Source organism: Argopecten irradians, chromosome 2 (genome assembly GCF_041381155.1).
Source record: "Argopecten irradians isolate NY chromosome 2, Ai_NY, whole genome shotgun sequence".
NCBI lineage: Eukaryota > Metazoa > Mollusca > Bivalvia > Pectinida > Pectinidae > Argopecten > Argopecten irradians.
The window spans coordinates 2645570-2789748 of NC_091135.1; the positions used below are offsets into that span (position 1 = coordinate 2645570).

The following is a 144179-nucleotide window of genomic DNA, read 5'->3' on the forward strand; positions in this document are numbered from 1 at the left end:
GAATAAGTATTAGTTGCTATACTTGTTAAAACTTTTCTCTGAAAGCATTAAGTGCATTTTATAAATATATACATGTACTAAATAATTAAAGCCCATTTACTTAGGTGAACAGTTGCGATAAATCTGATCAATGGTTGATAGTTTGCTTCACATTAACATCTTTCATAATACATGTATTCATGTTCCATTTCGCACTTTGTCTCTGATTTTATATTTATAAATATGTCTACGAAGTACATAACTTTTGTAAAAGAAGATACAGTAAAACATGAACCTTTCCCATTAATTTCATTTTTGGTTTGTTTTAGTTTTACGTCCTATTAACTGCCAGGGCCATGTAAGGACGTGCCAGGTTTGTTGGTGGAGGAAATCCGGAGTACCCGGAGAAAAACCACCGATCAGCGGTCAGTACCTGGCAACTGCCCCACATGGGATTCGAACCCGCATTCCAGAGGTGGAGGGCTTGTGGTAATATGTCGGGACATCTGAACCACTCGGCCACCGCGGCCCTACCCCATTAATTTCAGATATGACATCCTCTAACATTAAATGAATTGACATTTTGAAAAAAAGTAATAATTCTTATTAGATTTTTATCAATTAAAAAGTAATTATTGGTTATTTATTCAAAGTTTGTAATGGTATAGCCGTTTGTCAAACAATAGCCACGAGTATTCAATGTTTATCTGAAATGGTAAACCATTTCATTTACAGGAAGGAACACAGTTATGACTTTACTATACAAATCTGTAATAAAAGGAGAAATTAATTGTTCTCAATGGATGATTTTGATGTAAAAAATAAATGATATAAGATTTGTTACAGATTATATTCACGTATTAAAAAGAAATTATCTGATGAATACCCATGAAGGCATCCACATCTATATTAAATGCCAATAAATTAAGATAATTATAGGTGTATTACAAATCATGCTGTGTTTAATTTGTCAACCGATACTCTTGATTACCTTCTTGGTTCTCTTGATCATCATTTGAAACATCTGGGGATGTTACCCCCTTCTCCGTAGAAATAGAATTATCGGTGTGTATCAAAGGTTCAAACTGGTATGGGATAATGTCCGGAACAAAACCAAAAGCAGGGATACCACTGTCATTGTTTTCCACTGCAGATATTTACAAAAAATAGTAGAAAACTCTGTAGTTTTTCTCTATAAATATACAGTATCTACAGCAGACAGCAGAGCATGGTGAAACGGATGACGCGTTGGTAGCACGTGACCGGCTAGCTCATTAAAGTTTTCTCAGCCGCAGCAATTTACCCTTACTGCCCTTAAAGTAGATAAACAGCTTTGCGGAGTGCTGTGAAACGTGTGTCAGCCAACATTGATAGGGTCAAACTATCAGAAAATCTATAAAAAGGTTTTTGTGTCACAAACCCTTTAATATATACTAAGTATGTATGAAGACATGAGATATAGAGGTTCCCCACCAAGTGACTGTTGTTTATCATGTTTATCAAACTCGAGTTAGTTAAATTTCCTTTTTAACAGACACGAGCTTTAGCGAGTGTCTTTTGAAAATTTGAAAATTAACTTACGAGAGTTTAGATAAACATGATAAACACCAGTCACGCGTTGGGGAACTTATTTATCCCATACCTTGGTGACAATTTCTTCGTCTTCATTCAGGGAAACTTACCACCATACAATGTGTAATGATATTTTTCCGCCATAAAATATAGTGCCTTAATAGCGAACTAATATTCTATTGTTTAATAGATCTTGGCATTGACCAATTAGAAGCGCCGTAGGTGTTTACACACTGGAGTGTGTAAACATGCTATGTAAATGATAACCAACTGCTATGTAATTTATCAAATGGTTTTTCCATTGAATAACAATGTTTTAAATGACTAAAATTCAATTTGAAATAATGCATGGCTGTATTCGTTCATTAATGTAAGGCTGCACATGTTTATGGTATAGTACATGACTGAAGCCACAGGGACTTATTACATCAGAAGACTGGGGCCTATACACCACGCTGAAATCCAGATTGATTTTCACTCGTAATGTGATGTCTTGTTACAAAGTTAAATACTTATTTGAAAACATTTTTTCTGGTATTTTACATAAACAGGAAGTAATACCAATAGGTCTGTAGTTACAAGGATCAGATCATCAATAGAATCTTAACCTTTATATATAGCAGTAACATTTGATGATTTCCAAGGGTGGGGTACCTTACCAGTTGAAAAAAAAATCTGAAAGAGTAATTTAAAAGGTGTTAGTATAGAAGGTTAAGATTTTTTTTATTATTGTAGGAGAAACATTATTAGGTCCAGTAGGCTTTTTAGATTAAAGTGGGTTAAATTGATCAGAGATATCTTGATCAGTAATAAAAAAATTGTGTTTCTTTGATATTTAATAGTTCTTAAACACAATGTATGATGTACACTTTGTGTTGTTGATCCAAAGATTTAATCTAACAATTTACACAGTGATCATGTCAACATATTGAACCGACTATCACTTCGTCATAGAAACATCTTTTTTGGGGATGTAGATGTGGCGCAGTGGTAGAAGGCGCAGATATGTTTGGCTAGACGATTGGGTGCCGTAGATCGTGAGTTCGAGGCCCGAATAGGGCACGAGTCAATAAATTGTCATGCTTTGTTAAATTGTGTTTCTTTGTCAGTAATACTAATATTGGAAGAGTTATGGTGCCTAAGGGGAGGTAAGTCAAGTTCAGAATCCTCAGTCTCAGCTGAAGAGTTCGAAATAGAACAGAAGAAGTTATCTAATGCCTAAGCCTTATCCATAGGATGAATAATTATATTACCATCAATTTTAAAAGGTTGAGAGGAAGAAGACTTGCATGTATTAGAGAAATTACAAATAGATTTGGCAATACACCTCCATTTACCTTTTAAAATCAATAACATTATTACATGCATCTCTAAATTATCCCTATTAGTAGATCTTGCATTTTTATGTAACCTGTATTTATTCCTCAAATTTCTCCTTATTTCCTGGGTCATTCATGGTTTATCATAAGGTCGAATTCTAATTCTAAATTGACAGGTATATATAAAACAGCTGAATTAAGATTTGTATCATTTATAAGGTTTATAAATCAACATTATTTATCGTTAGGACCAATACGAGCTGACAGTCTACTGAAGAAAGTGAACGATTCATTTCAGTCCAATTAGCTTCATTAGGTTTGCATATCGTACGTTTAAATGATTTCTCTTTATTAGATTTAAAACAAACATTGATACTAATCGGACAATGGTCACTACACAACGGAGATAATATTTCTGAACTCTGAATAATGTTAGGATTGTTTACATAAAATATATCAATGCAGGAGGCAGAGGTAGGAGTTAGTCTGGTTACAGAATTTATGAGGCCGTGGAGCTGGTACTTGGAGAATATTCTAGTAAGATGAGAGGTAGGAAAAAGGGACAGCAAGTCTTAGTTAATATCACCAGTAATTATCAACTTTTTTCACTAGAAATTGAATACATTAAAGGTGATAAAAACAGAAGGGACATGGAAAATGAGATAATACGCTAGAAACATTTGTATGTCCTATTTAGAGGTGATAAAAACAGAAGAGACATGGAAAATGAGATAATACGCTAGAAACATTTGTATGTCCTATTTAAAGGTGATAAAAACAGAAGAGACATGGAAAATGAGATAATACGCTAGAAACATTTGTATGTCCTATTTAAAGGTGATGAAAACAGAAGAGACATGGAAAATGAGATAATACGCTAGAAACATTTGTATGTCCTATTTAGAGGTGATAAAAACAGAAGAGACATGGAAAATGAGATAATACGCTAGAAACATTTGTATGTCCTATTTAGAGGTGATAAAAACAGAAGAGACATGGAAAATGAGATAATATGCTAGAAACATTTGTATGTCCTATTTAGAGGTGATAAAAACAGAAGAGACATGGAAAATGAGATAATACGCTGGAAACATTTGTATGTCCTATTTAAAGGTGATGAAAACAGAAGAGACATGGAAAATGAGACAATACGCTGGAAACATTTGTATGTCCTATTTAAAGGTGATGAAAACAGAAGAGACATGGAAAATGAGATAATACGCTAGAAACATTTGTATGTCCTATTTAAAGGTGATAAAACAGAAGAGACATGGAAAATGAGATAATACGCTAGAAACATTTGTATGTCCTATTTAAAGGTGATAAAACAGAAGAGGACATGGAAAATGAGATAATACGCTAGAAACATTTGTATGTCCTATTTAAAGGTGATAAAAACAGAAGAGACATGGAAAATGAGATAATACGCTAGAAACATTTGTATGTCCTATTTAAAGGTGATGAAAACAGAAGAGACATGGAAAATGAGATAATACGCTAGAAACATTTGTATGTCCTATTTAAAGGTGATAAAAACAGAAGAGACATGGAAAATGAGATAATACGCTAGAAACATTTGTATGACCTATTTAAAGGTGATGAAAACAGAAGAGACATGGAAAATGAGATAATACGCTAGAAACATTTGTATGTCCTATTTAAAGGTGATGAAAACAGAAGAGACACGGAAAATGAGATAATACGCTAGAAACATTTGTATGTCCTATTTAGAGGTGATAAAAACAGAAGAGACATGGAAAATGAGATAATACGCTAGAAACATTTGTATGACCTATTTAGAGGTGATAAAAACAGAAGAGACATGGAAAATGAGATAATACGCTAGAAACATTTGTATGTCCTATTTTAAGGTGATAAAAACAGAAGAGACATGGAAAATGAGATAATACGCTAGAAACATTTGTATGTCCTATTTTAAGGTGATAAAAACAGAAGGGATATGGAAAATGAGATAATACGCTAGAAACATTTGTATGTCCTATTTAATTAAGCTATCAAATTTGTTCCGGTAACCAGCAGTTGAGTTAGGCGGTCTAATAACACAACATAGAAGAATCTTTTGATTGACTGTTTTTAGGCACCAGTGACTCTAAATGGACAGGTTTTAGATCTAATCTAAATCGTGAAGCATAAATGTTATTTTAGTGTATATGATAATTCCACCATCAGGCCTACTAGTTGTATCATTTCTGAATAGAGTAGTATGAAAAGGTGCAGATCATTGTTAACAATAGAATCATCAAGGTGTGATTCACAGGTTTCTAAATATTCATTTCCAATGAGATCAAATCTGCTACAAATGGAACGAATATTTAAATGAAGAATAGACAGATTACCAGTGATGTTCCTCTCATTGATGGAACAGAATAGATATGGATATCACCTGATGATAACAATGATAATAACAAAGTATATAAAAAGTACCTTATTATCCCATACCACACCCGAAGTTACCTTTGTGATATCTATAAGACGACATTCCTCTTAAGGTATCACAACTCTGAGTTCTGATCAGTAATTTGTGCTCTATACTCACTATAGCAATGCAGTAATCTAGAAAATCGTAATTGAAGGTCGTATTCCGTTGTATGTAGTTTGAAACTAAAGAGTCCCATGAAACCTGATACCATGTATATATAAAACAAGGTAATTTATTATCGTTATCTTGTATTTAGGTGACTTATAATAATAGCCATATTTGAACCAACTGTATTCGTCAGTAAAATATTGCTTATGCTGTCATTTTTACTTAAATTTACATGACTATTTAAATACTAACATGTTTCGAGCATATGCGCTAGTTAGTATTTTATTATAGATATGCATCTGTCCGCACATATATGTAGCTACAGTATTCCAATCCGATTTGAAATAATATAAGGCTGTATTCATTCACAAACAATGTTGTTATATATGTATAGTATTTTGATTAATGGAATGGTTTTTGTGATATAGGGGTTACGGTATCCGATGTTCTTCAATTAGCCATGCATCAATGGGTGAATAGTCGTATTGCAGCTGTAAGAATTAACTATAACACAAAGCTAGGAATCACTAGAAAACACTAGGAATTGCCATGAGTACCAATGATTTAATCTATCGGTTATAAGACTATAACGAAACCTGAAAGAAACGAAAAAAATTATAGCATATCAAAATGAAAAATATTGGTCATACATGTTGTCAATGGGTTGACCTCTGACCTTTATATTAATAACCAATGGTAATACATGCTGTCGATGGTTTGACCTCTGACCTTAATATAAATAACGAATGGTCGTACATGTTGTCAGTGGTTTGACCTCTGACCTTTATATTAATAACCAATTATCATACATGCTCTCAATGGTTTGACCTCTGACCTTTATATAAACTATATATATTATATAAAACCAAGCTATACCAACGACAATGCAATCTACATTGTACTCATTGTACAAATCTTGCTGCAAAATCTAATTTTAGATAATGTCATGTTATTATTTTGTTATCGAGTTATTTTTTAATTAGACCAAATTATCTCCTCTTCTCCCACCTGGTGGGTCACGGTCTGATGATTTCTCCTAGTACACCTTATCAGAAGGATTGATTTAAAAGATTACATTCCATGAAGCTTTGTCTCATGTTTATTACAAAAATGAATCAACTGAAGTTTCTTCGGTTTGATTGTTGTTTAGTTTTTGATGTCGTAGTTACCACAAAAGGCTTTTTATTACACCACGTCCAGAATATTACTTTAAAATATAATTTATGCATATGGCTCATTTTACCACATTCAGATTCAGTAAGAAGATATGGGTTTTTTTTTAAAGTATGATATAATGTATATTAAGATGACAATGCTGGGATAATACCGATCTGACACACACAAAGGGCCTTCGTGTCATCTATGTACTTATCGACCTTACAATCACACAAAAGAGCAAAGATTTTGATATATGACAAATCTGGTATTTCTTTGTCTTATAAATAGGTATACGTTTTATTTACATATTACTCAAAACTTTCGTATGTTTTCACAAGCAAATCGCATTTTCAATCCGTAATCACATTTCTTGATTCATAACTCAAACATAATAAAAATAATCAATGTTTATTTCACAGTACCGGTAGTCTGTTTTCTCAAGAAGGGTATAACCATGATATTTGAATCAATATTATTAAATAGTAAGTAGACTTTTACAAAGTCATAGGCGTTTTTATCTATTGCTGAAATGAAATAAAGACATGTGTATGTCCATATTGAATCTAAATACTTCATAAATTGTAACTATTCCATATACTTCCCTTTCCCTTCCGCAGCATTTATCATTGTCGTTATAACTAAACATTGTTTTGCAAGTTGTTTAATGTAGTTTAAACGTATTAGAAAACGCGATTGTAATCTCAATTCAGAAATGACTCAAACGAAAGCTTCAATCAAATTAAAAGATTTATTCTACCATTCACTGCGTGGTATCAAAACTATTTAATTTAAACCATTGCTGACCATGTAGTATGTCATGAATAATTTCAAGCTATATATTAGATATGATGCTACGTTCCTCCATATAGTCGCATGGGTGTTGACATCGAACAAATTATTAGACGGTTTTGATTTCATAAACACTGACCGTCGTTGCTTTCTATTCAGCAAAATCTATTTCGTCAGCACAGATATCATATTAACGCATAAAATGGCCAAATTCATATCTAGATTAAAATAGAAGATATTCCATTCGGTCAATGTGATGAAGTACTGACTAGAAAGACTTTGCCAGGTTGATACAACATCATCTTATATTCACAAAAGTATCGTTATTTATCTTTCGATTATCTGCTGCAACTTGGCCTCTTTTCCCACTCAGTAGTCAACCAGAATTTTATCCGTTTAATTTCTTAGATAATGCTACATATTGTAATTTTTCAACGCGTATTACATCCGACAATTGATTCGTAAATGTTGTGAAAATCTATTGTAACATTGGAATATGCATAATTTGGGACATCAACGATAACCACTAAAGCAGAAGATTCAACATCATGTAAATATAAACTACAGTTGTGCATTGCACAAAAATGTCAAAAATGAACAAAGAACATCAAATAATCCCATAAATTATCCTTTCCTGATAGCAATCCTATACTAAAAATGACCATTCATTCACACACACATATGTATACTTATTATGCCTTAGCATATGTCTATTGGCATTGATTGTCTATATCCACACATGTAGCTACATTAACCATGTACGACATTGATTTGTAAAATTCAATGACAAACCTGCTTAATTTCGCTAAAACGAAAGAAATAAAGTAATAAACTTAAATCCCATTGGCAAGTCACATAGTGCTTAGCCGGTCAATGAAGTTGTTGCTACAGTAGTTCTACTATTGCGTACCAAATTGAGAAAATGGGCATTTTACTCCGTGGTAAGAACGGTAAACACACGCCATAAACCTCACACCTTTCAATGGAGTATTAGCACATGTCGTTTTAGTATTTGCTATATGTACATGAAGCAATAATAAACTCTTGGATATGAATTCCTTATAATTACACTCTTCCGTTCAAGCTGTAGCATCCTTAGAACAATATTGCACCTAGAATCCCAATACAAATTGAAATGATTATCTTTTCTTTTTTCTCTTCCCACCGCCTCCTCCGCCTCCCCCGCCACCCATTTTCTGACCTCCCCCACTGCCATCTGCGAATTTTTCTTCTGGTTCCGGTGGAAATAACTTCAGTATATTATCATTTCCGAGCCGTTTCTTTTCACGATTTAGAAATCTATAGAATAAATACATGATAACGTCTGTAGTGATAGCAGTGTTAGCGTTGTCCGAAATCCTTTTAATCACAAATAACGTGTCTTGTGTGAGATAGCGTTTTAGAAACCTTCTGCAGATTTTCCTTTGAGAATTTCTTTGTTTTACATCATACAGTTTAGCCATTTTAAGATATTTCATTACAAACGTCTCCTTGTAGTGTGGTAGGACGGCTATTGCTATCGTTCCACAAAAATTAACAAAGCTAAGGACCGAGATGATGAGGAACCAAAACCACAGGAAAAGAAATATCTTTTCGTTGTAAATGTTGATGGGAATGACGCACTGCAATGTGTACCTATTTACATTTTGAAGTTGTCTGCGATCAATATCACACAACGTCATCCTGGGAAATCTAGGAGACATCGTCCAGTCTGAACCGGCCAAGAATGCTTCAACCACTTCTATTCCAAATAAATAAAACTTATTCCCGAGAAATTCATTCATCATAAATAACTGCCCAAAGGCATTGACAAAGTAAAGAAATCGGACTAGAATATTCAGTGTTATGAAAAAATTCCCGTAATGACGTCCGCACCCAAACCGGATGTGTTTGGCGAATTTTTCACGAACTGGTGAACATATTCCTCCGCGGAACTGTTTCGTATTTACTGCGTATGCGTCCAGATATGCAGCAATATGGCGGAGGCGTTGTTCCCTATCTTCTGGAAATACGTCTATACTAAACTTAGCAAGGATGCACATTTTCTTCACTTCTATGCCTGCTCGAGTTGCATATAATTTCCAGACTAGTCTAGGCAAATAAAACATCAAAGCTTGTAAGAATAGAACTAACGGCACCCATTGATAATAAGTGATTTCATCGGACTCCTCCTTTCTGGCTTGCAGGTGTGCGGGTACCTGGACGTTGAAGGGGAGATAATATGTGTTCGATACCCAGCAGAGGTCGTTAACATACCTAACCTCATTGTCGGTAAACTCTGGCGGGCACCAACAGTATATTGGCTTGCCGACATATTCTTCCGTGACGACGTAGATGTTGAAGAATAGCAGAAACATGATGGTGTAGTATCGGCTGATTCTGTCGATGTAATTGTCATCCCAGGCAATCTGTGTGCCGGGGGCGTAAAGGAGTGGCCCAAGGAGGCCATCCAAACTGAAATATAATAGCAATATTCATTTTAATATTCCATAAAGTGGCTTAAAATATACTTCAATTATTCATAAATATATGTATATTGAAGTATATATACCATTTTTGTTATCTTTATAGTAGTTTACACCTGGAAATATGGTAAAAGCTTGACTTTTTGAAATGGCTCTATTGACAGTCAAAGTTTTGTTTCAAAATCGCGATCTAGAGCGAGCGAAGAAATCTGATAATGAATTCTCACCATCGATTGTGTTTTAACATTTCAATCTAAGAAAAAATAGTGTTATGTGGATATTCAACCTGTCGGAGTAATGTAGCAGAGCTTAAGGTTTTTGACGAGAATGAATAGCTGATGGTTTGGCGGGCTGCCTTCATGGCCCGTAACAGCTATAACCACTGTAGCATGCTATTTGTGATCTGTCTCAGTTGATTCAGGCAGGATTTTAGGGAGGCAGTGGCATAATTTCGTTGTCTGCTTTACCAAGAAAGTATAGTATGACCAAGGTTGTCATTTCTTATACTCACATAAAACTCCAATAAGCCCGTCTTTATAGCATAGTAGTTTCACAAAGAAGCATACAGGTATACCCTGTGCAGTCATGTCAACAAATCAAACTGCATTGGCTGTCTTTCTGTACATATGAACATATTAGAACCTTTCTAAGGTCGGAATGTCGAGGGGAATAAACAACTCACGTTCTCAGTATAAACAAATTAAGTGTTTGCCGCTGTCCTCCATGACCAACTCTCGTTCATAGTATAAATAAATTAAACGTGTCCACCGTTGTCCAAGTATACCAATCTACAGTATCAAATAAACACTAATCGCTGTTCCTATTTCCAGAAAAGTTATAACTATGTTACATGTTTTAGGTTGTCAACGATATATCTTGGTGTCCCATGCATATTTTCATAATGCTATTTTATATATATAAGCCCATCTTACATTACGTCTTTATTTTTTTCACTCAAAAGGTCATATAAAAGTGTTTAACCCTGGTATCAATTCGTGTCCGATTTACAAATAGGTCAAAGGTCATATGACGCCATTAGAAACTATTCCCGATTTGATCAATCTAGAGTTTGTTATGAGTGCGCAGCCCTTCGTGCCCGAAGCACTTCTAAGGTAACACGTACATGAAAATATAAGAAAAACCCCAATCTTCTAAAATCCATCCTACACATTGACAGCTTCAGTTTGCGGCCGCCGTGTTTTTTCCTATGGAGAGGGGAATCATGGGTAATCGCCATGGATATGATGCTTTGAAGAAAGCTCAATATATAATAGAACGTTTCAAACGCTGTTATAATCTGACAAACGTAATATCCATCAGGCAGAAGCTCAGTGCTATCGGTCTTAATTTCTAAGCGTTAAAGTGAATATGACCACCTTCCAATATAATCAGCCGACCAAAAACGGAATATCTGTTACGGAAATAAAATGTATTCCTTCTCAAATAGGGGTTTGAGGACAAGGATAGAGTGTGGATATATGACAGAAAAATGTTTTTAAATTACAGTATAAGTGTAGATTTAAAAAAAAATCATTATTTCAAAATTATACTAAACTCTTAAAATAGCCTATTTATTGTCGATCCTTTTGTATATCATACCGAGATTTTAATAGTGTGATATATGAACATACTTAGTGATATTTCAATAAGTATATTTAGTGTAGTAATGCTGTAACCCTTCTTGTATGACTATACATGTAGATTCGAAACTGTGAAAATACATGCTTAGAATTCTTACTAATACCTAAGAACTTACGGAAGATTGCTATATGCCACGATTCCTTTATTACAGTACTTGACTTGAATATTTTTTTAAGGTTAAACCTTTAGTTGAAATAGTTCTTAGAACCATTTTTGTTTCTGAATAAGTCAACTTCCATTATTGTTTTACCTGTGTACGACATATATATATATGTGTGTGTGTAATATATATTCCTAGGTATGATCAGGGATATTTCATTTCCATTTGCTTCTACATCTTCATTTTAAAAATGGAGATGACAATAAAAAAACTAGAGCATAGATGTACGGGGTTTCCCAAATTCAAATCACAATCTAATTAATGGATGTCCTAACCTGATTGACAGTAAGACAATACCAAATACCCGATATAGTCCACCGAATAGCAAATTGCCCGCGGCCAGGTAAAGGTGATGGTATCGTTATTTTCTATCAATCTGAATTACGTAACAAAATAAGCATAATTGAAAATATCCATGACAGTATTGTTTGGGTTGAAGTTGAATTATTACATAGTTCTGCTAAGCCTATACTTTTTGCATTTTGCTACATCCCCCCTGAAAATAGTGTTTACTATGACCATTATGATACTGACCTTTTCCAGTGTTTAGAGGAATCAATCTCTAAATATAAGAATATGGGAGATATATATGTTGTTGGTGATTTAAACGCAAGAACGGGAAATAGACAGGATTATATAGAAAATGATCGATTACATGATAGTGTACACAATATGAATAGTATGTCTAGTTATAATGATGAAACAGAAAAAAACAAGCGTAAAAGTAGGGATAATGAGGTTAATACATTCGGTAGAAGGTTGTTAGAAATATGCAAATCATCAGGCTTACGTATAGTTAACGGTAGACACCAAGATGACGATCACGGCTCTTATACGTTTTACAACACAAATGGGAAAAGCTTGATAGATTATTTGCTAACTGAAGGTTCACATATTGAGAAGATTTGATTCTGGTAATTTTAATACATACTCGGATCATAGTCCCGTCTCATTTACCATTTCTTGTAGTAAGCTCATTTCCTCAAATGAAGAGGATATAGTTACAGAGAGTGATTTTTCAAGCAGAGGAAAAAGTACATCAGTAAAGTGGAATGATGAAAATATACCTTTAATCCTGAATAAATTGCATGAGTCTATAGGGAGAATAAATGAAGAAATGGATGTTGATTTTGATAGTCAAGAAGTAGTTAAAGATGCTCCACCGCCGATAGAGCATAAATGATATTCCTCACTTGAACAATAATTGGTGTTTAATCGTGTATATATATGCCTAATTAACACAAAAATGATATAAAATAATTTATTTCCCCTTTGGTGCATGCACAATCAATACTTCATTCTATATAGGATATAGTGCCACGGAATTTTTTCGGGATGCAATTAATTAGTCTTCATATTTTTAACTTGAAGTAAAATTAAAAGCTTAAACTTCTCAATGGTGGTAATGATGTAAAGTAAATAACTTTTGTAAGTGAAGAAAATACTAAATCGTCTGCACCTGTTTTTGATGGTGAAAAAATATCATTTGTCAGCGGTGGAGCATCTTTAATAGATGTGTTAATAACATAAGTCAAATACTCAATGCTGAGTGTACTCTGCCATATTGTGTATGTAGAGATAACTCTGTTCGGAACCATGTCAATGATAGACGTCAGGTTAAAACTACAAAGGACAAACCATGGATAACCCAACAATGCAAAAACCTATTTAGAGAATATAAAAAATCATTAAAACAGTTTAATAGGGACAAGTCTGAACAAAATCATCGGATATTAGTTACTGCCAAACGTGATTATAAAAAATTAGAGTATAAATTGAAAAGGCAGTATTAACGACGTGAAGGGAATACGTTGTATTTCTTGAAAAGATCAAACCCTCGGCAATTCTATAAGTTAATAAAAAAGAAGACACAGAACAGAATTACATCTACTCTATGTATTGATGAGTTTTATTCTCACTTTAAAGAGTTAATGAATGACAATCACGAAGGAGACACAAATATGTCAGATGTTAATTTAAATCCAGTTTACGAGGAGCTTGATAATTATATTACTACATATGAGATAGAAAGAGCTATTAGAAATTTGAAATGTAATAAAAGTTGTAGTGAAGATTTGATTATTAATGAAATTTTTATACGTGGAAAAGGAATTCTGCTGCCATATTTAGAAAAACTGTTTAATGCTATTTTTAGATCTGGGTTTTTCCCAGAAATCTGGTCTCAATCTTGTATAGTGCCTATTTTTAAAAAAGGTTGTGTGAATGATACAAATAATTATCGAGGGATATCGCTAGTCAGTTGTTTTGGTAAACTGTTCACTAGTGTGTTGAACAACAGAGTTATGGAATGGGAAAAGGAAAACTCTATTTTGACCGATGCTCAATTCGGCTTTAGAAGGGGAAGGTCAACGACCGACGCCATATTTGTCTTACAGACCCTTATTAACAGAAAATTAAAAAATAGAGGTAGACTTTATTGTTGTTTCGTAGATTTCAGGAAAGCTTTTGATTATATTGATAGAAGCAAATTGTGGACTAAATTGATAAATTGTGGAATTAATGGAATTTTTTTAAGAATTATATTCTCTTTGTATAAAAACGTAAAATCATGTGTAAAATACAACGGTCATTTGAGTAATCATTTCCCAAATAAATCCGGACTCTTTCAAGGCGAAATATTGTCACCTGTTCTCTTTTCCCTATATGTAAATGATTTTGAAACCAATTTCATTAATGATAATTGTCCTAGTATAGAGTTACAAATGTTGAATCTTTTCTTATTGATGTACGCTGATGACATGGTTTTGTTTACAAACACCCCAGAAGGATTACAAAATATACTTGACTCTTTACAGGAATACAGTAGAACGTGGAATCTAGAGGTTAATGTTGATAAAACTAAAATTGTGTTTTTTAGAAACGGGGGCATTTTACGTAATAACGAGTCATGGACTTATAATGACCACGTGGTAGAAATTGTTGATAGTTTTAAATACTTGGGCATGTTGTTTAATTATAATGGAAAATTCTATAAAACGCAGAAACATATAGCAGAACAGGGAAGAAAAGCTTTATTTTCATTATTTTCATCTTTAAGAAATCATTGTCTGAATACAGAAACTTTTTGCTCTGTATTTGATTCGCATGTTAACAGTATACTAATTATATATAAGTTATGCGTCTGAAATATGGGGGTTCCATAAAGCCCCGGATGTAGAAAGTGTCCATTTAAAATTTTGTAAACAAATATTAAAGGTAAGGAAATCTACCTGTAATTATCTAATATACTGTGAGTTAGGACGGTTACCTCTAATTGTATGTAGAAAATTAAAAGTGTTTAGATATTGGCTGAAATTAAAGCAAACGGATAATTTGATATTGAAAACATGCTATGATGAATGTGTGAGGCAAGATGATGTTTGGATAAGAAATGTAAAAAACGAGCTAGCAGTCCTAGGACTTAATTACATGTTTGAATCTTCATTATCTTTTCATGTTGCGTTTGAAATATAGAACAGAGACTAATCGATACTTCAAAACAAAACATATTATCAAATGTAACCACGTCCCCTAAAGGATTTTTATACCAACACCTTATAGATAGTCATTGTATACAATTTTATTTGTGCAAACCTATCGAAAATAAATACAAACAAATGTTAACCAAGTTTAGGATATCTGCTCATAAATTAAATATAGAAATAGGGAGGCATCAAAATGTGGTAAGAAGAAACAGAATTTGTAACAAATGTAATTTAAGGGATATAGAAGATGAGTTTCACTTTATTTTGATTTGTCCATTTTATATTGATCTCAGGCGCCGATTAATTAAACAATATTATTACAGGAAACCATCGATATTTAAACTGATACAATTGCTTAGTATTGAAAATGCCAGGGAGTTATCAAATTTAGGGAAATACTTGTATCTAGCTTTTAAGAGACGATGATCGAAAATATATGTAAAGTTGATATTACGTCTACATTTGATTGTATAGCGAATTTTGTATATTATGTCATTCTCCACTGTCTAACTGCATTGTCAATATATCTACAAATGTAATTATATATATGTATATATGTTTTGTACCTATAAGTCTAAAGGCTTTTGGTTAATAAAAAGATTGATTGATTGACAGGTGAGTTCGATGAATGGCGTTGTGTACAGGTTAACAACATTCTGGTCCAGGTATTACATAACCATCAAACCAAAGGCATGGCTAATTATATATCTTATATATCGGTGTATCTATTCGTATATCGATTAAAAATTGAAAACGACAGCACTGTCTAAAATAATTTGTTTTGCTTTATATTTCAATATTTTGATCTTTTAAAATATCAAAAATAAATTATTTCTACCACATGTTGAAACGTATTACGGTATTGTAATAAATGTATATCAATTTATTCTGTTAGCAACACACAACACAATGTTTGTAATGATCAATCATCGGTGTGTACGTACGTCAAGCATCATATCCTCGAAGCTTTAATCAAGGATGTCTTTACTTATTACGTAAAATTTCATTTTACAGTCACAAACTGCAATTCACAATGTATCAAGATACAGACTACAGGAATATCTAATTAAAGCTTATTCGTTGCTGAACTGCTCGACAAAAAAAAATCCGAAACTTTTATTTCTGAGCGGATTTTCTTGCATAATTACACGAAGATACCTGCTATTAGAGCATAAGTTAGAGTATTTGAAACATCGAATTTCACTCTTTTAGTTATTTACATTCGAGCCAAAGTTATTGTACGATTACTTCACTCAAAAATAATCATAAATAAATCGTTGATCGGCTTTTCCTGTGACCGTCGATATAAGTGATAGCACATCAGTTATAGTACAGCTATAAGCCACGGACTATTATGACGTCACACGGTTTAGAGCCAGAAAATATGCATAATCGGGTGGTCAGAAATTTGACCTCGATATCAACGGCTTACAGGTTATTCCGGTCGCGCGCGGCACGGAGAGGTTTCTACACGTGCTAATAAAGCAATTTCCAGCATAAACTGAAATTATCATTTTTGACTGCACAAATCCTTTAACCTTTGGCGTAAACCCACACACCAGAGACGCCAAAAGAGAAAATGGCATGATGGATTTCCAGGCCCAGATCGGCCCATATTTCTGTAACAACTGGGATAATATAGTCTTAGTGACGGCACTTTGTACAGATGGATAGAGTGATTTTTCCAACGGTATTAACCGTTTTTATGAAGATGTTCTAGAAATGTGTTTTAGCCGATAAACCATTGTAGAAGGGTTAGAAATTTTGAGTCGGTGAGTTTTCCACTTTTTACGTATACAGTATTATGAAGAGTATGATTTTTTTCTCGAGTTTTGATCTAGACCTCTTAAACGTCTTAGTGAACACTGGTTGATCCATAAACTGTAACTTGTTCTCAGATCCCTGTAATATTAGATGCTTGTTCTATAGTTCAAGAATGTTATTTGTAGTAATATTAACCGATTTATCGATTGTAAGCATATCTAAGCATATCTGTGTCATATCGCTAACGTACATGTACGTGGGGGTAAAATACTGCCACAGAACTAACTTTACAAGGATGTGTTCTACGGACTTTAGACCTAGACCACCAAGACCTCTTCGGTGTATGGACATCTGGTGTGTCCAGATGATATATGAACTGTGAACTTAACTTAGCAGACGTTACATACATGTACCTATCGAACTATATCATCAATTTGTGATGTATTATCCACGGACCACGATCTTTCTCAAGGCATTTGATCTTTAACTTTGAAAAGCATTTAAATGTCTTTGAAAACAAAAATCTTAACGAAATGTACATTAGATTGATATACATCGTAGCGCTTATAATTCATTGCAAAAAAAGAGATAAAAAAGCCGATTAAACATTATAGTTATTATGGGCACATGAAAAAAACCACACGTTTTCTGATTTAAAAGCTATATCGAATTAACCAAGCACGGAGGTCAATATAGTGACAGATATTTAGTGTTCTCGAAATCACCTGTCAACTTGTTTAGAACAGATGAATTTCATGTTAAATGATAGCGTAATGTTGTTTGGTCATTAAAAATACTGTTTCAGTAAACATTTAAATAAACATCATACTTACAAGGTTACCAGGCCCAGTGGCATTTCTGACTTGTGTTGTATCTACCCCATGCTACACGTAATGGCGACACATAGTGTACGGGACGGAGTCTTTAATTTGTCATTAAACAGAAATAATGAAATGTATCCCGATATGTCGGAGGTCAATCCTGCTATCAAACAATTAGTTCTCTCAGTCCTGGCTCGTCACAGGTAAATGAGCAAACCTTGATTATCTCATTAGTGTATCGGGACAGGTGTATAAGATAGGGATCGTAGACATAAAGTTGGTGTAATTATGTAGGGTCACGTCCCATATGGCTCCGGATCTCTCCTTATCAGTTTAACGGACATTTTATCAATTAATGCGTCATTTTTAAATAGTCGATTAACAATATCGTAATCTCGTAGTTTAGGAAGATTCATTCCGATGTTTTTTTTATGAACAGTTTATAATTGAATATTGTCCGAAAGCGTCTAGGATATGTCGTGTACAGTTATACAGGTATATATAATTGTGTCCTACCTCAAAACACTATTGAATACTTAACATATGATTAATTGACATTGTTTTCATTTAGTTTTAATTTCAAATAATATCTTAAGCGCTAGGTTCAGTTGGATAAAGATTAACTGAAAACATTTTTTACTCGAATTGTGTTCAAATGTATGACAATACAATAGAAGAAGAAATAAAATACAATATTATGAAAAAACCCAAAAGACATTACAATAGAATAGAAAATACAATACAATACAAAATACCAATACAATATTGTCTGTTCTGTGATGCAGGAGAGGTAACTCTTACTAACTTTTTATAACGACAATATGATATTGGAATTCATAGCATAACTTCAAAATGTCACTATAATAAACACAGGCTCCAAAATGGGGGAAGGGGATGGAATGGGGCTTAACTGAATCGATAAAGTGATCATGATCTTCCGGTAAATATTACGAATACATATCATAATACATAATACATGTATACCTTTTTACCATTATAATGATAACGCTTATGTATGTATATATAATCATATTTATGTGTATATAATCATATGTATATATATATAATCGTATTTATGCATGCAGTCTGTATATAATCATTGATAATTAGTCTACTCTTGTTTCCTTGTGCTAATTAATGTCAAAGCAACGCGTCAATTTATGCAATTGTTAGTTTCATAAAACAAGTGTCAGGTATTTCTAATTAAGAAAGCTACTACGTAAAATGTGTATGTGTGTTAAAGAGACAATTCGCTCAAGTTAATTCTTTTACATAATCAAGAAGCAAACTATGGCATAAATGTATTGTTCTACATTTCTTATGAAACATATAACATAAAATATTGACAAATTCCACGTCAATGTTTAGTATTTTAATTGATACCGTCGTAAATACAAATCATTGATCAATACGATTTAGCAGGTACAAATGTACGATGTACTCATACCGAGCCAAAGTCACGCACGTTAAACAAATGAACTACAGTACATAACCACTGAGGAGGTGATAAAATGATTTTGAGGCAAGATAATTCGTCTAATAAGGTAAACACACTACTGTCAGAGCGATTTGAGCAGTTCTAGACGAAAGTTGCATTACTCTACGAGCAAGGGACAGGGTTCGGCATACAAGATGTTCGACCACAATGTGTAATGGCGGACAGCGAGCGAGTTTGAACATTTCACGCGCATTTCACCACCATGGGCTGTTCTGGCATATCACAGTAGAACCGACTGATCTAATTTCCATTGGAACTGGATTTTTCCGATATATATACAAATTTTAATGTACTCTTAGACTGAATTGTCCCTTTAAATAAAGTTTAATAACAATTGAAGTATCGATAAACAAGGAGAGTTTTATTAATTAGCTACAAAGTTTACATTAAATTTCATTATGATCTTTCATTGACACATGTTTTATGTTGTTAACACACAACATGCAATATACAATAAATTACGGTTGTTTTAGTTGTTTATTGCAACTTGTGTTTGTTTTTGTACAATACATGTAGCACCTTGTTAAATTAATTGTATCAAAAAATGGACGTCACGTGTTGTCAGCTCAGATTAGTAATCCAAAAACAGTCTTCATTTAAAGTGCGAGACCAGGTAAGGTATTACGTCGTCGATCTAATGTAAACAACGGTAAACAGCTACGTATACCCGTCCGTATTCTTAGTCCGACTTTGTGTTGTAATTATTATTTCAACTAACCGGAAGCGTTATCACACACAAGCCAGCACATGTACCGGTAAACAATCTGAAAGTGTTGGTATGTATGCGTGTGAACTTGTTGGCGTGGGATATTATGTCTGTGTATACAGTGGTCAGTTATCCATTCGGACATTGTAGTATTAGTGTGACCGACGTTAATTAATCCGTAAAGACTGACCGGAGAAAACATGAACTCCATGACCGGGAAGCACTGTGACAATATAGCCTTCAATATATTCCTGTTCGGAGGTATCGTCCTTTTATGGTATGAAGCTTGTTTTGTTCTACCGTCTTACGCCCCTGGGATTGTCCGGTTCGTGTGGGTGCATTATGTTGTAGCTACCTGGCTGGCCTTTAGTATCTATGGAAACATGTACAAACTAAAAACCACAGATGTCGCGTACAAAGGACGGAGTGATGATTACGGAATGACGAACAAACCTCGTGGATGGAAGTACTGCCGTGTATGTGTAATGGACACGCCTGCCCGATCACACCACTGTAAAGTTTGTAACGTGTGTATACTGAAACGTGATCACCACTGCTGGTTTGCAGCGGGATGTATCGGTTACCATAACCACCGCTACTACGTTGTCATGGTAACATACATGGTGATTGCTGGTATATATTGCAATTGGTTCAACTCTGACTTCGTCACTTCCGTTACTGGAGGGTTCAGCGTTGTGAACGTGTTATTGTTTTTAGGACCACATGTTGGCTGGGTGTTTGGGGTTTTGGACTATTATGAATTCTTTGTTTACACACTTAGCTCCGCCGGAATTATTATGACAGTGCTATTCACGTGGCTTTTCGTCATCCAACTCATTCAAATACGGAGCGGACAGACAAAATACGAAAGGAAGATGGAGATATACAACTACGGGATGAAACGACAATGGAACTTTGATGAAGTGTTTGGAGAACGGTCGTTTCTGGTGTTTCTGTGGCCATTCCTAAAGTCTACATTACCAGGGGATGGTATTGTGTTTAGCTCTGCTGTTTAACTATATGGAACATGTCTGACGGACATATATTAATTTTTATCTTAATTTCATGTAGACAATCATTCAACATTTCCAATTTCATTAATTTAAAACCGTCATTTGTGTGACATTGTATGTCCCTTACTTAGATACACTACCATGTGCAAGTCTTTCTGAAGGATGTTTAAATCGCCATCGTTATGCACGTGTCCTTCTGTTGTCTCGATCTCAATCATTTTATATATTATTGATATACAATATCTCATTATAGTGAATGAGTTGAAAGAAAGTATTTTAGTGGTAAAGTGGTAATCATTTTAAATAAATATTAAATTGCATGATAAGAAATACTTGCTTTTCTTAATCGGGCATTTGATATTATCTCAATCTAAATATCACACGTCCTATCACCTCCAGCAATTCACATCGTTGCATGTCATGGGACTTAGCGTGATTATCATTCATGTACAGTAATGGAGAAAACTGCTCTGTTTACCAGAATTTGTCTAATGTATTTTACAAAATGAATCTTCTTGCGTAATATAAGTCTTATAATGCATATAGGTTTTAATTTTACAAAGTCAATTACATGCGTTTGCTATTCGGTAAAGTAACTAAGAAATAACACAAACTTGTCAAACCAAGAAACTTTTAAAAGTAAGGATCTGCAATTTTATTTCAGTTGTAGTTTTTACATGTAAAGTGACTTTTAATGTTTCAATCTCTGAATTTCAACAAACATAAAACTTCAAAAACTAAATTTGTGTTACATGTATATTACTATTGAATTGATTGTCTGATAAGTATCAAACCTCATCTGGTCAAGTTCTGAAAGGCCTAGAAACGATCTGATATTGAACTCGTATTTCCAAAATAATATTATCAATATCAAGATATCAAATTGTTGAAAATGAAGGTATTTCAGTATTTGAAGGAATTTAGATCAAGATCCTAAATTTAGTCTGCACTTACGATCATGAAGAGGAGCATTATTCACAATTCTAATATCCTACCGTTTGACTATGTGTTGTTTGGAATTATAAAGTAACCTTTAATAACATAAACACTTGCTTTAAAGATGAAAATGAAAAAAAATGCTTAAAAGACAGAAATGCATTTAATATTAGTATATTACCTACATGTAGTTACCTACATATGTATATGACACAGTGTATGTAGCCCTAGGGTGTATTCATCTTAAACAGGTCATGCCCCGATCCACATACAATACTGCATGTAAACGTCAATGTCAAGCTATCAAATCGTTATATGAATTTTCAGCAAAATTAGTTTTAATGCTAAAATAGATTAAATGCCTAACTAGGTCACTGTGATCTACTTATCCGTTTTCTAAAACAGATCATTTCTATTTTAAGAATAAATCTAATGACCCCCTATTATCATTTCTATTTTAAGAATTAACCTAATGACCCCCTATTTTAAGAATTAATCTAATGACCCCCTATTATCATTTCTATTTTAAGAATTAATCTAATGACCCCCTATTTTAAGAATTAATCTAATGACCCCTATTTTAAGAATTAATCTAATGACCCCCTATTTTAAGAATTAATCAAATGACCTCCTATTTTAAGAATTAATCTAATGACCCCCTATTTTAAGAATTAATCTAATGACTCCCTATTTTAAGAATTAATCTAATGACCCCCTATTTTAAGAATTAATCAAATGACCTCCTATTTTAAGAATTAATCTAATGACCCCCTGTTTTAAGAATTAATCTAATGACCCCTATTTTAAGAATTAATCTAATAACCCATATTTTAAGAATTAATCTAATGAGCCCTGTTTTAAGAACTAATCTAATGACCCCCTATTTTAAGAATAAATCTAATGACCCCCTATTATCATTTCTATTTAAAGAATTAACCTAATGACCCCCTATTTTAAGAATTAATATAATGACCCCTATTTTAAGAATTAATCTAATGACCCCTATTTTAAGAATTAATCTAATGACCCCCTATTTTAAGAATAAATCTAATGACCCCCTATTATCATTTCTATTTTAAGAATTAATCTAATGACCCCCTATTTTAAGAATTAATCTAATAACCCCTATTTTAAGAATTAATCTAATGACCCCCTATTTTAAGAATTAATCAAATGACCTCCTATTTTAAGAATTAATCTAATGACCCCCTGTTTTAAGAATTAATCTAATGACCCCTATTTTAAGAATTAATCTAATAACCCATATTTTAAGAATTAATCTAATGAGCCCTATTTTAAGAATTAATCTAATGACCCCCTATTTTAAGAATAAATCTAATGACCCCCTATTATCATTTCTATTTAAAGAATTAACCTAATGACCCCCTATTTTAAGAATTAATATAATGACCCCTATTTTAAGAATTAATCTAATGACCCCTATTTTAAGAATTAATCTAATGACCCCCTATTTTAAGAATAAATCTAATGACCCCCTATTATCATTTCTATTTTAAGAATTAATCTAATGACCCCCTATTTTAAGAATTAATCTAATAACCCCTATTTTAAGAATAAATCTAATGACCCCATATTTTAAGAATTAATCTAATGACTCCCTATTTTAAGAATTAATCTAATGACCCCCTATTTTAAGAATTAATCTAATGACCCCCTATTATCATTTCTATTTTAAGAATTAATCTAATGACTCCCTATTTTAAGAATTAATCTAATGACCCCCTATTTTAAGAATAAATCTAATGACCCCCTATTTTAAGAATAAATCTAATGACCCCCTATTATCATTTCTATTTTAAGAATTAATCTAATGACCCCCTATTTTAAGAATTAATCTAATGACTCCCTATTTTAAGAATTAATCTAATGACCCCCTATTTTAAGAATTAATCTAATGACCCCCTATTTTAAGAATTAATCTAATGACCCCCTATTATCATTTCTATTTTAAGAATTAATCTAATGACCCCCTATTATCATTTCTATTTTAAGAATTAATCTAATGACCCCCTATTATTATTTCTATTTTAAGAATTAATTTAATGACCCCCTATTATCATTTCTATATTAAGAATTAATCCAATGACTCCCTATTATCATTTCTATTTTAAGAATTACTCTAATGACCCCCTATTTTAAGAATTAATCTAATGACCCCTTATTATCATTTCTATTTTAAGAATTAATCTAATGACTCCCTATTTTAAGAATTAATCTAATGACCCCCTATTTTAAGAATTAATCTCATGACTCCCTATTTTAAGAATTAATCTAATGACTCCCTATTTTAAGAATTAATCAAATGACCTCCTATTTTAAGAATTAATCTAATGACTCCCTATTTTAAGAATTAATCTAATGACCCCTATTTTAAGAATTAATCTAATGACCCCCTATTTTAAGAATAAATCTAATGACCCCCTATTATCATTGCTATTTTAAGAATAAATCTAATGACCCCCTATTATCATTTCTATTTTAAGAATTAATCTAATGACCCCCTATTATCATTTCTATTTTAAGAATTAATCTAATGACCCCCTATTATCATTTCTATTTTAAGAATTAATCTAATGACCCCCTATTATCATTTCTATTTTAAGAATTAATCTAATGACCCCCTATTATCATTTCTATTTTAAGAATTAATCTAATGACCCCCTATTTTAGTTTTGGAAGCAACAACTTGTTTTCTCTTGAACTGCAAAATTTTAGAAAAAAAGCTTGTCATCAGAATTTTTTCTGTGAAGAGTTGAATCTGTCAAAAATTGTTAAAAAACGAGGTATTTTTGTCTTCAAAATATAGATGGTAGAGGTAATATATACAGCTATAGCAAAACAAATGGTTTGATTGTGTGATATTACTGTTTTCTTAAAGATGCTCCACCGCTGACAAATGGTATTTTTTCACTATCAAAAACAGGAGCAGACGATTTAGTATTTTTCTTCAGTTACAAAAGTTACTTACTTTCCACCATTACCACCATTGAAAAGTTTGAGCTTCCAATTTTACTTCAAGTTAAAAAATATGAAAAATAATTAATTGCATCCCGAAAAAAATTCCGTGTCACTATATTCTATATGGAAGGAAGTACTGATTGCGCATGCACCAAAGGCGAAATAAATTATTTTATATTATTTTTTGTGTTAATTAGACATATATATACATGATCAAACACCAATTATTGTTCAACTGATGAATATCATTTAAGCTTTGTCGGCGGTGGAGCATCTTTAAGAAAGCACTGATTTTGTCAATTTTGCGAATATTCATAATTATCAGACTACCAATTTGCAAAATATTGCTTTTGTGTGTCTGCCCAAAACATGGAAATCTCTGTAAAATCACTTTTTTTGTCAAACAGGTAACTATAATTCACAAAAGCCCACAAAAATCCAGCACAACGCCATATAATTTTTATTCCGTTTTCACCTTTGGTGTGAACTCTCATTTCCAGAAATCTATATTAGAATAAAAGTTTGACATCAGAAAAAAAACGTTTTTACTAGAGCAAATCCATAGAGCTTGTTCATAACTTAAGCACATGTATAATCAATAAAATGCATGTTTTGTTTCAAGAGTATGCACTGAAATAAACTGTTCTTTCAAATTGATTTCAAATTCCTAAGGATATCTTGCATCAACACAAGCAATTAGAAGATCCCTTTTTGAAATTGAAACGGGGGAAATATGACTTTTTGGCGAGGGTTACCTCGCCATTGTGATCGTGGTTGCAAAATTCTCTTACAGTCAATTTCCTCAATATGATTGGCTTAGAAATTGCTCGTAGATACTAGCGCTCCTAGCGGCAGTGTATTCAACAACTTTGATTTTACCGGGAATTTTAAATAGCAAATTTTGAATATGAAAGTTACCGATATAAGCGTATCTGTAACGTTGAAATAGGAATAGTATATTACGGCTTTTATATCCTTATTATATACACTATCCAAAAGATCTTCTGTTTGAAAATTTTCACCTGAATTGTTTACAAAGTATCTAGACTTTTCGTTCCCAAAATGGTGTTTACAATGAATGAAGACGTTTCGTCCCCAAAAATGCTTCGCTCCGAAGCTGGTTCCCCCCAGTCGTTTAGTCCCTATTAGTGACAGTTATCCCGCAACGGAAAAAATGAAATAAATATTTCACCTCGAACATCAAAATTGATACCTTAATGAATTTTGTAATTTGAATCAAATTTGTCTCGGAGCAAATACATTTCATGGCGAAATGGAGATGCATTTATCACGGCTGTGTTATGGCACATGGCCTTCATCCGGAACTACAATGGAAGAAAGACAACTCTAACAAAATTTTGGACAAACTTGGTCTAATGATAAAATAGTACGTGACAGACGGTGAACATTTTGTAGATGTTCAAGGTGGCGTAATCTTAAAACTAACGGCAGTTAATAAGGTATGAATATCTACCACATCCATAATTATCGATAATTTTATAAGCACATGTATAAATATCAGATTATATCTATATACTAAAGCACGTTAAGAGATTACCACTAAACCATACTTTTAAAACATTTTTGTTATTTTCACCACAGGAGCTTGACGTTCTGATCATATACATACAGCATATTCATTAAACTAGGTAATACGAAGTACATTTTTGACCGAAAGACATAAATCATATATGGAATGTTCATATAACTCGAAGTGATATTTTTTGGACTACTAGATCGACGAAAATGCCGATTTCTTTTTCATAATTCTTCCGTAAAACGGCACTTAAAAAGCTGTTTCAATCTGTAACAAAAGTAGAGAAAACTGTTAATTGTTTAGCAATTATCCTGAGTTATATTTTACCAACAAGCATCAGAGATTAGCAATTAAAACATACATAAACATATTCCCGACTCTCACTTGCATTGTGTGATCACTCGAGCGGAACTAATCTCTACCACCTGGCACAGTCTTACAAATGCAATCGCACAAAAGCCCACATGATCACTGTTTTTAGTGCGATTACACCTTAGGGTGTGAACAATGTTAGTTTTTTAACTTTTTACTCAACAAAATAGACTTTACGCTTTTCATGATCAGCACCATGATTTTCTGTATAACTTATTAATTTACTACTGTACCCATGCATACGTGTGTATTTATACTTCTTTGTGCACATTATATAACAACTGCTATAGACTGTATATTACAATCAATTTATGAAGGACAAAACTCTTACATGTTAGAACAGGAGGACTGAAGAACATCGGGAATTAAACTTCAATAATATTTCGTCTATGCTGGTATTGGTATTTATGATTAAAATGTTTAATTATATGATATTAGCCTTTTCAGTAATTAATCTGTTAACACATTTATTGTTTCCTTATGTTTTACAGAATGTCAGCATGCATGTATCATTTCAACTGGAAACAGCCTAGGAGAAGAATTGTGTGAACAAAAAGAAGTAATTTTCAACTGTGGAAGCTTAATATTGTAATCATTTTCAATCCGAAAAAATTACTATCATCATCTTCAAGTTCCTTATTGTGAATTTAACTGTAATATGATTTAAGCTTATACCTGATATTTGTAAAACAAATTGTTTATATTCTACGACAAATGAAATGAATAAATAAAAGATTATTTAAAATTTAAAACACAATATGACATTAGCTGTTTATATTTTTTGTCAAAAACATATTAAGCTTATCGTTCATAACACACTAATCATCACCTTCGAGACAATTTAATGAAAATCAATTCAACATTAATTTGTATAACACAGGTCGTCTTATGTTTTCCCCGCCTTGACTATCAATGTATTGATTTTACTTTTTTTTCGGTCACCACATGAACTGCCTTTAAATCAATCACACCAATGAGACATACATTTACTGCATTCATTATAACACTGTAAGGCAATTCTGCAAGATCAGCGAACATTGTTGATTTACCTTGAATATCTACATGCACAGTATGGTACCATATGTAACAGGATAGGAGAAAATGTAGCGGCAAGACCGGGATTCGATCCCGGGACTCTCCGAACAAGCTAGCTGAGTGCTCTACCGTGCTCTACCTGGTCATCGATAATCGACGCAGTCCAGTCCCGCTACACTCCTCCCTCCTTTTTTGAATACATACCAGACCCTTTCAAACACCACAACCGTTGGTTATTTAGTTGGGTGTCAATTCTGTAACAGGAGAGAGAAGAAAATGTAGCTCTTCCGACTGAGCTACCTGATCACCAATAATCAACCCAGTCTGATCCCGCTACAAATATTTATCTGGTTATTTTATCTCCCTTCCTATTTTCAATCTACCTTTATGACTTAGAATCTTACCTGGTGGAAAAGAATATTTTGTCTTACAAATCTCGACAAATCATGCACACTGTGACTGTTGCAAGCTAAACTACGTATCCGCTTGCTGGTTGCTGTTGATTGTTAATGATCTCAAACACACTAATTACTTATTGTGCCAATGTAAATATATTCTACTCTTTTCAAATATTCATGATTACTATTCATGTGTAATATCTCAAAGCATTGACATGTGCACGGAGTACGGCGGACCAGACAGCCGATGTTTTGGACATCTGCTAGATATTTCAGTTTCAGGTTACGGTGGCCAATAAAAGAAAACAAACACAATGCGGTTTTCCTATGTTATTTCTTCTAAATACAACACTTTTTGTGCAAGTTGTCAAGCATTTATGGGGAATATTTTGCATTGAAATTGTCACCTTCATACATCGGTTTTGTGACTCCCTGGACATTGTATTTCCCCATTTTTTGATGCGCAAAATATACTGATAGTAGATTTTTTAAGCATTTTTAGCCCTAAAAAGTACCTGCGCAAATTATACCAGTTTTTACGGTATATGATATTGGAATGTATCCCAAACTTTTTATCATATTATTTGCCAATAACACTGTTATGATATCAGAAATATCTGATGGTCTACAACAAATGTTACATGAATTTTAACAATATTGCATAACATGGAAATTAGAACTTAATATCAGAAAGATAAAAATTGTGATATTATCAAGACGTAAATCGGTACGACAACACCAGTTGATGTTATGGAATACAGAATTAGATTTATGAGAATTGTTTACATATCTAGGTACAGAAAATAATGTTAATGGTAGCGTTTTTAAAGAAAGGGAAAAAAACCTGCTGAACAAACAATTAAATCGGTGTTTGCTATTAATAAGAAATAAAGGAATGTATCTCTTCCTGTGCATCTTAAACTGAAAATATTTGATTCACTTGTAATGACAGTTTTAGTATACTCATCAGAGGTATGAGGATTTGAAAATAAAAAATGTTGTAGAAAAAATCAGTTGTAATTTTGTAAAACAATCCTGAAGTTAAGAAAGTGTACAAACAATTTCATGGTCTATGGTGAGCTAACAAGTTATCCGGTTTGAATTGAAGTTCGGATACAATGTATATCAATCAACTTGCTGTTTTACAAAAGAATAATTACAAAACTTGTAAAAAGTAGACAATTTGACCAATTTATTCAAAAATCACGTGGTGATATTGATAAGTCTTCTAGAGGACAGACATATTCTATATTTAAGACATTTTGGCATAGAAAAGTATGCCTCTTGTCTTTCTCTGCTGCATAACAATACGTGTTAACTGATACTGATTAGAATGGGCTTCCAAGATTTTAGTATGTGTCTCTTATTTTACACCTTGGTGTCCAAGGAATCCTCAAAAGTCCAAACTGGAAGGAACACCAGCCAAATTTATTTCTTATTGTACAAAACTACAGTAGTATTGAGCTTAGAAATATATTCCTCCTATCATCAAGACCGAGCCATTTAGTACTTTCAGTACTTTGATTTTATTTTGTTCTCAACAGGAAATCGTACCGCAATGGAATTGCTATGAGAGCAATCCCTACTGTTTTGTTCTAAAAATACATTGTTGAATGAACTATACGTACCCGTCCCGTATGGTATCCCCGTCTGTAATCTCAGTCGTATGTTCTTTATATGGAGACTGCAAGAGCAAGCTTACTTTAATTTGTATTCATGAGAACGCTCGACTGATACTGCCTGATAGAAGGGGAAGGCTTTGTCCTGTCGATATGTAACCCATCGTAGCTGACTTGTCTTCAATGATTTATTCAAAGGCAGCAATATTTACGTTATCTCCAGAGAGTGGGATGGGATATTTCATAACAGATGTATTTTTTCCTCGGTTGTCTAACCGAGTTCTGAATGGTCATTGCTCTGTCAAATGCAGGGAAGTTTACTGAAGAACCGTTGTCTAACCGAGTTCTGAATGGTCATTGCTCTGTCAAATGCAGGAAAGTTTACTGAAGAAGCTTTAAAGAAGTTACATTTGTTCAATTGACAAGAGAAGAATAAAACACAACATTTTCAGGTTAATTCATGCCAATTTCAGGTGACTTATTTCTGGTCTGATTAATTGAAAAGCGCAAAACATCCTCTGGTCAAGATGTTAGCCTGACATTGACCTGAATTTCACACACGTATTCTGATGTGAAATGAACTTCGATGTCTGGTCATGATAAGGTAAAATTGATAGGAAATCAAATTCATAAACCATACCTTTTCAGGTAAAATTGATGTCGTGCTTCTGGCCCTAGTTCACGAACTTTCTGTAACTTAAGAAAATTCACTAATGTATAAATACTACCTGCATTACAGGGTTACACCAGGCACTGTCACCCTCTAATGCAGGTAGTATTTATTTTATTATACCGAAAGTCTAAAACAAAACTAGTTTTCTTGTATTTGCAGTCTATTGAAACATTTTAACTTATTTTAAGTTAAGTTTACTTATTACCGTCAAAGCGCTATATGTTGGTTGTTATTAACCCGTCGGTGATTAGGTGAACGGAAGACATGCGATTACAAACGTCTTCGTGACGTTGCTAATGTTGTAAACAGACGGCAGGACGAAACCAAAATTCATTGAGATTTACAAAAACGTTAAGATTTTAACAAACGCGGGAGACAAGACAACAAAAATATTTCATTGAATGCTGGTTGTGAGTATTATTTTTACAATGCAACGGTAATAAGCGCTACTGAGTACAGTATGGAAGCTGATATGTTATTTTACTGCCGACGGTGAGCTTTCGACTTTTCCAGTATGTGACATTGACCGTTCTCAACAGGAAATCGTACCGCAATGGAATTGCTATGAGAGCAATCCCTACTGTTTTGTTCTAAAAATACATTGTTGAATGAACTATACGTACCCGTCCCGTATGGTATCCCCGTCTGTAATCTCAGTCGTATGTTCTTTATATGGAGACTGCAAGAGCAAGCTTACTTTAATTTGTATTCATGAGAACGCTCGACTGATACTGCCTGATAGAAGGGGAAGGCTTTGTCCTGTCGATATGTAACCCATCGTAGCTGACTTGTCTTCAATGATTTATTCAAAGGCAGCAATATTTACGTTATCTCCAGAGAGTGGGATGGGATATTTCATAACAGATGTATTTTTTCCTCGGTTGTCTAACCGAGTTCTGAATGGTCATTGCTCTGTCAAATGCAGGGAAGTTTACTGAAGAACCGTTGTCTAACCGAGTTCTGAATGGTCATTGCTCTGTCAAATGCAGGAAAGTTTACTGAAGAAGCTTTAAAGAAGTTACATTTGTTCAATTGACAAGAGAAGAATAAAACACAACATTTTCAGGTTAATTCATGCCAATTTCAGGTGACTTATTTCTGGTCTGATTAATTGAAAAGCGCAAAACATCCTCTGGTCAAGATGTTAGCCTGACATTGACCTGAATTTCACACACGTATTCTGATGTGAAATGAACTTCGATGTCTGGTCATGATAAGGTAAAATTGATAGGAAATCAAATTCATAAACCATACCTTTTCAGGTAAAATTGATGTCGTGCTTCTGGCCCTAGTTCACGAACTTTCTGTAACTTAAGAAAATTCACTAATGTATAAATACTACCTGCATTACAGGGTTACACCAGGCACTGTCACCCTCTAATGCAGGTAGTATTTATTTTATTATACCGAAAGTCTAAAACAAAACTAGTTTTCTTGTATTTGCAGTCTATTGAAACATTTTAACTTATTTTAAGTTAAGTTTACTTATTACCGTCAAAGCGCTATATGTTGGTTGTTATTAACCCGTCGGTGATTAGGTGAACGGAAGACATGCGATTACAAACGTCTTCGTGACGTTGCTAATGTTGTAAACAGACGGCAGGACGAAACCAAAATTCATTGAGATTTACAAAAACGTTAAGATTTTAACAAACGCGGGAGACAAGACAACAAAAATATTTCATTGAATGCTGGTTGTGAGTATTATTTTTACAATGCAACGGTAATAAGCGCTACTGAGTACAGTATGGAAGCTGATATGTTATTTTACTGCCGACGGTGAGCTTTCGACTTTTCCAGTATGTGACATTGACCCAGTATGAGACATTGACCCAGTATGAGACATTGACCCAGTATGAGACATTGACACAGTATGTGACATTGACCCAGTATGAGACATTGGCTCATGATCAGTATGTGGCATTGACCCAGTATGAGGCATCGACCCAGTATGAGACATTGACCCAGAATGAGACATTGACACAGTATGTGACATTGACACAGTATGAGACATTGGCCCAGTATGAGACATTGGCTCAGTATGTGGCATTGACCCAGTATGTGACATTGACCCAGTATGAGACATTGGCTCAGTATGTGGCATTGACCCAGTATGTGACATTGACCCAGTATGAGACATTGACCCAGTATGTGACATTGACCCAGTATGAGACATTGGCCCAGTATGAGACATTGGCTCAGTATGTGGCATTGACCCAGTATGAGGCATCGACCCAGTATGAGACATTGACCCAGTATGAGACATTGACATAGTATGAGACATTGGCCCAGTATGAGACATTGGCTCAGTATGTGACATTGACACAGTATGTGACATTGACACAGTATGAGACACTGACTCAGTATGAGACACTGACTCAGTATGAGACATTGTCCTAGTATGTGACATTGACTCGGTGTGAGACACTGACACTGTATGAGACATTGACCTAGTATGAGACATTGACCCAGTATGTGACATTGACACAGGATGAGACACTGGCCCAGTATGAGACACTGACATAGTATGTGACATTGACCCAGTATGATACACATGGTGTCTGTATAGGTAGTCAGAATGAGCAAATGTGTATTTTGCCAGAGATATTCTCTCAGACTGGCAGAGAAATGGGAGACAAATCTGCCGGCCTCTATAGCGATGTGTTCCTGTTCGACAATAGCTCACTGTAGCGTATATATATAGCGTGTATTGGACCGATAATGTAATTGGTTGGATAATCTAATACCTTTAGTCTTGATTTCGACAACCACCTGATTATCTTCAGCCTTTACTCTGGTCACTTACTGTAGAAACTACATACCTATGTGGAGGATGGTCGGTTTAGTTAATTGGCAAAATTTACTTGTATTCGGTTTAGCTTTGCGTTCCTATGTACAAAACAAGTCATAGTTGAGAGTGGAGAAAAAAAAAAAAAAAATCAAGTAAGGCAGATGTCAAAGTACTTGGTGTATGTTGTAGCTAAAATTAAATGTATAATTACATAGATTGTTTTTAGTAATTAAGGAATAACTATGATTTAGGTATTAACGAAATCAATTATTGTTCAACCATTGTATTGTGAACATAATTAGGGCCCCGCATCGAGATGCGGGTGCCCTATAGTAATCAGGTTGTCCGTCTGTCCGTCCGTCCGTCTGTCCGTTTTTTTTCTTTTGCACATTAATGATGGAAGGGAGTGGAGTATTTTCCCCATATTTTACATGATGATTCCCCATCCATCCTAGATCTGCTTGGTAATTTTTCAGGCTGAAATTAAATTAAAAAATCGGCCATCTTGGATTTTAACATTTAAAAAAAATCACAATGTTGTTGCTCTTAACTGATAAACATTTTGTTATAACATTATGATGCAAAGTTGTTCAGAATTAAACAAGGAGTTGACTGTCCAAAGGTAAGGTCATGGGCCAAGGTTACTAAGTCAAAGGTCAAGGTCAAATTTAAAAAAATTATTTTCTCATGAACATTTTGCTACAACATTTATAATGAAGCAGAGTTGTTCAGAATTAAACAAGAAGTCAACTCACCAAAGTTTTGACTGACCAAAGGTAAGATCATGGGGTCACTGCATCAAAGGTTGTGGACACATTTTCCATTTTTGGACTTATTAACAATTTGTTATGACATAATAAATAAAATTATTCATTGCTTAATATATTAATTAAAGTCAATATGATTTGAATCAAAATTGCTACATGATATGATTAGAATCAAAAAGGCTGCAAATCAGTCATCTTGGCACGTCAGACACATAGCGGGGCCCTTTCTGACGTGTCAGTGTTCTAGTTTGTTTTAGACCCGGAGTTTGGCTTAAATCACTCAAAAAGTAATATAGTTGTTTTCACATTTCGATTTGCAAAATAGCGATTTTATAAAAAAAGTTATCAATTTTGTGAGAGTCTCTTTATTCTATATATCACCAAATAGACATAGTATCAAGCATATTTAGAATCATGTCACAATAATTTCGGTTTTTACATACAAAAAAAAAGAGATAAATGCTAATTTATAGAGTTACAATAAATATAATTATTATGATTAACAATTATAACTTTGGTCATTAAGGAGCTAGTTACCTCCTCTTATCGTCATAAACCTTACCGTGTTTTATATATTTGTTTGTACCACCAATATCAGGAGAAGATTTTGATAAGCTACGCCTGACATCTAATCCTATTGACATCTTTTATCATTAAAATATTTGGAAATTGAAAACCTTTAGATGCATTTACATGCATTTTTCTATGTATATGTATCCAGCCATGTTTGGATTTCTTCCCACCTTTTCTTTCACCTTGAGTATTATTAAAGAATTCACAAATGACGAAGCAGTATAAGCGTGCATGGTACTCAGTTCCTCAATAATGTATTCTGATAGTCCGGAATGGCATACGACCAAATTACATCAATCGAGACCATAAAAGACCTGAAGTGTCAAAGGAGTTATAATATGGAACGATAGATTCTACATGGCGTAATTTCCCAAATGTCTAATTTTAAATTGAAATGACAGTTGTGTTCCAACAATATCCCATTCACACGATGCACACTCAGGAGATAGCAAAGCAATGTCAAACAGACATTTCATAGAATTAATCATTATTCTCATGTAAACAAACTCTTTGCAGTGTTGTGTATTTGTCAGAGAAGCTGATATGGAATACCACAAAAAGATTGATAATGATATTCACACATTGGAAATCGATCCAGTTTAATGCATGTTTCTGGGGATAAACATGTCATTTATTTCTAACAAAACCGACATTTCGGTTAATCACGCCATGTAAACATGGTTTACATAGGCTTTGAGGCATTCCATCATAAAAACATCACAGTAATGCCAAAAGTCGTTTGTCATTCAGGAAAGTAAGCATCAGTATGAGCCCGTCGTAAAATATGGCTCCTGGCTTGCTTCTTGTCACGAACCAGACCCATTTCCCGACAGAGAGGGTTATGGTTTCATTGTGGCTTCATTAGCTGCTGTTGTGGATGAAATGAACATGTTAGGCTCGATATTACGACCTTCTGACAAGACAAGAAAAATGTCCATCCTCCCAGGTGCTATTTCTCATTTAACATTTTATTCTGCTTTAATGGCTACTTTTTGGAAATACGAGTTTCCATATACTAGTAAGAAAGTTATTTGGCTTGATATGCTATATTTAATATCAATTGTTAACTTAACTTAAGTTTATGGTGTATTGAATTATGATAATTAAAAATACAAGTGTAATAGTGTATGGTTGACCGTATTTGTGTTGTGTTTGTGAAGGTTTTTTATAGTGCTATCTCACTGAAGTGTCACACCAAAGACACCGAACAATACACTTCAGCCATGTTACAGACAAAGCACAAAAAAGTTGTCTAATTCCAATTATGATAACATGAATGTGATCGGAGTAAAACGTCATTATGACCAGTAACTACGACATTACTACTAAACAGCGTAAAACGTCAGCATAACCTACATAAAACGTCAGCATAACCCACATAAAACGTCAGCATATAACCCATATAAAACGTTCGCATAACCAATATAGAACATCAGCACAACCCAAATAAATTGTCAGCATAACCCACATAAAACGTCAGCATAACCCACATAAAACGTCATCATAACCCACATAAAACGTCAGCATAACCTACATAAAAACGTCAGTATAACTCACATAAAACGTCATCATAACCCACATAAAACGTCAGCATAACCCACATAAAACGTCAGCATAACCCACATAAAACATCAGCATAACCCACATAAAACGTCAGCATAACCCACATGAAACGTCAGCATAGCCCACATAAAACGTCAGCATAACCTACATAAAACGTCAGCATAACCAACATATAAAACGTCAGCATAACCGACATAAAACGTCAGCATAACCCAAATAAAATGTCAGATTAACCAATATAAAACGTCAAGAAAACCCAATAAAAACATCAGCATCATCCGTACAAAACGTCAACATAGCCAAAATAAAATGTCAGCATAGCCTACATAAAACGTCAGCATAGCCTAAACAAAACGTCAGCATAGCCTACATAAAACGTCAGCATAACCCACATAAAATGTCAGCATAACCCACATAAAACGTCAGCAAAGCCCACATCAAACGTCAGCATAACCCACATAAAACTTCATCATAGCCAACATAAAACATCAGCATAACCTACATAAAACGTCAGCAAAGCCCAAATGAAACGTCAGCATAACCGACATAAAACATCAGCGTAGCCCAAATAAAACAACAGCATAACCCACATAAAACGTCAGCATAACCAACATAAAACATCAGCATAATTCGTATAAAACGTCAGCAAAACCGACATAAAACGTCAGCATTACCGACATAAAACGTCAGCATAGCTCACATAAAACTTCAGCATAACCCACATAAAACATTAGCATAATCCGTATAAAACGTCAGCATACATTTGTAGCCTACATAAAACGTCAGCATAACCGACATAAAACGTCAGCAAAGCCCACTTAAAAATGTCGGCATAACCCACATAAAACGTCAGCATAACCGACAAAAAACGTCAGCATAACCTACATAAAACGTCAGCATACCCTTCTTAAAACGTCAGCATAACCTACATAAAATGTCAGCATACTCCGTATAAAACGTCAGCGTAACCTACATAAAACGTCGGCATAACCCAAATAAAACGTCAGCATAGCTTACATAAAATGTCAGCATAACCTACATAAAACGTCAGCATAACCTACATAAAACGTCAGCAAAACCCCAAAAAACGTGAGGATAGCCTACATAAAAAGTCAGCATAACCCATATAAAACGTCAGAATAAACCACATAAAACGTCAGCATAGCTTACATACAACGTCAGCATAACCCATATAAAACGTCTAACCCACATAAAACGTCAGCATAACCCATATAAAACGTCAGAATAACCAACAAAACATCATCATAACCTACATAAAACGTCAGCATAGCCCAAATAAAACGTCAGCATAGCCAAAATAAAATGTCAGCATAGCCTACATAAAACGTCAGCATAGCCTAAACAAAACGTCAGCATAGCCTACATAAAACGTCAGCATAACCCACATAAAATATCAGCATAACCCACATAAAACGTCAGCAAAGCCCACATCAAACGTCAGCATAACCCACATAAAACTTCATCATAGCCAACATAAAACATCAGCATAACCTACATAAAACGTCAGCAAAGCCCAAATGAAACGTCAGCATAACCGACATAAAACATCAGCGTAGCCCAAATAAAACAACAGCATAACCCACATAAAACGTCAGCATAACCAACATAAAACATCAGCATAATTCGTATAAAACGTCAGCAAAACCGACATAAAACGTCAGCATTACCGACATAAAACGTCAGCATAGCTCACATAAAACTTCAGCATAACCCACATAAAACATTAGCATAATCCGTATAAAACGTCAGCATAGCCTACATAAAACGTCAGCATAACCGACATAAAACGTCAGCAAAGCCCACTTAAAAATGTCGGCATAACCCACATAAAACGTCAGCATAACCGACAAAAAACGTCAGCATAACCTACATAAAACGTCAGCATACCCTTCTTAAAACGTCAGCATAACCTACATAAAATGTCAGCATACTCCGTATAAAACGTCAGCGTAACCTACATAAAACGTCGGCATAACCCAAATAAAACGTCAGCATAGCTTACATAAAATGTCAGCATAACCTACATAAAACGTCAGCATAACCTACATAAAACGTCAGCAAAACCCCAAAAAACGTGAGGATAGCCTACATAAAAAGTCAGCATAACCCATATAAAACGTCAGAATAAACCACATAAAACGTCAGCATAGCTTACATACAACGTCAGCATAACCCATATAAAACGTCTAACCCACATAAAACGTCAGCATAACCCATATAAAACGTCAGAATAACCAACAAAACATCATCATAACCTACATAAAACGTCAGCATAGCCCAAATAAAACGTCAGCATAGCCTACTTAAAACGTCAGCATAACCTACATAAAACGTCGGCATAAAACGTCAGCATAACCGACATAAAACGTCAGCATAGCCCAAATAAAACGTCAGCATAGCCTACTTTAAACGTCAGCATAACCTACATAAAACGTCAGCATAACCCATATAAAACGTCTAACCCGCATAAAACGTTAGCATAACCCATATAAAACGTCAGAATAACCAACAAAACATCAGCATAACCTACATAAAACGTCAGCATAGCCCAAATAAAACGTCAGCATAGCCTACTTAAAACGTCAGCATAACCTACATAAAACGTCGGCATAAAACGTCAGCATAACCGACATAAAACGTCAGCATAGTACTACAACGTACATACAACGTCAGCATAACCCACATAAAACGTCAGCATAACCCATATAAAACGTCAGAATAACCAACAAAACATCATCATAACCTACATAAAACGTCAGCATAGCCCAAATAAAACGTCAGCATAGCCAAAATAAAATGTCAGCATAGCCTACATAAAACGTCAGCATAGCCTAAACAAAACGTCAGCATAGCCTACATAAAACGTCAGCATAACCCACATAAAATGTCAGCATAACCCACATAAAACGTCAGCAAAGCCCACATCAAACGTCAGCATAACCCACATAAAACTTCATCATAGCCAACATAAAACATCAGCATAACCTACATAAAACGTCAGCAAAGCCCAAATGAAACGTCAGCATAACCGACATAAAACATCAGCGTAGCCCAAATAAAACAACAGCATAACCCACATAAAACGTCAGCATAACCAACATAAAACATCAGCATAATTCGTATAAAACGTCAGCAAAACCGACATAAAACGTCAGCATTACCGACATAAAACGTCAGCATTACCGACATAAAACGTCAGCATAACCCACATAAAACATTAGCATAATCCGTATAAAACGTCAGCATAGCCTACATAAAACGTCAGCATAACCGAAACATAAAACGTCAGCAAAGCCTACATAAAAACGTCAGCATAACCCATAAACATAAAACGTCAGCATAACCGACATAAAACGTCAGCAAAACCTACTTAAAAATGTCGGCATAACCCACATAAAACGTCAGCATAACCGACAAAAAACGTCAGCATAACCTACATAAAACGTCAGCATACCCCTTCTTACCTAATAAAAACGTCAGCATAACCTACATATAAACGTCAAAATGTCAGCATACTCCGTGTAAAACGTCAGCGTAACCTACATAAAACGTCGGCATAACCCAAATAAAACGTCAGCATAGCTTACATAAAATGTCAGCATAACCTACATAAAACGTCAGCATAACCTACATAAAACGTCAGCAAAACCCCAAAAAACGTGAGGAAAGCCTACATAAAAAGTCAGCATAACCCATATAAAACGTCAGAATAAACCACATAAAACGTCAGCATAGCTTACATACAACGTCAGCATAACCCATATAAAACGTCTAACCCACATAAAACGTCAGCATAACCCATATAAAACGTCAGAATAACCAACAAAACATCATCATAACCTACATAAAACGTCAGCATAGCCCTACATAAAACGTCAGCATAGCCCAAATAAAACGTCAGCATAGCCTACTTAAAACGTCAGCATAACCTACATAAAACGTCGGCATAAAACGTCAGCATAACCGACATAAAACGTCAGCATAGCCCAAATAAAACGTCAGCATAGCCTACTTTAAACGTCAGCATAACCTACATAAAACGTCAGCATAACCCATATAAAACGTCTAACCCGCATAAAACGTTAGCATAACCCATATAAAACGTCAGAATAACCAACAAAACATCAGCATAACCTACATAAAACGTCAGCATAGCCCAAATAAAACGTCAGCATAGCCTACTTAAAACGTCAGCATAACCTACATAAAACGTCAGCGCATAAAAACGTCAGCATAACCGACATAAAACGTCAGCAATAGCCCAAATAAAACGTCAGCATAGCCTACTTTAAACGTCAGCATAACCTACATAAAACGTCAGCATAACCTACATAAAACGTCAGCATCTTCCACATAAAAAGTCAGCATAACCCACATAAAACGTTAGCATAACCCATATAAAACGTATGCATAACCCACATAAATTGTCAGCATAGCCCACATAAAACGTCAGCATAAGCCTACATAAAATGTCAGTCAGCAATATAACCTACATAAAACGTCAGGTACCCAAATAAAATGTCAGCATAACCCACATAAAACGTCAGCATAACCCACATAAAACATCAGCATAATCCGTAAAAAGACAGCATAACCCACATAAAACGTCAGCATAGCCAACACAAAACGTCAGCATAACCTACGAATAAAACGTCAGCATAGCCCCATAAAACGTCAGCATAACCGATATAAAACGTCAGCATAAGCCCACATAAAACGTCAGCATAACCCACATAAAACGTCAGCATAACCCAATAAAACCAGCATAACCCATATAAAACGTCAGCATAACCCACATAAAATGTCAGCAAAGCCTATATAAAACGTAAATAACCCACAAAACGTCAGCATAACCGACATAAAACGTCAGCATAGCCCAAATAAAACGTCAGCATAACCTACATAAAACGTCAGCATAATCCCACAAAAAAATCAGCATAACCCACATAAAACGTCAGCATAACCCACATGAAACGTCAGCATAGCCCACATAAAACGTCAGCATAACCTACATAAAACGTCAAAGCCACATAAAACGTAGGCACCAATAAACGCTCATAAAATCGCTTCTTAAAAACTTCCGGAGCAAATTTAAGGTCTTAAAAACGTCAGCATAATGGCCATATAAAACGTCAGCATAATCCCTGTTTGTCGTCGCGCATAAAACGAAACATAAAACACCCGCGTTGAAAATAACATTTTATTTATTCTATATTAAATAGTTCTGAAATGAAAGTTTCAGTAACATATATTAATAAACCTACACATAAAACGTCAGCATAACCCATAGTGCCCTTTAAAACGTCAGCAAAGCCTACACGTCAGCATAACCATAAAATGTCAGTCGGCAAGCCTATATAAAACGTAGGCATAACCCACATGAAACGTCAGCATAACCGACATATAAAATGTAAAACGTAAACAGCATCGCCTTCTTAAAACGTCAGCATAACCTACATAAAACGTCAGCATAATCCCTACAAAACGTCAGCGTAACCTACATAATACGTCGGCATAACCCACATAAAACGTCAGCATAGCCCAAATAAAACGTCAGCATAACCTACATAAAACGTCAGCATAACCTACATAAAATGTCAGCAAAGCCTACATAAAACGTAGGCATAACCCACATTAAACGTCAGCATAACCGACATAAAACGTCAGCATCGCCTTCTTAAAGGCCCACTACCTTTCCGGAGCAAAATTTAAAGGTTTCTTAAAAACATTAATAACAAAAGAAAATATATATCGATGGCTTAAGATGAGGTTACAACACCAAAAATATGCAAGATTTCCTGTCTAATGTCCGATAACAGTGAAGATTCATTTCGCTGTTTTGTCGTCTGGCGCAGTGATAGTGAACTACCGCGCGGCATTTAGGACGAGGGCGGGAAACATAAAACGACCCGCGTTATGAAAATTAACATTTTATTTATTCTATTTAAATAGTTCTGAAGGCGATGATAAGTTTGCTAGTAAACATATAGTTAATAACTTCTGCGACTCTACAAAATTATTGATCTCGTTTTACATTCCTATTTTAAAAATTAAAAGCCGTTTCGGAAAGGTAGTGGCCCTTTAAAACGTCAGCATAATCTACATAAAACGTCAGCATAACCGATATAAAACGTCAGCATAACCTACATAAAACGTCGGCATAGCCCACATAAAACGTCAGCATAACCCATATAAAACGTCAGCATAACCCACATAAAACGTCAGCATAACCAACATAAAACGTCAGCAAAGCCCATATAAAATGTCAGCAAAGCCTACATAAAACGTAGGCATAACCCACATTAAACGTCAGCATAAACGACATAAAACGTCAGCATCGCCTTCTTAAAACGTCAGCATAACCTACATAAAACGTCAGCATAATCCGTACAAAACGTCAGCGTTACCTACATAATACGTCGGCATAACCCACATAAAACGTCAGCATAGCCCAAATAAAACGTCAGCATAACCTACATAAAATGTCAGCAAAGCCTACATAAAACGTCAGCATAGCCCAAATAAAACGTCAGCATAACCTACATAAAACGTCAGCATCGCCTTCTTAAAACGTCAGCATAACCTACATAAAACGTCAGCATAAACGATATAAAACGGCAGCATAACCGAAATAAAACGTCGGCATAGCCCACACAAAACGTCAGCATAGCCCAAATAAAACGTCAGCATAACCTACATAAAACGTCAGCATAACCTACATAAAACGTCAGCATAACCTACATAAAACGTCAGCATAGCCCACATAAAACGTCAGCATAACCCATATAAAACGTCAGCATAACCTACATAAAACGTTATTTTAATGATTAGACTCTGGCAGAATGTAATTCGTGGATATGCCTCAAGAAGTAAGATGAGAAGAATATTCACGACATATCAATCATTTAGATTTTTTGTATAATTAGATCTTCAATTTAATAAGTAATGAGAAAGCATAAATAATCTAATGATAGGCTCGATTTTAAATCATAACTGTCCATAAGAGAAAATATCATTACTATATATTTCCTAAACAAAATACCTTATGATAAGTGGTCAAAAGACAAGTATTCCGAACATTGTACGTATTTATCATTTTTGTTTGCAAAGATTCCTTCGTCATGTCCGGGCTGGCGACTAACACATGATAAGTTGCATCATTATAATTAGTAGTTGGAACTAGACAAAACACATCTGGCAAGTTCGATAAGTGACCAACAAGCGATAAAAAACACATACTACATATGTTTGGGATAAAACACTTATTAAGTGTGATAGACAACAGCGGTTCCCATGGAAATGTTATCTAGGCTAGCAACTTGACTGATTTCCAACGAATGTATTTCAATCCGTCTTCGTTTGGACCCTAGAACATCGATTGCGAGCGCAGGTTGACAATGGCGTGAAATGTACTGTGATTTATAGCATGTTTACAAAGTCTAATTTGATAAGGGACGGAGTTTCCAGAGTGGATAAACTGACTAAAATGTTTCTGTTAATCATCCCAACTTTTCCTAACGTATTGGTGTTTGTTGTGTTTTTGTTAAAGTTCCATTGACAGCTATGCGATTCCTACGACCACTTTTGGTCCCAAGTTGAGCGTTTGTTAGTAAGACGCTAGGTCCTGTCTCCTACAAGGACATATAATAGTCAATAAAGTGATAGTTTGTGTTCCTGTTTAACCTTCAGCGCAAAGAATGGAAAGTGACCGGTTTGTCTGACGTATGCGTTGGGTGTGCTGTTTGATGTCTTCGGTAGTAAGGTCTAGTGAGATAATAACACGTGGGCACTACACAAATATATTCATGGAACATCTTTAAATCATTATTATAAGACATCATTACATGAACAGTTTTACATACTTGTAACATTAAAGACTAGCAAGTACATTTGTCTTAAATAAAAATATCTTTAATGGATAAATTATATACATTTCCATAGAATGAATTTCTAACAATTGAAATATTTCCCGCAATAACGTACATATGTAATTCAATGACCAACGAACTGTACATGCGTTGTATGTCAAATGCATTAGGTCTACCCGGGTAACCCCGGGGATTCTTTTTAAATAAATATTTTAACTAGACATTGTGACTTAATTGTCACCTCCATCATGACCCTGGCTGTTGAGACTCGGCTGTTAATAGGATGTTAAACTAATAAAAAACCAAAACCGCCTCCATTGGCGACAGATATAACAACAAATAAGCATGGATGTGTAGACGGTGTTATAACACACATACATCATACACATGCAACATATCACGCTTTAGCATGATTGTACAGACTTCGGAGCCTTTCATTATTTACATGTATAATACACTCTAAAAGTAATTTGTCAATGTATTTCGAGGACAACTTCAACAAGGCTCTTATTGACTATATATTATCGAAAAATGGATACATGTAACATGGCATTTGTCTGCGTTTCCAAACCCCGATTCACATCAATATCTGTCGTTGCAAAGTACATGTTTGAGATATTAAATTAATATAACACACTGAAGATTAAAAACGTCAACACTGTAGCAACGTATAATAAATGTGTCGGAGGCCTGATATTATTTCCGGAATTACAGTAATTTTTGTCATTACAACATTTCCTTAGTGAGCATCCGGTGACCAAGTAGACTCTCTCATCCGTGAGACAATGGGCGAAGTCACTCTCCGTGACGGGGATGCACTCACCCGAAGAGCATGTGCGTATGATAGAGTCATATACCGTTTTGGTTAGGTTGTAGTACATTTTGTAACGGACTTTCTGCAAAACATGAACAATTAGAAATATCTAAAGTACATTTCATGTAAGCAAATATTTTCATTTTCAATTCAAAATAATACGTGAAATAATAAGTTACACCTAAGTACTTTCTAATCCATGTTTAATGATTTTATCTCCAGCATTTTATGTCTTTTTATCCTTGTGTAATCTTGTTTCGTTTGCTCTGCTAAACATGCCAACAGGGTTATCAGTGGAATACAGCATCATCCTGTTGTGTTTTACTTACCATACATGAAGCGTCTTCTCCGCAAGTTGTTTTCCTGGCTTTGTAGTTAAGTTCGGGATTTCCGTCACAATCGTCCGAAATACACTTCCAGCACTCCAGGCTTTGTACCATTGCTGGAGATTAAGCAATATGGCATATTAAAATATTTTTATACTTAAAATTAGTCTAAAAGGTGTAGATTTCAACGAAGGAATACACGATATCGTAAGGATACATGGCATCGTACGGGGACTCGGCATCGTAACTACGGAATCATAGACCTACGAATGAATGTTATGTCAGTAATTACATCCATGCAGTGTCGGGTTTCTAAATGAAGACTCTTTGTGTTAGAAAAGGGGGTTATCTGACAGGCGAGTCAGCTGTCGTGTAAATATCGCCATGATAATTGATTCTTATAATATCTGTAGAAAAAATATCGAATAATCATTGTTCTTTAGGTAAACTTTAAACGTACCCGTACTCTTGCTTTGATGTCCTTATCAGGAAATGCAACAGAACTAGTCAATGAAATTACGATTCATACTTCCACTAAAAGTTCCAAATTAAGTATCAATATATCTCAAAAAAAAAAAAAAAAAAAAAACACACAGAAAGGGTAAATGCCACTTGTTAATACATAGAAACCAATAAATGCCTTAGGATGTAATCGCTGCTAAATAGTAAATATTTTTTATTTGCAACAGATGTATAATTACCACCATAAAGCAATTTTAACAATAACACCGTGAAGTTTTCTAAAATACCCCATAAAGACACCACCACCACTTTTCCGACGCACACAGAGTAGAAAAAAATAATAGAAATTGAAGAATAAATACGTAAATATAAAGGCAATTATTAATCTAAATTGGCAACAGAGATAAAATCAATTCTATAAAGGCAAAATCTTTATTCAGTTACGTCTGCTTTACCTTGTCAACGACATGCATTGCTCATTAGTACGCATCGTTGTCAAGCTAAACTTCATTTTTCATATCTCAATTTAAAGGATAAAACTTCACTCGATAAACAAAATTCTATTTGAGTTATGAGCATGAAAGACCGGCCATTAGGCCTACATGACTTCCCGGAGAAGATTTTTCTACATGATAAATCGACTGCAGAGCGAACACACCGGGAAATATCACCGACGGCTATTATAGAACAGAATTATATCGTCTTTGAAATAATCTTAAAATCCATTTAGAATTCATCAAAGAGTATTCGGATTGCAGTAGAAAGAAAAGTAGGAATCTCGGTCACCGCCCCGATCGGTCTTAGTGCACTAATACCTCACTTGATAAGGACAGCAAAGATGTCGTAGTAATTGAAGAGAGTCCCAGGAAAGGTAGTAAGTGAAAGCCAGAGTACACGGAGAAAACGCATCGACCCATGGTTAGTTCCTAACAAATACTCCACTTTGGATTCAAATTCGAAATTAGAGTATCCTTGAAAGGCAAAAGATATTGCGTCGTTGCTACGATCATTCCTGAAATATTGGTCGGTTTACATAGTAAGGTTACATACCTCCTATGAGCATATATGGTTATACAGAGGAATATGGTGGATAAGAAAAGCCATAGTGACACAAAATGACATTTACCAGCATATAAATGTAAGCTTCGAATTGGTGGAGGAGGACAATTGGCTAAATATCAGACACCTGAACACACGACCACCATTACATTGGTTATAGATATCCTAAACGAACAGATTGGTCCGAAAGCTGTGAAGAACCGAAATAAATCACAGTGAAATTGTATAAGATATATCGATAGCATGTATCATTTAATATATAAACGACTTCAACATGAGCATGCCAATGTCAAACTGGAAAGATACCTACGGCTAGGAACCCATATAGCTGTACTAGCACAATGGCGATAGAATACTTGATGATCAACGCAATATTTCAAAAGTCTGATTATTCTTCATTTATCACGCCATTCAAAAGCTGGTTCGTGATACTAACGACAGGGTTCTATAATAATAATGTTGCCAACTTTTAGAAAAAATGAAAAGAATATGAAGGAAATGAATAAAAAAGAAAGGAGGAAAATATATGGTACCCTGGTCAATAATATAGCCGCAATACATCGCTCGGCTATATTGTCAGTAATCAAAAAGTTCCGAGCTTAATCACTGCCTCTGCCAGGGATGGTGCTCGGGACCTCTGGATTACTAAAGAGAAGTTCTCTCGAGCTGAGAGGTATATTGTGGTTAGTATTGAACAGGATTCCATACCCCTCCTCCAAGAAAGAACTCCAGGGGTCACAACGATTCCTTCACTGGTACCGTTGAATACCATTCATGAGTTCTTATACCAACTATAAAAAGAAAAGAAAAAAAGGAAAAACAAATAAATAATCCAATCAATGTACAGCCATCAGCTGCTTGTTAAATTGGTGATAGATTCAATGTTTGCATTAACGGTGTTGTGTGAAATATTGAACACAGCTACACGATACATAAGACTGTTTTTTATTTGACATTGTTACGTAATCCGTGATACGAGTACATGTATCGGGTATTGTTGAAATAGTTATCCACTGAAATCTATATTTATCTATATTTCTGTTTACATTTCCATTGTTTAAGGATTTTTGAGTTTGGACTATGGTTTAGGTGTTGTTTCTGTATGCTTTGAAGTCCTATTTTAAGACAGAGGATACGTTCGCGTGATATTAAATAGTGGCCGACTTATCGAACTGAAGATGACAGAACGTCTTACGGAAGCTATTACTCTCAGAATACCATAATCAATATTTTTATGGCACCAAAACCCCATAAAAAATTGACAGCTAAGTCAACAGAAGTCGCGCGTCTTTGTCAGATCAGATGGATCTTTACAGACGCATCACTAACGACATACTAGTAAATCCATTTCCTCTTCATTTAAAGCTGATTTCACTGAAGAACCAGATTAAAGACAGTCTATTCTCTTCATCATCTTACAGATTAATCTTAATTTTCAGTGGAGCAAAATAAGTCTAATGGTGATATTTAGGATAGAATACCCAAATGTCAAATTATTAATATCCGTATAATAACAGTAATACATCTATTGCTTTTTGTATAGCGAAATGAAACAAGTTATGTGATACTGATTTGTAAAATCTAATTATAAAAGTTCAGTGTGGAATCTATCATTAATTACCTTAATTAGATTACGAGAAATGTGTACATTTTGTGATTAATGTGAATAAAACCCTGTGATAATTCCCCATTTCGTTCCCCATTAATTAATAGTCGGAATGTAAGCGTGGAATCTATCATTAATTATCTTAATTAGATTACGAGAAATGTGTAAATTTTCTGATTAACGTGGATAAACCCCTGGGATTATTCCCCATTCTCAGACTCAAAGTGCTTATCTTTTCCTTTCATAAAAAATAAAATGGTGTCGATGTATATGTTGCCAACAAGCAGTACTGACACTGACATCTTGAAGGCCTTGGTATCAAGTCAAGTTTCCATCACAAGTGCCAAACTAGCAGGTGTTGCCTTTTTTCACAATGAAATTTACATGATTTTACAATACTGTCCGTTTCCATTTCTTTGCAGCGGAAACAATAAATGCTTCAAAATACGCCATAAATGTTTGCAGGTATGCGACATCCCAACAAGAATCCGCTGCCATCCACTACACATAGACAATCTGTTATCACTACACAGCAGATGTTCTCTGACTTGCCTTTTCAGATACAGGAGCATGTAAGAGGTTCGGTTCTTTGATCTATAAGAGTTACATTTGTATTTGTTGACGTGTCAAGATACCCCCTAACGTTTTGAACGATGGTCTTTGTCGGGTAAAATAAGAGATTCTCCCGGAGTCACCAGCAACGCAAACTACATGTACAAACAATGTAGAATAACAAATACCTGTGGTAAAATGTAGGACACATCACAAACGCCAAGACTTTCCGAAGAATGTCAAATAATCCATTCCTAGTAGTTATTATGGCAAAAAGCTGAATGTCGAGATTTATGCGTTATATTTCAACAACATAAAAATCTACTGTAATGCGTCAAAAGAAATAGGATATTGGCAAACGTGTATTTAAAGCTGACTCATGACAAACATTCAAGTGTAGTACTTTACAGTGGAAACACATTGACTTGAATTACTCAATATACTATCCTTCAAGATGGAGGAACCTCCTATCAACGCAAAACAGAGAATAACTATAAATCATAATGAAATGTGTATCAAGAAAAGATCAATACGGACCTCGTTCCCTATGACTATTCACAAGGTCACGGAATATTAATTTCCCCTAGGACAACGTCACGATATTTTATCAGTTTCTGTGTTGAATGCTTGGCATCAAATGTGACTGTCTCATGAGAAAGATTATTTTGTCTAACTTTTTGTTATTAACCAAACGCGTTTACAATAAATGTTCACATTGTTGGAGGCTTAATACTTAAGATAGAAAAATCACAGAAAGGAAATAAAAGTGAATACAGTTATGACAGTGACTTTGAGAACACCTATACCGTTCAGCAATTAAATATACGATTTACTAAACAATTTGCGAGTGTTGAGCTATTCTGCCATTAGTATCATTCTTCAGTATTTCACTGGGCACACACACACCCAAAGAACCAGGTATTACTGAACAGGTAGCGTTATCTAATTTACCACGAATCCCCGCTGTACAAAACTAGGTCAAATCTGGATCTAGTTACAATGACGACGGAGAAATGATGAGAGATAAACGGCACCTAAGAAGCTCTAGAACAGACCATGTTATAACGGGAAATAGGGCATCACTGTACTATCATCTCATCAACTCGTGTATTAGTTATTAATTATTTAGTGACCAGCTGAAACAACAATCATTAATGGGTATTAACTTCTTAATTCATTGGCATTAACAGAACTCCCTACAATGATATACCAATTAGGAATAGTTCAATCGCCATCGCTGCAATAATTCAGAAATGAGTTAATGTCGCCATAATGGATGGATAGGACGTACTCTACGTGTGCACCACGATAATCAGCTATTACAGATAAATATAAAGCTAGAATGAGGTTACAAGTTAATCCTCACGAGTGCTTCGTCCAATGACGTTATCAACGACGAGTTGTAATCTGACCGAGTTTTTAAAATGACAACGATTTGTCATACATTTATCAGTTTTACCGTGAATTTTGGGTGTAATACATAAATCAATAAGCATACAATTTTAAAAATGCCAAAATTTACAAGCAACACAACAGTTTACGACTCGACAGTAATATCTAAGATTCAAGCACAGCTAGGTGATATAGATAGGCAGATAGAATATCACTAGTTTAAGTGATATAGATAGGCCTATAAAATATCACTAGTTTAAGTGATATAGATAGGTATATAAAATATCACTAGTTTAAGTGATATAGATAGGCCTATAAAATATCACTAGTTTAAGTGATATAGATAGGTATATAAAATATCACTAGTTTAAGTGATATAGATAGGTATATAAAATATCATTAGTTTAAGTGATATAGATAGGCCTATAAAATATCACTAGTTTAAGTGATATAGATAGGCCTATAAAATATCACTAGTTTAAGTGATATAGATAGGCCTATAAAATATCACTAGTTTAAGTGATATAGATAGGCCTATAAAATATCACTAGTTTAGGTGATATAGATAGGCCTATAAAATATCACTAGTTTAAATGATATAGATAGGCCTATAAAATATCACCAGTTTAAATGATATAGATAGGCCTATAAAATATCACTAGTTTAAGTGATATAGATAGGCCTATAAAATATCACTAGTTTAAGTGATATAGATAGGCCTATAAAATATCACTAGTTTAAGTGATATAGATAGGCCTATAAAATATCACTAGTTTAAGTGATATAGATAGGCCTATAAAATATCACTAGTTTAAGTGATATAGATAGGCCTATAAAATATCACTAGTTTAAATGATATAGATAGGCCTATAAAATATCACCAGTTTAAATGATATAGATAGGCCTATAAAATATCACTTGTTTAAGTGATATAGATAGGCCTATAAAATATCACTAGTTAAAGTGATATAGATAGGCCTATAAAATATCACTAGTTTAAATGATATAGATAGGCCTATAAAATATCACTAGTTTAAATGATATAGATAGGCCTATAAAATATCACCAGTTTAAGTGATATAGATAGGCCTATAAAATATCACTAGTTTAAGTGATATAGATAGGCCTATAAAATATCACTAGTTTAAGTGATATAGATAGGCCTATAAAATATCACTAGTTTAAGTGATATAGATAGGCATATAAAATATCACTAGTTTAAGTGATATAGATAGGCCTATAAGATATCACTATTTTAAGTGATATAGATAGGCCTATAAAATATCACCAGTTTAAGTGATATAGATAGGCCTATAAAATATCACTAGTTTAAGTGATATAGATAGGCCTATAAAATATCATTAGTTTAAGTGATATAGATAGGCCTATAAAATATCACTAGTTTAAGTGATATAGATAGGCCTATAAAATATCACCAGTTTAAGTGATATAGATAGGCCTATAAGATATCACTAGCTTAAGTAATATAGATAGGCCTATAAGATATCACTAGTTTAAGTGATATAGATAGGCCTATAAGATATCACTAGTTTAAGTGATATAGATAGGCATATAAAATATCACTAGTTTAAGTGATATAGATAGGCCTATAAAATATCACTAGTTTAAGTGATATAGATAGGCCTATAAACTATCACTAGTTTAGGTGATATAGATAGGCATATAGAATATCACTAGTTTAAGTGATATAGATAGGCCTATAAACTATCACTAGTTTAAGTGATATAGATAGGCCTATAAAATATCACTAGTTTAAGTGATATAGATAGGCCTATAAGATATCACTAGTTTAAGTGATATAGATAGGCATATAAAATATCACTAGTTTAAGTGATATAGATAGGCCTATAAAATATCACTAGTTTAAGTGATATAGATAGGCCTTTAAGATATCACTAGTTTAAGTGATATAGATAGGCCTATAAGATATCACTAGCTTAAGTGATATAGATAGGCCTATAAGATATCACTAGTTTAAGTGATATAGATAGGCCTATAAAATATCACTAGTTTAAGTGATATAGATAGGCCTATAAGATATCACTAGTTTAAGTGATATAGATAGGCCTATAAAATATCACTAGTTTAAATGATATAGATAGGCATATAAAATATCACTAGTTTAAGTGATATAGATAGGCATATAAAATATCACTAGTTTAAGTGATATAGATAGGCCTATAAGATATCACTAGCTTAAGTGATATAGATAGGCCTATAAGATATCACTAGTTTAAATGATATAGATAGGCCTATAAAATATCACTAGTTTAAGTGATATAGATAGGCCTATAAACTATCACTAGTTTAAGTGATATAGATAGGCCTATAAACTATCACTAGTTTAAGTGATATAGATAGGCCTATAAAATATCACTAGTTTAGGTGATATAGATAGGCCTATAAAATATCACTAGTTTAGGTGATATAGATAGGCCTATAAAATATCACTAGTTTTAACAGGATTGAACACCTTAATTAGAATGTATTTAAGCATTCGCAGCACATGATGTACTACCAAGACAATAAAAAGATAATCATTTAACGCCTTTGTTATTGATGTACGAACATGTGACATATTCAAATAAGAAGCTTATTACAGCAGGTTTCTAATAGGTGTAGACCAACATCTTGAGTTATCAACATAGCTGTATTATGAGTAGTTGTTGGGTATGATATTTATTTCATACGTCACCCTGTTTCTACCATTCGATCAGCTTAAAACCGATTATTGATGACTAGATTAAGATCAGCTTGAATTTGCCGACATGTGCAATCAAAACATACATATACATGTATATCAGCTGAAAACCGATTTTTGATGACTATATTAAGATCAGCTTAAACTTGCCAACATGTACTATAAGACTCTTTCATATGTGGATTTGAAGGATAGGGATATTCTACCCGAGGGTCACAAAATGTAGTAAAACCCGAGGCTTGCCGAGGGTTTTGCAACATTTTGTGATCCCGAGGTTAGAATATCCCTATCCTTCATATCCACTTATGAAAGAGTATTTTTCTTTCATACCTCGACATTTTACTGTAATTTTACAACTATAATATCTCGCCATTTTGAAATAAATTTGAAGAAATCCACGACTGAAAGTCAATTTTCCATACATGAAAATTTACGTGATATTTTATAACAAATTCCGTTGTTTGCATCCTTTATAGTAAAACCAGTCATTTTTGTGAAAAACTGTTAAAAATTTTATCGGGGGAATAGAGATTTTGTTGACGCCGTGACGTCACGAGGCTTTATTGCATGGGTAGCCATGCAATACAACCTCAGGAGACATGAGTGTATTGCCCTAGACCAGCCAGTATTACACTCGTAGGTATGAAAGAAAATAATATATATAACATATACAATGTATATATGTCATTTGACGAAGACTATCGGCATCAATTTTCTCTGTTAAACATTGACAAAATTTAGCCTCGAACAGAAATAATCCTCGAAAATTAATCAAAAGTTACGAAGACAAGACGCGACTTAACAACATTAAACTAGCATACATGTTGTAAGGCTAGATTACAAAGGAATGGCAGAAAGCGTTGGCAGAAAGCGTTCAATGAGCCTCGTAGGATTTTACCGTGGTGGATATTTAACAGTTACATTTGTATCTGTTCTATCAGTGGTGTTTATAGCGCACACAATGGGACAATATAAAACCACGTGCCTGCTACACATGATCATTGTTTTATGGGTAATCTTTGCGAATCGACAGTTTACAAATGGATTATTGACAGGAAGGAAATTATTGTGGAAATGACTCTGGTGTTGAAGCTGAGACCGAGGAATTATAATCCTATAAAATACACAGCCTACGTGAGGTAGTAACTCCTCACTGCGTGATTCTCTTACATATATTTATATGTAAGGACCATCTCAGCAAATGCTATGTTAGGTCTTATCGATATTGTCATCTATCTTTTGTGGGCAGTTTTGTTCTCAATTCAAGGATTCAAAATATGGAAACAACGGACGTCTAAAATACAAGAGATTTATTAAGTCACACAAGCATATGTTGTTACAGTCTTATGACCTTGCTATAAATGGTGTGCTGGGGAAAAACGGGATAAATATAAACAATTGTTATAGCTAACAAGCCAACTACTAAGTAATCTGGGAAGTAATATATAAGAACAGATAGAATACTGGATATAACATGTTATAAATGGTATAGATACTGTCGGAACAATAGTTCAAAATTAAGCATTTCGTATTGGTACCAATCCCCCTATTTAAAACGTCGATATATGGCAAGCCAATTCATTATTTACTGAAGAAGCAATGTATATCCCGTAAGTTATATAAGATACCTTACATATTACATTTTGTTATGTATATAAGCTATCTCATATACAAGAAAGGTATCTTATATCTATATATATATATATATATATATCTTATTTTTATGTAAGATATATAATACGTGCAATAAAGATAAAAAAATAATATATATATATACACTGTATTATATATTATTTGAGATAACTCATGTACTATATGAGATATCCTATATCGCAATCAAGATATACTATACATATGCATTGGGATTAAAAGGATCGACATTGCTCTTTGAATAAATGTCATGCTGGCTTGCCATATCGATATGCCTTTATTAATGTATTCACATTAACTGACAATTATCTCTAGGTAAGTAGCTCAGAATTGTAAGAAAATTTTCTAACTTAATATCCCCTAACTTCTAAAATACTTCCCACATATGTAGAATGAGATACTTGAAGATAACTTAGTTGATAAAATGTGTCTATGCATTCCCTTATCCTTAGGTTTTTATTGTTAATTCGTTATTGTTGTGTTGTTTGTAAATTTTGGCAAAATATGTACATTTCAAAGTTTGCCTTTGTAAAGTGGAATCCGGTCAAACCAGTTCTCCGTGTAGATGCTATAATCACTAGTAAACACAATGGCATGGTTATTTGTTGACCAAAATATGTACCGAATCATGTGGACTAACTAAACTGAATGCACATTTTTTTGCATATTTTCCCAAAACTTACAAGCAATACAACAATCTTTGAGTCAACAGTAACACCTAAGATTAGGTCTGATGCACATTCAAGTATACCTAAGAAGTGATATTCATGTTTAGTCTAAAATCTTAGACGACAGTCTCATAGTTTGTGCAAAATAAACAGTACATACATAATGTACGTGTTCTGAGACAATAAATGGGTTATTTGCGTTTTGTCTCCTTGTGATAAAGGCGTTTTTTTAATACTATATACATGTAATCTTATCTAACTGAATTATATTGGAAATGACTCATGTTCTAATTGAGCTTGGATATCATAATGCAATCAATATGAATAATATTTTATTCGCTAAACAATACTACTTCCCAACAAATCAAACCTAAATGATGCGTTACTGAATACATGTATAAATGATGCTTGTATCAAAGGCGTGACCATTTTGACGTCACTTATCATGGAAACGTACATGCCATTATAATTGCTATTTAGACCATGGGTTAAACATCAACAGTTCTCCATCAAGTCACATAAAAAGAACAAAGAATGAAAATATTAACACTACACTATATCTTGATATTCATCTTCAGTAGATGTCAGAGTTTTACAGGCGACAATTTCAAAATGCGCTAGCGTGCAATATGATTATTGCCTGTAACTTGATTGCATTCGTACATTTGTGGTACAGCCAATAGATTCAGAGAAGTTAAAGGGACAATTCAATCTTAGAGAACATTAAAATTTGTGCATATATCGGGAAAAAACCAGTTCTAATGGAAATTAGATCAGTCGGTTTTACTGTGATATAACTGAAAAGCCCATGGTGGTGACATGTGTGTAGATGTTCAAACTCGCTCGCTTTCCGCCATTACACATTGTGGTCGAACTTCTTGTATGCCGAACCCTGTCCATTGCTCGCGTAGAGTAATGCAACTTTTGTCTAGAACTTCTCAAATCGCTCTGACAGTAGTGGTTTACATTATTAGGTGAATTGTTTTGCCTAAAAATCATTTTATTACCTCCTCAGTGGTTATGTAGTTCATTTGTTTAACATGCGTGACTTTGGCTCGGGTATGGGTACAGAGTGCATACTGTACCTGCTTAATCGTATTGATCAACGATTTGTAATTACAACAGTATCAATTAAAATACTTAACAATGACGTGGAATTTGTCAATATATTGAGTTAAATGTTTCATAAGAAATGTAGAACAATACATTTACGCCATATTTTGCTTCTTAGTTATGTAAAAGAATTAGCCTGAGTGAATTGTCCCTTTTAATGTTTTTTGACACATTACATCTCAGACTTACCTATGACTAGCAGTAGTATCCACGCGATAACATATCCATTATATGATCTCATATCCGAACCGTTACGTCATTATCGAGGTCAGAATCATATAAATTCCTGGTTTTGTACTAGCGGGTCGTGAAGAAATGGAGAAATTGCATATCACCACTTTAACGGAGGGATATACTCTCTCATAGGCATACAAATAAGGTAAATACCGATATCCTCTCTCTATCGGTCACATGGAATTCTGGTGTAAGCACCACACTGTCACCATGACAATACTCCCATTGATGATTTCACTGGGTATTCGACGCAATCTCTATCCAGTAGAATATTTGTCACAAATCTCTATGTTCTGATTATGTTTGGTTGATAAAATTGACGAAAAATTATTTTGATCAACAGCCGGCGAGAATGTGAAACGCGTGTTTCTGTCGTAAACTTGTCCTTTTCTCACATGATAACAGTAACATTTACTGGCTTTATCAAGTCCATTATAGTGAAGTTAACACTTCAAAACATTTAGTCTATATATACCAGCAGACAAAACACACGGCACATACCTGATATACCGTAAATAAGTATTATGTAGATAAAATCGATGGATTTGGATCTAAACTTATGATCATATTGTCCATGACCGTCCTGTCAACTTGCTGGTTTTTGGTTGATCAGCCTTTGATTTCCTTATCCACCACGACGGGCGATTGCATCGATCCATGTTAAACGAATTTTTGTATTGAAAACACCCGAGCGTCAATGACAATATTTCCTGGTGGATAATCACATGTCAAGTCCACAAGAGGAGCGGTTGTTTGACAGTATCACCGAGCGTATTGTACCAGGCTTAAGGCTTCCATATTAATGATCATTATAATCTCTGGGTCACACGGCTAGAGTATCTGGTCCGCCGGACAATATCGTGGAGCCGTGATTTACATATCACGGTATTGTTCTTTGCTAGGTTGTACCGCTGCTTGTCTGTGGATTTTTGTTAATTAAACAGAATAGAACCAGTTAGGTGTGCCTTAAAAGACAATGGCGGTCACCGAATTATCGCAGGTCACTATTGTTCTGTATATATGTGGCAACTTAAAAGAACTTCACGATCTCATTACAGGTTTGTTAGCTTACATTAATGTAACATTTTATCAGAACTTGTTGTGTTTATTACTTCCTAAAGAACCCACAGTATCCAGATTCTTTTATGTAACAATTCAAGCGTATTTATTTGTTTTTAGTAAAACATTATTTAACTATCTTAGCGTAAAAGTTTTTTCTCTTAATTAATTATCAGTGGTCCCGCAGGATGACTATAACACATTCCGTAAATAAACGGAAATCTTTGTATTTCGATTAAAACCATACATGATTCCCGTAATTTGGAATCGCCCGTTATAAATATATCTTGGTAACCATTACTGAATTCCATGTTCCCAGTTGTGTGTGGCAAGTTCATCTTTTATATTGATGAAATTACTTATTGTATGGCAGACGTGATATTGTTCTGTATACATATGAATTCGTAATTAAGTCTTCGCCCATTCATAGTCGGGGCAGATGTAGGGCTTAAAATTGTGTATACTGATTTCCATAGCAAACATTTACAAAAAACTATCTCTCTCGACCTTTGGTACATAAATCATATTTCCTTTTTTTTTAAATGATGAAATGGCTCAACGTTTGCATCTAACATTGACTAAATAACACTACATTAAATGTATCTAAATTATCTCCTCACTTGAGTTTATTTGCATGCTTTTGTGATAATCATGTATATGTATATAAAATGACTTCATTGTTTTACCTGAAGCTTTAAGTTTCATGGTGGTAACGAATGCATTAGTCGTCAGTATGTATAAATAGATACACTTGTTTAGTTGACGTCTTGAAATAGGATCGATGCGTATTAAGTTCCCTTGATTTACTATTCATGTGAGTAATTTAAAGTTCATCAAAGTGACCATCTAGTTATTCATTGGAATATCAACCAATGTTATCAATGGAGACATGTTATCAGGACATCTTGTAAGCTGAGAGTAGCGTTTCCATACAATGGTAAACTGATGTAATTACCCTTCGTTTGGTTCAAGTCTGAACTGCAAAACGTACATAACATTAAGTCCACATGGAATAAATACGCGTGCGTTTTTTTAAGTATTAAAGTATAAATGTAAAAATCATTGATGTAGCCATGTATAATAGTAAGGTGACGCTACTTTACGACAAAGGGCACAAATCGGCAGTTCGGGTGTCCGGATTATCAAGAATGCAGTGTAAGGTCCAAGTCTGGAGGATAAAACATAATTATTGCGCGCTATATATATATGTATACATGATATGTTCCAATCGTCAGACGTATAGTAAAATTAACATTTCTATTAATTTGTACCTTCCGTCATTGTTAGAAATACCGTTGAAATAGATCTTGCTTGGCATTGGTAAGTAGCTAGGAAATACGAAGTTCCCAGGAAAACCACCGACCTTCGGCCAATTAATTATCTTATCTACATACGGTCTCGTTGTTTTTTTTTTTTTTTTTTTTTTTAATTTTTATCTGGGGAGGTGGAGAATAGCGAATGATAAGTTATTAATTACCTTCAATGACTGAAGCTTTTTGGTCAGGATATTTGTAAAACATTCGATACATTAATTTGTGATAAATTTAGGCTTTTGTAGCAGAATGTCGCTTTCCTCCTGGTTGTAAATAAGGCATGAAACATAAACAATATTATAAGAAGTCGGGATACAGAGTTCATCTTGAATAACTTACTAAGTTTTCTATATTTAGTCTGTGTACAGTGTACATGCAGTTGCGGAAATTACAAAAACAAACGAAGGGTATTGTTGATGGGTCAGCACAATGCTATAAATTATGTTAGGGACAGTTATGTGTTATTTAAAACTGAAATAATGGACTTCAAAGCAAGTGTTATCGCCCGTAGTTATCTGATTCTACTCTGACCCATAATATGTAGGGTGGCTATCGATCGCAGTTTTCCATCCTGATTCACGCAGGCATTTTGTTTTAATGAAAATACTATAATAGATGGCTTGGTAATATTCTAAGATAATATATCATTACAAAACATATATATATATATATATATATATTATGTTGGTGTAGTGTTACTTTAAGTACAGTAGATCATGTTTAGACGGGAATGATGAATTAACACCGGATTGTTGTACATAGCAGGTTATCTTTTAGTCTGCAAATGCCCGTGTCCTGATTAGGTCGGGGCATTACATATTTAATACATGTATTTAATTTAATGATATTTAACCGTCAAATGCCCGTGTCCTGATCAGGTCGGGGCATTACATATTTAATACATGTATTTAATTTAATGATATTTAACCGTCAAATGCCCGTGTCCTGTACAATATGCCCGTGTCCTGATCAGGTCGGGGCATTACATATTTAATACATGTATTTAATTTAATGATATTTAACCGTCAAATGCCCGTGTCCTGATCAGGTCGGGGCATTACATATTTAATACATGTATTTAATTTAATGATATTTAACCGTCAAATGCCCGTGTCCTGATCAGGTCGGGGCATTACATATTTAATACATGTATTTAATTTAATGATATTTAACCGTCAAATGCCCGTGTCCTGATCAGGTCGGGGCATTACATATTTAATACATGTATTTAATTTAATGATATTTAACCGTCAAATGTCAGAGCTTGACATTCGGTGGACCAATATATCAATGTCGTTGGGTAAAACTAAATTTTGTGTCACTAATTATTAGGTGGAACCATATTAGCAATTACATATACAATGTATATATGTTAGTGATTCGAAAAGAAACAACGTGCACAATGCTTTAGCAATCTAATTAAAATTATAATTGTAATTTTGCTGGTGTACGATACGCTCCGGTCCCGTAGTGGAGCGAAATAAACAACTGTAATTTTAATTAGACTCCTGGCTTTACGATCGCGCACAGGCCTTATATTAGTCTGATGTAGGGGAGGTAACTTGTTTTGATATCACTAGTTGTTAAATTCTTCTTGTTTCATTGATTTTGTCATACAAGTAACCATGGTCAGAAATTATCTGTTTATTACAAGAAAGAGTTAGCAGATTGTTTAGAACATTGATGAAATTTAAAAGAAGAAAAAAAACCCAAAGAGTACAATAAAAGGAAAAAATACTGACTGGTGGTAAACACAGGGACCTGGCACGAAATTTTTTTACCAACAGTATACTTATATGTATTATAGTATCTAATATATATAAGTATACTGTTGGTTAATTTTTTTCGTGCCATGTCCATGTGGTGGTAAGTAAATAGAATCTATACCTGGTAACTCGACCAAGAGTTGGAGGGTTTACTTAATTACACGTGTAAGAGTTAGGCCGTTTTCGATTATGCGGTTTGACTGGTTGGACCTAGTTGTTCGTTTATTAATTAAAGACGGACCTGGTGATTTTATATTGTTTACAGACGAAGCCCTCACAGACAAAGCCCTCACAGACCTGCATAAAAAACGCAGGTCCGTCAGGATTTATACATGAAATAATGACTTTAACAAACGGTCGAACCGGTTGTTCCAAATAAACGAAAACGGCCTACGTGTTAATATAAAAGATGCTCCATCGCCGACAGAACATAAATGACATTCATCATTTGAACAATAATTGGTGTTTAATCGTGTATATATATATTCTATATGTCTAATTAACACAAGAAATAATATGAAATAATTTAGTTTGCCTTTGGTGCGTGCGCAATCAGTACTTCATTCCATATACAAAATGTAGGATATATTGCCACAGAATTTTTTCGGGATGCAATTAATTATTTTTGTTATTTTTTAACTTGAAGTGAAATTAGAAGCTCAAACTTTTCGATGGTGGCAATGGTGTAAAGTAAGTAACTTTTGTAACTGAAGAAAACTACTAAATCGTCTGCTCATGATAGTGAAAAAAGGCCGTTTGTCAGCGGTGGAGCATCTGTCCGATATATAACGTTTACCCTACAATGTAGTGATTACATCAAGATATGTGTAACTATTGATCATTAACTATCGTTTTGAAATAATTTTAATTAAAAAGTATATCAAAGACCTATCGCGCCTTTAAAAATAGCTTTCAATAAAGCTCTTATATGATAGGTGATTATTTTTCCTTCCAGTATGCAATCATATCCAGGCTACCAAACGTAGTACAGCACGTTGGATTTTCGGAATGTCTCTGGACTTATTTCTAATTGAAATGATGTTGTGTCAAATTCCGAGTGAAGTTTGTCCCGGAAGTTCGACCATAAAAACCTGTGGCAGACGATGATGACACTTCATTTATGGAATTCAAACGCCATGGCGAGGATATGAGCGTAGTAAAACGATGGCAGGTGCAGACGTTACAATGGACTCACCCGTGCTACACGTGGTAGTTATAGGGTTTCACCACAAGAAAGGTTGTCAGGTATTTGCGGCATGATTATAGGACGTGTCCAGTAACCTGTGGGAAACTCCCTCTGGCCATCATGCATTTATTGTGGTTCTTCACAAGGACAACCTTACTTAATTGTCGACACAAATTAAACAGACATAATTATGAATTAATATTCTGTTGAAATATTGCAACATCGAATAGAAATATTGAAAATTGAAGTACAATTAAAGTAAAAACTTAGATATTTTATGAGATAAGATGAAAGTACAAAATTACATTTATTTTTAGTCAACTGTTCAATAGCAGTACATCAAGGATTTTTAAGTGAGAAGGATTCGTCACTGTCTCTTTACACTACTAAACACCACGCGAGACGCCTATGAACCAGGAATAAAAACCATTTTTCTCAACAAATGCTTGTCCTGTCAAAAGAAACACCAATGTATAGTTTATTAAATTTCACAATATTTAGTACTTGCTTTAAGGACGGAAGATTTAGAAAAATTGTCTTAAATCTTTCGTTAAAAAAATATGGCAGCTCATGAAATGACGGCCCGCTTCAGAAAGTAAGACAGTAAGTCTGGCTTCCCTTATGTACATCAAAGGATGCGCCGGCGGATATTATAAACATATTGAAGTATTATCGACCCCTTAACAATGTTTAATTTATAGGTGAAGAATGCAATCGGAAATTTTTAGAGTGTCATTAAAAAGCTTTTAATTGGAGTTTTTACTAGTGTTTTAGTGTTGTTTAGCTATGCAATGAGGTCTTATTTTGGAGAAACAGGTTCTTATATAGACCTTCTATCACACTGTATTATCGACCCCTTTGACCTATTATCGACCCCCAAAATAAATATGCAAAAGAAACGTGTTTTATCAAATGTAAAGAGAACATTGTCAAGCAAATCCCATTTGAAAATGATACACCCGCTTTATAATTGTATTTAATGCACAAAATATTACAATAACTGAATCCTGTATTATCCAAATCAAAAACATGGTTATATATGTATGTAATATGTTCCATTCTAGATCTACAATTACGAAACTTGGCATCCAGGACTATATATATGTACTATCGTTTTTGGAATACAAACCTCGATAAAAAGATGACGTTGAACTGAACATATCAACCAACCAAACGCTTACTGAGATTTGATTTATATTAAAGAAAATTTATATATAATTGCTCAAAATATGTATATGATTAGACGTATACAATGTGCATATTCATACATTTTTTTTAGAAATTGCTATTACTAGTGAATATTTACGTGTAAAATACACAATTAAACTTCTACGTTTTTAATATGTCTGGCAAAAGAGTCAGGTCACTTTTGAAATTTTCTTGCCTGCATGCAAAGCCATGCATACGATATACTACCAAATACTGCATACATATGTTATGGAAACGATCTATCGCTCAACTGACAACCCTGGCAAAACAATGCATCCTATATATCAAATTTGATATCCTGTCATTTTGTTTCAGACACTTTGGCGTCACTGCTTTTTTAATTAATTCTCTTTCATACTTTGCTGAAATTTTTTCTCTTTCTCTCAATCTCGTTTTTTTTTCTAATTCTTTCTTTTTTCTTTCTGCCAATTCCTAATTTTATAGAAATGGCTCAGATCTCCCTCATCCTTTTGTTTGTTTTCTATCTTAACTCTGCACTCTTCTTTTTTATCAAATTTTTTGATCAAGTCGTTAACATCTAAAATAAGTCTGCAGTGCCTCATTTTTTCAAAATCATTAGCAATTATTACAGATGTAATTGCAATGTAATAGTTAGAATAATATTCAAAGGAAAGACATCGCAAATAATTTATTTTCTTTTTATTAAGAGCAAGGATAACTGCACTGTTGCATTAATATCTGTACAGTGCAATTAGACAAAATATATATAATCGTTAAAATAATCGAGAAAATTGTTTATCATACTACATACTTTCGTTGACAGTGACTTGCTTCACGGTCTAAGAAAGATAACTCTTATAATAGGTATTCCGCATTCGTTTTAGAGATTTTAAAGACATCCTTGCTTCCGGGATGTAGGGGGGGGGGGGGGGGGGGGGGGGGCGAGGTCGATAAATGATAATACATTACATGTAAGTTTTCAGATTTATCAATCTATTATCGACCCCCTACCCCCACAAAATAAAATTAAGATATTTGCATATCAATCTTTCTTTAATCTGGTTAATGATGTTCACATCTCTTTGTTTACGTCCTAAAACGAAGAAAAAAGACAAGACAGAGTCAATACTGAGCGTACCGACTTCGTGCATTCTACTAACTTGTTGCGTAACAACATCAATTCTAAACTATGCGGTAAAAGTAACTTGCGTCTAGGTCAGTTTTCGGATGTTTTCATTATTGTTTGAGACTATGGAATAGTCAAAAGATGATCCGATTGCCGTAGTCTTTGTTAATTTGGAGATTGATTGGCAAATATATTAGCATAAGACGAGTTATTTATGATATTAACTGTTGGGGGTCGATAATTGATAGGGCCGATAATACCTTAAGTTGCTCTACATCAAAAGGAAATCAGTCGTCACCCAACATCACGGTCAGTGAACAAACTCAAAAGCTCTTGCGACCTATTTGTCCAAAACCCTGAGTGACAAATCCTTCTCACTTATAAATCCTTGCAGTACATGTACTGTATATACTGAGCTAGTATAAATTTTGGCTCTGACCCCCAGGGGGCAGGAGGTGTAAGGCTTGATAGGGGAAATAGAGATAAATATTTAAATTCCTATAGGAAAGAATTGATAGGGGAAAAAGAGATAAATAATTAAATTCCCATAGAAAAAAGAAACAATGAATCTGTATTCATAACATAAGTTGGCATTACAAACCAGGTGAGTGATACAGGCCCTCTGTGCCTCTTGTTTGATTCACTATAGGGTCAATATACAAATTAAATTATGATAAAAATGGATACTGAACAGGGTTAATTTCTTCATATAATGAATTAATTATTGATACGTTACAGGTGGAATTTGCTTATCCTCCACTGATTACTGGCAACAAGGTTGATAGTCATGAAGTTCCAGAAGTTTGGAAACACCTTCCATCCCTGGCCATACCAGATGGTGCCCATAACTATACACAAGGTACTTAATAATGTACATAACTATACACAATAAAGGTAGAACTATTCTAAAAAAATACTTAATAATGTATAATTTTACTAAAAGCAATTACTTGGGTAATAGGTACTTCATTGTCAGTCAAAATTTGTGTATTATAGTTCCTGTTAAACTTAGTAAACCATAAAACTATTATCAATTTAAAATGCTGGTTGAGCACTTGCTTTTCAAATGTTTAAAAAAAAACCTATGCGGTCAGGAAAAAAAAAAAGATGTAGATGACTTGAATGATTCCAACTAAATTTACAAACTTCTTTATTGTAGACACAATATTTTTCCACCTTCCATCAAGAGATGGCAACTGTACCACTGTTTATGGTGTAGCCTGTTACAGACAGATGGATGCTAAAGTAAGTATTTGATAAAAGAATCTTCACATTTGGAACCGAGAATTACGTGTAAAATGGACAAACCAACAGTATATCATTTGAACACAAATTGAAAAATTTATTTTCACATCAATGTTAGCTATGTTCCCATAAGTACTGAATACATTCCTGGGATATTAAGAGCTCCAAACGCAATTTCATGCTATTGTGATGATGTGATCGAGTCAAGTCAAATTAGTAAACAGATCTTTGGTATCCAGTTTCAAACATCTTGTATTGTAGACTGTTTCTGATCAAATAACCTCAGCGGTTTAAAGATTAACATTCAACTGTATGAACAGGTTATATTTGTATACATACTGCATTCTTTAGCTAACCTCAGAAATACAAAATATAATACATGTATACCATATTATAATATTTTAATGTCAATCATTTGTGATTGCTTTTGATGACGAACTCAGGAATGGTAGATCAACAGACAGGCGTAGCTTGTAGATGTTCACAGCTTACATTCTCTTTACATTGTTCACTTTTAGATAGTTTTAGTGTTTTTTATTTCAATAACTAAATCTGTTGTTGTTTTATTGTAGTTTCTTAATTTCCTCACATTTTACAGGACTTGGTGAATAAAACTGCTGATGTGACTAGAAGTACTGTACAGAAAAGTGTGTGTGTTCTCAGTCGACTGGTTAGTATTTCATTGCATATATGTTATATGAATTTGGCATTTGCAAGACTTTGTTAAATGCTGTCTTTTGATTGTGAGTATGGAAGGGACTACATTTGAAGACTTAATTGAAAAAAAAGTAAAAAGTAAAGCAGATAATAACATGATAATTACAATGTATATTAAAAACAGAGCACTGTATACAGTAAAGACTTTTCTTAAGATACTTTATTTCTTCTTCAGCCTTTATTTGGATTAGTGAAGGCCAAATTGGAGCTTATTACACATGCCTACTTTGAGGAACGAGATTTCACCAAAGTTGGTTTGTTGGAAGAGACATACAAAAACCTGACAATGTCTGTGACAGAGGGAGTGAGAGATGGCTCTAGGGTGTTTATGGGTAGGTCGTTATGTTACGATAATTGTCATATTGATTGATATTGCTATCTTGCTAGCCATACATGTATAAATAGGCCGGACCACCTTCAGTAAAGCATGCGATTTCGATTTATACAACAAGTTCATGGTTATAATATGATATATTTCATTCCTCATCATGGTTAATAAATATTATATTGGATGTATTATATATATATATGTATCCCTGAAAATCAAAATCTGTTATATACATGCATCTGTAACAGCGTTTTACTGTCTAGTAAAAAAAAAAGATTATTAGAGATTTAGAAACATTTACATTGATATTCTATACTTTATGATAATCTATAAACATTGGCCTTTAAAATGATTTTATCATATTTTGTAAATAATTTAAATACAGATGAGGCAATCTTAATGTTTTACCACACAGTCACAGAAAGCTGTGTAACTCTCGATCTTTGTATTGTTATTTTATAGGGATGTCAGTGAGGGATGTTGTATGCCAGTTTCGACACAAGATTGTTCTTCTATTTAAATTGATATTACTGGAACGCAGGGTAAGTAGCATTAACCATTCACAATACCAGCAAAATAAATCTGTTAGCTGCTGTAGTAAATGTTTGTTTTGAAGAAGCTGTAGTAAATGTTTGTTTTTGAAAAATTTTAAAGTTCTAAGTATTTTTTATTTTCATTGTTAAATTGAATTGTCTGCTATTTAAAGATGCTCCACCGCCGACAGAGCATAAATGATGTTATTCATTTGAACAAGAAATGGTGTTTAATCGTGTATATATATGCTTAATTAACACAAAAAATAATATGAAATAATTTATTACGCCTTTGGTGCATGCGCAATCATTAATTCATTCCATATAGGATATAGTGTCACGGAATTTTTTCGGGATGCAATTAATTATTTTTCATATTTTTAACTTGAAATAAAATTAGAAGCTTAAACTTTTCAATGGTGGTAATGGTGTAAAGTAAGTAACTTTTGTAACTGAAGAAAAATACTAAATCGTCTGCTCCTGTTTTTTATAGTGAAAAAATACCATTTGTCAGCGGTGGAGCATCTTTAATTTGAACATATCATTATTGAAATAATATCATTTACCCATTACTGAAATATTGTCAAATTTACATTTACTCAATATACATTGTGTGAACTAGTGCAGTATAAAGCTTAACTCTACAGTTCTGTAGCTGCATGATTATGATGGGAATCGGTTGTAAAATCATAATTGCTGATCGGTTTAGGATGACCTATACTAATTATCAACTCTCCTATAATTATATATTTAATTAACCTTTTAATTCATCAGAAAAAAATAGAATGATAAACTAACTGTATAAATTGAAGCATTTTTTTTCTTTGATTCAAATTTGAATTTTAGTGTATCTAATATGTCTAAGGCATTTTGAAATGTAGATTTTCACAGGTATATTATATAAGAAAAGTTCAGAACAGCATGAAATAAGCACAAGTCAACTTCGCTAGCCAAGGGTATTAGTTCGATTCTCTTTCTACTACCCTTGGCATATCTCACTTCAGAACAGGTGTTTTTGCTTTCAAATTCTGATTGGATGCGGCTAGGTTCAGGCGACCAATGAACACGCAGCTTTGATATGTCAACAAAACTGAATTGAAGCGATAGTATAGTGACCTACATTTGTATAATGTGGAATCAGGCATGTCATGCTTGTCAACATCAACTCCTAGCGAAGTTATATCACTATCTATTTAATCAATTAGATGTTTTTATACCAGGTAAATGAACGTCTTGGAGACATTGCTCTCCAAACAAATTGGAAAGTATGTGCGTGGGTTATGTTTCACAAATTAAACAATTAAAAGATATACTGCGATCTCGTTACAAAATTGGACATTGCAGAACTTCTGCTGCATGAAACACACAAAAAACCCTGGTGTCCGAACTTACTATTAAACAAATGACTCGCACACATGTTCACCTTTGGTATTTTGAATCTGTCGCAAACAATACACGTGTTTCATAGGGCGCTGCCATTTTTTCAACCATACAAGAATGATACGAGCTTTTTAATTGGTTGCTTATTACGTAAATGGAAGGGACACAACTGCGGTGATCCAGCAGGTGGCGCAGTGCGAGACCACCCGTTCTGAAGTGAGATATGTCAAGGGTAATAGAAAGAGAATCGGACTAATACCCTTGGCTAGCGAAGTTGAGCACAAGTTATCTCCCATTTAAACTATCGATTATTATCTTTTATCATCAATAGTCTTCAGGGAAATCATTATCGATCGATCAGTGATTAAAATTGAGAATCAGTCTAACACTAATAGCTGATATCTCATTTTTGTGTCTATTTAGGTTTTATTCAGTGGCCCGTCTGTTTAGAAACTCTAATTCTGTAGTTGATATTTTCGTGTCTAGGTTTTATTCAGTGGTCCGTCTGTTTAGAAACTCTAATTCTGTAGTTGATATTTTCGTGTCTAGGTTTTATTCAGTGGCCCGTCTGTTTAGAAACTCTAATTCTGTAGTTGATATTTTCGTGTCTAGGTTTTATTCAGTGGCCCGTCTGTTTAGAAACTCTAATTCTGTAGTTGATATTTTCGTGTCTAGGTTTTATTCAGTGGTCCGTCTGTTTAGAAACTCTAATTCTGTAGTTGATATTTTCGTGTCTAGGTTTTATTCAGTGGCCCGTCTGTTTAGAAACTCTAATTCTGTAGTTGATATTTTCGTGTCTAGGTTTTATTCAGTGGTCCACCTGTTGAGAAACTCTAATTCTGTAGTTGATATTTTCGTGTCTAGGTTTTATTCAGTGGTCCACCTGTTGAGAAACTCTGCAATACATTACTCTCACTGCTCTCCCTGTTTCCAGGTAAGTCTACTCGGTGTTTAATGTAATGTAATGATACTGAAATGGTTCTAATAGTAAATTAGCTTATAGCTGTTATAACATAAACCCAATAAGCGTCTCATAACTATAATTGGCCCTTTCCCTTTACAGACACCATATAATTTATTTATTTTATTTTGGAAGTTGATTTGTGGCTCAATCATATGATTTTGAAAGTTCTGAATTTTCTGAATTTCAGTTTAAGGAAATTCCTGGTTCATACTGCTAAGATAAGATTCCATTTAGATAACTACTTTGATACATATCTTTTGAGGAAAGGACAGTTACCAGACTGTAAATAACATGTGCTAATTAAGGTATATCTTGCTTAGTGGTGCAGGAAATCTGGCGTATACGGTCATAGAATGTCTGATTACTGAATGACTCGGCTGTGTAGCTTCCCATTACGAGTTTAAAATATTTCTGATAATATCGTAATGCTTTAAATTACAGGTATGATTGAATTTGGATTGGAAGAAGCCACTTCTAACAGCAATAGTAAAAAACTTTCTCCAACAATGAGATCGATACAAATTGGAAGTGATGAAGAAGAATTCTTAGAGATTCGCTACCACAGTGACAGTTCACGACACAGTTCCCCACAACTATCTCTTGACCCTGAAATACAGCTTTCAATAGACACTGAGGTATCAAAACTTCATCCCCAGGAACCCAGTTCTCCAACAATACCAAGGGGATGTGATGACGATTCAGGCACACATGATCCACTTACTAGTGCAGAGAAGACTTATAATTCTTATTCCACAAATTTACATTCCAATGTATTACAGGATAATGTAAATGGTAACAGTGGGTTAACAGGCGACAGAAACGGTGCAATATCAGACTCTATAGTAGAGGAAAACAAACATGATGAAGAACATGAAATCCTGTCTGCAGAAAATTCAAAAACAGATTGTGATAATAATGAAAAACAACAAAAGTTAGATCCTAGCAAGGAAGCAGCCATTCCAGACAGCAGTTGTAATACCAGTGATATGTTAAGTAATGAGACAAGCTTTATATTGGCTACAAGGTCGACAGAGATTGAAGTTCCGAACAACAGATCTCGAGGGAGTTCGTTCCTCTCATCGTCTCCTAGTCCAGTTACCTCCCCTAAGCAGTTGGTTCTGTCGGAGAACAGTAATCCACTAGCCAATGTTAACTTTATCACACACATAGAGGCAGTCCAAACAGGCCAGACAATTCAGAACAGTGATTCTGTTATAGATATGGAGGAATACTCAGAAATGCTGGAGAAAATGGACTCAGAAACAACAGTGAAAAAATCACCACACACAGAACTGTCAGTAAGCATAGAAGGAAGCGGAGAAGATTTGCTTCAACACAAATTAAGTGATAGTGTGGAGGAGCTTGATTCTCCAGAAAGTATTCAGAAAATTGATAAAGAAGATTGTTTTTCATGGGAGGAGGATCGGTTGTTTTTGTCCATTGAACATGAATTAGAGTCGAACAATAAGGAAAGTAGTGGAGAATTCTCAGACAATGATGTAGGAGCTGAAGAGGTTTTCACAGAATCTGGGAAAAAGAATGTCTCTCGACAACAGAGCAAAGCAAGTGAGAATGACATGGCGGATATTAGTAGTGATTTGACAGAAGTAGATCTCGTTTCTTCAGAAACCAGTAGTAAAAAGTCAGATGTCGACAAATCACATGAGGATTTGAGTCCTCAGGATCCAGATGGAAAATTGTCTAGTCCAGGAAGCAAAGCTGCTGCTCTGAAGAATAAACTCAGTTCAGCATTTGGTTCCGTGCGGGAAAAGACTTCACGTTTGAAGCGTGGAAGTAGTAGTGGACAGAGCAGTAGTCCAGGTGATGTTCAAATGGTGGAAATGTCCAACTCCTATCTCGCCTCCAGACTGCAGCAAGATAACTGTGGATTCCCACTTGTCATTTTCTCTAAGGTAAAAAGTAAACTTTGCTGTGAATTTCTTCCAGACTTTATATATAGCTAGCAATCTACTTGTTTTCATGTTATGTTTTTCAGTTTTGTTTCCTATTTATTGTTAAACTGAATGTTTTGAACAATCTTCCAGGGAAATGTGTGTCACCCGTACCTCTCTCTACAATACTATGACCTGATGCAGGATGTTAACATCAGAGCCTTCGTCATCGGAGCCACCAACATGTTGTTCAAGCAGAAACGACACCTGACTGATGTAGTTATTGATGTGAGTATGCCTCAGCATAAGTCCTTTGTAACATTGGTCTCTCAACACAATCCTCACATTTAAGTTATGGTGGAATACTAGAATCATGCACCATTTCGCTGTCAAATCCTGTCAGAATAACTCCTCATTAACTACTGGGCCAATTTCAATGAAACGTCACAGAAATGTTGGGGACAATCAAGTGTAAATGTGCAAGAACGCTTTGTTGGTTAGCAATTTGGCTTACACTATTTTCTAGTTTAAAATAGATGGAAACTTCTTACTAATTTAAAAACATCTCCTTAAACAATCACTTCTTGATATCATTTTAAATGTTGATTTACAAAGTTGTTTCTGTTTTGATATTAGCTAGTGTAGAGGAAATCATAGGAGATTCTGTTCTATATATAAAATTTGTGATTGTACAGTATCCTGAGTGTCCAGATTTGCGAGTAATGCTTACAAATGCTAAAGCATTGAAGGTTGTACTTTTTAGATTTTCTAAATTACCAAAATTATCCTGCTTGAAGTATATATATATGTTAAGAAAACCTGTAAAGTGATTTTAACATTAGAACAGGACTTCTTTGGAGTCCATTATCTAGATTACCAGTCTTTGAATGAATCTTTTTTAAATGTTTGATCAAAATGAATCTTGATTTACTGGAGTCCTCTGAAGGTAGCTGTGATTGATTAGTTTAGCTATACATTGACATGCTTTTACTCTCTGGTTCTAAGAATTGGATAGCTGTTTTATTTGACTTGATATATGTCCCTGGATACATATGGATTTCAAAAATGGATAATTTTGTCTATTTGATTTGAAAATATCGTCCTGGAGCTAATTATTAGCTTCGCTCGGATTAAACAGCTATTATAATATTAACTAAGGTTTAAGATATAATATACATATATTTCACGTGAAAGAAAATCTTCAATAGACCTTTGGTACTGTACTTTATTAAATGTTGTACATAAATCATATCCATGTATCAGTAGATGATTGCAATTCAACAACATGCTTTGTCTTTTGAATAAGAATTGAAACTATATTATTAAATTGACAGACAACAGAGAGCCGTGTTGATATACATGACAAAGAGTTACAAAAGGTCCTGAGTCTGACCACAGCCGACCTACGGTTTGCTGACATCATTGTGAAGGCGGTCGTAGAAGATGAACAGGATTCAGATTATTTCGATGGAACAGGTACATAATTCGGATTTAAAATTTTAGTGATTTTTATTACCTGAACCTGTGTTAGTATGTACTGTAATAAATGTAAGCACAATTGTTGATCAAACCAACAGATTCTTCCATGGTGTTAAGCTGTTAAGTATGAATATTTGCTACATTGTTCATCAGCTTGGTGAGGGGATTCATTATTAAAAATATCTGATTAAACTTTACACTATGTTTTCATCTCTAAGAACATGTCTGGCTTTATAACCCCAATATAATTTCCCCCTGCAATGATTTGGGGAGACCTGTAGTATGGTGCTGTACCCATCTCATCCCATCCTGTTCTACTTTTATTTAATATATGTATACATATGTAACAGATATTTTTAGTTCAGTACATGTATTGACCCCAAAACAAACTGAAGTCCTGAGTTGGGAAAGATGATTTACTGGAATGACATGCTTAGTAGTTAAGAGCTGAATTCAACAAGATGTGCCATCAGAATCATTTGTATATTTTTGAATTTGAATATGCATGCCTTCGTCAAACCTGTCCACATGCAAACAAATGTTAAGTGGTCAAATTTTCTTTAACTTTTGCCATCATGATGGTTAATGCCTTTGAAGTTTGTTTCTTCAATTAACTTAAAGGAAAGATCATATTAACATGAACCTAAAACCAGATAGCTATATTCTTTTCTTTGTATATTACAGAGTGGGAAGGTGGAGATGAGTGGTTGAGAGCCCAGTTCAGGATTTACCTCCAGTCCCTTCTAGTCAGCTGTCACCAAGATGGTACCTACCTCAAACAGATTTTTATAACCGCGCAACAAAGTTAAGGGGGTACACTGGAATTGGGTCGTTGCATGTCTGTCTGTCGCTCCGTCTGTCTGTAGACTCAACTTTGTCTGGCAAACTCTTCCTTAACTACAGTCAAACCTCGATGTATCGAAGCTCAAGGGACCGTCAGAAAAACTTCAAAACATCGAGACTTCGAATTACTAGTGTTTGAAATTAGACCAATTTTTTTTTTACCATGACCAACTGTGGTAGTTGTGTACATGTTGTCTCCGTTTCATAAACTTTATAATTATTGTATTTACCACAAGCAAAACAAAATAAAAACGAAGTATGCAATTAATCACATGTATTGTATATTATAAACAAGACTTACTTGTACTAGGCCTAACCCATGTACATGTGTTCGTTTGGTGACTATTTAAGCGATAGTTAATATTGCGGAATGAATATAAAATCAAAAACATGTTGCAAAAAACGAAACTAAAAAGGAGGAACCGAAAGCGCTACAACACCTACAAAATACTTCGATTTAGAATGATTGATTTGCTCCAGTATTTATGCCAAAGTTTTGCAATGTAACAGTTTTGACTATGAGTTACTAATAATGTGGCTCGTTTTTTACCGTTCTGTAAATTCTACAAACTGCTACCAATGGCGGCGGCGAACATCAAAAACAACTAACTGTATCTTTGCCGTACTAATGATTTAATAACGCAGCTTGTAAAAACAAAGCCTCATTATCGGCCTGATCAGTGATATTAATTATCTTCATGATAGCAAGCAAGCAACACAAGCTGTCATAATCCTTATTGTCCGGCGAAGTGCCGTCGCGAGACAGCTAGGTGTGACAGCATGCCGCGGGGTATCGGTGAACATCTGATCTGTCCAGGTAAATTTTTATTCGAATCATTGAGTGTCAGTTACCTATGATTCTATAACAAATGGTCCATGAAAACAGTTCGATACATCGAGAACTTTGATTCATAAAACTTTGATTCATACATGGGTTAGTTAGTAATGTAGTGAAGAAATTCGGGACTGGACCAAAAGTTCGATACAGCGAGAAATTTGATTCATCGGAGTTCGAATCATCGAGGTTTGACTATATTTGACAGAGTTTTTATAAAATTTGGTTCACAGAACACTGACATAAAGGGAAGTTGAGTAAACAATGCAGGGTTCTGCAATATCTCCTATTAATGGAGTTATTACTAAATTTGTGCAGCAGGGTTATTAGTCGTTCACACTGGAGACAGTTCTATATGATTTAGTTGTAAAGGACTGTTGTTCACCGACCTGTTAATTAAAATGACAAAAGAGTTCCGATACTGTAGTGAGCATTTCATGACTAAATATATATTGTTCTTACTGGTTCAGTTGTTTGAATTATTTGTAAGGACTAAAGAATCAATGACAAGGTTAAAAAATTTTACTTGTGTAAAATCCTTATCATGGGATTAAAGTGAATTGTTGGTGGTAGTGTAATGATAAATTTGACTTTTAGATAAAAAAAGTATAAGAATGTAGGTTCTAAGAAATAATTGCATGGTTTAATTGATTTTTCAGATGTCAAGCATCAGGAAGACTTTGGTATTCCTTTTGTCCAAGCATTTAAAACAACTCACAGCTATCGTGTATGGACCAGCACCAAACATGAGGGCATGCAGAATATTGCATTAGGGTGAGTTCTGAATGCTATAAACAGACCCAGTTGATTTTTAAAGTCAAAGTTTATAGCATAATACCTATAGTTTGGGGTTACAAATTTCTGGCTTTCGGTTGTGTAATTATTCTATCTCCTATTGGTGACATCAAGCTTATCCCAAGTTTATTGGCCCTAACAAAGCTTTGAGAAGAAAACAAATGAATTAATTAAAGTGTTTTATTTTTTACAGACATCCTTACCATGGTAACCTGGGTGTGTCCGATATCAGAATGAGGCTCTCACAGTAAGTTGTAATAATTGGTTTTTTTTAATACTAAATCTGACTTTCTTATATAATTGGCAGATTCTATTTCTTCATAAACTACGGAAAAAAAATCTGAGATATGGCGCATAAAAACCTTACATTATCACAGCATCATTGTGTATTGGTTTAAAAACAAATATCAATAAAATTGTATATTTAAACATATTTAATGTTATCAATTATACTAAAAAATCAATTATAAGCATTTATACAGCTAATTTTGAACTTCATCAGGTTATGAAATAAATTTTGTTTGCAAACTTTTGCAAGATCAGCTATGCAGAATCACACAGTTTGCAAACAAAATTTCTTTCATACCCCTATGAAGTTAAAAAATAGTAACATCAATGCTTAAATGAAAAACAAAAACATGTAGGATGTTTAGGTTACACTGCCCAATACTTAGCTGCGATGACATAGCTCTGAACGACGGACGGAAGATTTCTGACAGATGGTCGTCGTCAGAGCTACGATTCCGTCCCATTGACCGCAGTGTTGCAAAACATCCAGCGGGAAAATGTTGCATTTCACGTGTGTAATGTAATTTTGTAATTAAATTCAACAATATCAAATATTTTAAACATAAAATGATGATTTATTTATCCACCTCCAAGTCTAAATTATGTTTAAAAGCACATTTGAATGGCTTACATCTCCGACACGGCTCACTTGGCCGCCATGATGCTTCTCGTTAGAAAGTCTCGCGCTCCAAATATGGCAACTAGTACCATATATGGAATGACCTACAAATTTTCACTACGAAAGAAATATACCTAATGTCACAAATTTTTTAACATGAACTTTAAAAATTCTTTTTTCGCTAAATTTTAATAATACTTACATTTTCTCAGTTCCACCATGTTTATTCTTAGTTTGTTGGCTTATTAAAGCTTTTAAACATATTTTACCTGATGAGTTTCATTTCGTCACGGTTTCCGGTAAATCAAACATGGCGGCGTATTTGAACAGAATTATACATGTGTTGTGTTTGCCTTGGATTTTACCACTAATAGTTGATAAAACATTATAATCGAAAGGTTTGTGAATTGAATATTGGTCATAGTTGTCATAACAATACAGTTACATAAGGATATTACCCGAAAAATATATTTTTATCAGTCTCAAAGTGCGCATGTGGATCACAGCGGGGCTTGCAACACTAGTGGCAATGGGGTGGAATTCATACCCTGCCGGGAACCAGAGTGGAGGCAGGGTATGATTATTCGTTCTACCCAATACTGTGTATGCTTGCCAATGGATGAGAAGATAGTCAAGTTCATATTAATTTATTGTACCATAGCCTGTTTGTTTGAGATTGAATTAGCTACTAGCTACTACAAAAGTACCAATCCTTGTAATAACCTTCGCTACTACCGATTAAATATCAAATTTTGAAGTAAATAAAGAAAACTTGTTGCCGGAAAATGAGTCTAATAGTTGAAAAAAAAATGATAAAATTTAACGTACACTTATATGTCTCATTAACAGCACAATGCAGAACACAGAGCGTGGTAAAAAGATCAATGCTGCAGTGTCACAAACAGGCAAATATGTCATGCAAACTGGGAAAGTTGTAGGTGAGTTGTCTCCCCTGATAGTGTGGTGATTCCAACCATAAAACTATTGATATACATTGAAATATGTTTAAATGAGACTCTAGTTGATGAAATACACCTATTTGTTCCTATATATATACCTTTGCATTCCTCAAGATTTATATTTACGAAGTTTGAAAAACAAGCCACCTTTCAATAGGCTTTGGAGCTATGAACTTGTCAATGACTGAAAGGTGCAAACAGTAAAACTCCTATAACTCGAACAGCAAGGGATTGAGGAATACAGGGTACTCAACTCATCTGAGGTTGGTCAAGATCGGTCATACATAGTCAAAATGTCTGGTCTCAAACTATTATAAACAATGTGTGTTAATGACATTTTAATTACCATGATTTTCAGCATTTTGAATTTTTAAATGCTCTTTGATAGCAATATCAAATTGAAAAAATATATATATATAAAATGAGCATTTTAAAAATTTCTCAATTGAAGGGCCGAACACCTGTTCAAAGAATGCAAGGTTTAATACTATTTATTTGATGAAATGGGGATACATTTCTATTGGAGGAATAAGGGGTGTTCGACATACAGTGGTTAGAGCTATCCAGGGTTTTGTTAGATGAAACAGAGGGACACAGTTTGGACCATGCGATCAGTTCGACGAATGGAGGGTATTCGAGGAATAGGGGTTCGAGTTAGAGGGGTTATACTGTACATGTATAAGGAAACACATTCTAACATATAATCAAAGTAAATCATGTAATAGCTGTATACAAAAACCAGAATTGTTTTGTTTCAATTCATTGTCATATTTGAAAGCAAAACATTCTGATTTTTTCTTTAGAAATTGACTGTGTGTATAGTATTATAAATATGCATGTTTTGATATCCGGCTGACTGTTTCAGGTGGTGCCATCACTCATGCTCGGTCAGCCATGTCGTCATGGTTCAGCAGAAGCACCAAGGAACAGTCATGAACATGCTTAGCTTTATTTAATCTTACTCTAGAAGCATTGGTAACTGTCAATATTACAAGGGATACAGCCATTGGGTCAAGGCTGAAAATCTAAAACATTTTCTTATTCAAAGTATTTTGTTGATCTCAACGTTTTGGTAAATATTGTATAGTAAAGTAAACTTATCTCATTCTCAGATAACAAGTTATTATGATCCCCTTCACCTGGAGATTATAAACTCCCGATACTAATGAAAACCTTAATGTTTATTAATTAGAGGATGATTGAGTAAATGCTAACAATTAGTACATTTAACTTTTCGATAAAGGTTGAATTTGATCTTGTTGAATCCGTTGATTTTCCCTGTCATAGTGTGCAAGTTGACCTTGGAATTATTTTGTGATAGGTTAATTATTATTAACCATTATAAATTTGCCATGTATGTATGTTTAAAAACTGCATGATTGCAGAAAACCGTGTCAATTATGAAGGTGATCATTACATTTGTATTATTAGCAGTGAATTAAGAAACCTGGTTAGAATGATGATGATAACAGAATGTTGGATGTTCCACAAAATTGTGATCTTTTTAAAAGAGGAAACTTTGAACAACAATCATTATTGAAACCAGATAATCTATTGGTGTCCTGTCATTAAATCATAAAAAGGGTGTTTTTGTAAAACAAAATAGATGAATGACAGCATTTAGGAGCTGGTTTGAAAATTAATTCTCAAATTGAATATTTTCCAAATGTTGAAAATTACACATTGTATCAATATTCAAGGAAATCACGTATTTTCTGTAGCATGAGTAAATTTCTACACTGTATATTATAAATCGTAGATAAATGAAGGAATAACTTGCTTTATAATACACATAATCCTATTAATTAACAAATATAATTTTAACAAGTGTAACAAATTTTGAAATTGAGACTGATTTTTATACAATATTCATATACATAATTGCTAGACGTTTACCTCGAACATCAAAACCATGCAATGCATTTTTTGCTTTAATTTGTTGGAATCTGAAAATATTTAATGCCATACCTTTACAATATTGTTAATAGATCAGGGGTTTGGATAGTTCAGGGCTTGTTAAGGATATGTTGTATAATGTGGTGGGAAATAAGATGGGAAGTAGTATAAGAGGTAATAAAATTATTTGCCCTTGTTAGCAGGTACTGATAGTAACATTCAGCTTTTGAAATTAATGCCTGTCCGTCTACATGTGACCGGCAACTTTATGGTAGGACAGACAATTTTTGCCATGTAACTGGTCCTTTGACCGGCAACTTTTTGGTCCAGATAGAAGATTAATAGAATCTTACATGGGTCTGTGAAGTGGACTGGGATATCTCAACCCGAGTGAAAGATTTTGGCCGGTCAACCTGAGGCTTGCCGAGGGTTGACGGCCAAAATCTTTCACGAGGGTTGATATATCCCAGTCCACTTCACAGACCCATGTAAGATTCTTTTTCTCCCATACTTAGTAGTAAAATGACGAAGTTCCACTTGTTTTCCAGCTTTTTCATCGCGTCATTATCGCAGGAACGTAGTTATGCGTCAAAATTGATGACGTCATCTACAATGCTCGCCGCAGTTACGCAACATGTATTGATGACGTCACATTATTGTTTAGCGCGTGTGAGCTGTCTTACACCCCCCTGTGTAAGATAGAGATATCTTTTCCCTAGCAAACGCTGTGAAGTATGGGAGTAATATAAATCCAAATAGGTTAGAATTGTAGAAAGGTTGCAGATCAAACTGTACAAAACAAATTTTTGTAATATTCTGGTTTTCAGCCAACTTTGTTGAGAGCACACGATTTGAAACAGATAGCTGGATTTTTTTGTTAGTAAAATTAATACTTTGCTATAAACTACAAGGATGAATTTTAATTTTGTAAGGAATCTAGGACCAGTAACATTGAGTCAAGACCAGTAACTTTTAGGGCCACCCAGTCCTGAGGACCAGCTGAAAAAAGTCCTTAATGGAGAACACTGGTAACATCATCAATTTACATCTGGAAAATCATCTTTTGGTTTTGAAATATGACAAAATAATAATTAAGATTAATGGTGTTTTATTTTATAATGGGATTCCTTCTTACAAGGACCAATGACACTACTACTACATTAGGCAAGAGATATGTGTCAGAGTTACTCTCCTTCGATTCACTCTGTCAGCAGGTACATTATATTTAGATCTGAATGGAAGACTTATTAAGGGCTGTTCCAGCAAAACATATATGGCACCCAGGGAAGGCACTTTAAAAAATAGTATGGGCTATGGTGGGTTCAAAATAAAATCCCTTCTGTGCCAGGGTGGCGTTTCAATAAAATCACTGCTGTGGGTGGGACTATCTGAAGCACTTTTTGAAATAAAATGCAAAATTTGTGTTTTATAATGTTGCTCTCAGTCATCCTGACTACAAAAAGTAACTGTTGAGAAAAATGTTATTTTCTGACAATATTAAATAAGTTGTTCATCTTCAATAAAAAAAACCAATTATTTTATTTTCTTGTTTTTTTTATATAATATTGATAGATTATTTATCTAAAACATATTATATTCATTCAAACTTGACAATGGTACAGAGATACAAGGGATCAGTTTTGGCAAAAGAACAGATCTTTATTTAAATTCACTGTTATTAAGTCGTGGAAAAAGTAGCAGTTCACAAGCTTATGTGTGAATGTCCACATGTCTACTCTTGCATTATGCTTCAGAAACATTTCGGTATCTTTAGTAGATTTTCTGCTGGTTCTACAAGGATTGTAGCCTTATACGAATTTAGTAATAGATGCAGCATATCAAACAGTAGTTCACTGCACCATATACAGTGCAATTTTGTCCTAGGACTCTTCGGTGATGCTAGAAATCAAAATATGTAAATCCAAAAAGAAATAGAAAATTAAATCGCTTCTATGCCATGGTTCACAACAAAATAGATATGTGTGTTGGTCTATCGGTGGGTCTCCCAATTTCAAAGTGCCTTTCCCCCTAACATATATGTTTTACTGGAACAGCCTTAAGCATTCAAACACTGTTCAAATGGTTTTTTTTTCTTCTGGAAATGCTGCCTAAATATCTGTTAAAGCATAAATTTCTGAGTGATATGAACTAAATATATTTATACATTTGTATATACTGTTTTCATTAAAGTTTGTTAAAAATCCATAACATTGTTACATAATTAGATAAGAGACTTTTTCAATAGATTTGTTAAAGTTGTTATGTAATTTGTAATATTAACTTTAAACAATTCATGTCGTTCCCAGCTGTTTAAATCTTCTGACTAGAGACGTTAAAGTTTGTAAATGTATATGCCACAAAACGGGTACCAATGGCAATTAATTTTGTAGTATTAATTATAAACTCCAAATTGACTAATGTTGGATCTGCATTTACAATGTACAACCAGTAAATGTACAGCCTGGTTTTCCATGACAATATTGTTTTTTTTTTTTTTTTAAATGTTTACTTGCCAATATCATAGTTCCATATTGCTAAATTATGATATCTAAAAGATTACATGCTTTTCATTCTGGATCTGAACTTTAGGTCAATGAAGATAAGTACACATTTTTCACTGTTTACCTTTACTGAAGAAAATATTTAACTTTTTTTTTGGTGTCATTATTTGAACACATAAGTATATATACACAACAGGTATGGAAACAATGAATAAAGCAACTGCATTCAATTTTGAAAAAGTTATAAACATGAAAGTTATGTGGGTTTTTCCCCCCCAAAAAATTAATGAATCATCTTTTAATACATAGATACATATGTCTATTTCCGAGGGTTCTGTTTGTTTTTGTATATTTTTTTATCTGTTAAATTATAAAATGTTGAATTACAACTTGTATGCTTTGTCTGAGAAGTAAAAAAAAACTGGTGAGTGTACAGTGATAAGCTCTGGTCATGTCAATGCATGTACATTGTACTATACAATGATAGACAGGTGAGTTCCGACTGCCTTTGAATATATAATACGTCATTATAGATATCATTTTTGGGATACATACTGTGTTAATAAATCCTACTATTTTATGTGTCGTGTACCCGGAGATCCATATAATGGTCATATATTATGACACAATACTGTATCTGATGTTGATTACGAGGTTTGTTTTATTGGGGTATAAGTTCAGACCTATGAGATATATATAGGTGATGACACTTGGGTGTCTAGTATGTACAAAGGGATATTATAGTAAGGTACTATTGTTATAAATACACCAAATATATATTTGTCAGTAGATGTACTGTTTAGATTATTATTGTTAAAACGTTTAATATATTTATATATTTGGTTGACACATTATTTATTTAAATGTGTATGTATAACTACCATACCTCTGTGTTAATATCTGGTGTAGACGATGGAATCGTATTCCTGCTTCATCCGAGTTATTCTGTCGTTATAAATGTCATTATTCTTAATAAAAATAACTCGGACTACGCCCACTCTGTATTGTTGGTATAATGATAAAGGCAAATTGTAACCATACTTGTTGTAATTTATGATATTTTCTAGTGGTTTTCTTAATGGGAAACAATCCCAATAGACTATAATGAATGCTTATAAGCATCTCTACACGTAGTTATCGCCTATTAGCATCTCTACACATAGTTATCGCCCCTGAAAATACCCGGCTATATAGTTCCTTCCAGAATACAAGTATATGGCAGTATGTACATACCAAAGGTATTAATGAGTGATATGTTTCGTCTTTCTGTTGAGCTGTTATTGTTTTTTACGTTATTTGTTGGTGGGAGAAGTACGTGATTCTTGCTTCTCTCTGGAGAATTAAAAAAAGTTGCTTCTGAATTTGTTATTAAATACAATGCCATTACAAAAACAAAATGACAATTTAAAATAAAAAAAAACAGTAATTACACAACATTGCATCACAATCAATGTGAAACATTTCATTTTCGAATATACAACATTTTGTGTCTTCGTTCTTCTCAACCTATTCACAAATACAGAAATTTCCAGGTGAATGGCTTGTTAACATTTACATCTACGTTCATACAGTGCAACACATTTGTACTCACATTTGAGCTGTCGTGAGATAAAGATTGCATGTCTGACTAAAATAAAGTAGTAAAAGTTCAGTTTTGGACTAAGATGATAACTCATTAGAATTACTGATAGTACAATACACCTGCATATCGATGACAAGTAAACATTTTATACAATGTAGTTCATGAGTTTGAGAACTGTATGATTGTTAATTTTACAAAGCTAGCCTGGTTAGACTTTAAATCGGAATCATTATTATTATAGCTTTGATTGCAATATTGCTGTGTGTTTTGTTTAATATATTTGTACATTCTGTTCTACATTTATGACAGGCCTCTGAATCAGAAATTTATAACTCCGGGATAAGATTTCAAGGATGTGTCTTTACTGGTTTTCTTTTCAATTATTAAGATTTACCTAAATCTGGTAGATATTGTGCTTAAATATAAATTGTTGTTTTAACAGAAATGGAGATAAAAGTCAATGATAGTCTATTCACCCACCGTTAAATGTTAAATTGCAAAAATTATAATTAATTATAACTTACAATGTATTGTAATTAGGGACGTTTATAAGTTGTGCCAGTTTCTGGCTAATTACCGTCGGTCTATACCAGTGCCATCCTGACCCCAAAAACATGAGATGTCATTGAATGGATTTTTGTTTTGAAAGGACACAAAATTTATAAACACACAAACCAATAGTATCTATATCTAATACCTAACTTCATCACACTTCCTTGTTGTCTCGTCATAAATATAAGATGCTAAAATTGTTTAGACGGAAAAATTCAAATATTTTCTATGACATAAAGGAAGTAAAATAACATACATGCTTTAATATTTGTTTAGAAGTGGAAAACATTAGGAAAGGAATTTATATACATTATTTGTAAATATATTAATGTGATATATTTCTAATCTAGTTTTGAAATATCCTTTGTAAAAAAGTGTAGGCTGTCACAATATTAACCTGAAAGTGGTCGTGCTACTGAATGTTTTGATACAATGCATATGAACATTTGGTAGACAATTTCATGAAATGATATTACATTTGTAACTTTGGATTTGTTAAAGCAGTTAAATAACCGTGATCATGTAAGGTACACGGTTGTGGAAACAAGTAATGGTACTTTTCAAATAAATGGAATCACAAAAATGTTCTATAGCTTCTTTTTTAAGCTCACCTGGTCCGAAGGACCAAGATGAGCTTAAGCGATACCGTGGCGTCCTTGGCCTCCGTCGTCCCTCCTTGGTCTGTCTGTCCGTTGTCTGTCAACAATCGACTTCTTCTCCATAACCGCTGGTCGGATTTCAACAAAATTTGACTGGTGGCATCCTTAAGGGTTACTGATTGAAAATTGTACAAATGATGGGGCCCCCCCCCCCCCCCCCCCAGGGGCCTGAGGGACGAGGTCAAAAGGGGTTGTAAATTTTTTGAGTCGGGTTGCGTATTTCAGCAATCGCCAAGTAAAAGTAATATATAAGGGATTCGGTTCCAGCCTAGCACTACTCCATAAAACAACAAAGTCAGGAATAAAAATCAACTTATGATTTATTATAATCACAAATCATCAAAGTACAGGTACTGGATACATGGAGATTTACCAAGGTTATACAAATATTCTACACTGAAATAATTATCTAGATTCTTGAAGACATTATGGAACATGGAACATTCCCATAGATGGAGGTGCTTCCATCTATACTGGTACATATGTATAATGCTCCGAGTATGGAGAAATAAATAGCTAATATCCTGTACGCCTTTAAAAAATTCAAAAGGCCCGAGGGGCTATGTTTATTAATGAAGTTAATTAAATTTTGTTATTAGTATACCAAGATGGCAGTGTGGATGTAGATTGGCCATATTGATATTTATCAAGTAGCTTAATCATGTCCTGGAGTTGTAAGTTATCGTGGTAAAGATCTCGCACATTTACTTATCGTCATCATGTATGAATTAGTATATCAACTGGTCGCGTATACCTGCTAAAGAAATATTTTGAATATTGTGTAATCAGATATTTTTATAATTCATTTCATTTTCAACGAATCTTTTTATTAAATATGCCTACGATCACAGTAACTAATTAAGCCATATAATTTACAGGGAACATTTCTGCAGTGTACCCTCATCTTACGCAGTTTTACATGCTTGATTCCTATGTCTGTAGATCTCTATGCATATGACTAACGCTCAAAATTTTGCTTATTCGAAACTCGTTATCTCAAAATTCAAAGACCAACGAAAATAATTCGACTGATCCGGAATTCAACTCTTGAAAAAAATAATGTCATTAGGTTTGATAAGAACGTGGTTTAAACAGTCCTTATCTTATGATTAATACAGTCGGGTACATGCCTATTACCGTGATCAGCATAATATCGTGATTTTCCAACTTATAAGGTTTGTATTAAATGATTTTTTTTATGATTTCAGATATTTTTGGATTTTTTAAATACACAAAATAACTTTAACTACGATAATATGATCGTCACGATAATAGGCACACACATGATCATGATTTCGAAATTAACACGCACCCATTGCAAGCCAGTTAAACAAACACACTTTTGGTCATGATCAGTCACGCGTAGGCCTGCGTATACCGATTGCGGTATATGCAGCAAAACTAATTATGCGTTGCGACAAATCAAAGGTGAATTTCAATTGTTTGTATGCATTGTATATTTGCGTAATTATTTTTTTTTTAAATTTGATATTTTGACTGAAATTAAATTCAAGATAGCGACTGTTTTTTTCGCTGAATATCCGTTCTAGGGACCAGGAATTGACTTTGACTCAACCGGAGTTTCGAATCATCGAAATTTGAGGTATCCGCTCTTAAAATACATAAACAAAGAAGGGGGGGAAAAGCGGACTTCAAAATTAATTCGAATCAACCGGAATTTCGAGTCAAGTGATTTTGAGACAACGAGTTTAGACTGTATTGTTATAAGATACGATCTTCGGCGGTTATACCAGAAAAATATCCGTCTATTCTGTGTACACATTTCTACGTAATTTTGCACCGTCTTCATATAGGATCTGGGTAGCTTCAGTTGCGCTGATCCGGATCCCCTGAGATTAGTGGCAAAATAAAGAAAAGAAATCTAAAATTGAACAGTCTTTTATTGATATACTAGTGCCATGCGGTAACGTTGTCAAGAATGTCATCAGTACCACGCTTTAAGAGGTCATTGGTGATTTTAGTTTATAATCATCAATCACATCGGATATTGAGTAAACTTGCTGGTTTGTCCTCATCCTCATTACGTCTATCTTAGCTATCAAGAGTAATAGGCTTCAGGGATGATATGGCGTTGTTCTGGAAGTGACCCTCAGACGACGTTCCGTTGAAAGCTCCTCTGGTGAACAGGTACTGGGGTCCTTCGTAATTGGCGTCACGGTAGGCTATCCAGCTACATGTAGAAGAGGAACAATCAAATAGTTAGTATCACTTCACAAACATATTCATGTAATAAAAATGAATCTGCTCTTCATCAATCTAAGGGAAAGGATATTATTGTTTGGTAAATAGCTGATATAGTAAATTAACATATACTCCAATATGGGTGTGAGATTACAGCGCCCAGAAAACGGCGATGGCATGAACACTGAAACGGAAACTGTGTATTCCTACAGGTATGCAACTGAAGTGATTTGTCTTCAGACGGATTTTAAATACATTATAAAGATATATTGTATCGCATCCATATTTGTATATACACTTACGCTCCGCTCCTGACGGTCACAGAAATGATGGTATCCTGAAAGGGAGTTCCAACGAGGTTTGCGTCAGCATTCTTAAATGTTCTCTGTTGTCCAGTAAAGGACGACCCAGTGTAGACAGTCATCTCTGGCTTTTCTGTGAATTCCTACAAGACAGATATCAAGACTATATTTTCATGGTTTATGATAAAATACAAAGATTACTATTTTGTGAGATTAAGAATATAAAACACTTGAATTTCGACAAAAAAACACACACACACCCATAAAAAACGCAAACAAGCTATACTTTCAATATTAGCAGGTGTTTTAAGCATGTCTAAATAATCTTGCCACGGATTTACATGAAATTTCGTATTCATTTATTTATTTATTCATTTATCTATTTATTCATCATTTATTTTTTGCAAATTATGGTGAAAAGAAAACAAATAAAGGACATGTGTGTAGGAGATTTAGTTATACTTTCTCATTGTCAATCAATTAATCAGTCTTTGTTCTCTAATACTTGTTATTACATCATGTCATTATGGTTTTACTAGCAAAACAATTGACAATATCTAAGAGTGTTGATGTAATTAAGCCGCATTTTTTTCTAGCATAATCAAAATATCAATTTCTTTTTCATGTATAAGTATTTTTCCTTAAATCTTAAATTTCATTAAATCTGGCTTTCTGAATGGCTTACTCTTTTTTGATACCACTATGAAAAAAAATCCGAGAACTGCGCAAAAACCCAACGTTATTGTGACGTCACAATATGAATGTTGACGTTGCGTATTGATAAGAAAAAAATCCCTTGCAAATCAATGAAATCGTGCGTGTATACGTATTTCATTTTATCAAGTAGTCTGGAAAATTAATTATAAGCATTGATGTCACTAATTTTTTAATTTCATCAGTTTGCAAATACAATTTCTTACATCCCCCAAGTAAATGATAAAAAATAGTGATATGAATGCTGAAGATAACCTTTGAAATTTTATAACCATTGACACCACGTACAGGTATGCCTTACTTACCACTTCGATTGGTTTGAGAGATGACGTACAAAACTCGGATAGATTTACAGTTTGTCCCTCCCAAACCACATAGATATTTCCACCAAAATTTTGCTCCTTGTAAAGCACCCATCTGTAAAATATTGAAAATTATACGACTGTATCATAAAAATACACAACGAATATCAACCAACACAGTGCAAAACACTATAACACAAAGGAAGATAAGACCTGTCAAGTAAATGTATATCAGTGTTCAGAAGCAGTAATGAACGCCCTAGCTGACGTTTTATTTGGATTTTTAATGCAATGGAATTTAGTGTTTTGTCATACCTTGGTATTTCTAGATATGTATCAATGTTAATATAAAGCCATAATAAGTGAAGATGTTACGTACCAAAATTACATTTCTAAAACGACAGACAACACGTTACAGTTATGGTATTTGTATATGATTTTATTACTTTAAATGATACCATACTTACACCCCGCAAGTAACAGTGACGGAAGAAACCTTTTTGAGCCCAGAGAAGTCCAAATTATACAGAGGTCCGGAAACATTCTTCAGGATACCTTTACGATCAGGCTCCTCGTAGATGGTTATCTGGGGTGTATTGGAAAATATCATTATAATATGTAATATTTATTTCGTAAGTATCGCAGTAAATCAAATTACTCTTCTTACCTTATTATCTACCTTCTCTGAAAGAAGGACATCAAAGTTGAAGCCTTTTAGATGCATTACATATAAGTGTGAATGGACATCAATGGACTTAGAAAATTGGTATTTACAATGTAGTATTTTAATTAAAAGCGGAAAGAAAACACACAAATTAAATACATTACATTACATATCCAAATAGGTAAAGCGAATAATTGACAGTGTTAATATTAACAATTATCTTAAAATCAGGCTTGTACAAAACACCCTTTATTTGTAAAATAATAAGAACTATTATTATGATTGGACCATCCGTAAGAACAGTTAGAAAGAACATCCGGTAAAAGAGCACCGAGCTCTCAATTTATGAGAACAGTATATTTAGTTGAGACAATGTCGTATACGGAACAATCGAAAAAAATAGATCTGGAATCATATTACATAATTACTGAACTGACTGAGTTCCATTTATTCCACTACGCGCTACATTTGTTTTTGATAATTGTTATATGTAATCGCTACTATCTGCATTATTCATATCAACTTTAAATATCCATATTATACCTGAACCAACTTAATTAATCATATCATGCTGAGGCAGCTATACAGTCTTTTAACGTCTCAAAAGGTAATACTAATAAGAACGAAAGTGTGTGATAATGAATGGCCAATTAAATCAAAATCAAAAATATATGGTTTAACAAGTGGCGATTGAACACACAGGTCTTTAAAAAGGAAAGAAAGTTTGGTACTTACTAAGGGTGTAACAGCATTATGAGCACTCATTTTCGTGATCAGGTATGATCAGACAGCAAGGATTATGGTATCTTTAGCTCTCTTATGGCTACCAGCAACAGCTTGTGCTTTCTCAGGTGCGGTGTGGTGTCCGTCTGGTAGTGGTCCGTAATATACCTTGTTACCCAAGTGTATATCCGGGACGCTGCGAAGAAGGAAACACAAGTGGACGGAAACTGATTGCTCGACAACTTAACATGGGGAACAATTTCACAATTCTAGTCTAGTAACCACATGATATGTTTAAGTGTTTGCTACACGGATTTGGTTTGTATCGAAGCGGATATCCTTTCATTTTGTATATTTTTTGTGGTCCATCATATCCGTACGGTGTCGAGTGAGATTTGTAAGTCCACGAAAAGCTCAGTACCGCTTCCGAGAGTTTCAGCATGGATACGCTTTTACCTAATTACTTTACTGGATAAGTAATATCTCTGGATAGTAAATACAGGATTATTGTGCATGTGCCCTTGTTTTATGTATTTGTAAAGATGTTTTGACTGTAAAATCATATACATTGTCCTATATTGAAATATAATGAGGTAAAAACGGTATAAAGTTAGTATATTAATAATCCAAAATAAAAGGCCAAAATTTATTCAAAGTAAAATCAAAACCATTTCTATGGAATATATATATTCAGCCACTATAGGGCCTTCTTCAGTCAAAAATAATACTAACACAACGTGTTCGTCTACTATATTAGACAGATCACGATAAAATACTGGCACCGGATTCGTTAATCAAATTGAATAGCGAAAAAGATCTAAGGAGGTGTTCTACGGTTTTCAAGTCTTGAAATGATGTCTATATAAGTTTTACTGAATCACGAATACGGTGCTGGCATCAGATTCGTTATTCAAACTCAAACTAATTTATCGAGGTATATAGTTTTTCTGAGGTTGTGAAATTATGTTTTGATCTGTTTTTATGTTTTGAAATTGTTATTTATTTGTTCATTTTTAAATACGAATAAGGTACTGGCACCGGATTCGTTATTCGATTCCCGAATCCTGAATCCCAAATCCGATGCTAACTTCACATCGCGAAACCCGTGAGCTCGAACCCATTATGACCAACCCGATACCCTTAGACTTGCTACCAGCCTTTAAAATATTGAAAACATCACTAAATTTTAGCTTGATTTGGCAGATATTGTTTGTCTCCAAGAGACACATTGTACAAGTACAGTAGAACAGATTTGTGAAAGATAATGGGGACATCAGTGTACTTTTAATAATTTAAATTCTAGATCTGCAGACGTTGCCATTCTTTTTAGGAATACCCTTGAGTATACAATACACTGAAGTAGGTTAGATACATGTAATGATGGTAGGTTTATAATACTTGATATTACAGTCAACAACAACATTTTCATTTCGACTTGCATCTATGGTCCTAACAAAGACACCCCAGATTTTGTTTGAAAATAAAAACAGAACTCTCATGGGCTGGGAAGATTTGCCAATGATTATTTGTGGTGATTGGAATACTGTTCAGGATAGGAATATTGATTCTAGTAATATCATTAGAAACAATAATCCAAAGTGTCAGGAAAGTATAAAAAATATATCATAGAAAATTGATGATAGAGACCCATGGTGAAATTGTAACCTAGAACAAAGAAGCTTTACATGGCGACATACAACCCCTATCAAACAAAGCAGGTTAGACTACTTGTAGTTTTTGGTAACACATGACATATGTACTATAAGACCATATCATCATATATCCCTACAGGCTATCGAACAGACCATTCATGTATCGTGTAAGACAGCAATCTTGATTATAGTCAGAGAGGAAAGGGCTACTGAAAACATAATGTTAAACTGTTAGGTGACATATTTATGTTATGTTGATTTAGTAAATGTGTTAATGAAACTTTAGATATATGTATTATGTGTTCGGATACACATGATTTGGAGACTGCTGTAACATTTCGAATAAACTCGCAATTACTCTTTGAAATACTGAAAATAAAAATCAGGTCTTTGACTATCTTTTATTCTGGAAATAACACACGTGAAATGAAGAAGAAGGAGAAAACTTTAGAGAGTGATATTGCAGAAGTAGAATAAGAAGTTAACCAAAGACCATCAAGAGATGTTTTTATCTAAATTGGAGAATATGACTAGTTAACATACGCACAAATAAAATAATAGGCGTCATGTTTAGACCTAAAGCCACGTGGTATGATGGTGAAAGAAATTCCAAGTACTTTTGTAATCTAGAGAAAAGAAATTATGTAAATAAAATAATTTGTGAATTGATATAATAATATCGAAATTTGTTTGAAGATATGGGTGAAATTCTAAAGGGAGAATCTAGCTTTATTTAATAATTTGTACCAATCAAATAATAGGAAGACTCAGGACATTGAGAACTCATCATTTTTTTAATCATGCAGTGTAGCTAAGTGCAGAAGAAAAAGAAAGTTGTGAGGGTTTTTTGAATTTAAGGGAAATATCTCTATCTTTGAAAAATATGAAAAATAGGGAAAGTCCCGGGTTGGATGGTTTAGGGCAGAATTTTATAAATAAAAAAACCAATGGAAGGACTTAGGAACACTGCTTTGTAAATCTGTTAATAATGCATATGAAAATGGAAAACTTTCAGACTTTCAATGTCAAGGAATTATTACATATTTGCCAAAAGAAGGAAAGGGTAGAAGGTTTATTAAAAATTGAGACCCATTATTAAAAAAAAAGACTACAAAATAACAGCAGCAGCAAATAGAATAAATTCAGTATTACCTCATACAGTTAGCATATAAAACAAATATTAAGGGTAGGTTTATAGAGGAAAACACGAGACAGCTTTATGGTATCATGCACCTTTTAGAAGAAAGAAAAACAAACCAGCTTAATTATCCATGATCGATGTTGAGAAAGAGTTTGACACTATACAATGGGATTCATAGATGAAGCCATGGGAGATTTTAATTTTGGGGATTCAATTAGAAGATCGTTTAAAGTTTTATATAATGATTCAAAGAGTTGTGTTATAAATAATGGAAATATTTTCAGTCTTCATCGTGGTTGTCGTCAAGGTAATACACTCTCTCCTTATATTTCATTATAGGTGTCGAAATTCTTTCTTTATCTCTTAAAGCAAACCTAGATGTCAAACCACTTAGAATTACGGGTAAAACGCTTTTTTTAGGCCAGTACACAGATGACGCTTACATGTTATTAGATGGTTCCAGCCAATCTCGATAATGTAGAAACTTGTAGAACTAGTAGAAGCACTATGCATAAAAGTTCAATGTCAATTTGAAATTAATTGATGAAAAACCTGTAAACGAATGACAAGAAAAGAAGAGAATTAAATTAAATTTAAGGGATACCTTCAACATGGATACATATATCTGTATTTCAATACACACAAGAAACAAAGTTACAAGCTTTACAATATAAGATTCACCACAGAATACTACCAACAAAATCCTTTATTTTTTTAAATAAAATTGAAAGACGATAATTTATGCTCATTCTGTAGTGGAGAAGAAGAATCAATCCAACAATCCTCTTCAACTGCTATTTTTCTAACAAATTTATACAAGAATCTAATGTATGGTACTGTGAAAATGATGAACTTGAATATTATTTAATTTTAAGTGAATCTCATGTTATGTTTGGAAGTGCTAATTTTGAAAACAGTCTAACCTGCTTTTTGGTACTAATAAAATACCATGTTTATACATGCAAATGTTAAAACATACTTCCTCACTTTCTGTTATGCAAATTGTCCTCCACAGAAGTCATCAAATTAGAAAAATACATTAAAAAAAAGAAACAAACTGAGCAAGTTTTTTTCTGAGAAAATGGGGGCCAATTGCTTTAATTTAAGTAGTTTATGAATTGTCCATGTCAGAGTGCTTTCATCTTAAGTTTGTAAAGTAATAGCTGAATAACACTATGCGCCTGTTATGTATGATTAATTTATGATCATGTTTTGATGATTTTTTAAGAATATTTACTAATTTTCTTAAAGATTAGTGGAATTATATGGATCTATATATATATGTCAAAGTACTGATATACATATGTAATAAACAGTCATTTACCTTTAGTTATATTTGTGATGTATACAAGATACATGTACATAATTGGCACAAACTTAATATCTTTTCTGTTGTTATATTCTTACCATTAGTCCAGAACATGTTACCTGTACCGGAAAGGGTCAGAATCATCTGCAATCAATCCACTTATAATTTATATATATATGAAGACATTGTCTAAGAATATGAAAGGATACCGGCTTTTACACGAAGAACAATGGATAAGGTTGTTGGACACAAAGACTCCAAAAGGATGTAATGTAAAAGCAGTGTGATGCAACACAGACTGAGTACGGGAAAATTCATAACGTTATTTTGGCGTATTATTATGGAAGACGTCATAATGTATGTTATGACGTCGTGGATAGTGAGACGTTCTATTATCAAGATGATAGCAAGATTGTGACTTGATCAGTAGACTGCGATTCATTTCCCAGACGAAGGCTACGTAGCCAAAACTTTGGAACAGAGACTGTTTGTACTATGTATATATAATTATATCTAAAGTAACCATGGCAATTATTTATTTATTTATCTATTTATTTATTTTATGAATTTATCATTTAGTTATTTTCATACTATTCATTTGTTTATTTAATTACTCATTTATGTTTTTTGTTTTGTGTAAACATACAGCAAATATATAATAAGAAAAGTTGATCTGGTACTATAAGAAAAATTGATAGTGAGAATCAGATGGAGTGAGACATAGGATGACTGTTTGTTGATGTTAGATATATAAGTTATGCACTTAAGAATGAAAGGGTGGAGAGATGTTTCTGTGTTTAGGTGGGGATGGATGTACATGTAGGTGTGATGATCGAGAGCCCTCGTGTGTGGGGACATTTGTTTGTGAGGAGGCTGACCCCAGGGCCCCAAACATGGCAGTTTCTACAGAATATTCTGGGCAATAAAAAGTTCACAAAAAACCTAAATATTGTCGTCTATGGAAAATTACTTGGTTCTGCGGTCTCTCTAAGTTACATATCTACAACCAAAATCAATTTATCGATAGATATGGAACGTAAATATTGTTGATGTCTTGTTGCTTTTGAGTGAAAAATGAATGACACCAAGAATAATTTAAAAAAATGTTTCATGAAAGTTACTATAATTATATAACAAAAATCCATTTGAGTACTGTATAATTACCACTGAGGATAGTGACCAGACACAAATAATTGAACAAACCATATTATTATTATTTACTTCTTACATTTTTACAAATTTTCATAGTTCGTTTTTCAACAAATTGTCCAGAATCTACACACTTTGATCATGTTTCTCCCAAAACTCCATGAAAGCTTTATTCTGATTAGTCGGAATTTCCGAAGAGTCTTTCTTTCAAGCAAATGTGTTACCATTGAGTAGAAATAGCTGATCTAGATGGTGAATAGAAGTGGATTTGTTATTGATATATTAGATATATTGTGCAACTTTCCACCATTTCTTAGAAGGAATAGTTGTATCAGATAGGGAGTTTTTCATATTTTCATTATGTGATTTTTTTTCCTTCCCGTACCTTACTGATGGTTTCATATCTTTTGAATCTATAGGTTTCCCATCGGACTGCAGAATTAGTTTATTTTGCTTTTTTGTGTGTCTGTTGTTCGTTGTTGTTGTTGTGAAGATACCAGTATGTTTATTAATGAAGTTAATTAAATTTTGTTATTAGTATACCAAGATGGCAGTGTGGATGTAGATTGGCCATATTGATATTTATCAAGTAGCTTCATCATGTCCTGGAGTTGTAAGTTATCGTGGTAAAGATCTCGCACATTTACTTATCGTCATCATGTATGAATTAGTATATCAACTGGTCGCGTATACCTGCTAAAGAAATATTTTAAATATTGTGTAATCATATATTTTTATAATTCATTTCATTTTCAACGAATCTTTTTATTAAATATGCCTACGATCACAGTAACTAATTAAGCCATATAATTTAGACTGAACATTTCTGCAGTGTACCCTCATCTTACGCAGTTTTACATGCTTGATTCCAATGTCTGTAGATCTCTTTGCATATGACTAACGCTCAAAATTTTTCTTATTCGAAACTCGTTATCTCAAAATTCAAAGACCAACGAAATTAATTCGACTGATCCGGAATTCAACTCTTGAAAAACATAATGTCATTAGGTTTGATAAGAACGTGGTTTAAACAGTCCTTATCTTATGATTAATACAGTCGGGTACATGCCTATTACCGTGATCAGCATAATATCGTGATTTTCCAACTTATAAGGTTTGTATTAAATGATATTGTTTTTATGATTTCAGATATTTTTGGATTTTTTAAATACACAAAATAACTTGAACTACGATAATATGATCGTCACGATAATAGGCACACACATGATCATGATTCCGAAATTAACTCGCACCCAATGCAAGCCAGTTAAACAAACACACTTCCGGTCATGATCAGTCACGCTAATCGAGCCATGCAATGCGTGACTGTGTATATGTCACAGTTATAAAGTAACACTAATTAGGAAGCCAGACTTGAAAGGATTATTTAACAGTTCATCATAAATTAGCAGTCATCGTGTTGTAGTATGATCCATAGGCCTGCGTATACCGATCGCGGTATGTGCAGCAAAACTAATTATGCGTTACGACAAATCACAGGTGAATTTCAATTGTTTGTATGCATTGTATATTTGCGTAATTATTTTTTTTAAATTTGATATTTTGACTGAAATTAAATTCAAGATAGCGACTGTTTTTTTCGCTGAATATCCGTTCTAGGGACCAGGAATTGACTTTGACTCAACCGGAGTTTCGAATCATCGAAATTTGAGGTATCCGCTCTTAAAATACATAAACAAAGAAGGGGGGGAAAAGCGGACTTCAAAATTAATTCGAATCAACCGGAATTTCGAGTCAAGTGATTTTGAGACAACGAGTTTAGACTGTATTGTTATAAGATACGATCTTCGGCGGTTATACCAGAAAAATATCCGTCTATTCTGTGTACACATTTCTACGTAATTTTGCACCGTCTCCATATAGGATCTGGGTAGCTTCAGTTGCGCTGATCCGGATCCCCTGAGATTAGTGGCAAAATAAAGAAAAGAAATCTAAAATTGAACAGTCTTTTATTGATATACTAGTGCCATGCGGTAACGTTGTCAAGAATGTCATCAGTACCACGCTTTAAGAGGTCATTGGTGATTTTAGTTTATAATCATCAATCACATCGGATATTGAGTAAACTTGCTGGTTTGTCCTCATCCTCATTACGTCTATCTTAGCTATCAAGAGTAATAGGCTTCAGGGATGATATGGCGTTGTTCTGGAAGTGACCCTCAGACGACGTTCCGTTGAAAGCTCCTCTGGTGAACAGGTACTGGGGTCCTTCGTAATTGGCGTCACGGTAGGCTATCCAGCTACATGTAGAAGAGGAACAATCAAATAGTTAGTATCACTTCAGAAACATATTCATGTAATAAAAATGAATCTATTCTTCATCAATCTAAGGGAAAGGAAATTATTGTTTGGTAAATAGCTGATATAGTAAATTAACATATACTCCAATATGGGTGTGAGATTACAGCGCCCAGAAAACGGCGATGGCATGAACACTGAAACGGAAACTGTGTATTCCTACAGGTATGCAACTGAAGTGATTTGTCTTCAGACGGATTTTAAATACATTATAAAGATATATTGTATCGCATCCATATTTGTATATACACTTACGCTCCGCTCCTGACGGTCACAGAAATGATGGTATCCTGAAAGGGAGTTCCAACGAGGTTTGCGTCAGCATTCTTAAATGTTCTCTGTTGTCCAGTAAAGGACGACCCAGTGTAGACAGTCATCTCTGGCTTTTCTGTGAATTCCTACAAGACAGATATCAAGACTATATTTTCATGGTTTATGATAAAATACAAAGATTACTATTTTGTGAGATTAAGAATATAAAACACTTGAATTTCGACAAAAAAACACACACACACCCATAAAAAACGCAAACAAGCTATACTTTCAATATTAGCAGGGTGTTTTAAGCATGTCTAAATAATCTTGCCACGGATTTACATGAAATTTCGTATTCATTTATTTATTTATTCATTTATCTATTTATTCATCATTTATTTTTTGCAAATTATGGTGAAAAGAAAACAAATAAAGGACATGTGTGTAGGAGATTTAGTTATACTTTCTCATTGTCAATCAATTAATCAGTCTTTGTTCTCTAATACTTGTTATTACATCATGTCATTATGGTTTTACTAGCAAAACAATTGACAATATCTAAGAGTGTTGATGTAATTAAGCCGCATTTTTTTCTAGCATAATCAAAATATCAATTTCTTTTTCATGTATAAGTATTTTTCCTTAAATCTTAAATTTCATTAAATCTGGCTTTCTGAATGGTTTACTCTTTTTTGATACCACTATGAAAAAAAATCCGAGAACTGCGCAAAAACCCAACGTTATTGTGACGTCACAATATGAATGTTGACGTTGCGTATTGATAAGAAAAAATCCCTTGCAAATCAATGAAATCGTGCGTGTATACGTATTTCATTTTATCAAGTAGTCTGGAAAATTAATTATAAGCATTGATGTCACTATTTTTAATTTCATCAGTTTGCAAATTCAATTTCTTACATCCCCCAAGTAAATGATAAAAAATAGTGATATCAATGCTGAAGATCACCTTTGAAATTTTATAACCATTGACACCACGTACAGGTATGCCTTACTTACCACTTCGATTGGTTTGAGAGATGACGTACAAAACTCGGATAGATTTACAGTTTGTCCCTCCCAAACCACATAGATATTTCCACCAAAATTTTGCTCCTTGTAAAGCACCCATCTGTAAAATATTGAAAATAATACGACTGTATCATAAAAATACACAACGAATATCAACCAACACAGTGCATCGCTCTATACAATGTAACACAAAAGATAATAATCCCTGTCAATTAAATGTATATCACTGTTCAGAAGCAGTAATGAACGCCCTAGCTGACGTTTTATTTGGATTTTTAATGCAATGGAATTTAGTGTTTTGTCATACCTTGGTATTTCTAGATATGTATCAATGTTAATATAAAGCCATAATAAGTGAAGATGTTACGTACCAAAATTACATTTCTAAAACGACAGACAACACGTTACAGTTATGGTATTTGTATATGATTTTATTACTTTAAATGATACCATACTTACACCCCGCAAGTAACAGTGACGGAAGAAACCTTTTTGAGCCCAGAGAAGTCCAAATTATACAGAGGTCCGGAAACATTCTTCAGGATACCTTTACGATCAGGCTCCTCGTAGATGGTTATCTGGGGTGTATTGGAAAATATCATTATAATATGTAATATTTATTTCGTAAGTATCGCAGTAAATCAAATTACTCTTCTTACCTTATTATCTACCTTCTCTGAAAGAAGGACATCAAAGTTGAAGCCTTTTAGATGCATTACATATGTGAGTGTGAATGGACATCAATGGACTTAGAAAATTGGTATTTACAATGTAGTATTTTAATTAAAAGCGGAAAGAAAACACACAAATTAAATACATTACATTACATATCCAAATAGGTAAAGCGAATAATTGACAGTGTTAATATTAACAATTATCTTAAAATCAGGCTTGTACAAAACACCCTTTATTTGTAAAATAATAAGAACTATTATTATGATTGGACCATCCGTAAGAACAGTTAGAAAGAACATCCGGTAAAAGAGCACCGAGCTCTCAGTTTATGAGAACAGTATATTTAGTTGAGACAATGTCGTATAAGGAAAAATCGAAAAAAAATAGATCTGGAATCATATTACGTAATTACTGAACTGACTAAGTTCCATTTATTCCACTACGCGCTACATTTGTTTTTGATAATTGTTATATGTAATCGCTACTATCTGCATTATTCATATCAACTTTAAATATCCATATTATACCTGAACCAACTTAATTAATCATATCATGCTGAGGCAGCTATACAGTCTTTTAACGTCTCAAAAGGTAATACTAATAAGAACGAAAGTGTGTGATAATGAATGGCCAATTAAATCAAAATCGAAAATATATGGTTTAACAAGTGGCGATTGAACACACAGGTCTTTAAAAAGGAAAGAAAATTTGGTACTTACTAAGGGTGTAACAGCATTATGAGCACTCATTTTCGTGATCAGGTATGATCAGACAGCAAGGATTATGGTATCTTTAGCTCTCTTATGGCTACCAGCAACAGCTTGTGCTTTCTCAGGTGCGGTGTGGTGTCCGTCTGGTAGTGGTCCGTAATATACCTTGTTACCCAAGTGTATATCCGGGACGCTGCGAAGAAGGAAACACAAGTGGACGGAAACTGATTGCTCGACAACTTAACATGGGGAACAATTTCACAATTCTAGTCTAGTAACCACATGATATGTTTAAGTGTTTGCTACAAGGATTTGGTTTGTATCGAAGCGGATATCCTTTCATTTTGTATATTTTTTGTGGTCCATCATGTCCGTACGGTGTCGAGTGAGATTTGTAAGTCCACGAAAAGCTCAGTACCGCTTCCGAGAGTTTCAGCATGGATACGCCTTTACCTAATTACTTTACTGGATAAGTAATATCTCTGGATAGTAAATACAGGATTATTGTGCATGTGCCCTTGTTTTATGTATTTGTAAAGATGTTTTGACTGTAAAATCATATACATTGTCCTATATTGAAATATAATGAGGTAAAAACGGTATAAAGTTAGTATATTAATAATCCAAAATAAAAGGCCAAAAAGTATTAAAAGTAAAATCAAAACCATTTCTATGGAATATATATATTCAGCCACTATAGGGCCTTCTTCAGTCAAAAATAATACTAACACAACGTGTTCGTCTACTATATTAGACAGATCACGATAAAATACTGGCACCGGATTCGTTAATCAAATCTACGGTTTTCAAGTCTTGAAATGATGTCTATATAAGTTTTACTGAATCACGAATACGGTGCTGGCATCAGATTCGTTATTCAAACTCAAACTAATTTATCGAGGTATATAGTTTTTCTGAGGTTGTGAAATTATGTTTTGATCTGTTTTTATGTTTTGAAATTGTTATTTATTTGTTCATATTTAAATACGAATAAGGTACTGGCACCGGATTCGTTATTCGATTCCCGAATCCTGAATCCCAAATCCGATGCTAACTTCACATCGCGAAACCCGTGAGCTCGAACCCATTATGACCAACCCGATACCCTTAGACTTGCTACCAGCCTTTAAAATATTGAAAACATCACTAAATTTTAGCTTGATTTGGCAGATATTGTTTGTCTCCAAGAGACACATTGTACAAGTACAGTAGAACAGATTTGTGAAAGATAATGGGGACATCAGTGTACTTTTAATAATTTAAATTCTAGATCTGCAGACGTTGCCATTCTTTTTAGGAATACCCTTGAGTATACAATACACTGAAGTAGGTTAGATACATGTAATGATGGTAGGTTTATAATACTTGATATTACAGTCAACAACAACATTTTCATTTCGACTTGCATCTATGGTCCTAACAAAGACACCCCAGATTTTGTTTGAAAATAAAAACAGAACTCTAATGGGCTGGGAAGATTTGCCAATGATTATTTGTGGTGATTGGAATACTGTTCAGGATAGGAATATTGATACTTGTAATATCATTAGAAACAATAATCCAAAGTGTCAGGAAAGTATAAAAAATATATCATAAAAAATTGATGATAGAGACCCATGGTGAAATTGTAACCTAGAACAAAGAAGCTTTACATGGCGACATACAACCCCTATCAAACAAAGCAGGTTAGACTACTTGTAGTTTTTGGTAACACATGACATATGTACTATAAGACCATATCATCATATATCCCTACAGGCTATCGAACAGACCATTCATGTATCGTGTAAGACAGCAATCTTGATTATAGTCAGAGAGGAAAGGGCTACTGAAAACATAATGTTAAACTGTTAGGTGACATATTTATGTTATGTTGATTTAGTAAATGTGTTAATGAAACTTTAGATATATGTATTATGTGTTCGGATACACATGATTTGGAGACTGCTGTAACATTTCGAATAAACTCGCAATTACTCTTTGAAATACTGAAAATAAAAATCAGGTCTTTGACTATCTTTTATTCTGGAAATAAAACACGTGAAATGAAGAAGAAGGAGAAAACTTTAGAGAGTGATATTGCAGAAGTAGAATAAGAAGTTAACCAAAGACCATCAAGAGATGTTTTATCTAAATTGGAGAATATGACTAGTTAACATACGCACAAATAAAATAATAGGCGTCATGTTTAGACCTAAAGCCACGTGGTATGATGGTGAAAGAAATTCCAAGTACTTTTGTAATCTAGAGAAAAGAAATTATGTAAATAAAATAATTTGTGAATTGATATAATAATATCGAAATTTGTTTGAAGATATGGGTGAAATTCTAAAGGGAGAATCTAGCTTTATTTAATAATTTGTACCAATCAAATAATAGGGAGACTCAGGACATTGAGAACTCATCAATTTTTTAGTCATGCAGTGTAGCTAAGTGCAGAAGAAAAAGAAAGTTATGAGGGGTTTTTGAATTTAAGGGAAATATCTCTATCTTTGAAAAATATGAAAAATAGGAAAAGTCCCGGGTTGGATGGTTTAGGGCAGAATTTTATAAATAAAAAACTAATGGAAGGACTTAGGAACACTGCTTTGTAAATCTGTTAATAATGCATATGAAAATGGAAAACTTTCAGACTTTCAATGTCAAGGTATTATTACATATTTGCCGAAAGAAGGAAAGGGTAGAAGGTTTATTAAAAATTGAGACCCATTATTAAAAAAAAGACTACAAAATAACAGCAGCAGCAAATAGAATAAATTCAGTATTACCTCATATAGTTAGCATATAAAACAAATATTAAGGGTAGGTTTATAGAGGAAAACACGAGACAGCTTTATGGTATCATGCACCTTTTAGAAGAAAGAAAAACAAACCAGCTTAATTATCCATGATCGATGTTGAGAAAGAGTTTGACACTATACAATGGGATTCATAGATGAAGCCATGGGAGATTTTAATTTTGGGGATTCAATTAGAAGATCGTTTAAAGTTTATAAATAATGGAAATATTTTCAGTCTTCATCGTGGTTGTCGTCAAGGTAATACACTCTCTCCTTATATTTCATTATAGGTGTCGAAATTCTTTCTTTATCTCTTAAAGCAAACCTAGATGTCAAACCACTTAGAATTACGGGTAAAACGCTTCTTTTAGGCCAGTACGCAGATGACGCTTACATGTTATTAGATGGTTCCAGCCAATCTCGATAATGTAGAAACTTGTAGAACTAGTAGAAGCACTATGCATCAAAGTTCAATGTCAATTTGAAATTAATTGATGAAAAACCTGTAAACGAATGACAAGAAAAGAAGAGAATTAAATTAAATTTAAGGGATACCTTCAACATGGATACATATATCTGTATTTCAATACACACAAGAAACAAAGTTACAAGCTTTACAATATAAGATTCACCACAGAATACTACCAACAAAAATCCTTTATTTTTTTAAATAAAATTGAAAGACGATAATTTATGCTCATTCTGTAGTGGAGAAGAAGAATCAATCCAACAATCCTCTTCAACTGCTATTTTTCTAACAAATTTATACAAGAATCTAATGTATGGTACTGTGAAAATGATGAACTTGAATATTATTTAATTTTAAGTGAATCTCATGTTATGTTTGGAAGTGCTAATTTTGAAAACAGTCTAACCTGCTTTTTGGTACTAATAAAATACCATGTTTATACATGCAAATGTTAAAACATACTTCCTCACTTTCTGTTATGCAAATTGTCCTCCACAGAAGTCATCAAATTAGAAAAATACATTAAAAAAAAAGAAACAAACTGAGCAAGTTTTTTTTCTGAGAAAATGGGGGCCATTTGCTTTAATTTAAGTAGTTTATGAATTTTCCATGTCAGAGTGCTTTCATCTTAAGTTTGTAAAGTAATAGCTGAATAACACTATGCGCCTGTTATGTATGATTAATTTATGATCATGTTTTGATGATTTTTTAAGAATATTTACTAATTTTCTTAAAGATTAGTGGAATTATATGGATCTATATATATATGTCAAAGTACTGATATACATATGTAATAAACAGTCATTTACCTTTAGTTATATTTGTGATGTATACAAGATACATTGTACATAATTGGCACAAACTTAATATCTTTTCTGTAGATATATTCTTACCATTAGTCCAGAACATGTTACCTGTACCGGAAAGGGTCAGAATCATCTACAACCAATCCACTTATAATTTATATATATATGAAGACATTGTCTAAGAATATGAAAGAATACCGGCTTTTACACGAAGAACAATGGATAAGGTTGTTGGACACAAAGACTCCAAAAGGATGTAATGTAAAAGCAGTGTGATGCAACAAAGACTGAGTACGGGAAAATTCATTACGTCATTTTGGCGTATTATTATGGAAGACGTCATAATGTATGTTATGACGTCGTGGATAGTGAGACGTTCTATTATCAAGATGATAGCAAGATTGTGACTTGATCAGTAGACTGCGATTCATTTCCCAGACGAAGGCTACGTAGCCAAAAATTTGGAACAGAGACTGTTTGTATTATGTAAATATAATTATATCTTAAGTAACCATGGCAATTATTTATTTATTTATCTATTTATTTATTTTATGAATTTATCATTTAGTTATTTTCATACTATTCATTTGTTTATTTAATTACTCATTTATGTTTTTTGTTTTGTGTAAACATACAGCAAATATATAATAAGAAAAGTTGATCTGGTACTATAAGAAAATTGATAGTGAGAATCAGATGAAGTGAGACCTAGGATGACTGTTTGTTGATGTTAGATATATAAGTTATGCACTTGAGAATGAAACGGTGGAGAGATGTTTCTGTGTTTAGGTGGGGATGGATGTATATGTAGGTGTGATGATCGAGAGCCCTCGTGTGTGGGGACATTTGTGTGTGAGGAGGCTGACCCCAGGGCCCCAAACATGGCAGTTTCTACAGAATATTCTGGGCAATAAAAAGTTCACAAAAAACCTAAATATTGTCGTCTATGGAAAATTACTTGGTTCTGCGGTCTCTCTAAGTTACATATCTACAACCAAAATCAATTTATCGATAGATATGGAACGTAAATATTGTTGATGTCTTGTTGCTTTTGAGTGAAAAATGAATGACACCAAGAATAATTTTAAAAAATGTTTCATGAAAGTTACTATAATTATATAACAAAAATCCATTTGAGTACTGTATAATTACCACTGAGGATAGTGACCAGACACAAATATTTGAACAAACCATATTATTATTATTTACTTCTTACATTTTTACAAATTTTCATAGTTCGTTTTTCAACAAATTGTCCAGAATCTTTGGACAAATCAAGCTGATTTCAAGAGATATTTCATATTACATTTTTATGAATTTCGCCAATTGAATAACGAAGTTAAAACAAAGAAAATAAATATTTGTTACAATGTATGTAATTGTTCATTTTCACAAAAAAAAGAACCCAAATTAAGGAGAAATTTTTCAATTTAAAAAAAAAAAAATTAAAATAGACACTTTTACAATTTCACAAAAACCTGGTTATACTTAATCGCAAGGCTATTTGATATGGAATTTATCACAGGAGTTCATTAATTTCATATGCCTCGAGCCGTATGGCTTTGTGTCTGCTCACTATAAGTCAGTAGTAATAATGGTTCACAAGTGAATTTTAGGTCTACATGTATTGCCCAAGACACATTAAACACTTGAAATTGATGCACCCTAAATACCTAACCAGAAGGCTAAGAACTATTCATCTCTATAAAATCATCTGCCTAAAAGGGAAGGTCAAAACGGGATCGCCAGAAATATGTTTTTAATTTGATTGTAAGTTTCATTTATTTAATGACTCCGTAGCTATTGAATCTTGTCTACAATCTGATTTTGTAAATGTCAAAAAAATGATATGATATCAACAAAATGGTCATTAATAATGCAAAAACTCAAATTTATGTTAAATGACAACTTTGCTAGTTGATTAATATGGGAACAGAGATTTTGACTCAAAATCTGAAAGGAATTTAACAGAAAACAATAATGGGTGTATAATGTAATTAATATGATATATGACTAATGGGAAGCATAAATACAAATACATAAAACTAGGGCACAGGCACAATAATCATATATTGACTATCCAGAAATACATATCCAGTAAAGTAATTAGTTAATAACATATTCATGCTAACAGCCGTAATAAGGGATTCGACTTAGAACCGGTACTGATATTTTCATTGACTAATCAATCTCCCTCGACACCGTCCGGACATGACGGACCACAAAAAATGCAATATGGAAGGACATCCGCTTCGATAAAAAACCAAATCCGTTTAGCCAACACTTATCCTCTGGATACTACACTAAAATTTTGGAATTGATCCTAATGTTAAGTTGTCGAGCAATCAGTTTCCGTCCATTTGTGTTTCCTTCTTTGCAGCGTCCCGGATATACCCTTTGGTAACAAGGTATATAAAGGACCACTACCAGACAGAAACCACACCGCTCCTCAGAAATCACAAGTTGTTGCTGGTAGCCGTACGAGAGCTAAAGACATCAGAATCCTTTCTTTGCTGTCTGAACATACCTGATCAAAATGAGTGCTCCAGATGCTGTTTCACCCTTAGTAAGTACCAAACTTTCTTTCCCTTTTAAAGACCGGCGGTTCCGGCGGTTTTGATTTAATTGGTTATTCATTATCAAACATTTTCATTCGTATTGGTGTTACATTTTGAGACCTTAAAAGACTGTATAACTGTCTTAGCATGAGATGATTAATTAAGTTGGTTCAGGTTAATATGGATATTTAAAGTTGATATGAATAATGCAGACAATAGCGATTATATAAAACAATTATCAAAAGCAAATGTAGCGCGTAGTTGAATAAATAGAACTCAGTCACTTCAGTAATTACTTAATATGATTCAAGATCTATTTTTTTCTCGATTGTTCCGTATACGACATTGCGTCAACTAAATATACTGTTCTCATAAACTGAGAGCTCGGTGCTCTTTTACCGGATGTTCTTTCTATCTATTCTTACGGATGGAACTGCTTCAATCATAATAATAGTTCTTATTATTTTAAAAATATAGGATGTTTTGTAGAAGCCTGATTTTAAGATATTTTTTTAATATTAACACTGTCGATTATTCGATTAATCTTAAGTTTTACTGATATTTCTATTATTACAAATTATGTGACCATGTGATATGGAGATTATCAAACTCGTTCAATAATCTGATATATGCCACTCGCCTAAAGGCTCGTGGCATATCAAATTATTAAACTCGTTTGATAAATTTAAGATCACATAGCCACTCATGTAAAATCCTCTATCTACATAATACAATAATGGTTTCCAATACATCCCAGATAACCATCTACGCCAAATCTGATTGTAAAGGTGCCCTGAAGGATGTTTCCGGACCTATATATGATTTTGCCTTCTCTGGGTTCAGAAAGGTTTCTTCCGTCAAGGTTACTCGCGGGGTGTAAGTATTACAATTTCAAGAATTGAAGTAACATATTAATATCATAATTATAAATTCTTGTCCGTCGTTCTGAAATTGTAATTTTGGTACGGAACATGTTGACATTGTGGCTTTATATTAACATTGGTACATATCTAGAAATACAAAGGTATGATAAAACACTAAAATCCATTGTATTAAAAATCCAAATAAAACGTCAGCTAGGGCGTTCATTACTGCTTCTGAACAGTGATATACATTTAATTGACAGGGATTATTATCTCTTGTGTTACATTGTATAGCGCGATGCACTGTGTTGGTTGATATTCGTTGTGTATTTCTTTAATGCATTCGTATAATTTTCAATTTTACAGATGGGTGCTTTACAATGAGTGCAACTTTGGTGGAAATATCTATGTGGTTTGGGAGGGACAAACTGTAAATCTATCCGAGTTTTGTACGTCATCTCTCAAACCAATCGAAGTGGTAAGTAAGGCATATCTGTACGTGGTGTCAACAGGTAAACTATTGCAAGGTTTTCTTATAAAGTTACATGTGCTATAAATGTCATACTCACGAATCATAGAGAGCTTTAGATATATTATTCTCCACCAAAAGTTACCAACATTGTGAGAATTTTAATTTCATCTTTCAATGCATAGGTTATATTTTTATAGTAGCTGAAAGAGCTGAAAGTGAATTTTGGCATTACTACCAAAAATCATTAGTTTTACAACTATGATACAGTCCTATAATGAAGCCAATTTGTCGTATACAATTTCATGTCAAATTTTACAGTATTATTAGTAATTTTAAAGTGATTTCTGTAGGTATGTCTGATTCTAAACATACATAAATTATAAAAAGCAAGATTTTACTTCGCATAAGTTCTGTGTTGTGACTAACCTTTATAAGGCATCATATACCTGCTTGTGTATCAATTTCAATGATTTTCACAGCTTAATTGATCAACGTCTTAGCTTTCGATAGATCATTGAAGAAAAGATGTCAAAATTTTCGCCCAGTTACGGCATATACTATTATATCTAACTCTAAGCATAGATGTATTTTTTTTAAAATTTTATCGGGGTAAGAAAGAAATTGTGTTTGGAAGCTGTGAAACCGAGTAGCAACCAAATTATATTTCATTACCAGATGAAATTAAAAAGGATAGTGACATCAATGCTTATAATTAATTTTAAAGACTACTCGATAAAATTAAATACGTTTATACGTACGATTCCATTGATTTTCCAATGAAATATTGTTTCCAATCAATACGCAACGTCAATATTTCTATCGTGACGTCACAATAATGTCGGGATTTTGCGCCATACTCGGATTTTTATATAGTGGTATGAAAAAAAGAGTAGGCAATCAGAAAGCCAGATTAAGAGTGAAAACAAAGAAAAATATCTACATGTGTAAGAACTATGAGAATACTTATCTAGCATATGAACGTAATCAAACTGTTTGCTTTATGAAAGAAAACGAAAAAAGATATTTTCATTATACTAACAAACATATGCGGCTTAATTGCAACAACACTCTTGGATATAGTAAATTGTGTTGCTAGTATGACCACAATGAAATGATGTAATAACAAGTATTAGAGAACAAAGACTGATTAATTGATTGACAATGAGAAAGTATAACTAAATCTCCTACACACATGTCCTTTATTTGTTTTCACAATAATTTGGAAAAAAATACATGAATAAAATAAAAAACAAATTAATAAATAAACAAGTTGAAAAATAGTTCTCATGAAAATTGGTGGCAAGATTATTTAGACTTGCTTAACTCATCTGCTAATATTGCAAGTGTAGTATATTCTTAATCTCACAAAACAGTAATGTTTGCATTGTGTTATAAACCACGCAGTTAACATTAATATGGAAATATAGTCTTGATATTTGTTTTGTAGGATTTCACAGAAAATCCAGTGATGACTGTCTATACCGGACCGTCCTTTACTGGACAACAGAAAACATTTAGGAAGGTTGACGCAAACCTCTTCGGAACTGAATTTCAGGATACCATCACTTCGGTGATCGTCGACAGCGGAGCGTACGTGTATATACAAATATGGATGCGATGCAATATCTATTTCTTTAAAATCGTTTTGAAGACACATCACTTAGTTTGAATAGCTGTAGGAATCCAAAGTTTTCCGTTTCAGTGTTCACGTCATAGCCGTTTTGTGCGCATTGTAACCTCACACCCGAATTGGCTTATATGTTTATTTACTACATCAACTGTTTACCATGCAATAGTGTTCCTTTTCCTTAAATTGTTGAAGAACAGATTAATTTCATAACATGAATGGTTATGTAGTGATACTAATTGTTTGATTTATATTTCTCTTAATCTTGTAGCTGGGTAGCCTACCGTGACATCAAGTACGGTGGACCCCAGTACCTGTTCACCAGAGGAACTTTCAACGGAACGTCGTCTGAGGGTCACTTTCATAACAACGCCATATCATCCCTGAAGCCTATTACTATTGGTTGACCTTGCTGGGATAGACGTAACAAGGACGAGGTCAACTCTGAAAGTTTAATCAATATCCGATGTGATTGATGATTATAAACTAAAATCACCAATGACCTCCTAAAGCGTGATACTGATGTTATTTGGACAATGTTACCGCATGAAACTAGTATATCAATAAAAGTCCATTGGATCTCAGATTTGGTTTCTTTCTTTTTTCTTACTTATGGAAAATGAAATGTTTTACTAGTATTTCATTTAAAAAAAATTATTGACAAAGTCTCAAGTTTCAAGTCAAATGGATTAAATAACAGGCAAAGCCTAAATAAATTCTCTCCAATTGTGGCAAAAGTAATAGTTTAAACTTACATTAATTATAGATATTATATCTAAGTTTTGAAATGAAAATTTTACAATAATTAAAGGGAGATAACTCTTTTGCATACTCCATTCACACATCACACATAATATAAATACAGCTATTATTTTATTACAAAAACATGTTATATTACTAGTTAGACCACATATTACTCAGACAATGACCAACAGTCCATGTATATATATATACACTTGTCATTGCTCTCAATACTGTTAACTTTCTTGAAAATAATTGAAAATATACATGTATATACTTTTAATATAATATGTATATGCTGTATAAATAATATAACAAAGTAACAATATTAAAACAACCATGCTCAACAAAATATTCCAAGTATATCTTTGTCAGAGGATAATTAGAGTAGAATATATACAATGTTATTCAAATGTTATATAGTGAACATTGCATAATTTTTGAGAAAAATATTTTTTCTTTAAATTTCAAAAGCTTATTTCAAAAGCTTATGTCATGGCTAATTTAATCCATATAGAGATTAAAACGTTTGATTTACAAATATATAGGTGAACATCATGAAGTAATTGTCTGTTTATAGTTTCATCACAGTCAGGACAGCCTTGAAGAAGAATATTGTTATCAATATGGTTATGATTTGCATAATTACTAATGGAGGTGAACAGGGAAAGTCTATGTTGGTCATATAAAGGGCATTCGGGAAAGTAGTGGGATATAGTGGAGGGCTGAAGTTGGTTGGAACTAGGAACTCGCAACCAACTTCAGCCCTCCGGATATAGTTTCATTTTCATAAAAACAAGCACAAGATGTATCATGAGATAGATGGTCAGTATATAGGTGGGAATTAACATTACTACACAAATTTCTAAGTTGACAAAGAATAATATTAGCTCTTCTATCACCTTCTGTTTTAAAAATTTGGGTTGATTCAATTACAACTGGGACATCTTTATTAAGTTGGTGTTTAAAGGCTGAAAGAGAAGGAGAGTTAAAGAGATTGTTATCAGAAGCGTTAATAGTGCGACACATTAGTGGGATGAAACTATCAAAATAATTATTAGTTCTGTATATTGGTGGATTAAATATTCTTGTTTGTCTGAGAGCGTAGCCATTATTGTTTTGATTGTTCATGAAAGGAATTAGGACATCTTGTAAGTATTGTTGTGATAGGCCATGCATTATTTTGTACATCATTGTTAGTTTGTGTTTGTGTCTTCTTACTGATAGTGTTTCCCATCCAAGTTCTGTATAAAGTTTATCGTGAGATGTTCCAGACCTAAGTCCTGTTATAATTCTGACTGCTTCTAATTGGACAGATTCTAAAAGTTCTTTTGATTGTTGAGTGCAATTATCCCATATGCATATACTAAGATTGGCCTAATAAATGTTGTGTAAATTTTAATTAATGACTGACGATTCGCTTTATTTTTAATGTAAAGAAGAATGTTTAATCTACTGTATGTTTTTTCATATATCTTAAGGATGTGTTGTTTCCATGATGCATCGTCCTTAACCCTAGGTGTTAGTGTTCTGATGTGTCAGTGATTTGATTGTTTTGGAAGTTTATTGGGGGCTGTTTTTGTTATGTTGTCTGGAAAATAGCACTGATTTGGTTTTGTTAGGGTTAAATCTGATGTCCCATGTTTTTGCCCAATCACCAATGTTAGAGAGGTCAGTTGTAAGTGCCTGAGCTGCTTGTGCTGGGTTTTATCTATAATTACATACAAGGAGGTGTCATCTGCAAAAAGTTTGATATTAGTTGAAAGATTATCAGTGATATCGTTGATGTAAAGGAGGAAAAGAAGGGGCCCGAGTACTGATCCCTGGGGTACATTTCTATCACATCTCCATAAAAAACGGCTACTACCATTGGAAAGAGCGATAATTTCATTCTACACATCTTTACAGAGTGCCGACGTAACGTTGAAAATGGACCTCCGTTGAAAATTGACCTCGGATACCGTTGAAAATTGACAGTGTCTAGGGTCAATTCTCAACGGCAGGTCTGTTGAAAAATGACCGTTGAAAAATAACCTTGGCAAACTATTAAAGATGCTCCACCGCTGACAAATGGTGTTTTTTCACTATATAAAAACAGGAGCAGACGATTTAGTATTTTTATTCAGTTACAAAAGTTACTTACTTTACACCATTACCACCATTGAAAAGTTTGAGCTTCTAATTTTACTTCAAGCTAAAAATATGAAAAATACATATAATTAATTGCATCCCGAAAAAATTCCGTGACACTATATCTTATATGGAATGAAATACTGATTGCGCATGCACCAAAGGCGAAAAAAATTATTTTGAATTATTTTTTGTGTTAATTAGGCATACATATACACGATTAAACACCAATTATTGTTCAAATGATTAACATCATTTATGCTCTGTCGGCGGTGGAGCATCTTTAACGGATGGTCTATTGAAATATTACCCTAGTACATTCACATATATAACTGTTGCACAAACATAATTCTCGAATTCTGTTACCGCCATTCCTAATATAAGCGACCCTTCTGTGCTGGTATTTAAATTATGTAATCACTTCGATTTGAATTGAAATTTGGTATTGCAATCATCGTAACAATACCTCAATTAAATATTTAGGTGCTTGTATGTTTATTATGGAGAATACGGCACTACAAGACTTTCGTTTTTTCTATAGTCATTTTGTTCGTCCGTGTAGATAATGTTAATTTAATTGTTCTCAAACTGAGGAATTGCTATATAACACTGAGGTAACGTAGTAAATTAAAATGAATTGTTGTTATCAACTGAATGCAAATTTTGTACTATGTGGTGTTCACTTTGGAGTACCAGTGGATAGTGTTACAAAACTATATTATGGGATATTATTAATTTGTTTCTAAATGATTTTTATTATTATATTTTCGACGATTTTACGTTTGTCAGATATTCAATAATTGTTTGTATATATTTATTCCCTGCAATACAAGAATGCATGTATAATATATCTGCGCATGGATCAGTTATGTTGTGTTCTACGTTGGTTGTGTTGTGTTGTGTTGTTTTGTGGCTGTGTGTTTTTGTATTGTGTGTTGTTTGTTGTGTGGTCTTGTTTTGTGTTGTTTTGTTGTTGTGTGATGTTGTGTTGTGATGTTGTGTGGTGTTGAATTGCTGTGTGTTGTGTTGTGTTGTTTTGTGTTGTTGTGTCATGTTATTGTGTTGTGTGTCATTTGTGCGTTGTTGTGTTGTTAGGTGGTGTTGTATTGTTGTTTTGTTGTGTGTTGTTTTGTTGTGTTGTTGTGTGATGTTTTGTTGTGTGATATTATGTTGTGTTATGTTGTGTGATGTTGTGTTGTGTGATGTTGTCGTGTGTTGTGTTGTTGTGTGTTGTTTTTGGGTGGTGTTGTATTGCTGTTGCGTGGTTGTGTGTTGTGGTTGTGATGTGTGTTGTGTTAGATGTTGTGTTTTTGTGATGTTGTGTGTTGTTATTGGTGTTTTGTTGTTGTTGCGTGTTTGTGTGATGTGTATTTGTGTTATGTTGTGTAATGTGCTGTTGTGTTATGTTGTGTTGTGTGATTTTGTGTTGTGTGATGTTGTGTTGTGTAGTGTTGTTGAGTATTGTTGTCTTGTTGTTGGATATTGTTGTATTGTTGTTGCGTGGTTGTGTGTTGTGGTGTGGTTGTTTTGTGTGTTGAAGTGTTGTATGATGTTTTGTTATGATGTTTTGTCGTGTTGTTTTGTAATGCTGTCTTGTGTTTGTGGTTGTTTGTTGTATTGTGTGTTGTTGTGTTGTGTGATGTTGTGTTATTTTGTTGTGTGATGTGTTCTTGTGTGGTGTTGTGTTATGTAGTGTTGTTGTGTTGTTGGTGTGTTGCTGTGCTGTGTGATGCTGTGTGGTTTCGTGGTGTTGGGGTGTCGTGTTGTGTTGTTGTGTAAAAACGAGTTCTTATGGGGTCACTTTTCAATGGGGTCTATTTTCAACGGGTCGGTGTAAAAAGTGCACTGAAAGTTCAGTTTTCAACGGTTTCGGGGTCATTTTTCAACGTTGAAAAATGACCCGAGGTCAGTTTTCAATGGGGGTCCATTTTCAACGTTACACCGGCTTATTTCGTCACCACTATCTGATACTATAAAGCGTTTTGCTGGTAAAACCACAATGACGTGATGTAATAACCAGCGTCAGAAAACAATGACTGGTTAATTGATTGACAATGAGAAATTATAACTTAATCTCCTAACACGTCCTGTGTTCACCATAATTTGCAAAAAAATATATATATATACATAGACATAAAAAGAAAACACAACTTTCCATATACATAAAAAGAAAACACAACTTTGTTCTTTTTTACTTATCTACCATCACATGGACATGGTTCTTTTTTACTTATATACATAGATATATATAAATGAAAAAAAGAATCGATCTTTCATGAAATTAGGACAAAGTTACTTAGAATTGCTTCATATGCTGATATTGTAAGTATAGAAATATTGTGTTTGTAGTCGTAATCGAAGTATGTTTTGTACTTAATCTCTTATAAACCACGCAGTTAACAATAATATGGAAATATAATTTTGATATTTGTCTTGTAGGATTTCACAGAAAAGCCAGAGATGGCACTGGGTCATCATATACTGGACAACAGAAAACATTTAAGAAAGCTGACGCAAACCTCGTCGGAACGAACTTTCAGGATACCATCACTTCGGTGATCGTGGAGAGCGGAGCGTAAGTGTATACACAAAATATGGATTTAGATACAATATTTGTTTATTTAAATGCGCTCTAAAATCAAATCACTTAATTTGAATAGCTGTAGGAATCTATAGTTTTCCGTTTCAGAGTTCACGTCATCGCCGTTTTGTGGGCGTTGTAACCCCACACCACCCGAATTGGCTTATATGTTTATTTACTACATCAACTGTTTATCATGCAATAATTTTCCTTTCCCTTAAATTGCTGAAGAACATATCCATTTTATAACATGAATGTTTGTGTAGTGATACTAATTGTTTGATTTATATTCCTTTTATTCTTGTAGCTGGGTAGCCTATCGTGACATCAATTATCAAGGACCCTAGTACCTCTTCACCAGAGGAACTTTCAACGGAACGTCGTCTGAGGGTCACTTTCAGAACAACGCCATATCATCCCTAAAGCCTATTGCTCGTGTTTGTCCTTGCTGAGATAGACGTAACGAGGACGAGGTCAAGCCAGCAAGTTTAATCAATATCTCTTTAAGCGTGGTACTGATGACAATTTTACCGCATGAAACTAGTATATCTATAAAGACTGTTCAATTTCATATTTGTTTTCTTTATTATCTCACTAATATAAGGGGTTACGGAATAGGGCAACTGAAGTTATCCATATCCTACATGGCGACGGTGCAAAATTACGTAGAAATGTGTTCACAGAATTGAGAGGTATTTCTTCTTGTAACTTTATCTTGTAACAATATAAGCCGCATCTTAGTCATAGGCATAGAGATCCACAGACGTTGGGATCAAGCATGTAAAATTGCGTAAGATTAGGGTATACTGCAGAAATGTTCCGGGTAAATTATATGGCTTAATAGCTACTGTGCTGTGACCGTAGGCATATTTAACGTAGACTATCCCTTCTGTGACGTCATACGTTTGTAACGTCGCTATCCAGATCCCGGCAAACGTATTTTATGTCATCTCAGTTTCGTAACAGAGAGCAAAGTGACCGAATCTATGTTTGCTGTACTCAAAGGAATAATAATGGAGACAATATTTGTTGTTAAATGTCATTTATTAATGACTTCTCCAATATTTCAAGTTTGATAGAATAACATCATGGGTTATTGATAAACATCAATAAAAATAAGATTGGAGAACAAATATTTGAACTAAACAGCAAAGATGGGGTACAAAATAGGCGGGTACAAAATAGGCTAAAATTAAAAACTACAAAAATACAACATAGGCTTGTGAAAAAAATAGTCTCTGTTGATAAGAGAATATATTCGTAAACCATATAACCTGCCTAATCACATCCAATAAAAGGAATAAATAGATACGAAAAAAGGGGCGGGAAAGATGGGAGGGAAATTGAAAGAATTCTTGAAGATTATGGATAATCTTAATTAGACACACACAAAAATCTTCACGCTGGCTAAGATGGTAATGCGATAGTGACGCCACCGAGGACAAAGAAAGGTCAACGCCCTCAGTGATTGGTCCGGAGGCTGTAAGCAAAGCATCTGATTGGCTGACCAATCAATTACTCTCTCACACTGACCAGGGGTCAAGCTAATTTGGGGAAATTCCATCACGCAGGCACATGTACACTGTGACCTTGCATGTGTGTATAAGAAAACACACCTAAGGGCGCGGGGCCCCACTTACAAATTAAGAAAGTAAAAAATGAAACAGCCTGACATAAATCTATTTATTCTGCCATGGTAAATAAATGTCATTTATTTCTCCGTACCCATCTATTATAACTCGCTTCTGATATTGGCATTCGAGTAAATATTTCGTCTGAAACCTTTCCATGTGTTTACTTTAATTGTATCAATCTAAAAGTGTGACATTTTAATCGGTAAATTTAGTATAATTTTGAAGTTTCATGCGTGAAGCAAAATCCATGAATTATAATAGTCGCTAAACAATCAGATGGAATACACATGGATATACTGGGACCCAAAATGAAAACTTTACGTCAGTAGTAACAAACAAATGACAGTTATCATTATAATTGTATACCTATCATTTTGCAGAATACAAATAAATCTACACAATATAAGGAAGTAAGTGGTGTTTTGATTGGAAACATTCGAGTTTCGTGCTTCCATAGGTACTCTCCGTAATACCGTATACTAATTTTCGTCCGGTAACGGACAAACAAAGTACAGAAATAAAATTGCTGGAAAATATTTTCATTTTTTTTGTTAGAATCTTTACTTATTTGAAAAATGCTATTACGGAAAATAGCCCATTTTAATACAGTATCATACAGAGCAAAGTATTTGTCTAAAAAAAGCTGATATATTTCCTGCTGAATTAGACTCTTCTAGAAAGTTTGAGGTCAGGCTTGCATGTAACTTGCAAAAATCATTAAGATATGTATTTATTGTGTTATCTTGTATATAATATTATAAATATAGAAAACTAACAAGGGTAAATGAATAACATAAAACGTTGAAAAGCGCTAAAGATTCGCCTATTTTGAACGTTTTCGGGCCAAAATTTAAAGAGTATTAGAAAGCAAATCGGCCATATTTTGAAAAATAATGCGGAGAGGTATACTTGGTATTGGCTTTTCTTATTGCAAATAAATCAGTCTTCATGCAAATTTAAAAAAAATCGATTTTCCTTGAGATCATTTTTACGGAAAAAAAATAAAAACGTGGCTATTTTGATTCAATTTTTCCCAAAATTGGGTCCGGATTTAATTTTAAAATGAGGATATTTCATTTTATTGTGAAAACCCAGCTTATTTGATATAGTTGTGGATTCTATATCACATACTGAAGATATGTACATTTAAGGGCATATTCTTTATATGTTAAGGGGTGTTTACAGAGACGAAATATTATTTATTTAAAAATCCTTTAAATCCGGAATATTAAGTCATTAGTACATATCTTTAAGTAACCCTTGAAGAAAAAATAACCCGGTGATATATGAGTTTTATGTGGTTTTTTGTGATCAGGGTATGCCTAAAATCAGAATATCAAAAATTGAACGAAATACTTGAGAGGAAACCAGAAGCAAAAACGTCACATCTTATTGAAAATCTTTAAAAGTCACTATCTGATACAACTATATCTTCTGATAAAAGGTAGAGAATTGCACATAATATTTAAGGTATCAATTAAAATCCACTTCTATTCCCTATCAAGATCAACTATGTCTGGTAACAAACTTGCTGGGCCAGATAGTAGAGCGGAAAAATCGTGCATTATTTGAAACAATTATGACACTTCATGAAATTTGGCATGTTAATGGCCAAGGCTAAAAACATCAGATTAAAATCGGGATCCATTGCAAAAATATGCTTATTTCTGTTTCTTTTTTTCAAGGTGGCATAGGTAACAATAACAATCCATCAGACCATCATTGACCCTCTGTAGCCAGGGAGGCCGAGGGAAGTGTTGCACTCGGCTCGCCCTGCTACCTCGGGTCACATATTTAATTCGTTGACCAGAACCGTTGAATTAAAAGTTTATCACCCCGATATAGCTGTCTGTATCCAGTACACAATAATAACAATAGCCTAATGACATTACATCGTACTACAATTATCGTCATCTCCGTGCGAACGCTGTGGCGGTTATGATAAGATGTCGTGCCATAAGCCCTTCACTTCTGGGTCGCGAGTTCGAATTCCACGTGGGAGAATTATCATTATGTGGTCAAGAACCACATATTGTAATGATTGGCACTATACAATAAAAGCACCTTACAGAAGTAAATACATCCTAGACATACAAACCCGCACTTATCTGACAATGATTTGAATTAAATATTTACCAGAGGAAATGGGGAAAAAATACAAAAAATGCACAGTCAGCACACCTGCAGGACCCCGTCTTTCTTAACAACTACATATCGATAGCAGAGAATAGCTGCTCAAATGCCAAACATGTAGTATGTGTTTTCCTTCCTGAGTCAGGTTGTTCAGAAGATGCTTATCTTAATCACTACATGTAGATTAGTGAATTTTTTTATTTTTCATTTGCTGCAAAATAAGTGATTATATCTTCACTCAAACCAGCGAGGATGTAAAATTCGAAGATCTTAGTAATCTTGTAAAAGTTTGTAAAGTTGGTATTACAACAAGTTATTTTATCTTGATTTGAAAATTGTCGTTAAATTGTGACTAGCCTAACCAGCCTTTGAATAACAGGTCCTGGAGAGTTGAGTACGATTAATATGATGATATGTTAATGTACATCTATGGAAGATATATCGTTTTACTGGGATTTTTTATTTGTTTTGTTTTTTCGTTTATCGACATGTACTTACTTTTATGAAAATGTTTCCAGGAAGGCGGCAAAAGCTTCGTTAACGCTTTAAATTTGAATATGAATGTACGCTTTATCCGTATCCAACCATAATATTCAACTCTCAGGGTATCAAACAAACGATGCAGTTGTTGATTAACAATCTGTTTATACCACAGATTTCATTTAAACATTATGGAGATTGTGTGCAAAACTCTGACATTTGATAGAAAATCGAGTTCCTAAAAGGTAAGTTTAAATCTTATATGTACATTACTTAATCATTTTGGGGATCTGTTAAGGTAAGATCAAGAAAGCAGTTTATCAACGATGACAGTATCAATATTTACTTTACTTTGGCTTGGGTAGTTTTTATAGTAATTGTGACGAACGAATGCAAGAACTGTATTAATCATCTTATGGAATGAATATTTTCAAATAATTTTTATCGAAAGTAACTACAACAAACTATGTTTCTAGAAATAAAATATAGAAATATGTTGCAGAAATTCTAAACGTGCTCTGCATCCACGCGTAGTGTAATGTGTTTTTACTAGTTATAATATATAAGTCAAGACATTCGTTGTAATTATGCAATATACCAGGCAAGGTAGCGGGAAATTTCCCATTGAGAGGTGCGTCATTTCGTAATCCTCACGACGAGCACCGCCTTATTATGATGTCTGTATTCTTGTCAGATAAAGGAGACCACTCAAATCACTATATCCACTTACGTGACCTTGTGGTACGTACCATGTGGTACTGAAACAAGACAATTATATAAAATGTCAAATAAACATTTCTCGCCCACTTATATTTTGTTATTTACTGCGAATCCAATATGCCATCAGATCGACAAGGTGTAAAATATCTAGGAACCCTAATAACCTGCACACCACACCGGAGAATACATTCATTGCTATGCGACCACCCGCAACACATCGCCTACAGACAGAAAAACCGTCTTGTTATTGTTCCCGAATATACCTACATTGTAATACAAACACTTAAGTGTTCCACCAGCTAATACAATATTGTAAATCAACTTTCTCTCGTGGCTTCTTAATTTCGCGAATTGACTTGGATCGCGAAATTCGCAAAAGAAAATCGCACGCGAATGGAAGTTGATATACAGTATTAACGTTTATATCAACTGATTTTTCAAGTTTCGAATATATTAACACTCCATGGCCATATTTGGCTTATATCAACCTAAATTTAAGTTTCGGATATATTAACATTCCATGACCATATTTGTCTTATATCAACCTAACCTTCAAGTTTCGGATATATAAACATTCCATGACCATGTTTGGCTTATATCAATCTAAACTTCAAGTTTTCGAAATATTAACATTTCAAGGCCATATTTGGTTTATATCAACCTAATCATCAAGTTTAGGATGTATTAACATTCCATGACCATGTTTGACTCATATCAATCTAAGCATTAAGTTTCGGATATATTAACATTCCATGGCCATATTTGGCTTATATCAACCTAACTTTTTAGTTTCGGATACATTAACATTTTATGGCCATATGTGGCTTGTATCTATTAACATTCCATGGCCATATTTGGCTGATATCAACCTAACCGTTAAGTTTCGGATACATTAACATTTTATGGCCATATGTGGCTTGTATCAACCTAAACTTCATGTTTCGGATATATTAACATTTCCATGGCCATATTTGGCCTGTATCAACCTAAACATCAAGGTTCGGATATATGAACATCCCATGACCATATTTGGTTTAGAGCTAGCTGTGCCTGATACAATGTTTTAAGGTATGTGTGTTATGGTCAGATGCTGTAAGTATAAACAATGACATTTTTCACTGCATAATTGAAATGAAGATTCAAAATCAACATAATACTTTATACATGTTTAATTATATATACATATTGATGCAAATAGTATTGCGGCAGCATGGGGTTTTAATTACTATCGCTAAGGGCTTGTTGCAAATTGGTGTTATAAAAGTGTTTTGATATTTCGTGGGGTTTTTTGTTTTGTTTTTGTTTTTGCAAAAAATTCCCATATAGAAATATATTTCTTCTATTATTTTTTTTTAAAATCAATCTGCAGATAACTACTAACAACAGTGTTGTCTGTGATGGTGCCTGGAAGGTTACCTCCATCTTAGTTTTTGGGGGGTTAATATTCACGACTTTAACCTTCAATAGAAAACTCTTAATATTTCACCATGTTACACCAGATACAAATTTCTTTTATACCCAATATTTTCTTATTAGGTCCCTAACGCCCTGTGTAACTTATCATATATTGCCTTATCCCATGCTGTTTGTATTTTCAACAGTAATATGTTTCTATTATCTAATTGATCGTTTTTAATTTGTTATAGGATTGATATAGCCCTGATATCTTTAATAGCGTATACTTTGACTTACATAAGCTTCCTCTCAATTCAAAATTCATATCTTATTATTCATGGAAAGAATACAAAAAAATCTGTGTTAAGTTATCGGTGTCGTAATTTTCATACTTACCAAACAAGGAGAGGTTTTAACTCATCTGGGTGTCTAGGTCGTCCTCAGTAAAACGATATTAACACGGAGTAAACAATGAAATCATTGTATCATGTATTGTTTGTTTTATTAGGATCAGGTCCTAATAATGGCTAGGGTCATTTAGGATGTTTTCTGGTGTCGTAATTTTCATACTTACCAAACAAGGAGAGGTTTTAACTCATCTGGGTGTCTAGGTCGTCCTCAGTAAAACGATATTAACACGGAGTAAACAATGAAATCATTGTATCATGTATTGTTTGTTTTATTAGGATCAGGTCCTAATAATGGCTAGGGTCATTTAGGATGTTTTCTGGTGAGAGGTAAAAATAAAAAAAGTAAATGCAGTTCTTATGACGTTTTTGAAAGAAAGGTCAACGAGAAACACAAAACGCCATAATATAGGTGTACATATATGCGTATCGATGTAAATATGTACCAATTTCTTCTTGAAAATGTCTACTTGGTTTTTCATCAGCTGCTTGAAACATTCCATTAACACTAATTATTGAAATTAAAAAGTATTAGTACTTGTATCAAGTTCATTTTTTTTCATTTTTTAATTGATTCATGGATATGGCATTGGCAAAGCGTTAAGAAAATTCGAAAAAACACAGATACATATGTTTTCATTTTTTTTTTATTTTCATACCGGTATGAATGGTCATATATCACATGATTTTAATACATGTTTCACCTTATGAACAAACAAATATCAGAATTATTGTAAATACATCATCTCCAATTTGTTCAGATGGTAAAAGATGAAAATGAAATGAAAAAAATATAAACAATAATAGGCTAGTGTTGAATCTTTAGAAAATAGGGGGGAAAAGATGAAACCAAATAATGATTCATCTCCCCTTGCCCGATTTATCAAATACATTACATTCTTTATTTTTTCGAAAAGATCTTTTGGCTTCAAAAAAGAAGATAAATTCCACCGTGATTAATTGTAGATGTGACATTATTGTGTGAAGTATTAAAACATCTTAGAATGTCATTGCCAAATCCAAAAACATTAAAGACTTTTTCTAATATAATTCCAAGATACAGAGTCAAAGGCTTTTTTGAAATCATTATCTTCTGTAAATTTCATAGTATCATAAAGTAAACGTGTGTTCTCGCCAATATACCTCCCTGATAAAAATCCTGTCTGATCATGATTTATAAGTTTATTTAAAACACTTTTCATTCTGTACGATAACATACCAGAAGCAATTTTATAAGTTATGTTAAATGAAATTGGACGCCAATTCTTTAAAAGTCGAGGCTTATCACCTTTTGGTATACAAGTAATTACACCCTGACGCTGGGTAACTGATAATTCTTCTTTTGAGAAACCAAACTTCAAAGAACGTACTACAAATTTACCAATATTCGTCCAGAAAAATTTAAAAACAAAACTTAACCGTAAAGCCATCAGACCTAGGGCTTTTGTTATTTTTCATACTTTTAGGAAGTTACTAGTTTCTTTATAAGTGATTTTACCTTCTAGAGACTGAGACTCTGTAACAGTAAGTTTGGGTATATCGTTAAAATTCAAGTATGTATTAAGATCAATGTCATGTAAATGTATGTTCTCTTTATACAAATCTTCAGAAAAATGTCTGATGTTTTCCAAAATATCTTCTTATTTCTCTATTACGGTTCCATCATCTTTTTGAATTTTGGGAATAATTTTGGAGGTAAAGTTTCGATTCTCTAGACCCACAAGTTTTTTTCTTTTTTCTTATATGATGCAAAAGATATTGTTTTACCTCTAATGTTCATTAACAGAGTTTCAAGTAATAACTGATCATCAATGCTAAATTATAAAGCCATATCGTCATTTATGTCATTTATATGGTTAAGATTATATATAGGTAGACAGTGTTCTTTTTTGTGTCTGTAATGACGTCTTTAATTAATTTAGCATATTCTGTATCATAAAGAAGAGAATTATTGAATTTCCATAGACCCCTCCCTTTTTTGAATGTATTTAATTTTAAAACTAGTTTAGTGATAGAATGATCTGACCGGTTCAATAGTGGAAGAGCTCACATTAGGTAATAAACAATCACTTATTAGAAAAAAATCTAGCCTAGATTGCTTGAGAGGATTTATTTTTCTCCATGAGTATCTTTTCGATTTGGATGGTATTCTCTAAAAATGTCTATCAGATTATACTCATCTATCATGTTAAGAACCTTCTCCCTGGCGTGTGGATTATTTATATTTTTGTAAGACCTATCATAATCAATGTGTTGGTTAGGAACCAGGTTAAAATCACCACAAATAATAGACTTTTGATTTCCGAATTTCTCTATTGTATCTTAGTTATTATATTTACTAAACAAATAATTACCACATAACGTAATTTAAGGAATATAAAATATTCCTTATATTTACAGTTTTCCACTCAAATGAATATTATCTATCCCCGCGACAGTTACATATTCTTTTATAAAGTACTCATATTTTTTTATCTTTCGTCATCGTCAACGAATTCGATTGAACGCCAGATTGTAATCAAGTCATTCGTGTCGACCCCACGTTGCTACGCCAGCGACTATTCCTGTAACAACAGAATCGCCGCACGTGTTGTACTATCATTATATACTTATAATTATAATACTAGAAAGCGTGGTTCTATGTCAGTGCAAACTGTAAATATTCAATGTTAAATATATTAATTTATCAAATAAATAAAAATGTAACCATTCGATGTAAATAATAAATAAAAAGTTATGAAATAAAAGTTATTAATAATTTCATTTGTATCTCATTTGTATTTCATCTCCATCTACATGACGTACACAACTTTTGCAATTGCTACATAGTTCTCAAATTTGGACAGGTTAATTATTATGGTTCTTTACGCCTGTGGAAATTAAAGATGCTCCACCGCCGACAGAGCATAAATGATATTGATCATTTAAACAATAATTGGTGTTTAATCGTGTTTATATATGTCTAATTAGCACAAAAAATAATATAAAATAATTTATTTCGCCTTTGGTGCAAGCGCAATCAGTACTTCATTCCATATAGGATATAGTGACACGGAATTTTTTCGGGATGCAATGAATAAGATTTCATGTTTTTAACTTGAAGTAAAATTAGAAGCTCAAACTTTTCAATGGTGGTAATGGTGTAAAGTAAGTAACTATTGTAACTGAAGAAAAATACTAAATCGTCTGCTCCTGTTTTTGATAGTGAAAAATTACCATTTGTCAGCGGTGGAGCATCTTTAAGGTAACCAAAAAACTTTTTTAAACAATTGTGATTTTTACCCAAAATTCCAACCGTTCAGATTTGCTTTAAACATATTTTATTGTGTAATTTTATATACAATTGGATTTGGCACAAGTTTTCCAACTTATATAAAGCCCTCTCCCCGTCTTAATAGGATGTATATTGTTAATGTCTCGATAGCAGAATGATCCTGTTTTGATATAAATATACTGTAGGCCGTACTGTACACTGTTCACCTACGAATTAGCAGAGATTTAAATAGTATTATTTAAATCTCTGGAATTAGAAAGTACCAAAAACGGTTTGGAGGTAAGGAAGACAACTCGTTTTTTTATTCAGACGTTTAAACACATGCGTTAGATTTGCAAAATAATGGAAGATAACTCCGTAAAGTCCTACATGATTTATGACAAGGGCCTAAAATGCTATATCTGAATGAAATTAAAGTGATCGATTTGTATTATATTAGTTTAATGTAATAATTGAGAGAATTGTTAACAAAGATATCCATTTATATCACAAATGTTAAATGATATATCATAGATTTTTTTCACAGCTGTGGGATAAATCGGATAAATTTGCTATAATCATTTGGCTGGTCGACATAATACTGTGTCTGTTATTGTCACGGGCGCCATATTAGTATTATCTATACGGTATGCCTATATGTCGGATATTGAAAATATACAAAAGTTACGGTTATTTTGGCGTGAAACGATAGAATCGAGCAACCATGTTTGCATTCTTGGTCATTTTTGGAAGAATTCGCAACAACCCGTTTCAAACATGGCCGCCCGAAAGCTATTAAAGCCAGGGCGAGCGCATTTCATAATTTTATCCTTCGCCTAAGACAAATTTCATACCTCTGCCTATGTACGTAGATAGTGAAAGGTAAAGGGAAATAACTCTTATGTAAACATCGTAAAGCGTTACATAGAATTGTATTGTAAAGTTATAAGATTAATAAGTAGATAGTTGGAATCTCTACGTATGACTACTAGTTTCGTTAAAATATGTTCACAGTGGCACAAAGTGAAGCTTTCAACGCTGTATGCAAGAAATAACTGCGACATGAGAGTCCGCTTAAACCGGTACGAATAATCAGAGAGACGACTTGTTACTGTTGCGGTTTCGATTAAATAAAACGCTTAATTCGCCGCTGATGGCGTCTTATTCCATTACTCTGAGACAACAAACAGCTGGTTATTGACTCTTGTAGCAAAGTAGCAAAGTTTGAGTGAAGCATTAAACACTAAATAACGCGTTTAATGCAGTTTTAACGCATTAAAAGCGTGTTTAGAACGTTGAATTTTAACGCATTAACTTATCTCGTCTCTGACATGAATGACCCTTGATTCTCTGACGGTTTTCTGTCTACAAGCTATCTGAAAAAAGTAAAAAAAAACAAAAAAACATTAAAGCAAACGTTTTGTTTATTTTTTATTTTATGTGCACGCCGTCCCATGTATTTCCGAAATAAGAATTAGGAATTTATAAATGATAATCGCAAGTCAGAATGTAAAAATCATTAATTTTGTATATTTACAGTTTGTACTGACATGGACTCAATAACCATGCTTTCTAGTATAATCATTATCAGTGTATAATGTTAGTACAACACGCGCGGCGATTCTATTGTTACGTGAATAGTCGATGGCGTAGCAACGTGGGGACATGACCCCACTTTTGACGGGAACATATTAATGACTCGATTCCAATCAGCTGTTCAATCGAATTCGTTGACGATGACGGAAGAGAAAAAATTTGGGTATTCTAATAAAAAAATATGCACCTGTCGCGGGAAAAAATAATATTCAATTACCTGAAAACTGTAATTATAAAGAATAGATATTTATTTTCAATTCCTTAAATAAACCTCACCCCTGTATGTCCAAATGTTAACCTTTGGGCAGGCCGTAAAATATCATTGCAGACACTGCATTTGTTAGCAAATTCCGTTTTCTTTCGACGTATATACATACATGTATATCAATTATGGATCATTGTTTCGTTCCATATAGCGCTATATACTATTAAAGTTCTACAAGGGCGATATAACACTGTATGAACGAAACAAAGGACTACATGACGTTCAAAAGTACTTCCATTACCCCCCACCCCCACCCCCTGTAAAAGTGTATATATATTATCAGAACATGTACTGTAAATGGTTCATGCAATTATACAAACATACATGTACTATGTACAATGTATATATTCATAAATATTTTTCTCTCTTCTATCAAAAATAAATAAAAAGGAAAAATAAATCTCGACTTGAAAATCTAAAGTTTGAATTTGAAATTATTTCGAATTCTCAAAGTTATAGGATTAAAATTGGTATATTTATATCATATTTAATCAAAGAAAATTGAGAAATAAGATTTCAAGAAGTTATTATTTATTTTTGGTCATTACCCTTTATTAGTGTGTATATTATGTAAATATTGCAATCTTAAGAGTTAAAAAAGGCATTTATATATATATACAAGTATAGAATATAAAAATATGTTTTTATTTTTATCCAATTAAGATACTCAAATTAAATTTGATAGCTTACTGTTTGTTAAATTTGGAGTTATTTGCATTGAACTCCACATATTAAGGTAATACTACATGTACAATAGTATCTATAAGGATTGGTATGAAAAGACAATTATAAGTCTATACATTCACTCATCCCTTCACAATTGTAATACTATGTAAACATCCAATGTATACGTTTAAAGCTTGGATCAGAACTCCAACTTTGAAATTTGTAGAATTTCGAATTGTAGTTTCTTATTAAAAAATTGTACACGTAACCCACAATTTTCACAAAATTATGGTTATAAAAATTGCTTACACTCAGTTGTTTATGATTAAGATGATATGCAATGTTACTTGTGATCATTTTCTTCAGGAAATGCTTGATATGTTTCATATTTGCACCTTTTACCCAAATTTAGGCATTTAAGCTAGAATTTGAAGATATACTTAAATTAACTTAACATGAACTTGAAGACTCTGATTTAAAATAGCAGATATGATCTACATTTACATTTGAATTTAGAGTTGTAAGTTGTTGTTGAATATTTTTTTTTTTTTTTTTTTTTTTATCGAAAAATTATTGTACTATAGCTACAATGTAATCTTATAAGAAATTGTTCAGCAAATCAACAATGTGCTGTTCACAACATAAGTACTTTGTCCATGTTTAATATTATAAAAGTTCCTAATACAATATTTTCCCTATCATTAACATTACATGTAGTTTATATTAGTGTTTACACATTGTATTATAGAAAAACACCTGTAATGTGTGTAAGTAATTTTGCCTTACAATTATATAAGTTGATCCAAGCTAAAAATGTTTTGTATACATTGAATTCAAAGTTATCTGCAAGTGTTCAAGTATACTAAGATATTTAATGAAGATTCAAAGTGACTCTGGCTTTGTGCTATGTATGTGCCAGATGTAAATACTTATTGATGAAAAATGAGGTGTTGTTTATGTGGAAACACCAGCAAATTTAACTTCAACCATAGAAAAAATATATATTTCAAGTACAAAATCAATAACTGGTATACTACATGCAGACTATATATTAATTGTGAACACAAGATGTAGTCCAATGTGTTGAATATATGTACATGTATCTGTTTAAATATAGACTCCATGTCTACTGGTATTCATTGCATTCAAATTAAAGTTGTTGTTTTTTTTTTATGAATCTCTTTTTGTAGATAAAATAGCATTTAAAAAGTACATGAAAACTGTAAACATGAGCTGCATTTATAAACAAAGCAGACATTTTAAATTCCTTGTATATTATATTAATATTTCATAGCATATCAATTATTTTTTATTTAGTAGATGAAATTCTACTTAATCATTTATAAGATGTGCACAGTTTCACTGCTTGTAATGAGCTATAAGCAATAATATGTGTTGATATATGTTGTGTTTGTGTTCATGCCAATATGTATAATATGGAAATTGGCTATTATGTGTTATTCACACAATATAGATATCACATTATTTATCATATTACCTGTATCATTTAATGTTAAAACCCTTCGCAATTGCACCTTCCATCTCTTACTCAACCTCAAATACCCAGTTATCTCCCATTTTCTATACCCCTCTATCTCCTTCTCTCTCTCCTCTCTCTCTCTCTCTCTCCTTTCCATTTATATGTAGCTACTTTGCCTGCTGAGTGTGTATTAATCATATTATTTTTGTATATTGTATACATATAACTGTGTTTGTTTTTGATAATGGGTAATGATATCTAGTCATACCGAGCGGCGATTGGTTGTTTTTATATGTGTACACATTATGTTTTAACACATAGTCAGTACCTTTTACATATGAATCTTTATAGATTATTAAGTGGAATATGTTCTAATTTAAAGTACTATGCTATCAAATTAACAATTATTGTTCAGTTATCTGTATCTGCCCTTGTCGACAATCCATGCTTCTTCTTGATTATACAGATATTGTTGATCACCTGTAACGATGTTCATCCAAATCCAGGCCCCATCCCACATTTTAACGATATATCTTTATTTCATTTTAACATTCGGAGTCTTAGAAATAAGCTAGCATATCTAGAGAATTTAGCATCTGATTGTGATATAACATGTGTTACTGAGACTCACCTTGATATATCGATAGCAGACGACGACATGCTTCTAGATAGGTATGATATGTGTTGTGTATTTGTAATTCTTGTATTCCGGATTTATAGTCCTTTCCGGTCTGTATACTAGTCGCGCCTAAATTGTAACTCTCCTATGTGAAGGTAATAAAAAATCAGTTCTGCATTGAAAACGAAACAGACTCATGGTTGTCTCTGCCGGGCCGGTACACAACAAATTGGCGACGAGGACATTTGGAGAAATTCAATGTTACAATGTCGGGGAGAATCGGACGTATCGATCCATTCAACGAAGGTCTGGAAAGCTGGGATGCGTACAGCGAGAGACTAGGACAATACTTCATATGTAATGAAGTGAAGGCCGAGAAAAAAGTTCCCGCCCTTCTGAGCCTCGTGGGCGGAAGCACATATGCATTGTTGCGAGGACTCACCGCACCGAAAAAGCCCTCGGAGGAAACATTCGACAGGTTAGTGGCCTTGTTAAAAGAACATTATAATCCAAAGCCCCTGGTAATCGCGGAAAGATTTAGATTCCACAAAAGGGAGCAGCGCGAGGGAGAAACAATACGAGAGTACATAGCAGAAATCAGAAAGTTGTCTGAATACTGTGAATTTGGAGCCACGCTGGCCGATGCGTTACGTGACAGACTAGTATGTGGTTTGAAAAATGAAAACATACAAAGAAAGCTTTTATCAGAGGCAGATCTCACATATGACAGAGCTGTGGAACTTTCGGTTGCCATGGAGACTGCTGCAAAGGATGCTATAGAGCTTCGAGGAAACACAGGTAACGTGAACAAGATTTATAAAGGTACAGACAGACCAAAGACCAGGAAAAACACGTTCAAGACTCACACAAACAGTTACTCAAACAACAGGAACTCATGTTATCGATGTACAGGAAATCATGATCAGAAAGACTGTAAACTTAGAAATGAAACATGTTACAAGTGTGGTAAACGTGGACACATTAAGAAAGCTTGTAGAAGTAAAGTGCAGAAGACACACTCATTAGAAACTGAACATGAAGGTGAGGATGAGTATGATGACTATATTGCTCACATTGAGTTGGTGAATGTAAACTCTACAAAAGCTGCTGGTCAAGATTCGATTTGGGTCATGCCGAAAATAAATGGACAAGAACTTAAGATGGAATTAGATACAGGTTCCGGTGTTTCAGTTATTACAGAGGATGTGTACAAGAAAAACCTAAATGGTAAGATGAAACACTTGTCAAATACAGACATACGGTTGAAAACATACTCCGGTGAACAGCTTAACACACTGGGAGTAGCAAAGGTCAAGGTCGACTACAATGGACAGACAAAAATGTTGGACCTGTATGTTGTCGCAGATGGAGGAAGACCTCTATTTGGACGCGAATGGCTGCGGAACATCACGCTAGACTGGCCGAACATCCACAGTATTTGTGCTGTAAAGAAAGATTCAAAGTCTGGGGTGCATGTACAACAGAAAATTGAGGAGATTATGTGTGCCCATTCCTCAGTATTCCAGGACGACTGGGGAACATTGAAAGACATTAAGGCCAGACTTAACATCAAACCAGGTTCTCATCCGAAATTCTGTAAAGCTAGGCCTGTGCCCTATGCCATTAAGCCAAAGGTTGACGAGGAATTAGATCGACTGGTAAATGTCGGGGTCCTGTCTAAGGTCAACTATAGCGAGTGGGGAACACCAATTGTCCCTGTCATCAAACGTGATGGTTCAGTACGGCTATGTGGTGACTTCAAGGTGACACTAAATCCAGTATTAGAGGTTGATCAATACCCCCTTCCCCGTACTGCTGACATTTTCGCTTCGTTAGCTGGTGGTCAAAGATTTTCAAAACTTGATCTACAACATGCGTACCTTCAAATGGAGGTGGAGGAAGACTCCAGAGACTTGCTCACCATAAACACTGAGAAGGGTCTATATCGATTCAATCGACTCGTTTACGGGGTAGCCTCAGCCCCAGCAGTTTGGCAGAGAGCCATGGATACAGTTCTCCAAGGATTAGAGGGAGTTCAATGCATTATTGACGATATGTTGATCACGGGAAAGACTGATGAAGAGCATCTCAATAATTTAAAGGCAGTCTTGGAATGTTTAGACCAGTATAATTTGAGATTGCGAAAGGACAAATGTGAATTTTTCAAAACAAAGGTGTCGTTCTGTGGACATGAAATAGATGCAGAGGGTCTACACAAAGCTGACAGCAAGGTTGAGGCCGTACTACAGGCCCCTACGCCTACAGACGTCACACAATTACGGGCATTCCTAGGCTTAGTAAATTACTACGCGAGGTTTCTGCCAAACCTCTCGACCGTGCTCCATCCCCTACATCGACTTCTAGAGAAAAACCGGAAGTGGGAGTGGAATTGAGAATGCGCAAGAGCATTTGATGAGGTCAAACATCTAGTCACATCACAAGAGGTGTTGACACATTATGATCATGCCAAACCATTAAGATTAGCATGTGATGCATCACCAGTAGGTCTGGGAGCTGTCCTATCACACGAAATGGAAAATGGAACGGAGCGTCCCATTGCGTATGCCTCAAGAACTCTAAATGCTGCTGAGAGGAATTATTCTCAGATTGATAAGGAGGCACTGGCATTAGTGTGGGGAGTCAAACACTTTTATAACTATGTTTTCGGACGCGAATTCACCATGATCACAGATCATAAGCCGCTAGTGTCAATTTTCCATCCAGAGAAGGGCATTCCATCGACGACAGCAGCAAGGATGCAGAGATATGCATTATTCCTATCTGGGCTGACTTACAGAATAGAATACAAGTCTACAACAGCTCATGGTAATGCGGACAGTCTATCAAGGTTGCTTATGAAAGTAGTGAACACAGTAGTAACAGAGTGTGATGACGATGAAGCTATCAATGATTTACATGTGAATCAGCTTGAGAAACTACCAGTAACACAGGCACAGATTCGAAGGGAGACAACTCATGATCCCCTTATGGCTACAGTATTACAGCACATTATGAATGGCTGGGATGAAGAAATATCAGATTCAAATCTGAAGGCATATTTTGTTAGGAAAACAGAGCTCATTGAACATCAGGGATGTCTGATGTGGGGAACTAGAGTAATAGTTCCCCCAAAACTACAAGCCAGAGTCCTTGAGGAGCTACACAGAGGTCACATCGGGGTCGTGAAAATGAAAGCGATGGCCCGTAGTTATATTTGGTGGCCTAACATAGACTATGACATAGAACAATTGTGTAAGGCTTGTGCAGGGTGTCAGAGCGTTAAAGTGGCACCACCTGCGGCTCCACTCCACCCATGGGAGTGGCCCACAAAACCATGGAGAAGAATTCACCTAGACTTTGCTGGTCCTTTTCTGGACACAATGTTCTTGATAGTGGTTGATGCGTACTCAAAGTGGCCGGAAGTGGTACCTATGAGGACCACCACATCAGAGAAAACCATTGACGTTCTCCGTACCATATTTGCCAGAAATGGTATACCTACCGAAATTGTGAGCGACAATGGACCACAATTTGTATCGGAAAGTTTTAAGAATTTTGTCAAGTCAAATGGCATCAAACATATAACTTCTGCCCCATATCATCCAAGCACCAACGGACTGGCAGAAAGGTTTGTTCAATCCTTTAAGGCAGCAATGAAGGCTAGTAGGAAGGATAGTGGTTCAATAACAAAGAAACTGGCCAATTTCCTGTTAGCATATAGGAACGCGCCTCATGCAACAACGAATGAACCTCCTGCAAAGCTATTTGTAGGACGAAAACTACCATCAAGATTAGATTCCCTAATTCCAAACGTTAGGAGTCGTGTGGAAAGTCAACAGAGTCAAATGACTTTCAAACGAAATTCAACTCTGAGGACCTTTGAGCCAGGTCAAAATGTCACGACTCGTGACTATCGTCGGGGAAGCGAGGATAAGTGGGTTTCTGGTAAAATCCATGAACAGACAGGTCCTGTGTCGTACCGTGTGGAAGTCTCACCAGGAGTGTACTGGAGGCGACATGTGGATAAAATGAGGAACGCTCATGCTCACATTCCGCTGAATGTTAGTTTACCAGCACCTACCATACCATCCAGTGTTCAGAAACCATCCGAACCGGAAGTGGTTCCTCCAAATAATTCTGACGGGTCCATGGAAATTCGCGATGCAGTAATTACACCACCTTTGAAGCCATTACCAAGGTCTAAACCTATTATGACAGATTCGAACTTGGGTTCGCGATACCCCAGCCGGTCTACTCGGATGTGCCCACCAGTCAAGTACAAAGACTTTGTAAATAGTTAATTCTATGTGGACACACTGTGTTCAGGGCATAATAATCCCTGTGTGTACCACTGAATCACATAGGTTCATTTTCATAATATGATCAATGAGTTTATCATGTTGTTAAAGGTTTAATTTGTTATTCTCATCTTTGTGTTGAACAATCGGTTATATACATGTTCTAGTCAAGAAAACAAAATAAGCCAAAGACATTTTCAAAACTCTGACATTGAAAAATTTTAATGATCATGAATATTAAGAATTTAGGACTATGTAATCATACGTTCAGTATTTCACAATTTAGAGGGGAGGAGTGTTGTGTATTTGTAATTATTGTATTCCGGATTTATAGTCCTTTCCGGTCTGTATACTAGTCGCGCCTAAATTGTAACTCTCCTATGTGAAGGTAATAAAAAATCAGTTCTGCATTGAAAACGAAACAGACTCATGGTTGTCTCTGCCGGGCCGGTACACAACAATGCCAACTATGTTCCGTAAAGACCGTGGGGCTCCGGGTGGGGGGTTATTGTATATACTTCCAATGTCCTGTGCACTAGTCGTAGAGCCGACTTAGAATTCCTCATAGGTGAAGTTGTGTGGATTGAGATCCAGTTTCCAAATAAAAAATACCTTCTCTGCACAGTATACAGACCTCCAAATTGCATACACGCTTTTTGGAATTCCTTCCGGTTCTCCCTTGAATCAGCATTTAACGAAACTTCTCATATACTCATTGTAGGCGATATCAATGTAGACCTTCTTACAGCAGACAGAAATCATCCTTTCATAAGCATAATAAATCACTTTCACCTCACCAATGTGAGTCACCGACTAGAATCGGGCGCACGTGCGACACACTCCTTGACGTTATTCTTTTATCTGACACGTGTAGTCACACCTTTGCGGACACTATTGATATAGATCGTGATATCTCTGATCATCAGGCGACTTGTGTCGAATTGACTGTAGGCACAACGATAACTAAAAACTTTAAGCGTAAAATCTGGTGTTATAATGATGCAAATTTTGATCTTTTTAACAATAAATTAGAGACGACTGACTGGACTGAACTTTTTTCTCAAACAGGTAATGTAAGATGACATGTGTCAATTTTTTTCAGATAAATATTTAGGCATAGCAGACACGTGCATTCCTTCCAAAATTGTAACCATTAGGCCAAATGATAGACCATGGTTTGACTCGGACATAAGACGAGAAATTAAGAAACGAGATAGACTACTTCATAAATATAAATCTAATCGCACTCCGTTAAATTTAAATAACTTTAGAAAACAGCGCAATAAAGTTACGATCAAAAGAAAAGAAAAAAAAAGAATTGTTTTATGAGGACATTAATGGTCTCCTCGATAACTTTAGTAATTCAAATCCCAGAAATTTTTGGAAACTTGTCCGCAGACTTATTAAAAATTCTGATGTATCTAACTGTATACCTCCTTTGCGGAGTGCGACTGGAATTATTGAAATTGATGACTACACAAAGGCAAATATTTTAAACGACTACTTTATATCAATATCAAATATTGATGACAGGGGGGTGGAAGTTCCTATTGCTGAACCTAGAACTGACTCTATAATATCAGACGTACCAGTTACCGTAAATGCCATAATTGACATCCTCAAATCATTAAAAAGTGGGAAAGCAGTAGGACACGATTCAATTAGTCACATTATGCTAAAAAACACTGCAAGTGCAGTAGCCTACCCTCTTTCCATTATCTTTCGTACCTCATTAGAGACTGGATCCTTTCCTACACAATGGAAACGTGCATTAGTTATTCCTATATTTAAAAAAAGGTGACAAACAAGATCCTTCAAACTATAGACCCATTTCATTATTATGTACAATTGGTAAAGTATTTGAGAGACTAATCGCAAAGTACTTACATAATTATTTGTTACATAATTCGCTTATTTATAAATATCAGTCTGGTTTTCAACCTGGACATTCTACTACTCATCAACTCATAAAAATCTTTCAAAATATATGTGATAATTTGGAAAAAAGACAACCAACCTGTTTAGTGTTCTGTGATATCTCTAAGGCGTTCGACAGAGTGTGGCACAGGGGATTGGGAAAAAAATTAACTAGCTATGGTATATCGGGGAAATTATTGATATGGTTAACTGATTATGTTAAGAATAGGTCGCAACAAGTATGTTTGGGGAATGTTAAATCTAATGTTAAAATTACTAAGGCAGGGGTGCCCCAAGGGTCTGTCCTAGGTCCCCTTTTATTTATTCTTTATATTAATGATATTACTGATAATTTAGACAGCCTATCTAAGCTGTTCGCTGATGATACTTCTCTTCTATGCACTGACAAATCCCCACAAGTTATAGAACAAAAAATAAATAACGATCTTTCGAATATCCAATCTTGGGCCGATGAATGGTTAGTGAGATTTAATCCAGTAAAAACACAGGCTATCCTCATTTCGAATATTGACCTTAATTATGTAATTAATATTGTTTTTAATAATGTAAATATCGACTTTGTTGATAGCCACCGACATCTTGGAGTGTATATTGATTCTGAGTGTAAGTGGGGCAGACATATAGACCATATGAGTAAAACTGTCACGAAACAATTAGGTGTTCTACGGAAATTAAAATTCATTCTCTCTAGACAAACGTTAAGCAAAATTTATAGAACTTTTATTCTTCCTATATTGGAATATTGTTGTGAGTTGTGGGACGGTTGTACGGTCGCTGAAGCTGAAATCTTAGAAAAATTACAATTAGAGGCAGGTCGCATTGTTACGGGATTACCATCGTTCTCAAGCAGAAACTCTATATACTGTGAAACTGGGTGGGAGCCCTTATCTAACAGACGGTCTCACAGAAAACTCCAACTCTTTTATAAAATACATCATCGGCTAACCCCAACCTATCTACAAACACTCCTTCCTTCTATAGTTGCTGATAACACCCAACACCTTCTTCGTAATGCAGAAAATTACACACTTCCTAATAATAGACTTGAATCTTCAAATATATCTTTTTCCCGTCTACCGTTCGTTTATGGAACCAGTTACCTATAAACACCAGACATAGCGAGTCATTCTCAAATTTTAAACATGCTATTCAGAACCAAGACGTACCTGTAATACCCGACTTTTTTTTTTATTTTGGAGACCGTAAATTAAACATTATACATACAAACTTAAGAAATCGTTCAAGTTCATTACGTAGCCATTTATTCAGAGCCAGTATTGTAACAGATCAAAAATGTCATTGCGGTTTCCCAGTTGAAGATCCATAGCATTTCTTTTTTAATTGTAATTCATATAGTGACCAAAGAATCATTCTATTTCTACAGCTAAACTCATTTATTCCACTCTCTGTCAATTTATTACTTTTTGGAAATATGAACTTAAGTACACAAGAAAATGAATTAATCTTCATGCACACTCAGCAATATATCAAAGATACTCATAGATTATAAGATTTCAAAGAAAGCCTAGAGTGACCAGGAGAAAGACAAACCGAAGACAGGATGATATGAACATTGAGAAGTCGAAAGTTAAGAAAAGTGGTTTAGAACTTCTGTCGTCTTTATCGGAGGGGTAGATTTTAGTTTTTAAAATAATAGTATATTACGAGTTGAAACTAACATCTTGAGGAGCATACTGGTTATAAAATAGCTCTCTCCCTCCCCCACCTCTCTCTTTCTCGTTCTTCCTTCACTCTCTCCCTCTCTCTCTATCTCAAATGCAACTTTATATATTATGTATATATTCTCTTGTAAATGCCATCTTGTCTGTAATTTGAATGTTTTACTATTTTTGGGAACGGGCTTTATGTAAGTTGTATAACTTGTGCCCAATCCCATTGCAAATTTTGCAATAAAATATGTTTAAATCAAAGGACTTAAATTTTTAGATGAGATATGTTTTTCTTTAAAGTTATATTGCATGCTAATTTTACTGTAACGATATGTCACTTAAACATTTGATATTTGAACATTGACATGTAACTTGATGATGTAGCTCCCCAAAAGCATATGTCGGCCTATAAGAGAGCTAAAATCTAGGGATAATATATTCCTGGTTTTGAATAAAGAGCCTTTAATCACCGCCATGTTCAGTGACTTCTGGTTTTGTCGGAATTCGAATCGAATCACGTGACTGACGTTCGACACGACCTGCACGTGGTGAGCCAGCGTAAGCGCTCATGTGTTTGTTTACGTTTTCCTTCTGGCTAATATGAGCAAATCATGCTGGTATATGTACACAGAATGAGCATTTGAAACATTTAATTAACACATTGCCGTAAAATATTGTGTGTATCAAATATTGTAAAGTGCGAGCATTATTTTCTTTGTAGATCCAGTCTGTTGAGGTCGACCACATGTTTTGTTTATGAAAAATTGTTGACATTTTCTTATGGTTTCACAACTCTCGTGTTACTTAGATTGGACTGAGATTGTCGCGACGACGTTCGGAAGAGTTCGGAATCATGTGTACATCTTTAATTTTTGTAATAAAAAATACTTCCAGTGCTGCAACTTTATGAAAAGTGGTAAAATTAGAAAGTTAAAAATTAGAAACTCAGACAGACGAAGAAAAATATGTATAATACTGAAACAGTTTTCATTAAGACAAAAAAGAGCGAAAATGATAGACCATACAACTTTAACAAATGTCAAAAAATATCCAATGTGTATATTAATTACAAGAAAAGAATTGGTTAAATAACGCCACCCAGGAAAATGCAGCGTTTGGGCAATGAAGCTAACAAAGGAATATTGACTGTATACTGTATAACAGTCTGGTGCGATGTAGATGTACATTCATGGGAAATTTACAGCGTGTTTCCACAAAACAACAGCGTTCAACCATTTTCTCTTGAAATAGATTGGTTCCATCTCTATCCAGACGGTTAGCAATAAGAATCTTAGTCAACTACATGTACAACCTTCAACAACCGAGTGGTCAAGATTGGATTTCGATAGCCAGTGGCGTAGCGCCCGTGCATGCTTGCATGCTCAAGCATGCAAAAATTAATCTGACTTACATTTTTGAACAGTCAGAAAAAACACAACATTTGAATACACGTGACGCTGCAGAATATAAATTATGTATAAATACATATGATATGCCCAACTGAATGCCTAACATAACTTTGTGCACATTTGAAGACTTGAAGATTGGCCATTCTGGAAATTTATTAGAATAGTCTATATATTTCCGGTTAACAAGTTGTTAAATATGTTTGAATTTTGTCGAAGACAATATTAGACTTAAACTAAAGAAGAAGACTTCTTCACCAAAATCCCTCAAGCAATTGTGGATTTTGAATCGGGAAACACTTACGAATACCAAAATAAACAACATCGCATGAAAAGAAATATTCTAAAAACATATAATTATCTTAAAAATGATAGCAAAACAACTTAATTCAAGCAATTGCAACATATTCTTGATCTTAGTAACGAAAAAGTGAATTGATCAAATTTGGTTCACTTCCCGCCCCGTTAAAACGCGTGTTAATCCGTGATTTCTGGTGTCACGAAATAGTTGACTTTTATTTTGTCGAATGTGAACATATTTTTGATTTAGAAAAGAATTTTTTGTTGTTGTAATTGTTAGAAATAGAACAGAATAAGTAGAAAAATAGGTCATTAATACAATTTTTTTTATTGAGGTGGTCGAGGACTGGTCCCTTCTTACGCAATTTCCACCATTTTGACAGTGGTCTTTGACTCGCTGTCATAAACAAACCAACACGTAAACTTAATTATAATTTTGTTTAAAATAGTCTCCATAAGTTTTTCACCAGTTAAAATAACTCAAAATTCTTCCATTACTTACTAATTTAATATTTACACCCAAATCCGTGTTTTTTGTTCGAGCACTTGTCACGGGAGTCTAGTATGTATACAATGTATATAGTTTTGCATGGTTATCACCTAAATATTGTGACTTCCATTTAACCATTGGTATATACGTTAAACGTTACCAAAGAAGTAAAATAGTTACTACATTGAAACAATTTCCCGTCAGCTTCTGAGGGGCTTCGCCCCCCATACCCCCTACCGGGGCTTTGCCCCTGGACCCTGAGCTGGGGGCGAAAGCCCCCTGCACCCCACGGCATGCAGGCCTATACAGACCTAGCTACGCCGCTGATAGCCTATTGTTGGAGAAATATACGCACGGGGTAATCTATAAAATCAAACAGTATACGAAATGTATTTGTCTTGGTTCCGTGAGCTTCGTTTTTTACCTACTGATGTCTGTTACATGTGATAAATATGGCAAACTGGAGCAAAATGGCTGCCAACCTAATGATAACGTACAATAAGATGTTCACCCCTGTAAGTGTAAGGCATTAAATGTAAGGTTGAAAGCAAGATCATTCATCGGAAAACATATTTGCGATTTATCGTTCTCCAAAATGAACATAAATTAAATATCAACTTAGGTTTATATATAGTACACCATGTAATTTGACAACCTCATCCAGGGTGCATTGCGGTTCCCACATATCGAACGTGGCGCTATGGACCCTGGGAGAGACTGATCGCAATAGGCCTATGGCGCGAAATCTAGCAAAAAGGCATTGTGACGTCATAATATGCCTTTGCTTCCGGAATATTTGATTTGAACAGTCTATCTGAAATATGGACAATGACGCTGAAAATGAAGACAACTAATACGTTTTTTGTTGAAAAGGAAAAGCCAGAACCACATTTGTAAGTACACTTTGTATTTTCCTAGTACATGTACCTAGCTTTACGTCAAATTATGCGCTCATTTCGGGCTGGTTTGTAACTGATAGCGGGAGTTTGTTTACCCTATTTCCGAGCCCCGATTTAACTACATAATGTTCTTCCCTATTTTGCCGAAATTGGAAACGTCACTGATGATCGCTGGAAGTTAAGCTACAATTTTGTGATAATTACCTATTCCAATGTTTCTCTTATAATTATAGTCACGTGCATTGTAAAACGATGGATACATTACGATGTAACATGATTTTCACAATGTGTGCATTCTCGGAAGAAACCAACGTCCCGCTAATTCCAGCTGGAAACAATATGGTGAGTCGAAAAATATGCTCGTGTTTAGTTTGCCAACATATGACATATATGTGTAGCAGGATTGGACTGGGGCGATCATCGGTGACCAGGTAGCTTAGTCGGTAGATCACTCAGCTGGTTTTCGGAGGGTCCCGGGTACGAATCCCGATCTGGCCGCTACATTTTCTCCTATCATGTTGCAGAATTGGCGCACAACTAAATAACCCACAGTGGTGGTGTTTGGAAGGGTCTTGTATGTCTTCGGGGGCGAAGACTTCGAGAAAGGAGGGAGGAGTGTAGCGGGATTGGACTTGGTAGATCATCGGTGACCAGGTAGCTCAGTCGGTAGAACACTCGGCTAGTGTTCGGAGGGTCCCGGGTTCGAATCCCGATCTGGCCGCTACACCCCATTTTCTCCTCTCGTATTTGGGGTTGTGATTGCTATGGGACTGGACTGATCACATCAAATGTTCTGACACCATTTTCGACATGTAGAATAAGTATGCGGGTTAAGATCGTAATTAGTTCGTCATGAATTGTACCATTTACAACGCTGGCTCGCAAAGGACATGAATATTCAAAACGTTCCGTTATCAATGAAATACTCTGAGAGTCTCTTGGATGAAGGGACTTTGTGAATATATTGCATTTGGTCATATGAATGTTTGAAGCGCTATATTGATACCAAGGATACCTGTTTTACTTACAGTGTTGGCATCAGCCTCCAGACCTGGACAGTGATTGGCCCTCTGCTGCTGCTTATGGTCACGCTAAAGAGTTCTCTGTTTGACGAGGATACACGTACTCTACACGAGTACAGGGTTATAGTACGTAACCAGCGTCTTCTTGATTGATATATTGTTTGATTGATTGATTTTTCTGTTGATCGATATAGACACGATGACACACATATAAAAAATGGGATGGCGCGAACTTAAATATTTTCTGAGTGAAGTAACTTTAATCAATTAGAAAGCGAAATTTCTAAATCATCTATGGAAAAGAATGCCTGCCCGTTTGCTGTTTATTGCTTCATAAGTAATTTGAATAACTGAATGAGGTACTAATTAGGCATGTCTTTTCCATTATTTTACTAATTTTCACCATAAAACGAATTCAGATGTGGTGCATTGATGCACTGTGTGTCATCCTCGATGCTCCAGGGATTACTATCACCGACGTTTTATCTCTTGGTAAAACTGGAAGCAATTCAGGAGAAAAAAACTGACTAATCACAGGTCTACAGAAAATTTCTCCGAAGATTAAAGAGAGGGCGACCCCGACTTCAAAGCAACACAGTCAAACACAGTGTACCGTACTTGTAACTTACATCAAAGGACCAAATTCAGCTAAAATTGCCCGTGTCTTATGTTGCCTTCAGTAGTATTATCACATGGTCCAGGGGTGGATATAAAGTCAGTGATAGTAACCCCCCGGAGTATCAAGAAAGACTGTATCTTATAGTTTAGTTTGGCCAATGCCGCTTTTACAATTCATTCTGAAAACGTTCTTGATTATGGCGTCGTAATACTTGACGTAGGCCTACAATTAGCAGAAATAAGCTCAGAAGTTTCCTCCTATACAACATGCAGAAGAAGCCTATGGTGTAGACCAATTCACTGGTCTGTACACAACACCGTTACTTTTGCAAACGCATCAGTTCTACGTTATAGAAGTACGTAATACTATTTAAGCATTAAATTAACTTCCTATGACATCTATGGTCTATATAATTGCCAGAGCTTTGCAGACAGTCATCATAATGCGCGCTAGCGCATTATGAGATGATTGTCTACAAAGCTCTGGCATCTATATAGACCATAGATGTCATAGGAAGATAGTTTAATGCTTATATTTACATTTTCAACTCATTTTATGATCTCTGCATTAACATTGTTTAAGCTAGACCATGAAAACCGTTATCAACGACGATTTAATCCACAAGATGGAACAGCCATTTTGACGGTGATCAGTTGACGTCACCACTTCAATTCCATTAGTGACGTCATAAAGGTCACGTTTTTGGTGTCGGTTATACCGTCATATCCTTCAATTTGCCTTGGTTAGTTTATATAGTAGAAGTTACAAGTAAATGTAAATATACCATAATATACTTCGTAACACATCTTGATTGTGTGAATGCGGACATAACATCGGCGCTGCATCAATATACTTATTATAAGAGTATGTAATGTACATGTATACTCTAGTTTTGATGATACATTCTACAACACGATTTTTCATATGCTGTTCAATGTGTGTTTTATGTTCCAGGGATATTCTGTAGAGTTTGGGCTTCTTGGGATATTTTGCTACACAGTGAACAAGATAACCCACGGTAAGATACGAATCTTGCCCGTGTAATAATTTTACATGTACATGTATGTGTAGTTAAATCGTGTGATCAAAGTTCTAAAGTCAGAAATGTTTTAAGGCTTGTTCACATCTGTCTACAGATCTTGTACTGATTGTTTCTAGTAAAGCTTGTCCATGTATAAGATTTGGACCTGGTTGTTTAAAAGGTGAAAAGCCTGATCAATTGACGAGTGAAAATTTTAATTTCTAAATTGCTGGCAAACTTGTGAATATATACTCACTAAAGGAAAAAAAGGAACTCATAAGAATCCACACAAATTTGTAAAGCTAGTACTACACAAGAATTTATTTTACTCGATTTAAAAGCTCGGGCCTAATCCCCGTTTGAACAACTGGATCAAATATATGTCAATGTATTTTGCGACAGGTATGTATTTTAAGCATAGCTGCTTCGTTAAGATTGTGGGAAACTGACACTATACAATCTCCTTAAAAAGATGCGTAGTCTATGCGTAGATCTACGGGTGCTAGTTTCATGTGTTCTTATCTTTTTGATATAAATGTAAGGGACTGACATTCTCAAATACCCGGTATTCTTCCATCTTATTTAAATACAATAATTAATTTGTTGTGTGTGTTTTCTCATCCCGCTGCATATGTATATGATATCTAACTGCTTCCATTGCAAAATGGTGTTTTCCCCGTCACAGAAATTATTAGATACCGACTTTTTTCTTATTTTTTACGACACCGACTTAGAACATTAATTTGGTAGCAGTTACTCCCCTTTACACATTATAAGATGTAGTTAAATCCGGGACTTTACCGAGGAATTTACAGATCCGATGGTAGAATATCCCTATCTTCCTTTATATCCATCTATATAAGAGAAAAAAAATTCTATCATACCTCGACGTTTTGTTACAAATTCACAATTATGATAACACCATTTTGATAAATAACCGTAACAACAAGTCAATTCTCCATACATGGAAATAACGTGATATATAAGCATTAAAGCCGCATGATCCGTATCTTTCAGGGTCTGTAAAACAAAAAATGACAAGATATGGTGTAATAGCCCTAAAAAGTTATGAACTTTCCCCAAATTACAAGTCTAGAAAGTTAAGAGGTCCAAAGATATAAATATACAAAATTTTATTTTAGACTTACGCGCGGTCCGACAGAAAGTCAAAAGTTAACGCCTCCAAAGCTTAGAAATGCTACTTTGCGCATGTCCGGAAATAAAAGTTGTTTACCGCAATGGAGCGAGCTTTGCAGTGAAAGCTCGCCGGCTTAGAATCAACTGCTGATTCGAAGTGAATAAGGAAATTAGCTAAGAATATTATATGGAAACGAATTCGAGCTATGACAACAACTATAAT

General features: G+C 34.1%; 8 protein-coding genes and 2 long non-coding RNA genes across 10 annotated transcripts in view; 7 read left to right on the plus strand and 3 right to left on the minus strand.

The window, feature by feature from the left end:
- Positions 1-6152: 6152 nt before the first annotated feature.
- On the minus strand, positions 6153-17876 carry LOC138314128 (innexin unc-9-like). Its single transcript, XM_069254305.1, has 2 exons — positions 17714-17876; positions 6153-9819 (listed from the first exon to the last, which is right to left on the minus strand). The coding sequence occupies exons 1-2, from the start codon at positions 17734-17736 to the stop codon at positions 8505-8507; spliced, it is 1338 nt and encodes a 445-aa protein (XP_069110406.1). The 5' UTR covers positions 17737-17876; the 3' UTR covers positions 6153-8504.
- A 1872-nt stretch (positions 17877-19748) lies between these two features.
- On the plus strand, positions 19749-21660 carry LOC138314129 (probable palmitoyltransferase ZDHHC24). The gene has a single exon (XM_069254307.1). The coding sequence runs from the start codon at positions 20106-20108 to the stop codon at positions 20919-20921; it is 816 nt and encodes a 271-aa protein (XP_069110408.1). The 5' UTR covers positions 19749-20105; the 3' UTR covers positions 20922-21660.
- A 10007-nt stretch (positions 21661-31667) lies between these two features.
- LOC138313472 (uro-adherence factor A-like) lies at positions 31668-32741 on the plus strand. Its single transcript, XM_069253897.1, has 2 exons — positions 31668-31685; positions 32268-32741. Exons 1-2 carry the CDS (start codon positions 31668-31670, stop codon positions 32739-32741), a joined length of 492 nt encoding a protein of 163 aa, XP_069109998.1.
- Positions 32742-61831: 29090 nt separating this feature from the next.
- LOC138314130 (late secretory pathway protein AVL9 homolog) lies at positions 61832-84259 on the plus strand. The gene is made up of 15 exons (XM_069254308.1): positions 61832-62031; positions 65007-65127; positions 65428-65513; positions 66112-66183; positions 66406-66562; positions 67021-67100; positions 69336-69405; positions 69877-71348; positions 71481-71615; positions 72662-72803; positions 73491-73571; positions 75144-75258; positions 75473-75526; positions 77036-77124; positions 78011-84259. Exons 1-15 carry the CDS (start codon positions 61951-61953, stop codon positions 78079-78081), a joined length of 2826 nt encoding a protein of 941 aa, XP_069110409.1. The 5' UTR covers positions 61832-61950; the 3' UTR covers positions 78082-84259.
- Positions 84260-86218: 1959 nt separating this feature from the next.
- On the minus strand, positions 86219-89419 carry LOC138314131 (beta-crystallin B2-like). The gene is made up of 5 exons (XM_069254309.1): positions 89255-89419; positions 88323-88441; positions 87859-87970; positions 86840-86982; positions 86219-86526 (listed from the first exon to the last, which is right to left on the minus strand). Exons 1-5 carry the CDS (start codon positions 89282-89284, stop codon positions 86388-86390), a joined length of 543 nt encoding a protein of 180 aa, XP_069110410.1. The 5' UTR covers positions 89285-89419; the 3' UTR covers positions 86219-86387.
- Positions 89420-96446: 7027 nt separating this feature from the next.
- Positions 96447-99650, minus strand: LOC138314132 (beta-crystallin B2-like). Its single transcript, XM_069254310.1, has 5 exons — positions 99491-99650; positions 98556-98674; positions 98085-98196; positions 97068-97210; positions 96447-96754 (listed from the first exon to the last, which is right to left on the minus strand). Exons 1-5 carry the CDS (start codon positions 99518-99520, stop codon positions 96616-96618), a joined length of 543 nt encoding a protein of 180 aa, XP_069110411.1. The 5' UTR covers positions 99521-99650; the 3' UTR covers positions 96447-96615.
- A 6333-nt stretch (positions 99651-105983) lies between these two features.
- On the plus strand, positions 105984-109640 carry LOC138316853 (beta-crystallin B2-like). Its single transcript, XM_069258503.1, has 5 exons — positions 105984-106102; positions 106852-106970; positions 107324-107435; positions 108877-109019; positions 109328-109640. The coding sequence occupies exons 1-5, from the start codon at positions 106073-106075 to the stop codon at positions 109461-109463; spliced, it is 540 nt and encodes a 179-aa protein (XP_069114604.1). The 5' UTR covers positions 105984-106072; the 3' UTR covers positions 109464-109640.
- A 4736-nt stretch (positions 109641-114376) lies between these two features.
- On the plus strand, positions 114377-115079 carry LOC138316854 (uncharacterized). Its single transcript, XR_011207667.1, has 2 exons — positions 114377-114502; positions 114816-115079. It is a non-coding gene; the product is annotated as an uncharacterized lncRNA (long non-coding RNA).
- Positions 115080-140012: 24933 nt separating this feature from the next.
- Positions 140013-144179, plus strand: part of LOC138314134 (myosin heavy chain, clone 203-like) — a 10362-nt gene continuing 6195 nt past the window's right edge. The window contains exons 1-3 of the mRNA XM_069254311.1: positions 140013-140151; positions 141188-141305; positions 142753-142816. Coding sequence (XP_069110412.1) covers positions 140087-140151; positions 141188-141305; positions 142753-142816 — 247 coding nt within the window. The 5' untranslated portion in view covers positions 140013-140086. The remainder of the gene's footprint in view (positions 140152-141187; positions 141306-142752; positions 142817-144179) is intronic.
- The window catches only part of LOC138314133 (uncharacterized), a 2603-nt gene continuing 1274 nt past the window's right edge, over positions 142851-144179 (plus strand). The window contains exon 1 of the long non-coding RNA XR_011207337.1: positions 142851-144179. This exon is cut by the window's right edge and continues 53 nt beyond it. This is a non-coding gene — a long non-coding RNA (uncharacterized lncRNA).

What these genes read in the sequence shown, in the direction of transcription:
- LOC138314130 (XM_069254308.1), top strand. Translation starts at nt 61,951, where the DNA reads ATGGCAGGTGCAGACGTTACAATGGACTCACCCGTGCTACACGTGGTA. An exon ending in ATCAGAATGAGGCTCTCACA is followed by an intron (nt 75,527 to 77,035) that starts GTAAGTTGTAAT and finishes TCTCATTAACAG; the next exon opens with CACAATGCAGAACACAGAGC. An exon ending in GCAAACTGGGAAAGTTGTAG is followed by an intron (nt 77,125 to 78,010) that starts GTGAGTTGTCTC and finishes TGACTGTTTCAG; the next exon opens with GTGGTGCCATCACTCATGCT.
- LOC138314132 (XM_069254310.1), bottom strand. Translation starts at nt 99,520, where the DNA reads ATGAGTGCTCATAATGCTGTTACACCCTTA. An exon ending in CTCTCAAACCAATCGAAGTG is followed by an intron (nt 97,211 to 98,084) that starts GTAAGTAAGGCA and finishes TCTGTCTTGTAG; the next exon opens with GAATTCACAGAAAAGCCAGA. An exon ending in GTGACCGTCAGGAGCGGAGC is followed by an intron (nt 96,755 to 97,067) that starts GTAAGTGTATAT and finishes TTCTACATGTAG; the next exon opens with CTGGATAGCCTACCGTGACG.
- LOC138314131 (XM_069254309.1), bottom strand. Translation starts at nt 89,284, where the DNA reads ATGAGTGCTCATAATGCTGTTACACCCTTA. An exon ending in CTCTCAAACCAATCGAAGTG is followed by an intron (nt 86,983 to 87,858) that starts GTAAGTAAGGCA and finishes TCTGTCTTGTAG; the next exon opens with GAATTCACAGAAAAGCCAGA. An exon ending in GTGACCGTCAGGAGCGGAGC is followed by an intron (nt 86,527 to 86,839) that starts GTAAGTGTATAT and finishes TTCTACATGTAG; the next exon opens with CTGGATAGCCTACCGTGACG.
- LOC138314129 (XM_069254307.1), top strand. Translation starts at nt 20,106, where the DNA reads ATGAACTCCATGACCGGGAAGCACTGTGACAATATAGCCTTCAATATA.
- LOC138314128 (XM_069254305.1), bottom strand. Translation starts at nt 17,736, where the DNA reads ATGCCACTGGGCCTGGTAACCTT. An exon ending in CCACTGGGCCTGGTAACCTT is followed by an intron (nt 9,820 to 17,713) that starts GTAAGTATGATG and finishes ATTATATTTCAG; the next exon opens with TTTGGATGGCCTCCTTGGGC.
- LOC138316853 (XM_069258503.1), top strand. Translation starts at nt 106,073, where the DNA reads ATGAGTGCTCCAGATGCTGTTTCACCCTTA. An exon ending in CAGATGCTGTTTCACCCTTA is followed by an intron (nt 106,103 to 106,851) that starts GTAAGTACCAAA and finishes AATACATCCCAG; the next exon opens with ATAACCATCTACGCCAAATC. An exon ending in GTCAAGGTTACTCGCGGGGT is followed by an intron (nt 106,971 to 107,323) that starts GTAAGTATTACA and finishes TCAATTTTACAG; the next exon opens with ATGGGTGCTTTACAATGAGT.